At 40.9% G+C, this 144,179-nt stretch overlaps 4 protein-coding genes, 1 non-coding gene and 1 pseudogene across 7 annotated transcripts in view; 2 read left to right on the forward strand and 4 right to left on the reverse strand.

Annotated features, from left to right (window-relative positions):
* Positions 1-1,296: 1,296 nt before the first annotated feature.
* Positions 1,297-1,408, reverse strand: LOC132419287 (U6 spliceosomal RNA). The gene has a single exon (XR_009518168.1). It is a non-coding gene; the product is annotated as a U6 spliceosomal RNA (small nuclear RNA).
* Positions 1,409-24,333: 22,925 nt separating this feature from the next.
* Positions 24,334-59,574, forward strand: LOC132419280 (gamma-aminobutyric acid receptor subunit rho-1). Its single transcript, XM_060003264.1, has 9 exons — positions 24,334-24,806; positions 40,944-41,050; positions 42,518-42,585; positions 43,646-43,869; positions 47,833-47,915; positions 50,045-50,185; positions 52,143-52,295; positions 54,834-55,030; positions 56,193-59,574. Exons 1-9 carry the CDS (start codon positions 24,685-24,687, stop codon positions 56,484-56,486), a joined length of 1,389 nt encoding a protein of 462 aa, XP_059859247.1. The 5' UTR covers positions 24,334-24,684; the 3' UTR covers positions 56,487-59,574.
* A 1,800-nt stretch (positions 59,575-61,374) lies between these two features.
* PM20D2 (peptidase M20 domain containing 2) lies at positions 61,375-89,944 on the reverse strand. Its single transcript, XM_060003263.1, has 7 exons — positions 89,380-89,944; positions 87,164-87,312; positions 83,446-83,588; positions 82,003-82,157; positions 72,195-72,330; positions 71,044-71,151; positions 61,375-70,809 (listed from the first exon to the last, which is right to left on the reverse strand). Exons 1-7 carry the CDS (start codon positions 89,833-89,835, stop codon positions 70,655-70,657), a joined length of 1,302 nt encoding a protein of 433 aa, XP_059859246.1. The 5' UTR covers positions 89,836-89,944; the 3' UTR covers positions 61,375-70,654.
* An 18,760-nt stretch (positions 89,945-108,704) lies between these two features.
* On the reverse strand, positions 108,705-109,738 carry LOC132419286 (high mobility group protein B3 pseudogene; annotated as a pseudogene).
* Positions 109,739-112,312: 2,574 nt separating this feature from the next.
* SRSF12 (serine and arginine rich splicing factor 12) lies at positions 112,313-129,860 on the forward strand. 3 transcript variants are annotated; one of them, XM_060003265.1, is made up of 5 exons: positions 112,313-112,559; positions 120,847-120,951; positions 122,270-122,373; positions 122,549-122,690; positions 128,707-129,860. In XM_060003265.1, the coding sequence occupies exons 1-5, from the start codon at positions 112,495-112,497 to the stop codon at positions 129,074-129,076; spliced, it is 786 nt and encodes a 261-aa protein (XP_059859248.1). In that variant the 5' UTR covers positions 112,313-112,494; the 3' UTR covers positions 129,077-129,860. The 3 variants fall into 3 exon arrangements, with proteins under 3 accessions (XP_059859248.1, XP_059859249.1, XP_059859251.1); XM_060003266.1 differs by lacking the exon at positions 120,847-120,951 and adding an exon at positions 121,078-121,424 and having other exon boundaries at positions 122,250-122,373; XM_060003268.1 differs by lacking the exons at positions 112,313-112,559; positions 120,847-120,951 and adding an exon at positions 121,297-121,424 and having other exon boundaries at positions 122,262-122,373.
* A 12,543-nt stretch (positions 129,861-142,403) lies between these two features.
* The window catches only part of PNRC1 (proline rich nuclear receptor coactivator 1), a 4,113-nt gene continuing 2,337 nt past the window's right edge, over positions 142,404-144,179 (reverse strand). The window contains exon 2 of the mRNA XM_060003269.1: positions 142,404-143,713. Within this exon, the coding sequence (XP_059859252.1) occupies positions 143,270-143,713 (444 nt within the window). The 3' untranslated portion in view covers positions 142,404-143,269. The remainder of the gene's footprint in view (positions 143,714-144,179) is intronic.

Below are 144,179 nucleotides of genomic sequence, written 5' to 3' on the forward strand. Positions count from 1 at the left end.
ATTCTCCTTAATCCATGCTTCCCAGCCCTGGTTTAGTCACCTGGGGAGCTGTTGAAAAAAATCTCAGTGCCTGAGCCCATCCCCAGAGTTCCTGGTTTTCTTGTACTCACAACTCTTTTTTTGGTTTTTGTTGTTAATAACATTAACTCTTTTTTAAAGGCTGGTACTAAAGTCTGAAATAAATTTCTCTGGGAGAGTTTTGCATTGTTTGCAAACTGGGTTCCCTGGGATACAAGGGGCTCTCTGGGGGTGCTTCAGGGTCTGCTCTGGGGGAGGACCTTGGGAGATAGGAGAGCAGGAATGAGCAGAGTGTGTGGGGACTGGGCTGTGGACCCAGCCAGAAAGTGAGGGAGGGCACTGAGGAAAAGAAGCGCACCCTTCCTCTTCCCAGCGATCTGTTCATCCCAATCTTGGGCAAACAAACCAGCCCAACAGGGACACTTAACCTACTATGAGCAGGTGCTTCTACAGGAACCCAGTCCTTGAATCCTTCCAAGAATCCAGTGAAGTAGGGTTTAAAGGCGGTAAGAGGTAAAGATGGCAAGTTACAGGCCAGAAATGGAACTTCTGGCCCCAAAACCTTTTCACTTTTTACGTTTTCCTCCTATAAAGCTCTGGGGTCCAAGACACAAAGGGCCCAAGGGAAGTTTCCATCTTCTCCTGTCAACATTCCTCCCATCAGTCCAGAAGGTACCTGGCCCCCTGGCATGGGTGGAATGGAGGCCGGAGGTGGGAGGGACAGGCAGGCACCACCACCCGCAGAGCTTTGGTTTTCTGCTCTGACATCAGATTTGCCCAAACTGCTGGGAGGAAGATTCCAACCCCAGGTCCTGGTCCTCCGGTTGCCAGACTCTTCTAGCCTCCAGCCTTTATCCAGGTCCTCCTCCCGTCACCTTTCCTTTTCCCCCAGAGAGCACCTCTTCTCCCCCATGTCTGCGCTGCCGTGGTATCGGAAGGGCTGCAGAGTGGAGCATGGCCACGAGCCTCTCTCCTTCCTCCTGTGAGCAGAGAGAGTACACCTGGGTGAAAGCTGTAGCAGAGGATGTAATCACAGAGGTAACAAGCCCTAGAACGTCAGCTCCAGGGAGAAGAGTTTTTGTCTATTTTCTTAGCTGCTGTATCTCAGGGTACATAACAGTGTTTGGCACATATTAGATGCTCAGTAAGTACTAACAGAAGGAATTAATGAAAGCTACTGGTTTTTTTGTTGTCGTTTTTTTTTCTTTAATTGAAGTATAGTTGATTTACAATGTTGTGTTAGTTTCTGCTATATAGCAAAGTGATTTTGTTACACATAAAAAATATGAACGGTTCACAAATTTGCTTGTCATCCTTGAGCAGGGGCCATGCTAATCTTCTCTGTATTGTTCTGATTTTAGTATACAGTATGTGCTGCCGAAGCGACACGAAAGCTACCGTTTGTAAGTACCCACTATGCTCTAGATGCTGTGCTACACACAGATGATGGTCATTTTTCTCTCCAAAAACCTTAGGCTTTTGCATTTGTTTAATTTTAATTTCACTGTTTTCCTTGATTATTTTCTTTTTTTAATTGAGATGTTGGAGAAGCAGGAGACAGTCGTGCCTCACCTATTGCAAAAATGTAACAATAAACTTCCTCAAACTAAGATATTCTTCATAGTTACACTGTTTACACATAAGGACACAGGTATATTTTTTACAGAAAATTTTTTTTAACTCTCCTGTTTGTAGAGAAATTGTTTCAAAGATATTGCCTTATAGCTTTGCAATTAGAAAAAAAGATGATTTACTAACGTCATGTCATTTACTCTTACCTGTTGCAATATCTTATTCCTGTTCAATATGCAGGCAGGAAACTAGAGATTAAGTGAATGCATTTTGCCAGCTGTGTGCCCTTGAGTAATCTACTACTCTCTCTGAGTTTTAGTTTCTCTATCTGAAAAAAAAGAAGGTGATAATTTTGGCCTCTTAGGATGGATGTGAAGACTGAGTTAAAGTGTCTGAAGTACTCAGCCCAGTGCTGGGCCCAGAAAAATAAGAAGTAGACAAAAGAGAGGAGAAGGGAGAAGGAAGAGAAGGAAAGGAGAGGGAAGAAGGGGAGGAAGACCGTTGCCAACTTTTAACTTTGCTAGATGAAAACATTTAAAACCACCCCATAGGGCTTCCCTGGTGGTGCGGTGGTTGAGAGTCTGCCTGCCGATGCAGGGGACGCGGGTTCGTGCCCCGGTCCAGGAAGATCCCACGTGCCATGTAGCGGCTGGGCCCGTGAGCCATGGCCGCAGAGCCTGCACGTCCGGAGCCTGTGCTCCGCAACGGGAGAGGCCACACGGAGCTTTTGGGGACCACCTTTCTAGGGGGATGTCTCGCCCTTCGTTTTGCAGATAAAAAGACCCAGAGAGGTTGAGTAACAGGCATCATGTGAGACAGCTAGTTTTTAAAGGAAAAGTGCCTGCCCAGATATCCTCTTCTGCTGGTTATAGAATTCAAATTAGTTAATATGCATCGAATTACGTGAAGTTGGTGACAGCACGTGACCTGGGTTGAGACTTGTCACTTTGGCTACAGATTTCATCCTCTCAGCCCTCTGACCCAGTGGGACACCTGTGAACACCCAGACTGCACAGGTTCTCCCTGAAGTTGGAATATGATGGCCCACCTCTCAGGATTCTTCACTGAATCATGCTTTTCACTGAGCATCGTAGAGTATATTTCTGGCCTCAGGAGAAGTCCTTTGAAAAAATTTGCTTGATGTCACTGAATGCCATCCAGGTTGATGCATTTGCTTTCAGTGACTTGCTGAATGTCATCTGTCTCAGTTTCAATTAGACTCAGCTACGAGCGACAGAACATGGGCTTAAGAAGAAAGAAGTCTGGAAGTGGCAGTCCAGCGTGGTATAGCAACTCTGCTCTATGCAGTCCTCAGGGACTGAAAACTCAGGCTCCTCCCAGCTCACGGCATGTGGCCCTAGAGTGTGACCCTTGACCTCATGATCTAAGATGGTGGCAAGAGCTTTAGCCATCTTTTCTGCCACTGGAGAAGCAGGAAGCTTAAGGGGATAAAGGAGAAAAAGGGCATGCTGGCTAGCTTTCAAGGAAAGTTCCAGGAGGCTGCCACACACTTTCCATTGGCCAGAACTTGGTCCCTTGGTCACATCCACCTGCAGAGAATGCTGGGAAATATACTTATTCTGAATAGACATATACCTAGCCCCAAACAGGAAAGTCTGGAAGAAAGGGAAAGCATAGAGCGTAGGAAAGAGCAGTTCCTGCCATACTAGGCAAGAGCACACCCACTGGTTTCCAGTAAGCACCAGCTGAGAATTGTGAGGAAGCTCATATCTGAGAACAAAATATTTGGCCTTTGCCTTCTCCCTCCCTTTCTGTTCTACCTCAAGTGTGAGGCGGAGAGAAATGGGGCTTTCTAAAGCATTGTGGTGATACCAGGAGCTTCTGTTACAGCTGAGCTCAGAGAGACTTGGAATGTTTCTGTGCCTAGAAATAGGACCTGGGCAGTGAGTCCCCACCGCTGTTTATTTTGGGAGAGGGTAGGGTTTCTCCCTTTCCCTCCAGCTCTGCCGATTTGAGGGGCAAGCAATGGGGTCGGTAAATCTGAGCAATTCTCCTTGGGGTAGTCTGCGGAGTCCCAAAGCCCCCAATTCCACCGCTGCCCCCTGTCCTCCCCACACTCTAAGGGGAGATTGATCACCAGATTCAAGAGGGCAGCACACGGCCTCCAGGGTGATTCGCCGCCTTAGTTGTCTTCCCAGGAGTGGTGGAGGGTTTGCCCAGAGTTACCCCCATCCTCGTCGTCAACAATAGTACATTGTTTTGAGATGTCCTGCTGGCTGAAGGGATGTAAATGTGATCACAGAGGAGAGGAGAGGTTCTTCTGAGTTTGACTATTTTTAAGAAATCGAGTCAGTAAGTAAATATGATAGACATGTATTGAAAATAAGAAGAATACCGGAGTGAGATAAGTAGCTGGAGTTTATTGCTCTGCAAGTTCTTTCTTAATAAAAGAAAAAAGACTACATTTAAAAACAACATTGTGAATAACAATGCGTCACTAAAGGAGTTACTAGTCTGGACCATTTGATTCAAGTTACTGCTTACCTTCAGGTCGTAGTGTCCTAGAACAAAGGTATCTGTTGTCTTCTACCAAATTATCCTGCTCTTGTCTATTGAATGTTAGTCAATAGTCTGCATGAATATGGACATCTAAATAGTTGGCATGTCTAGTCGTATCTGTATTTCTGGAAGAGCTACCTTTTAATCAACAATTATTACATAACCTACAGCTGACAGTTTTTATTGGACATGATTTACATGCGCAGACCTTAAGTGTACCGTGCAATGAATTTTAATGTATATAACCTTTAACCCACCTTCCCGTCGAGAGATAGACCATTTCTGACACCTCATAAAGCCTCCTCGCATCCCATTTCCAGTCAGTCCTCATGTTCACCTCCCCATGACCCGACAGCCAATGTTCTGTATCACCGTTAGATTTGTTCTGTCATTTCTAAAACTGCATATAAATGGTAGTATAAGGTAGGCACCCTTTTATGTTTTTTCACTCTACGTAACATTTTTGAGATGAATTCATGTAGTTACATGTATCTGTAGTTCATTCCTGTTTGCTGCTGAGAAGTAGCCCATTGTTGGAATAAATTGTGATTTCTTTATCCATTCTCCTGTGATAGATATTTGGATTGTTTCCAGTTTGGAGAAGTAAAGCCTCTTATAATAATTAAAATAAATAAGTTAAATAAACAAATAATGACTTTATAACTCATAAACAAAGAAACTGGCAGGTGTGCAGGTGTGTGTGCCTGACTTAGCAGTACAAAAACATGCTCATCAAGAAGTCCCTGGACTACATCGACAGATGGATGGATAAAGAAGATGTGGCACATATATACAATGGAATATTACTCAGCCATAAAAAAGAACGAAACTGAGTTATTTGTATGGAGGTGGATGGACCTAGAGTCTGTCATACAGAGTGAAGTAAGTCAGAAAGAGAAAAACAAATACTGTATGCTAACACATATATATACAGAATCAAAAAAAAAATGGTTCTGAAGAAACTAGGCGCAGGAGAGGAATAAAGAATTTGTAGAAGTTGGTAGGATGAAGCAAAATTCATGCAGTTTAAAAAAGTTGTTATTTATCAGTTGCAATCAAATGAGGAAAATAGGCTTGGTTTGAAAAGGCATGTCTACAATTTAGAGATGAGGCAATCCTGACGGGCTCTTCATTGTTCCATTTTACAGTGGAGAACATCCCTGGGCTCTTAGTTTCCTTAGCTGTAAAGCGGAGGCACTAATTCCCACCTAGCCGACCTCCTAGGGTTGGTGTGAGAAGCAAATGAGAGAATGTTAGCTTAAAGCTCTAAGGGCAAGGTGGTGGTGGGCTCTATCACAGCTTCACAGTTTTCCCTTGAGAGACTACAGTGGAACATTTTACATGTCGCACACTCTTTGTTTATTAACTCATTTACCTCCCTAAGAAGTAAGTGCAGTTGATGTCTTTCCATTTTGCAGATGAAGAACTTGAAGCCTGGGCAGGTTTACACCCAGAAGCCACCCAGGTATACACGGCAGCACTGGGATTTGAACCCAGGTCAAACTAGCTCAAATCTGAGCTGTTACTATTGTGCCATCTGCCTTTCTAAGCACTTGTCATCATACCTCCTCCTAGCCGCCCACTGTACAGTAAATGTCTTCATCCACAGCCTTTCTTTCCTCGTGGGAGGGTTGCTATATTCAAATTCTTTGGCATGTTATCTACTAGATGTAACAGAAGGAAGCTGAAAGTTTGCCTAAAATCTTAATGATTTCCCTTTTTGGTCTTCCTGGAGGTTTGCAGTGAGACGGTTGAGTCAGCCGTATTCTTGGGGTAAACTTTGTATTTGCAAAACAATCAAAACCTCTAACCAGCTGAAACAAAATCCCCTGAGCTCCTACATGTGGCTGCCTTTCTCAGGACACACAGCGAGGTGTCCCACGGAGGTGGGAAATGCCCCATGGCATTGACTGCTAAGAAGAGAGCCTCTTCACACCCAAGGCCATTTGGTCATTTACTCAATGTCTCTGTCCTCAGTGCCTGGACGGTCTGGACTTGCTTCTTATAGAATCCTAAGGCACTTCAGGGCCCACCTCCTTCTGTCTGAGAGGTTGTGAATAACCGAGTTGGGGAAGCCGTTTGCAAGACTGAGTATGGACAGGTGGGGATGGGCAGTCCAGCTTTCCTTTTTCTTTTCCATTTAAAAATTACTAGGTGGCAGGGGGGGAGGGATAAATTAGGAATTTGGGATTAACAGATACACACTACTATATATAAAATAGGTAAGCAACAAGGACCTACGGTATAGCACAGGGAACTATATTCAATATCTTGTAATAACCTATAATGGAAAAGAATCTGAAAAAGTTATACATATATACACACACATATATATATGTATAACTGAATCACTTTGCTGTGCACCTGAAACATTGTAAATCAACTATACTTCAATTTAAAAAAAATTACTAGGGACAACCAATTAACGCCTGTAAATGGACCTGAAAGAAAAATGTGGTTTTTAAGCAAACGAACCATGTCTAAAAATTATATGTCCCTAACAATGAGGTTTCAGAGCGTGAACTGTGAAAATTCTAAAGTTAGATGAAACTTCATTCAGCAACTCCTGAAACGACTGACTATACGCTTCAAGAATCAGCTGAGAAAACCACAGGCATTGCTCTCTTTTGCATTTTCTACAGAACAGTTAGAATCAGGAGTCACGGCTCCAATCCCACAGTCACCAGGGATTGGCCGGCTCTATCTCCAGCACTGACTAAAACCAGGAAATACTAGTTGTAACTAAATGGAACCAATAAAACAAGAACCTCCTTTGACTTTATAGCCAGTTGGAAAAAGCAACTAAAACCAAATCACCCATCTGGACCCATTTTCTGGTGGTAAATGAGGTAGGTTAACCTGGGGGAGTCCCAACACCTATGCCAGCTGGAAGAGTCATGATTCTGTACACTTGGGCCACCAACAGTCAAGGGCTGCAATCCTCCACACACCTGCGATGTTCACCTCTGAGCTGTCCTGGGTGGTCTCCCGGTGGGGTGGCAGAGTGATTGCAGAAGCCCCCAGAGAAATCCTAACCCTAACCCTCAGAGGGCAGAAGGTGGACACAAATCTACAAAAATCCTTTGCGTCACTGACTCTTGAAGATCTCCAGTGGTTTCTCTCTCCTTAAAGCAAAGAACCAAATCATTTGGAAACATGGCAACAAATGAATACACTCTGAAGCTTGCTATTTAAAAAATTTTTTCAACGGATTCAAAGAGAAAATGGAATTTATGTTAAATTACTTTAAGAAATTATATGCAACCAAAGTTAATCTGTGAGCCAAGATAGTGACATGCTGGGACTTCCCTGGTGGTCCAGTGCTTAAGACTTCTTGCTTCCCCTGCAGGGGGCACAGGTTTGACCCCTGGTCAGGGAACTAAGATCCCACATGCTGCGTGACCGAAAAAAAAAAATGGAAAAAAAGAAGATAGTGACATGCTGAAAAAAGTTAAATAGTGAGGGAGAGCAGAATAGGTCACCTCCAAATAGGCCAATTTGACACGTGGATTATTTTGAGCTGAAGGTAATCAAGACCCAGCAGACTAAGGGAAAACTTTTACCTTTCCCTTAACTGCCTAAAAGAATTTAGATAACAGGCCTGGTCCTGAAAGAGAGATACTACCAGAGATAACGTTTTACTGAATGACCTATCTTCATGGCAGGGTGAACATCTAATCGTCAAACACCTGCTCTTCTTATCTTCTTGTGAATTACCCTCTTCCCCTTTGAAGACCCCGGGCCCCTATCCCAATCCTTGACTCAGGACGACATATAATAAGCCTCAGTTGCCCAACTTACCTTTAGGTCTCAAATTTTTGTGGGACTCTTGTCAAAATTAAATTTGTTTTTCTCTTGTTAATCTGTCTTATGTCAATTTACTTATTAGACCAGCCAAAGAACCTAGAATGGAAATTTTTGCCACCCCTAGAATAGTCATATATTAAATTGCCCAACTGTCCTTTTCTGTTGTACATTTACCCATGAGTTCAGTTTAAGTCTCTTGTTTATTTTGTCATACAATTAAATTACATTCTTTTCTTCAACAGTTGAATAGTTCCAAATGTGACTTTTCATTCAAAGAATTCATTCTTACCATCGCCAAAAACCCTCTATTTCATTCAAATGAATCAGCTCCTCTAATTAGCAGGAAATAATCTGGAACTAATTAACTAAAAGATCTGAGTTGTGGGAACCCTCTTGCACTGTTGGTGGGAAAGTAAATTGATACAGCCACTATGGAGAACAGTATGGAGGGTCCTTAAAAAACTAAAAATAGAACTGCCATATGACCCAGCAATCCCACTACTGGACATACACCCAGAGAAAGCTATAATTCAAAAAGACACAGGCAACCCAATGTTCATTGCAGCTCTATTTACAATAGCCAGGTCATGGAAGCAACCTAAATGCCCATCGACAGACGAACGGATAAAGAAGATGTGGTACATATATACAATGGAATATTGCTCAGCCATAAAAAGGAATGAAATGGGGTCATTTGTAGAGACGTGGATGGACCTAGAGACTGTCATACAGAGTGAAGTAAGTCAGAAAGAGGAAAACAAATATCGTATATTAACACATATATGTGGAATCTAGAAAAAGGTTACAGATGTTACAGATGAAACAGTTTGCAAGGCAGAAATAGAGACACAGATGTAGAGAACAAACGTATGGACACCAAAGGGGGAAAGCAGGGTGAGGGGTGTGGTGGTGATGGTGGTGGGATAAATTGGGACATTGGGACTGACATCTATACACTAATATGTATAAAATAGGTAACTAATAAGAACCTGCTGTATAAAAAAAAAAGTAAATAAATGAAATTTAAAAGATCTGAGTTGTCACCAAAATGCTTTGGGAAACATGTTAAGTAAGATAATAAAAGTAAGCATCACTTTACAGAACAGCCAGGAAGGGAGAAGAGGGTATAGAGTCAATGGAAAAGCACAGGCCCTGGGATTGAAAGCACAAATTTTCCTATTTATTAACCACGTGTCCTGGGGAAAATAACTTCATGTTTTGGGGCCTCAGGTTCCTCACTGATGAAGTGAAGGTAGTAACCTGTTATGATTGCTTCCAGAGCTCATTCTTGGGACCAAATGAAACATGTAAAAATGTTTCGTAAATGCCAAAGGACCATTCAATTGCAAACTACAATTATTCAGTAGTTGGGTTGCTTTGGAGACAGCAGAAAAAGTCCTTGTGTTTTACATTCAGCCCTCAGACCACGTAATACTGCTGAGGGAACCCCACATTTGCATGCCCTCTTCTAATGCAGCAGACCCCCTAAGGGGTTCCTCATGGTTTCTGTGGCTTTAGGCCTAGATTGATCTCATAGAATTTCCTCTTTTCTCCACAACAATTCCCCTGGAGCCATGACAAGCATATCACAGTCTATCAACAAGAAACTAGGCAACTTTTTGCGAAGTTAGACTTGAACGTAGAAGCCTATGCATTTCGGTTAAAAACAGACTTGGAAACAAATAAAAAGTTCAACAATTTTGCTATGAGTCCAGTAGAGGGCGACAGGGCCGCAGTGACTCTCCCACAGGAACTGCAATGTAATTCAAAGGTTAACAACACACAGAGCCTGCCTTCCTTCTTTCCTTTCTAATCAGATGATTATAGTCATAATTTTAATACCTCTTTGTAGAGAAAAGACATGGCTGAAGGCCATTATGCATTCAGCTGCACTTCCCAAACACTTCCAGAATGGGTCTGCATTTTTTAAATCACAGGAGCCACTAGGGCATTTGGAAACAGCAACAAAGGCACATAATGTGTTCAGTCTCCGGATGCTTCACACCTGTGGGCACCATTGGTGGCAGAGCCAGCATTCACCCTGTTTTCTTCCTTCCTGAATCAGAACCTGGGGGTTGTTCAAGCATCTGTCCCATTTCCAGTCCAGAAGAGGGTCCTGATTAGTCTAAGCCAATCAGAGCATGTTTTAACCTGGTAAATGTAACTGGTCCAGGGATGGACTTAGGGCTTTACTTGGCCCAGTCAGACTGAAGTGTAGGGCTTATCTTCTATGATCTGGGAAAAAGTTTTCCCTCTTTCTCTCCCACTGGATATGAATGAGGAAACTTGTTGCTATTGGCAGCCATATTGTAAGGGTGGGTAAGATGGCCAGAGGAAAAATAAGGAGGGAAGGAAATAACCCAGGTTTTTGGTGACGCCACTAACTCCAATAACCCTGTCACCTGGACTTCTTGTCTTGTGAGATAATACATTTCTGTTTAAACCTGCTTTGGTCACGCCTTTATTTTTTGCAGATACCATACGTATTTGGATTAATGAGCTCCCTTCACTTTTCCCAAGGCCACCCACTGGGTGAGTTGAAATAGTGGTTGAGAGCAACTACTTTGGACTATTTTTTATCTTAAACTATCTATTGGTTTTCCGTGGGTCACTTGCTGAGGATGTTGTTGCATATTATTTCTGTGATACTATCCTTTTCATTAGCCCAGTGCTTTAGAGACACTTGTTATTTATTCCTAGTCCTAGATGGATCTATAACTTAGAGGGGTTATCTCTAAGTGAGAGACTGCAGTACAGTAAGTCAAAACATGTACAAAGTCACCCAATATGTCCATGACTGTGCTGAAAATACTGTATACTTCATAAGTGCTCTTCTCATTTGTAGTGCTAGCCTGATGGAGGGAAAAATTCAGGTTATCTAACATAGCAAACTATGGTAGTTTTAAAAAACAGAAATCTTTAGTGCTGTCTTACTTTGTTCTCGTTTTCTTTTTTTAATAAATTTATTTTATTTATTTTTGGCTGTGTTGGGTCTTCATTGCTGTGCACGGGCTTTCTCTAGTTGCGGCGAGTGGGGGCTACTCTTCATTGTGGTGCGCTGGCTTCTCATTCTCATTGCAGAGCACGGGCTCTAGGCGCACGGGCTTCAGTAGCTGTGGCTCGCGGGCTCAGTAGTTGTGGAGCACGGGCTTAGTTGCTCTGCAGCATGTGGGATCCTCCCGGACCAGGGCTCAAACCCGTGTCTCCTGCATTGACAGGTGGATTCTTAACCACTGCACCACCAGGGAAGTCCCTGTTCTCTTTTTCAAGGTTGGGGGATTATACATGTGTTTTTTCTTACTGATTTTGCATTGCTAGTTTATATTCATAACTTCTAATGAATTTAAACCAAAAACCACATTTTAAAAGCCTCTTGTGGCTCCTGGTGGAAAGAGCTTGCCAAAGCAGGAAGTAGTGGTTGCCTCACAGGAAGGAGACCAGGCGGCCCAACATTCCAAGGATTTTGGCCAAGTGTTTGAGGGATTGTTCAGAGAATCACCAGATAAATGGTCTAAGCATGCATGAAACAGTTATTATTTGGTCATAGTTATGAGAAATAAAAAATCAAAAAGGAGGGGAGTTCCCTGGCGGTCCAGTGTTTAGGACTTGGTGCTTTCACTGCCATGGCCCGGGTTCAATCCCTGGTTGGGGTACTAAGCTCCCCCTGCAAGCTGTGCAGAACAGCCAAAAAAAAAAAGAAAAAGAATCAAAACGGAATGTAATTTTTCAGCCAACAATATACAAAGTCTTGTGCTGAGTAATGTTGTGATTAAAAGATGTCCTTAGAGAAAGAAGACTCATACAGTATATGGGAAATAAGTAGCCAAATATTTTAGGCAGCAGGAAATGAAATGCTCAAGTTAAGAGGTATAGAATAAGTGTTATCAGTACACAGCGAAAAGGGCTTAGAATGAGCTATTGTGATCAGGAGAGGTTTTTTATGGAGGAAAAGAGCTAAACAGGATGGTTTGGATGTGGATGAACTTTCAAGGTGAGAAAATTGGGGCAATTATGGTATGGTGTTTAAAAAATTAAATCAATACTAGTCATAAATAATTTTTGTTTCAAACATTGTTGTTAAAAATGCTCCCAAGATGTATTAATACATGAGGATCTGAAATTGTTTATAATATTTTAGAATATTTTGAAATTAAACTTAGACAAAAATGTAAACAAATTTATACATTATCTTCCTTAGGAAATAAAAGCATTGGGCATTTAATAGGTTCATTTATTCATTTACTAAATATTTATTGAGCACCTACTGTTTACCAGCTAATGTTCTAAGTGATGAGCAAAACAGATATGCCTCACTGATGATTAAAATCTTAGGGATATCAACAAGGTCTGTTCAGATCACAAGATTTACACAGTTAAATAAAGTCAACTCTAGGTAACTAGAAGCTTCTTGTTAATTTAGACTTCCCACCAATCATGCAGATTTCAGTATAGATGGTGGGTAGTCTCCAGATAGCCTATTGTCATTGCTATATTAAATAACTTGAATTAAATAATCTAAGTGCTTTTAGTGGGATTGGTGGTTCAACAGGGAAGGGGCCACAGGGAAATGACAAAGAGAGTGCACATTACAGATGGGCTTTAAAAGACCTAGGGATCAAGGACTCTGACCTGAATTAAAATAGCGATGCAGAAGGGGGTGGATGCTTGCCATAAATACCACAGCCTTCTCAACATGCCTCAGATTAATGGCCTGACTGACATTTTGTCCCCTCTCTCTTTAGTCTGGATGCTCTGACCGATCTGGAATGTTTAGCTCTACATATAAAGTGGACCAAGGAGGAAAGGGGCCCAGTAAACCCCAGCAAAAGGGGTTTATAGGAATCGAAGTTGCGATTCAAGTCACTGCTACCTGATTCCTAAGATGGAAAGCAAAACTGGGCAGTTTGGCAGACTGTTGAGTGTTCCCCCCAGTTTATTCTCCTTTTTTCCCATAGCGATGGAGTTTTAGCTAGACAGAAGGTGACTCAGCTAGAGGCTGCATTTCTCAGACTCCTCACAGCTAGGAGTGGCTACGTGGCCAAGTTCTTGCCAATGGAATATGAATAAAAGTGATGAGTACAGCTCTTGTGTCACTAGCGAAATTGCTTGCCTTTCGTTTCTTCTCTTTGCCTCTCCCGGTGGCCTGGGCCACAATCTTAGAGGCAACCCAATTTTAACCATGCATCTAAGGACCACACGCTAAGAAGAAGCAACAAGACAGAAAGGCCATCATATGGAGCAGATATCCCCATCAGCCTGGACTATTTGCCTCTGAACTTTTACTTTTCTACCTTATTTGTTGATCTTTAAATGTCTTGATGACAGCAGCAGCTGAATTTGTAGGCTAGGCAATACAGTGAGTAATACACTGTTGTATCAGGGATGCTTCTGGTCATTGTTTCAACAGATTCCTTTCCTTTGTTCTTTCACTTATGCCTAATTCCTTACCTGGCAAGGTCCAGTCCAATCCATGCTGGGAAACCACATTTAGGCACTGAACTCAGAGCCAGAGAATTATTGGTGGGCATGTAGCTAGAGAATGTTCTAGAGGGAGCAACTCGAAAACAGTTAATGTGGGCCTGGGGTCATCGTCCGGGAGCAGTTGGGAGCATGGTGTCTGAAGCTGACCCTCTCAGTCAGTGAGTGCCTATGGTGTGGAGTGTTGGCTGGTTCTGAGGGCGGCAGCCAAGGGGACACTTGCAGAGCTTAGAAGAGGCAATGAGAAAGCAAGCGAGCCCCAACTGCTGCCTGGTCCTTTCTCCACGGAAGGAGTTACTACCCTGGCTGCCTTACGTTGATGTAGGGAAGGGCATGATGATTGAGGAATAAAAAGGGAAGTGGGAAAAAGAGAAGACTGGTATACTGAGTAAAGGGAAAGGAGGGTTTGGTAAAACAAAACAAAACCAAAGAAAGAAAGAAAGAAACCAAAAAACACAGTGGTTTTTAAAATTGGTCTGGAAATCCAATACTTGGGTAAGTCAGTCTGGATCCCCAGTAAGGCTTGATTCTGCTTCCTAACTCCTCTGCCTTCCTGAATCTGGGGGTTGGCCCCAGCTGGTTCTCTCAGGCCCATGTGCTCTTGACAACTCCTCCCATGTCTGTGTCCTGCAGAGAGGGCACAGATACTCTGCAGCAGAGTCATGTGGTGTTAATGGGAAAACAATTTTTTTATTAAGAGCACTTACAAGCAGGGAAGTAGCAAAGTGCACATGGCTTTCTGATCCCCCTGAGTTGGGTTGGGCCAAGTGCACATGGCTTTCTGATCCCCCTGAGTTGGGTTGGGCATGGTTGGCCAGGGCCCTCCCAAGACAGGGCCCTTGCCCTCCGGTTCTGCCATGGGAACTTCCTGGTAGAGGAAGAAGTGGCCTTGTTGGGAAGGCTCAGCAGCTGGTATCAGTCTGTTCTCCCACAGAGCTAACCCAGACCTACTGAGCCAGCTCTCTGCTAAGCTACAGAGAAAAGGTTAAGAAATGCATGTGTGAGGCCATCCGGATTTGCTCTTTGGTTATGTCCAGGCTCCTGGCCCCTGGCGCTAGTCCAGGGTCCTCCAAATAAGAAAGAAAGACATTTTCTAATCTGAGCATCAAAAAGCCATTTAGGGACTTGCCTGGCGGTCCAGTGGTTAAGACTCTGAGCTTCCACTACAGGGGGCACGGGTTTGATTCCTGGTTGGGGAACTAAGATCCCGCAGGCCACACAGTGTGGCCAAAAAAAAAAAAAAAAAAAGCCACCTAAAGTCTCCCTCAGTGCCTTTGTGGCCTGAGGTTTTTAATGTACTCAACTCCAGAATGTTACCTATTTGCTACTTTGGCTCTTCAGATCAGCAAGTCACTATCAGTTAAGTATCTAATCGTGCTTAGCTTATAAGATGTGATGGAGACATCACATATTCTGTCTTTATTTCTGTATGTTGAACTGTTTCCAACATGTGTTTATTTAAAATGCTTTAGGCTGATTTATATAAGAGGATTGAATCATGACTCATATAACTATAAAATGAGCATGTGTCAAAGATTTTGTTTAACTCATTAATTAGTGAGGGGACCAGTAGGATGTTATAACTGGTTCAAATGAAGATTTGATTTACAGAGATTTATATTTCCTAGTGGACGAAAGGAATAATTTGCATAGCTATGGACAGGAAAGATATGCATTACTATCAGTTTTCTACATGTTAATATCTACCTTTCACAGAGTTGTAAAATAGCCTGGTCAAAGACAATCAACCCTCCTACACTGTTGGTGGGAATGTAAATTGGTATAGCCACTGTGGAGAACAGTATGGAGGTTCCTTAAAAAACTAAAAATAGGGCTACTATATGATCTAGTAATCCCACTCCTGGGGACATATCTGGAGAAAACCATACTTCTAAAATATACATGCACCCCAATGTTCATTGCAGCACTATTTACAATAGCCAAGACATGGAAGCAACCTAAATGCCCATTGACAGACGAATGGATAAAGAAGATGTGGTACCTATATACAATGGAATATCACTCAGCCATAAAAAAAAGAATGAAATAATGCTATTTGCAGCAACATGGATGGACCTAGAGAATTCTACGTGAAGCCAGACAGAGAAGGACAAATATCATATGATATCACTTATATGTGGAATCTAAAAAAATGGTAAATGAACTTATTTGCAAAACAGAAATTAGACTAACGGACGTAGAAAACAAACTTATGGTTACCAAAGTGGAAAGGCAAGGTGGGGAGGGATAATAGGAGTTTGGGATTAACATATACACACTACTACACATAAAATAGATAATCAACAAGGACCTACTGTATAGCACAGGGAACTCTTACTCAATACTCTGTAATAACTTATATGGGAAAAGAATATGAAAAAGAATAGATATATGTATATGTATAGCTAAGTCACTTTGCTGTACCCCTGAAACTAACACAACATTGTAAATCAAATATACTCCAATATAAAAAATAAAGAAAAAATGAAAAAATACAATAAAAGAACATATTTACCACTCTCCACATCAAAACAAAACAAAACAAAAACGAAGATAATCCAAACCACATCCCTAGAGGATCAGAAAATCCCTGGAGGGTTCACTGGACAAGACTTAGCCTTCTGTTGAAAGGACCCCCAGTAATCTCTTTTGCCCATTTCAAAGTTTGACAGCTTTTCCTGACAGTCTTCCTTCCCCTGTGATCATACATAATTTCAAAGAAAGATTATTCTTGATCAACAAGATTATTCTTTTTTTTTTTGTGGTACGCGGGCCTCTCACTGCTGTGGCCTCTCCCGTTGCGGAGCACAGGCTCCGGACGCTCAGGCTCAGCGGCCATGGCTCACGGGCCTAGCGGCAGCATGTGGGATCTTCCCGGACCGGGTCACGAACCCGTGCCCCCTGCATCTGCAGGCAGACGCTCAACCACTGTGCCACCAGGGAACCCCCATAGCAGAGTCTTTGATCAAGCATCAAAGGAAAAGAAAAACTATCTACAGTGTTAAAAAACAAAATTCAAACAAGTAAATTTTGAAGCTCTTATTGACTTTATTCAATTCATGAATCAGGCAGCGTTCAGTCTAGCAAGAAGCTAGAAAGGAGCTCCGAGGAGTGGTACAAAATAAAAGACTGTTACAGGCAGAAGGGAGTGGGAACACTAGGTAAAAAAGCAGGTTGGTTATTGCAAGATTACTTTCCTTTAGGGGACAGCAGGGGCCAACCAGGCAGATTAGCTAGCTAGCGCTTATCAAATGACACCTCATTGGCTGGTTTAAGGTTCCATTTCAACTTCCGGGAAGATGGCGGAAGCGTAGACGCGGAGATCACCTTCCTCCCCCCAGATACACCAGAAATACATCTATATGTGGAACAACTCCTACAGAACACCTACTGAACGCTGGCAGAAGACCTCAGACCTCCCAAAAGGCAAGAAACCCCCCACGTACCTGGGTAGGGAAAAAGAAAAAAGAATAAACAGAGACAAAAGGATAGGGACGGGACCTGCTCCAGTGGTAGGGAGCCGTGAAGGAGGAAAGGTTTTCACACACTAGGAAGCCCCTTCACGGGCGGAGACTGCGGGTGGCGCAGGGGAAAATCTTCGGAGCCGCGGAGGAGAGCGCAGCCAGAGGGGTGCGGAGGGCAAAGCGGCGAGATTCCCGCACAGAGGATCAGGGCCGACTGGCACTCACCAGCCCGAGAGGCTTGTCTGCTCCCCCGCCGGGGCGGGCGGGGCTGGGAGCTGAGGCTCGGGCTTCGGGCGGAGCGCAGGGAGAGGACTGGGGTTGGCGGCGTGAACACAGCCTGCAGGGGGTTAGTGCGCCACGGCTAGCCGGGAGGGAGTCCGGGGAAGAGTCTGGACCTGCCGAAGAGGCAAGAGACTTCTTCTTACCTCTTTGTTTCCTGGTGCGCGAGGAGAGGAGATTAAGGGCGCCGCTTAAAAGAGCTCCAGAGACGGGCGCGAGCCGCGGCTATCAGCGCGGACCCCAGAAACGGGCATGAGACGCTAAGGCTGCTGCCGCCACCAAGAAGCCTGTGTGCGAGCACAGGTCACTATCCACACCCCTCCCGGGAGCCTGTGCAGCCCACCACTGCCAGGGTCCCGTGATCCAGGGACAACTCCCCCGGGAGAACGCACGGCGGCCTCAGGCTGGTGCAACGTCACGCCGGCCTCTGCCGCAGCAGGCTCGACCCGCACTCCGTGCCCCTCCCTCCCCCCGGCCTGAGTGAGCCAGAGCCCCCAATCAGCGGCTCCTTTAACCCCATCTTGTCTGAGCGAAGAACAGACGCCCTCAGGCGACCTACACGTAGAGGCGGGGCCAAATCCAAAGCTGAGCCCCTGGGAGCTGTGAGAACAAAGAAGAGAAAGGGAAATCTCTCCCAACAGCCTCAGGAGCAACGGATTAAAGCTCCACGATCAACTTGATGTACCTGCATCTGTGGAATACCTGAATAGACAACGAATCATCCCAAATTAAGGAGGTGGAATTTGAGAGCAAGAGTTATGATTTTTTCCCCTTTTCCTCTTTTTGTGAGTGTGTATCTGTATGCTTCTGTGTGAGATTTTGTCTGTATAGCTTTGCTTCCACTATTTGTCCTAGGGTTCTATCCGTCCGTTTTTTTTCTCTTAATTATTTTTTTATTTTAATAACTTTATTATATTTTATCTTACTTTATTTTATTTTACTTTATCTTTTTTTTCCTTCCTTCCCTCCTTCCTTCATTCCTTCCTCCTTCCCTCCCTCCCTCCTTTCTTTCTTTCTACTTCTACTAATTCTTTCTACTTTTTCTCCCTTTTATTCTGAGCCATGTGGATGAAAGTCTCTTGGTGCTACAGCCAGGAGTCAGTGCTTTGCCTCTGAGGTGGGAGAGCCAACTTCAGGAGACTGGTCCACAAGAGACCTCCCAGCTCAACATAATATCAAATGGCGAAAATCTCCCAGAGATCTCCATCTTAACACCAGCACCCAGCTTCCCTCAACGACCAGCAAGCTACAGTACTGGACATCCTATGCCAAACAACTAGCAAGACAGGAACACAACCCCACCCATTAGCAGAGAGGCTGCCTAAAATCATAATAAGTCCACAGACACCCCAAAACACACCACCAGACGTGGACCTGCCCACCAGAAAGACAAGATCCAACCTCATCCACCAGAACACAGGCACTAGTCCCCTCCACCAGGAAGCCTACACAACCCACTGAACCAACCTCAGCCACTGGGGACAGACACCAAAAACAACGGGAACTACGAACCTGCAGCCTGCAAAAAGGAGACCCCAAACACAGTAAGATAAGCAAAATGAGAAGACAGAGAAACACACAGCAGATGAAGGAGCAAGATAAAAACCCACCAGACCTAACAAATGAAGAGGAAATAGGCAGTCTACCTGAAAAAGAATTCAGAATAATGATAGTAAAGATGATCCAAAATCTTGGAAATAGAATGGACAAAATGCAAGAAACATTTAACAAGGACCTAGAAGAACTAAAGATGAAACAAACAACGATGAACAACACAATCAATGAAATTAAAAATACTCTAGATGGGATCAATAGCAGAATAACTGAGGCAGAAGAACGGATAAGTGACCTGGAAGATAAAATAGTGGAAATAACTACTGCAGAGCAGAATAAAGAAAAAAGAATGAAAAGAACTGAGGACAGTCTCAGAGACCTCTGGGACAATATTAAACGCACCAACATTCGAATTATAGGGGTTCCAGAAGAAGAAGAGTAAAAGAAAGGGACTGAGAAAATATTTGAAGAGATTATAGTTGAAAACTTCCCCAATATGGGAAAGGAAATAGTTAATCAAGTCCAGGAAGCACAGAGAGTCCTATACAGGATAAATCCAAGGAGAAATATGCCAAGACACATATTAATCAAACTGTCAAAAATTAAATACAAAGAAAGCATATTAAAAGCAGCAAGGAAAAACAACAAATAACACACAAGGGAATCCCCATAAGGTTAACAGCTGATCTTTCAGCAGAAACTCTGCAAGCAGAAGGGACTGGCAGGACATATTTAAAGTGATGAAGGAGAAAAACCTGCAACCAAGATTACTCTACCCAGCAAGGATCTCATTCAGATTTAATGGAGAAATTAAAACCTTTACAGACAAGCAAAAGCTGAGAGAGTTCAGCACCACCAAATCAGCTCTACAACAACTACTAAAGGAATTTCTCTAGGCAAGAAACACAAGAGAAGGAAAAGACCTACAATAACGAACCCAAAACAATTAAGAAAATGGGAATAGGAACGTACATATCAATAATTACCTTAAATGTAAATGGACTAAATGCTCCCACCAAAAGACACAGATTGGCTGAATGGATAAAAAACAAGACCCATATATTTGCTGTCTACAAGAGACCCACTTCAGACCGAGAGACACATACAGACTGAAAGTAAGGGGATGGAAAAAGATATTTAATGCAAATGGAAAACAAAAGAAAGCTGGAGTAGCAATTCTCATATCAGACAAAATAGACTTTAAAATAAAGACTATTAGAAGAGACAAAGAAGGACACTACATAATGATCAAGGGATCGATCCAAGAAGAAGATATAACAATTGTAAATATTTATGCATCCAACATAGGAGCACCTCAATACATAAGGCAAATACTAACAGCCATAAAAGGGGAAATCGACAGTAACACATTCCTAGTAGGGGACTTTAACACCACACTTTCACCCATGGACAGATCATCCAAAATGAAAATAAATAAGGAAACACAAGCTTTAAATGATATATTAAACAAGATGGACTTAATTGATATTTATAGGACATTCCATCCAAAAACAACAGAATACACATTTTTCTCTAGTGCTCATGGAACATTTTCCAGGATAGATCATATCTTGGGTCACACAAATCAAGCCTTGGTAAATTTAAGAAAATTGAAATTGTATCAAGTATCTTTTCCGACCACAACACTATGAGACTAGATATCAATTACAGGAAAAGATCTTTAAAAAATACAAATGCATGGAGGCTAAACAATACACTACATAATAACGAAGTGATCACTGAAGAAATCAAAGAGGAAATTAAAAATACCTAGAAACAAATGACAATGGAGACACGACGACCCAAAATCTATAGGATGCAGCAAAAGCAGTTCTAAGAGGGAAGTTTATAGCAATACAATCCTACCTTATGAAACAAGAAACATCTCGAATAAATAACCTAACCTTGCACCTAAAGCAATTACAGAAAGAAGAACAAAAAAACCCCAAAGTTAGCAGAAGGAAAGAAATCATAAAAATCAGATCAGAAATAAATGAAAAAGAAATGAAGGAAATGATAGCAAAGATCAATAAAACTAAAAGCTGGTTCTTTGAGAAGATAAACAAAATTGATAAACCATTAGCCAGACTCATCAAGAAAAAAAAAGGAGAAGACTCAAATCAATAGAATTAGAAATGAAAAAGGAGAAGTAACAACTAACACTGCAGAAATAAAAAAGATCATGAGAGATTACTACAAGCAACTCTATGCCAATAAAATGGACAACCTGGAAGAAATGGACAAATTCTTAGAAATGCACAACCTGACAAGGCTGAATCAGGAAGAAATAGAAAATATGAACAGCCCGATCACAAGCACTGAAATTGAAACTGTGATTAAAAATCTTCCAACAAACAAAAGCCCAGGACCAGATGGCTTCACAGGCAAATTCTATCAAACATTTAGGGAAGAGTTAACACCTATCCTTCTCAAACTCTTCCAAAATATAGCAGAGGGAGGAACACTCCCCAACTCATTCTACGAGGCCACCATCACCCTGATACCAAAATCAGACAAGGATGTCACAAAGAAAGAAAACTACAGGCCAATATCACTGATGAACATAGATGCAAAAATGCTCAACAAAATAGTAGCAAACAGAATCCAACAGCACATTAAAAGGATCATACATCATGATCAAGTGGGGTTTATTCCAGGAATGCAAGGATTCTTCAATATATGCAAATCAATCAACATGATACACCATATTAACAAATTGAAGGAGAAAAACCATATGATCATGTCAATAGATGCAGAGAAAGCTTTCAACAAAATTCAACACCCGTTTATGATAAAAACCCTGCAGAAAGTAGGCATAGAGGGAACTTTCCTCAACATAATAAAGGCCATATATGACAAACCCACAGCCAACATCGTCCTCAATGGTGAAAAACTGAAAGCATTTCCACTAATATCAAGAAGAAGACAAGGTTGCCCACTCTCACCACTCTTATTCAACATAGTTTGGGAAGTTTTAGCCTCAGCAATCAGAGAAGAAAAGGAAATAAAAGGAATCCAAATCAGTAAAGAAGAAGTAAAGCTGTCACTGTTTGCAGATGACATGATACCATACATAGAGAATCCTAAAGATACTACCAGAAAACTACTAGAGCTAATCAATGAATTTGGTAAAGTAGCAGGATACAAAATTAATGCACAGAAATCTCTGGCATTCCTATACACTGATGATGAAAAATCTGAAAGTGAAATCAAGAAAATACTCCCATTGCAACAAAAAGAATAAAATATCTAGGAATAAACCTACCTAAGGAGACAAAAGACCTGTATGCAGAAAATTATAAGACACTGATGAAAGAAATTAAAAATGATACAGGTAGATGGAGAGATATACCATGTTTTTGGATTGGAAGAATCAACATTGTGAAAATGACTCTACTACCCAAAGCAATCTACAGATTCCATGCAATCCCTATCAAACTACCACTGGCATTTTTCACAGAACTAGAACAAAAAATTTCATAATTTGTATGGAAACACAAAAGACCCTGAATCGCCAAAGCAATCTTGAGAACAAAAAACGGAGCTGGAGGAATCAGGCTCCCTGACTTCATACTATACTACAAAGCTACAGTAATCAAGACAGTACAGTACTGGCACAAAAACAGAAATATAGATCAATGGAACAGGATAGAAAGCCCAGAGATAAACCCACGCACCTATGGTCATCTTATCTTTGATAAAGGAGGCAGAAATGTACAGTGGAGAATGGACAGCCTCTTCAATAAGTGGTGCTGGGAAAACTGGACAAGTACACGTAAAAGTATGAGATTAGATCACTCCCTAACACCATACACAAAAATAAGCTCAAAATGGATTAAAGACCTAAATGTAAGGCCAGAAACTATCAAACTCTTAGAGGTAAACGTAGGCAGGACACTCTGTGACATAAATCACAGCAAGATCCTTTTTGACCCACTTCCTAGAGAAATGGAAATAAAAACAAAAATAAACAAATGGGGCCTAATGAAACTTCAAAGCTTTTGCACAGCAAAGGAAACCATAAACAAGACCAAAAGACAACCCTCAGAATGGGAGAAAGTATTTTCACATGAAGCAACGGACAAAAGATTCATCTCCAAAATTTACAAGCAGCTTATGCAGCTCAATAACAAAAAAACAAACGACCCAATCCAAAAATGGGCAGAAGACCTAAATAGACATTTCTCCAAAGAAGATATACAGACTGCCAACAAACACATGAAAGAATGCTCAACATCATTAATCATTAGAGAAATGCAACTCAAAACTACAATGAGATATCATCTCACACCAGTCAGAATGGCCATCATCAAAAAATCTAGAAACAATAAATGCTGGAGAGGGTGTGGAGAAAAGGGAACACTCTTGCACTGCTGGTGGGAATGTGAATTGGTACAGCCACTATGGAGAACAGTATGGAGGTTCCTTAAAAAATTAAAAATAGAACTACCATATGAACCAGCAATCCCACTACTGGGCATATACCCTGAGAAAACCATAATTCAAAAAGAGTCATGTACCAAAATGTTCATCGCAGCTCTATTTACAATAGCCCGGAGATGGAAACAACCTAAGTGTCCATCATCGGATGAATGGATAAAGAAGATGTGGCACACATATACAATGGAATAGTACTCAGCCATAAAAAGAAACGAAATTGAGCTATTTGTAATGAGGTGGATAGACCTAGAGTGTGTCATACAGAGTGAAGTAAGTCAGAAAGAGAGAGACAAATACTGTATGCTAACACATATATATGGAATTAAAAAAAAAAAAGTCATGAAGAACCTAGGGGTAAAACAGGAATAAAGACACAGACCTACTAGAGAATGGACTTGAGGACACGGGGAGAGGAAGGGTAAGCTGTGACAAAGCGAGAGAGAGGCATGGACATACATACACTACCAAACATAAGGTAGGTAGCTAGTGGGAAGCAGCCGCATAGCACAGGGAGATCAGCTTGGTGCTTTGTGACCGCCTGGAGGGGAGGGATAGGGAGGGTGGGAGGGAGGGAGACGCAAGAGGGAAGAGATATGGGAACATATGTATATATATAACGGATTCCTTTTGTTGTAAAGCGGAAACTAACACACCATTGTAAAGCAATTATACTCCAATAAAGATGTTAAAAAAAAAAAGATTCCATTTCTGGGAGAGCTAAAACGAATGAAGTTGTCTCCTTTTGGTGATGTGGAGCTTAGCATAAGCAACTCCATTTTGGGCCTCTGTCTTGTTTTTAACAATAGATAACTCAGACTTAATTGCTATTGTTAATTTATTACTGATATTTTCCAAGTGTGAAAAGTCTGATGAGGTTCACAGTATGAATAGTACTACTGATAAGAGAATTTCACTCTTACTGTGCAAAAAACAAAGACCAAAAAAAAAAGCCTCCTTCCCCCTAGCCCTCCCAACCGCAGCCAGATAGATAACGGCACAGGTACAGAGCCCTGAGTTTCCACAGATTCAACCACAGGAAGGAGTGAGGGTGGGGAACCATCCAAATCCAGCCCTCAGCTAAAGCAAATAATAATGGCGAAAAACTTTAAATAGATCCAGGGAGGAGCTCATTTTTGGGGCATAAGAAGCAGTGCAGCACCTCAGGTATGCCTTGTTTCAGAAATTGCTTTGGTTTGTTTTTACTTCCTTCTATTCTGTTGGAACAGAAAATACAGACCTTTTACGAACGTATTCACCACGTCTGACGATGAACTCATTTAGACCAGCCAAAATAATTGTCCGACAGGGACACAGGACTTCAACCTCAGTTCAGAAAATCCCTGACATCTGACGTAGGAGGATTTATAGGTTTAGTGGAAATTGCTTTTTCTCCTGCCCTCCAGATTACAGACTGTGGGTTGATTTTTTTTTTTTTTTGCATGAGTAAACATCTTTCTAATAATGAACAGAACAATAATGTGTTAAGAGAGAAAAAGAACATCCTTTTCCTTTTTTGCTGTTTCTTGAGAGAACTGTTTGGATTTGGAAACGCATGCTGGCTGTCCAGAACATGAAAGTTGGCCTTTTCCTTTTGTGGTGGCCATGGGCTTTGGCTACTGAAAGCAGAGTGCACTGGCGAAAAAGAGACGTACAGGAGATGTCGAAGAAAGGCAGGTGAGTGGACTTCCCCTGATCGAGAATTTAGGGGAAGAGGGTATGTAAAGCAAGCTTCTGGTTTTGTTGTGGAATCGTTTACAATATATGGTGTTTCCCGTGGATGCCTTTTGCCTTTTTACTCCTTTTCCCTTTGTTTTCCTGCTTCCGCCTACTCCCCCATTTAGGAAGTTAGAATTATGTTTTCTTTTTAAATGATGCTAGATTTGATACAGTGCTATCATTGCATATTCTTCAATCTCTTAGGAATTGTCCTGGGTAAAAGTAGATACTGGATAAAAGAATATATGCACATTAAAAAAAAATAAGGGCAGTTATTTGATGTGTGCATCCTAGGTTGGAGCAAATCTGGGAATTCTCAAATAACCCATGGGACCTCTAATTAGTGAGAATGATTCTGTGAGTTCTAATTATTTCTGCTAGATGTGTAAGTCCCTTTTAACATCTTTTAAAAGAAAAGAAAGCAGCTGTCTTCAAGCTGTGTGGCTAGGAGGATCGTTAGGTTGTCCCCGCCAGTAGTAAATCGGGAGGAGGCAGGGATGGACCTGCCTGAGGACCAGCCGCTGCTGGTTACCAGCACGGTACACGTCACCCTGGCCATACCAGCCTGCGGAGGGAGCTTGGACAGAGCCAGACCGATCCTTCAGCATTGGTCTCACCTGGGCAGCTCTGTGACAGAGCTGGTAATGGAATACCTGCATACCTGCTTGTCCGATATGCATGAATAAAATAGTACATTTGGAGATCCCCCAATCCAACTCTCTCTCTTTCACTGAGGAAGAGATGGAGGCAGGAAGGGCACTGATTCTTGGTTCTTTATCAGCCTGAGTCCAAATTGAGCTTCAGCTTTCTTCATCTCTGAACGTAACATGAATAGAGGTCATAAAAAAGCAATTAGTATGGAAGGAAGTCCAGCTTTCTGGAGTTTGGGGCTAGTGGTTGGGCTGGGTGTCTTGTTCCTCAGTGCCCAGCTCTGTGTTTGAGAGAGCCCTCCACACATGGGATCCGGAACAGCCAGGTCTGGCTCACAGCGCTTGTTTCAAGCTGTTTTAGCAACATCACAAAGCTAGGAGCTGAAATATCCAGTGGTCATGGTGAGCCCGGGACACAGACAGAAACCGCTGTGCACAAGCCATATGTCCTGTTACAGTCAAGAGTCAGAAGCTGCTGGGCAAACGGTGGAATCAGTGGAGCGGTGCTGCCACAGAGATGCTCTGAACCAAATGTGCTCTCGAGGATTAAAAACAGCGACAGCAACAAATCCTATGGGTTGTCGCCAAAAACTTCTCAGCCTCTCTCCCAAGCCAGAGCTAGAGGGGGAGCTATTAGTAAATACCACTGAGGAAGAGAAGTCTAGAGAGTGAAATAGATTTTCTTTTAAAAATTACTTAAAAGAACTTTCACTTTTTTTAAATTATGAAAGCCATATATGACCATTACTTTAAAAACCATAGGAACAAAAATTTTTTCAACACACAGAAATCACCCATAATCCCCAAACCTAGAAGTAAGCTTGTTAACATTTTTGTGTATTTTCTTCCAGTCTTTTTTTTCTCTAAGCATATATTGAGTATTTACTAGCCTGGGATTATTCTATGCATATAATTTTGTAACCTCATTGTATTTAATACAATGATTTTGTTTACTTATTTGAAGTCTATAGAATTATCGTTTGAATGCCCACACTATAATGCATAATAGTGTATAATTACCACCATTTAAGCATCTTCCTCTATTTGTGGACATTTAATTGCTTCCCCTTTGTTATTATAAATATTCTGTATGGATATCTTTGTACATAGGGTAGTTGCTTACATACACGATTATTTAATTAGGATAGACTCCTGGAAGTGTACTGGGTCAAATGGCAGAAGAACATTTAAAGGTCCAATATAACTGGCAGAATTGCTTTCCAGAATGGTGAACCCAGCCAGGTTTTTGTTTTTATGTAGCCTCGACTTTTAAAGGCTCACTTTAAAGGCTCACTTAATTTCAGCCAGACTCTAAACTCATAAGCTGCTGGTAATTTGTATCCAGGCTTCGTTTCATGGGTCATAATAATAACATAGGAAGCAAGGTGAACTCATGCACACAATGGGGGTGAGGCAAGTAAGGCGGCTACGATGCAAACTTAAAGGAGGCCCTTGCACGACCTGAGAGGGAGTGCCTCCTTACGTTTTGTGCCTTACTTGACTCTCGGTAAAGATCAGAATGCCAGGGCAGTGTTTCTAGAATAAATCAATACTTATGGTCTCTCCCTCCTCCCTGGAAGAATGAAGATCTAGGGACTTCCCTGGCGGTCCAGTGGTTAAGACTCTGTGCTCCCAATGTAGGGGGGCATGGGTTTGATCCCTGGTTGGGGACCTAAGATCCTGCAGGCCACACTGTGTGGCCAGAAAAAGAAAAAGAATAAAGATCTAGCCTATCTATACCACAGGCCCCTGGACAAATGCTGGCTCAAGCTCTAGGAGGGTAAACTGATAACATCAGAAACAAAGTACCGTTATCATACTGCTTTGTCTTGCTAAAGAATTCAAATTTACTCTGAAGGTAGAGAGGATCTAATAGTTTCAGCTGATTTCCATTTTGGAGAGATGACACTGGTGGCAGGATGGCAGGAGGATGGGAAAAGTGCTACAGGGGGGACAGAGAAAGTCATCCAGTGTGTCTGCTTTAGACCAGATGAGAGATGGTGAGAGCCGGAACCAGGATATGAGTAGGATGAAATGAACAGGGATGGGGAAGATGGATGAGAGCTTTAAGGAGGTAGAATTGTCAGAATTAGACTGGGTGAAAGTCTAGCACGTATTTGGATGGTATAACTGGGTAGAGGGTGGTACCAGAGAAGGGAGAGCAGGAAGAGAAGCACGTTTGGGGGAAAAGATGATGATTTTAGTATGAGCATGTGGACCTGGATGTGCCTGCAAGATACCAGGAGATGGTTGTCCAGTTGACAGGAAGGCCTACAGGTCCGCAGCTCGGGAGGGAATTCGGGCCTGGAGACGTAGTTGTAAAGAGAGTCCTCCTAGGGCTTCCCTGGTGGCGCAGTGGTTGAGAGTCCGCCTGCTGATGCAGGGGACACGGGTTCGTGCCCCGGTCCGGGAGGATCCCACATGCCGCGGAGTGGCTGGGCCTGTGAGCCGTGGCTGCTGAGCCTGCGCATCCGGAGCCTGTGCTCCGCAACAGGAGAGGCCCCAACAGTGAGAGGCCTGCGTACCGCAAAAAAAAAAAAAAAGTCCTCCTAGGTGGTGGTGGATGAGGTGACCCAAAGACAGTGTGTAGCATAAAATAAGAGCAGGACAAAGGACAGAGCCTTGGGGACAGACAACATTTAAGGAGAGGTTGGAGGAAGAGGACTTGGTGAAGGAAGCTGAAAACGAGAGACCAGAGAAGTAGATGTAGCGCTGGAATCGAGAGGCATCAAGAGGCGAAGGGAGCACCTTTGGGACAGTTATCAGTTGCTTGTTACGGGGCAGGCACTGCCCTGGGCAACGGGTGCCTCGCCAATGACTGAATCAGATACAGTCTCTGCCTGCAAGAGGCTGACAGACCAGAGAAGTGTTCCAGTGCTGTGTCAAGGGTTTCCAGAAGGAGGGAGCGATCAACAGGGTCAGATCCCACCAGAGTAAAAATCAGTTAGGCAGAGGGCCAAGATGTGAGCGGGCCAAGAGATACGGTATGAAGAGCCATTAACAACCTCAGCAAGAAGAGACGGGTGGTGGTGTGTTAAGAAGAGAAAACGGAGTGAATGTGGTTCACTCTTAACAAGACACCTGGCTGTGAACTGGGAGACTGAGACTAGAGAAGGTGAGAGGGAGAGACAGGCAAGAGCTTCCAGGCAAGGGGAGACGAGCGGGTTCAGGTGATGAAGGGCAGAGGCCGGGAGGGAGGCAGTGATCACGCACGAGGCACTGCTGTCACATCCTGTCCTGCCAAAGCGCAAGCCTCTGGCTTATGGACAGCATCTCTCTGATTGCCCTAAACACCGTGGAATGTGATTTCCTCTTAAGTTACTAGTGTTCTCTCTGCATCTCATCCCTTCATTCTCCAGAGAGTTTGCTGGAACTTTGAGTCTCCACTTTGTGCTTCTCTCTCATCTGGTATGAGCTGCCCCTCATACTGATGGCTTCCTGAGCCTCTGCTGGGCTGCTCCCATGCTTATGACACCCGTCTCTTCCCACTTCCTCTGGCTCAAGTCTTTTCCTCCTCTAATATTTAGCACAGATGTCACCTTCTCTGAGGAGCCTTCCTTGGCCCTCCCCTACCCCTGCCTCTCAAGTCTCAGGTAACTTTCTTCGGAAATTCCACGGCCCCTGATCGGTCCTATCTCAGAGGAATAATCATTCAGCATTATCACTTTTCTTCATCTGTCTCAGCTTCTAGACTGTGAGCCCCTTGCGGGCTGTCTGCTCAGGCAGCCATAACCAAACACCACAGCCTGGGTGGCTTAAACAAGAGACATTTATTTTCTCATAGTCCTGGAGGCTAGAAGGCCATGACCAAGGTGCTGGCAAATTCGATTTCTGGTAGGGATTCTCTTCCTGCCTTGTAGATGCCACCTTCTCACATGGCCTTTCCTTTGTGCTCGTCAATGCGGAGTGGGGTAGTGGGGGAGGATCCAGGTGTCTTTTCCTCTCCTTATGAGGACACCAGTCCTACTGGGTCTGGGGCCCACCCTCATGATCTCATTTAACCTTAAGTACCTCCCTAAAGGCCCTGTCTCCAAATACAGTCACACAAAGAGTCAGGGGACTATATGAATTGGGGAGGGGCACAATTCAGTTCAGAACAAGGGCTCAACCAGCACATTTATTCTTGTCTCCCCAGGTTCAAGTACAATATCTGGTAGATAGTAGATGCTCAAGAAATGTTGGGCATGAATAAATGAGTGACTCCTAACCCTTGCTATTCCTGTACTTCACTCACTCATTCCTTCAGTCATTCATTCATTCAACAAATATGTGTTGACCACACTGCCCCAGGCACTGGAGGCAACGGAGAGGAACGTGGACCTCACTCCTTCCTGTGTCGTGCTGACAGTTTAGTGGGGGTGACAGACCTTAATCCAATAATTTTTACAGAATGTCAGAATATCAAAGACTTTAGAAAGCCCCTCCTTTTAAAGATGAGGAGAGAAAGGCCCAGAAAGGTATGGAACTCATGCCACCCCGCGTACCCTCAGAGTTCCGCGTCCCCTGTTTCTCTACTTCCTGTGCCCTACTATGACCACCATAAAATGAGAACAGGAAGTTCTATTCATGGATGTGAAAGTCAGGTTGAACCATATGAGAATGTTTTGATACTTCAAAAACAGTGGAATATCAGCCATTTCCCGTGGTTCTAGCTAACATTTTCTTGTTTAATTCTTACAGTGACCGCCTAAGGTTAGTATTATTCCCCCATTTTATGGGAAACTGGGAAACAAAGATCAAGGAACCCACCCAAGGTTAACAGCTAGTTGGTGGCCACCCTAGGATTCAAACTGAAGTCTGAATGGTGCCAAATCAGTGACCCTTCCAATACCACGAGCAGCCTCGTTAAAGAAATCTAACTTCCAACAAGTGATTGTAACTTGTGATTTCTGTGACATTGGGATCTGTGACCCCCTGTTCTAGGCCTGGTCTCCTCCCCATTTCTTGGGTGAGAGGGCGGGAGGTCACTAGGCTGAGAAGTCACCCAGCAACTTCTCATTCCCAAACGCATCACAGGCTCCTTGATGTACATACGCTTTGTTTTGTTTTGTTTAACAGCTGGTGTATTTAATTAGTGATGGGAATTCCACTCATAAGACATTTATTGCAAGTCTAAAATGTTCAAAGCCATATAGGTACATTGTGAATAGGATATGATCACTAAACAAAGGTTGCTCATAAAGCAGGTGGTGTTGGTATTAGGGACAGATATTGATCTACAAGTTAGAAAGTAGAATGTTCTATAACGTATGGGAAAAATACAACCTGAGAATTCTGATAAAGAGAATAGGTGGGGAAAATTCAGAGCTTTAAACTAAAAAAAAAAAAAAGTAATGCAGTGTCTTCGAATGGGAAGGCATAGAGAATTTATGTTCAGACATACGAACAAGGAAAAAGGGATGATCTAGGTCGAGATTTTACCTGAAAAGCAGGTGGACAAACATGCTCCTACTGTGCCCTCTTGTCCCCCTGGGAGGGCCACAGCAGGCCAGGTCTGCGAGTTGAGGACCCATCAGCTTGGTGGGAACCTGGGTCTGTCATGGTGGCGAGAAGAAGGCTTGATCAGAGGAACCCAAGATAACACAGAAGCCACATCCAAGCTGGGCTGGTCCCACCCACACCAGACACAGCCTTCTGGGTCCAGGTGACTCAGGTCTGCCACGGGTATGCAGACTTCAGGTGTCAAGGAGTATTCACACTCTGGATTAGTCAGGGTTCTCCAGAGAAGTAGAACCAATAGGATATATATAATACCTATTTCTCTCTCTCTCTATCTTACCCACACATATGTGTATTGTGTAACATATATATAGTGTAATATGTGTGTGTGTGTGTGTGTATGGAGAGATAGGGGGAGGAGGATTTATTTAAAGAATTGGTTCACATGATTGTGTGGGCCACCAAGTCTGAAATTTATGGGGCAGGCAGGCTGGAAATTCCAGAGGGAATTGATGTTACAGCTCTAATCTGAAGGTAGTCTGGGCTTCCCTGGTGGCGCAGTGGTTGAGAGTCCGCCTGCCACTGCAGGGGACATGGGTTCGTGCCCCGGTCCGGGAAAATCCCACATGCCGCGGAGCGGCTGGGCCTGTGAGCCATGGCCGCTGAGCCTGCGCGTCCGGAGCCTGTGCTCCGCAACGGGAGAGGCCACAGCAGTGAGAGGCCCGTGTACCGCAAAAAAAAAAAAAAAAAAAAAAAATTAAGGTAGTCTGCAGGGAGAATTCCCTCTTCCTCAGAGGACCTTAGGAGAAAAGACTGAGTTGATTAGGTGAGACCTACCCACATTACGAAGGGTAGTCTGCTTTATTTAAAGGCTACTGATTTAAATGTTAATTACATCTTAAGAATAGCTTCACAGCTACATCTTAAGAATAGCTTCACAGCAACATCTAGGCTGGCATTTAACTAAAAACTGGTACCATAGCCTAACCAAGTTGACACCGAAAATTACCTATCACACCTTCTTAGAGGCAGTGGTTTGAAAAAGAGATTGTTGGTTACCCCAAAATCCACTTAGTGAGGAATCAAAGGAAATAAACTATTTATACTTGAGGGAAAATACACAATACTGACTCATGATGTGGACGAATGCACAGCCTCTATAGCAATTCAAGAAGTGCAATGTAAGTAACATTATGATAACATAAATAAATACAATAAATACAAATTAAATGCACACACACACACCCCATGCTGGCAGGTCCAGGGGAACACAAAACCGTCTTTGTGGGGCCCTGACAGTGGACTGACCCTTTCCACATCACCATCTGCCAACAGGACTAGAGCTGTAAAGTACGTCTGAGGGATGATGCTTCTGGAACAGACTTGAAAGGTCTCAAAGCTGCCCTGTGGCCCAATCCCTTATTTCATGGCAGAGGAAACAGACTTGGAGAGAGGAGGAACGTGCCGTGTTCCCTCATCAGTCAGAAAAGCCGGGGCTCCCGGCAGTGTGCCAGCCCCCTAACTGCCCAGTGCCCTCCGTGCCACGACAGGTCACTGCCTCAAAGACCTGTGCAGAAGAGCAGGGTGTGCAAACGTCACAGCAGCGTCACTTGGGTGGAAAACCAAGACACTAGCCCATGTTCAACCCTAGCTCAGTGGCAGAGGGAGCGCAGCTGGTCTGGCATGGGTCTCCTCTCCCTTCTGCTGTCCAACCAGCTTGGCCACACCGAGCAAGTCCCATCTCATGGCCTTTGTCCCTGCTGTGCCTCTGCCTGGACCACTCTTTTCCAGAATCGGCAGGTCGTTCTCTCACCTCCCTCAGGCCTCTGCTAGGTTGTCACCCTCTCAGGGATGTGTTCCCTGGCCACCGATATAAAACAACCCCCCCAGCGGCCCACTCCCTAACCCCTAACCCTGCTTACCATCACAGCCCCGAATTTTGTTCCCATAAGGTAAGATGGAGCCCTGGATGTGTGTCCGTGAGGATTTCCTTCGAAGTCTTGGCTTGGGCACGAACAGTTACGGGCAACCCCAAGAATCCGTCACCAAAGCTCCCAAGCCAGAGGGACCAAGTCAGGCTCAAACTGAAAGAGTGCCTGGCTTTGGGACCTGCCACTGCCACGTTCTCACACCGTGACTTTGGACAAGTTGCTGGATATCTTCAAGTCTGCCCCTTCCACAGAGCGGAGTCAATTATGTCTGTCACCTCAGGGTTACTGTAAGGATCGTGTGGACCAATGCATGTCAAAGAACTTTGACTGTAAAGCTCGAAAACCCATAAAGATGCTGGGCCTCATTTATGCAGTCCTACGGCGGACACAGATCAGAAAGGCCAGTGTAGACCCTCATCCACCAGGAGCCCCGTAGAGGTGCCTTTGCTTTGAGGACAGTTATACTCCACACATCACCCAGTGATACTCCCTGATTTGCCAACATGGGGGTCCTGCCCAGGGGAAGGAGACCACTTCAGGGTGTCTTGCCCTGTCTGAACTCACACTGAACTCATATGCTATTGACATGATGGGACCCAATAACGTTCCTAAGTCGTCTGTGTAATCAAAGTTCTAGAACATGGCCAGGAATCAACCTGGAGCTTAACCTCAGCAGTTGCCACGATACTCTTTTTTTCTTCTTTGTGAATCTCAAGAAAGCGGCTTTCCGTCTCCAGTTTTCTGGCTTCTCACCTAGTTTCCAGGTTTTCTCTGCTGCAGGATCCTTAAGTTTCTTGAGCTGTAATTCATCTGGGTCTGTAGGCTTGAGTTCCGTTTAAAAAGCTAGAGCAGTTGTTCTCTATGTTGGCTGAGGAGGTCTGCAAGCTGTTGATCGCTGGGTCCCACCCTTGGTCTGCGGTGTGGCCTGGGAGTTTTTAAGTCTCTCAAGTGAACCCAATGTGTGATCAAGGCTGAGAAACACTAAGTGAGATTATCTCAGGTTATCATTTTCACCACGCTGGTCAGCCGCTAATTCTTTTCACTCTTCCCTTCCCAATTTGAACACCATTCTCTTTGATGGAGAGTAGCAAAGTAAAATTGGATTCTGTTAGCAGAATTACTGTCTTACTGTAATTGTTCACATTGCTCCATCTTTTCCAAGCAGTACTTCCTTCTACTGACTGTCCTGGTTCAGAATCCAACTTTAAAGAATTCTGCTTGTCTTTAGCACCTTTTTTGAGCCTTGCCTCGTTTACACCTTGGTCTTCTTGCCATATTGCTTATGGACCCATTCATCTCTTTGGAATGCACCTGTGGGTTTGTGTTTCTCCTTCCATATTTTGTATATATCTTAGTAAAGTCTGAGCTCTGCAAACCATTAGGAGCTGGGGCCACAGAGATGTATGAGATAGAGTCCCTCCGACATAGAGTGCACAGGGAAGTGGTGGGCTGATCAGAAAGCCCCCGCTGTGCAGGATGGAGCACATTCTGATGAAGGTATTGACTTCAGTGGGAAGGAGGGAAGCCCAGGAATTCTTCCCGGAGGAGGTGATATTGATCTGGGTGTGCAAGGCATCGTCTGGGTAAGAAAGTGTACGAAGACTAGTGGAAAGGACCTTCCAGATAGATGGGACAGCAGGAGCAAAGGCATGGGGCATGGGGGGTATAACTGGCAGCTGCAAGAAGAGGGGGGCAGAGAGGGAGCTGCGGCTGGGGAGGTGGGCAGGAGGCTTATTATAGGCCTTGTATGCCTAAGTTGTATTGATTTCACTTTGAGGGTGAAGGGTTTTAAGAGGGGAAGTGGCATGATTGTGATTCCCATACCATGCTGTTGGTGTGATGGTGGATTAGAGTAGGGTGAGACCAGAGGCGAGGAAGTCTTCTCCCTCCCATGGGAGAGATGATGGGCAGAGGGGGTGGGAAAGGAGAGGCCAGGATATGGAGAGAGGCCATGAGGGGGAAGCTCATCCAGGACTGGCTGAGCGCCTGGGGTGGGCGAGGCTGGCCGAGCCGGGAGGGCAGCCCTATGAACAGATACACCTCCAAGCAGTGCAACTAGGGCTGCACACGCCCCACTGCTCTCCATGGCCCTGGATGGGGGTGTGAAGGAGGATGACATCCAGGTGATTTGGACCCACATTCAGGGTTTCTCTCCTTGGCTATTCATATGCCAAGAAAGCAAGAACATTTCATGAGCAGGTTCTTTCTTTCTTCTTTTTTTTTTGTTTGGATTTTTAAAAAAATTGAAGTGTAGTTGAGGTACAATATTACATAAGTTACAAGTGTACAGTATAGTGGTTCACAATTTTTAAAGGTTATACCCAATTTATAGTTATTATAAAATATTGGCTATAGTCCCTGTGTTATACAATATATCCTTGTAGCTTATTTATTTTATACGTAGTAGTTTGTACATCTTAATCCCCTACCCCTATCTTTCCCCTCCTCCCTTCCCTCTCCCCTCTGGTAACCACTAGTTTGTTCTCTATATCGGTGAGTCTGTTTCTTTTTTGTTATATTTAGTAGTTTGTTTTATTTGTTAGATTCCACATATAAGTGATATACAGTATTTTTCTTTCTCTGTCTGACTTATTTTACTAAGTATAATGCCCTCCAAGTCCATCCATGTCACTGCAAATGGCCTTATTTCATTCTTTCTTTATGGCTGAGTAATATTCTGTTGTATATATAGACCACAGCTTCTTTATCCATTCATCTGTTGATGGACACTTAGGCTGCTTCCATATCTTGGCAACTGTAAATAATGCTGCTATGAACACTGGGGTGCGTGTATCTTTTTGAATTAATGTTTTTTGTTTTTTTGGATATATGCCCAGGGGTGGAATTGCTGGGTCATATGGTTCATTAGCTAGCTCTTGCTTTCTTGTCAAAATTAAGTTCTCTACCTTCAGAGGTGAAATAATCAGCAAAGTGAAGTATAACTTATCAAGTGCTCTGCTATTGGCTGAATGAGACTTCCGGCAGATCCCTTGTTTCTCACACTCCCCCATCCCTGTTTTATCTAACCTCTGGGAGATGTTCTGAGAAAACATCATCCACTTACAAACTGACGAGGACAGCACAGCAAGGAAACATCAAGAAGAAGAACCATAGGTCAGAACTTTTCCTTTTCTCCAAGAGGATAGAAAAAACATATCAATAGATGTTCAAAAAACGTACACCCGCTGTTCATTCTAAAAAGCTGTCTCAAATGTCATCCTGTATCATCATAACTTGGGACATGTCAATTCCTTCTTCATAACTTTCCAGGGACTCATTCAATAAATGCACTCGTTTCATCAGTGAGTGGCCACCAGTTTTCTGCAAGGTCCATGCTGGCTTCTCTGTGAGGGGAAAGGTAAGGTTGGATGTTCCGCATGTAACCCACATTCCAGGCAATGGGAGCCAGGTCTTCCATCGAGACACTGTGGCCAACCTAGCCTCTCACCCTTGGAACCAGAGCCTCTGGATTTGCCTCCTGGCTCCTTCACTTTTACAAGTTATTCAAACCCTCTGTGTCTTAGTTTCCTCGTGTATAAAATGGGGACAGTGGCAAAGCATACCTCACAGGGTTGTTCTGAACACTAACCCAAGTTAATACATGTAATATAGGTAGCGTGATAACTGGCAGAGCGCTCAGGCAGTGTTAGTTATTCCTATTATCTGATGTGTGTCACACTTCATTTCAAGGTTAATAATCATACCTCGGCTGGTAAAAAGATGCTGATGACAGGAAAAATATTTGAAGATGTATTGTAACTTGAGTTAAAAGCAATATTTGAAGATATATTATAACTTGTGTTAAAAGCAAGTTACAGTATTTCTCTCTCAGGAGTGTAAGGATATACTCAGGATGGCACAGGTTATTTCTTAGTGGTTTTCAGCCTCTCCTTTATGTTTAAATCTATTTTTCAAAAAGTTTTAACATGGGCATGTAAACAGAAAAAAAGTTATTTTAAAATATACAATAAAACAATAACAATATTATATACAACAACAATAAAAAAAAAGACTTTAAGGGAGTTCCCTGGAGGTCAAGTGGTTAGGACTTGGGACTTTCACGGCTGTGGCCCGGGGTTCAATCCCTGGTCCGGGAACTAAGATCCTGCAAGCCGTGTGGTGAGGCCAAAAAAAAAAGACTTTAAGTATCTTATTTATCAGTTTTTTCTAAGCTAGAATCTAAGCTTCATGACGGCAAAGGCAGTGACATCTCAGAATTTGACAAACCTCCCTTTAGTCAGTGCCCAGTTCTGTTTCAGCCGGGCCCAAAGCCACAGTAAGACCAGGGCCAAACCTGATTTTCATTCCTGCCCCCTCTTTTGGTCCCTGCTGGCTCTCTTTCCTGGTGCCTGTCCAAGGCGCTGATCCCTTCCTTCATTCACGAACATGTGCTGGGAGTCCACAGGGGCCCAGCACTGTGCAAAGTGCTGACGATGAAGAGGACTCTGCCCTTGGTGGCCTGTGATCTCATCCTGCCCCTCCTGACCACCTGCCCGTTGCCCAACAGGCCGCCCTCCCTGTAATCTTAGCCCTTCCCACCCCCTGGGACCTGCCCCCGCACACCTGTCCTTGCTCCGCTTTGCCGCGGATGACATAATCCCTATGCATCAGCCCTGACGTGTCCCTGGGCATCAGTCTGGTCCTGACCGAAAACAGCGCCGCACTCAAAAGGGCTTAGGCAATCATTGAACAAAGGGACTGCTCGCAGAGCTGTGCAGAGGGTTCAGGGAAGCACCCAGGCAGGTGGCTGCCCCCCAAGCACTAGGAACAGAAGGAAACCATGATGACCCACAGGCCTGAAGGGTAAATTGTGTTATTGGAGCTTATCGACGATACTGTGATTACCTGTAATCACAGAGCAACACAGACATTGCTAGTCCCTGGCATCAAAGCAGAGAGAGAAGGAGGAATAAACACTCTGTGTTTCATCTCCTGCCAGTGCCCATTTGGCCGAATCCCTAAGCCCGGGGGCAAGGACGCCCAAGTGATACAGTCCACCTGGCAATGTGTTCCTCTCCGTACTGACAGCTTCATGGTGGATCCAGGTTAAGAATGCCATCAATTTCAGTGGGGGAGATAGTTTAGGTTAGACCTTTTCAAATCAGGCCTACTGAGTAATTAATCCTCCAATTCCTCTTCCTGTGGGTCCTGTGAAAATGCTCATCAAAAAGCTAAATTAGGAAAAAAAAAAAAAAAAAAAAAAAAAGCTAAATTAGGGCTTCCCTGGTGGCACAGTGGTTGAGAGTCCGCCTGCCGATGCAGGGGACACGGGTTTGTGCCCCGATCCGGGAGGATCCCACATGCCGTGGAGCGGCTAGGCCCGTGAGCCATGGCCGCAGAGCCTGCGCGTCCGGAGCCTGTGCTCCGCAACGGGAGAGGCCACAACAGTGAGAGGCCTGCGTACCACCAAAAAAAAAAAAAAAAAAGCTAAATTAATGCATTGCAGCTTCATAGTTGTTTTTTTTTTTTCTTTCACATTTTATTCTGGTTAGATTTGAAGCAAATCTGGAGGGTGAGGGATGCTTTGTTGATTTGAGTACCTAGACTCTCTAGAACACTTTTATTTTTAATTTTCATGGTAAGCCTCAAAGACAGAGACCAGGAGCACACAAAGATGCCCTCACTGGCCAGAGGTACCCACACACCATCCTAAGGGGGTCTCTTCCCCACACCTCGGTTGCAGTGATTTCAGCAGCACCCCAACCCCTGGCCAAGGGGCAGGAAGCAGAGGGTGGGACAAGAGGAAGGGGGAGCTGGAAAGGAGGAGAAGGGAGATGGCTCCCGGCTCCAGTGGGAGAGAGAGAGGAGGTGGGCGGCCATGCGGACCCCAGCTTCCTCCATTCCATCCACCAGCAGTGTAGCTCTGCCTGATTCACTGGTCCCAGTTCTTCCCCTGGGCCGCTGCCTTTGCTGCCAGCACAATGATTTCCTTCCTTTAGGAGGAATCTTCCTTATTGGCTCAGAAACGACAATGGCTCCTCCCATTTGCGTTTCCACCTTAGAGTTTGAAAAGCACACGCACGATCTCATTGGCCCCTCACACCCCTGGTCAGGTCACAGAGCTTCACCTTTAATCAGGCGAGAAAACCGAGTCTCCGGGAAATAAGATGCCCAGAGGCACAGAGTAGGCAGGTCAGTGGAGGGCAGAGCTCTGTTTTTCTGTCTCCCAGACATATATCCCCCCCACCCCAAAGGATAAGGAATTTCTTCAGGAAAGCAGATAGCAAAGGACTTTAAAGGTGGACGGAGCCAGTTATAAGGAAGGAAACTGTGTGTTGAGGATGAAGGCATCAGGGCCGTGGCTCTCAAAGTACTGTCTGCTGACCACCGGTAGAAGCAGCAACTGGGAACTCATTAGAGATGCAGATTCTTAGACCTCAGCACAGACCTACTAAATCAGAAGCTATGGGGCAAAGAGAGGTTCAGGAACCTAGGTTTGAACCAGCCCTCTAGGAGATGCTGATGCAGGCCAAAGTGCGGGAAATGTGCATTGAAAGGAAGAAGTGTGTGTGTGTGTTACCCGGGAGAGCACACACACTGGTGTTGGAACAAGGAGGAACTAGGAGAGCAGTTCATTGTTTCTGTGGGTTTTAGAGATGGTGATGATGGGTAAATGAAGGCCGTGCACTGATTGAAACAGCAAAAGACTGGCAGCAACTCACATGTCCACCAATAGAGGACTGAGTGTGTGAGCGACGGTGCATCCGTGCAATGGAACACTGTGCAGTGCGAAACAGAATATGAGGCTTAGGACATTTTGCTATGGGAAAAAAATCCAAGTCATATATAAAGAAAGAAAGAAAAAGTATAAGAGTTTATATAATATGTAAACTTTGTGTATAAAAATAGGAGACCCTTTGTGACAACGTGGATGACAAATACTGTGTGATCTCACTTCTATGTGGGATCTGAAAAAACGAACTTGTAGACACAAGAGAACAGACAGGTGGTTGCCACAGGTGGGGATAGGGTGTGGGTGAAATGGGTGAAGGGGATCAAAAGGTACTTGCTTCCAGTTATAAGATAAATAAGTCCTGAGGAGGTAATGTACAGCATGGTGACATAGTCAGCAATACTGTATTGTATATTTGAAAGCTGCTAAGAGAGTAGCTCAAAGTTTCTCATCACAAGGAAAAAACAAATCTGTGACTATGTAAGGTGATGATGTTAACTAGATTTATTGCAGTGATAATTTTACCGCAAAGTATGCATGTATCAAATCATCATGTTGTACACCTAAAACTAAGACAATGTTATGTGTTAATTATATTTCAGTGAAACTGGAGAAAAGTAGGAGATCTAAGAATATATATTTGTATTTACTTGTACCTACAAGATACTCTGGACAGATAGACCAGAAACCAATAAGAGAGGTACCAGAGGATGGGGGAATGGGATGGGTGGAGGCACAGGTAAGAGGCCAACTTTTCACTGTATTTCTGTTTTAAAAAATTGTCAAACCCTGCAAATATAATGCCTATTTAGAAAAAGTGAAAATAAATTAAAATGGCCCTAGATGCTCTTCAGAAGCAGAAGCACAAGAAACTGCCTCCCAGGGAGCCAGGATGATTGGCCTTTGACCCAAGGGCAAGTCCATGCTCCCTCCACAGGATGGGCCAGCAGAGGCCAAGGGAGCTGGGCTCAGCCCACACCCGCCGCCTCTCTCCTCTAGCTCCAACCTGCCCAAAATGGCCGAGGAACTTTGGGTGAGTTAGACTTATTAGTAAGCCCAGGACCAGCAGTTCTCAGCCTTGGTTACACATTAAAATCATCTGGGAAGCTTTTAAAAACACCAATGTCCAGGCCCTATTCCCAGACCACACAAATCAGCACCTCTAAGATGGGGCCTGGATGTTGGTATTTTTAAAGTCCCTCATTCACACTCCTAAACCCCTGTCTTGGACCTTCTGGGTCAGTTCATTTATCCAGAAAGCTGGAGGAAGAGAGGATTTCCATCAGCTTTAAAGAAGAAATAACACATCCCATCAAACTTGTCAAGATCAAGTCTGAATGCAAATGGGTTTTATCTGGCTTAATTAGGTTATGTGATCAACCTGTTTTCTCCCCCTCTGCAGCCCAGTTCTTAAACGCAGCCCTGATATTACCAAATCGCCACTGACAAAGTCAGAACAGCTCCTGAGGATAGATGACCACGATTTCAGCATGAGGCCTGGCTTTGGAGGTATGAAACACGCACTGTGGGGGCTTGTCTTCTTTCTACAGGTCCTTCTCTCTGTCTGTGGGCAGAAGTCAAGCCAAGGGTCCGCTCAACGTCGCTCCCTGCATTCAAGTCTGCCTTGGTTGTGCTTGGTGAACAAGGCCCCTGAGCCCCCAGCATCATCTGAGCACCTCCCCTGGCCGGCCTGCCCTGGGCTCTGCTGAACGCATTCTTGGGAGGCGGCTGCTGGTTGGTGGCCAGGCCAGCCCAGCCGAGCTGTGCTCGGGCCACTGCTGACAGGGATGGCTCAGCATCGGGGAGCCCAGCAGCTGGCTGTGAGGACGGCAATGGGAAGACAGGGCAGCTGCATCCCAAAGCTGCCTCCCGAAAATGCTCGGAAAGCACGATCTTGGACTAAATTTGTTCTCGTCTGGGAGCTGGCAGACAGAACTCTGGGTCCACATCCAAGGGCAGAGTGTGGTCTGCTGGGTTTAATTAAATGAAAGTAGTTAGAGAAAATAATGATTTAGTGCTGAGGGATGCCAAAGCCCTCTGAAGCTTAGCCTGCAGCTGCCAGGTTTCAGCTTTCTTAGTGTCAAATAGGGTTTTCATCGTTATGGGTTTTTTCCCTGGAAAAAAAAAAATTTATTTCAGAAATCATTCTCATGCCTTTTATTTCTTCCAGTCACCTTTGCCTAAAGAATAAACAGGTTCTGGAAGGGAGTTTCTGTCCAGTCCATAATCAGCTGCTGTTGGATCCAAACCCACCTTTTTACTCTGTGATGATCTAAGTGTGTTCCATGCCTGCCCTACACGCCTGAAAGCAGGGAGGAAAAGAGGCAACAGTTTACTTCCCTTATAATACTTTCTTTCTCTTTATGAATATTGTGTTTATGGCCTATAAACACCCCCCCCCCAAATCTAATGTTTTCATATCCATCCCAGTGTATCACATCCCCCATGGAAGCTACTCCATCATGTAGCAAAGAAGCAGATCTGTGGGCTTGGCTAATGTTTTGAATATGACTTTGGGCACTGATTTACCAAGCAATGCCTTTCTTATGGCCAGAGACATTGGCTTCCAGGATGAAAGAGGGTACAAAACCAGGAGGTAAATATAAAAATATAAAATGTGTGACCTCATGCTGAGGAGTAACTCCTTAGATGGGACCTGACTTTGATCTAGGTCTTCATCCTCCCCTTAGATGAGCATGTGTAACCAAAGACAGATGCTTTATATTAATCTAATTGTTTCAGAATCACCTGGATGATTCAGACCAAAAACATTTCTTTTCACCTTAGTTGGAATATTCTAGGGAGCCAGCCCATGACTCCACCCTTTTATCTCTGGTTATCCTGGCATGTGGGACACCAAACCTTCAAATCTGACAAGACACGGAGGTTCCAGGGGAAATGCTCCTTACGCCTGTCTCATTCACAGTCAGAGTTCAAGTGAAAAGAATAAATGCTCTTGCTGTGCCCTGTCCCCAGGCCCAGCCATTCCTGTTGGCGTGGATGTGCAGGTGGAGAGCTTGGACAGCATCTCAGAGGTCGACATGGTAAGTGCTTCTCTAACCAGAGCTGCAGACAGGGAGATTCCCACAGGGCCTATGCCGGGCCAGGAGCTCCACACACCAGAATTCACCAGGCTCATAACTCCCCAGGTGGTGGGAATTCCCACACTCGTTTTACAGTTCAGGGAGGTTGAGACACTTGCTCAAAGCTACACAATTGGTATGAAACAGAGCCAGATGACAAACATGATCTTCCCTGCCCCAGTGTCCAGGGTCTTGCCACTGGGATTGTTCTCCGGGCAAAGGCTCTCCAACACAAACAGCAGGGTCCAAGGATCCAGATATATGCTACTGCTGTGGATTCTGTGTCTGGCTGTGAAAATGCAGACAAAGCAAAAGTTTGCTTTGTTTTTCCTTTTTAGTGGGCTTAGATAAAAGATAGAACCTTCCACAGCTCCTTGACTTACAGGACTTTGTAGGGCCTTATCTTAGTTTCGGTTCCCCAAGAAGCAGACCTGAGACAAGCATTCCAGCACGAGCAGTTTATTGCAGGCGATCCCGGGAAACACAAGAGGCTGGGGACAGGGGAAGGGAAGGAAGCAGAAAGGGCCATGCCATCCAACCAGATCTACGTGAGACTCGGTCCCTTGGGGGTACTCCGAGTCAGCAAAGAACTCACCTCAGCGTTGTCGCAGCTGAGGGGCCGGGAGCTGGGTTACTTATCCATCTCCCAACCCTTCCCCCAGCTCCACTCCCTGGCTGAGGGCTGCTTCCAGAGGCTTGAACTGTCTGGCATTTGGGGCTGGCCCTGTGCGTGGGCTGGGAGCCCTCAGGCTGTGGGTCTCATTGCCGGCGGTAGCAGCCTTTGCCCAGCGGAGGCGAGTGTCAGAGGATGGAGTGGGGCTCAGGTCCCCGCTCTGTAGAGCCTCTTGCTGAGTCCCCCTGCCCCAAGCAGGGTTCGAGAGCCTCCTGCGGCAGCAAACCCCAGGGACTAGAAGCAAGGCCTTCCCGGGCTCAGTTTCCTCCCCAGCCTGGGGTACAGAGGGTCCTGCCATCACCCAGCTGTTCAGTGGGTGGGGTCTCCCTCTCTGCCCTCGCCCCCCAGGACTTCACGATGACCCTCTACCTGCGGCACTACTGGAAGGACGAGAGGCTGTCCTTCCCGAGCACCAAAAACCTCAGCATGACGTTTGACGGTCGGCTGGTGAAGAAGATCTGGGTCCCCGACATGTTTTTCGTGCACTCCAAGCGCTCCTTCATCCACGACACCACCACGGACAACGTGATGCTGCGGGTCCAGCCCGACGGCAAAGTGCTCTACAGCCTCAGGTGAGCCCTTTCTGGCCTCCCTCTTTCCCTCGGAGTCCTCTTACTCCCGAAGCTGGGAGGAAGGGAAAACTTTTGTCAACCAAGAACATCACTGGTCCCACCACAGCAGTTTTGCTTTTACCTTTTTTTCTGGCCACGCCACGTGGCTTGTGGGATTTTAGTTCCCCAGCAGGGATGGAACTGGTGCCCCCTGCAGTCGAAGCGGAGTCCTAACCATGGACCGCCAGGGAATTCTGCTTTTTGGCTTTGAACAGCTTAGCTTCTAACTTTCCAGGAGCTGCCGACTTTTCAACATCAAGAAAACCTAACTCTACACACGAGTAAACATTTATTTATTTATTTATTTATCTACCTTTGGCTGCGTTGGGTCTTCGTTGCTGCACGTGGGCTCTCTAGCTGTGGCGAAGGGGGGCTACTCTTCATTGGGCTCAGTAGTTGTAGCACGCAGGCTCAGTAATCGTGGCGCATGGGCTTAGTTGCTCCGCAGCATGTGGGATCTTCCTGGACCAGGGCGCGAACCCGTGTCCCCTGCATTGGCAGGCGGATTCTTAACCACTGTGCCACCAGGGAAGCCCCAGAGTAAACATTTTAAAGAATTATTTCGTCTTGCAAATACACTTGGGGAAATTTCTCAGGCTGGTGCTTATGATTTATGCCCTATTCAAGTTCAATTTCAAACGTTTAATGAAAGTTTTATTTCTCTAGTAGGGGTCAGAGAAGTAGCTAACGTATTCTTCTCAAAGACCTGCCTCCTTCAACTCCTCCGATTCCCAATTTCCGATTTGAAATTTTGGTTTAGAAAAAAAATTGTTTACCTCGCCTGGCCAGCTCAGGCTTGTTTTTTGTCCCTTCTCCCTGGTGTTCTCCTTGAGAAACTATGGGGACCCTGGGCCGCTTGATGATTTTAAATGCTATTTTGAGCATCACTTTGAAAACATAAAGAATAAGATCTTCTCACAAGCTTAGATACCTTAGAAATGTTTCTTTCTTTCATTTATTTATTTATTTATTAAAGTATAGCTGATTTACAATATTACATTAGTTTCAGGTGTACAACATAGTGGTTCAATATTTTTATAGTCTATACTCCATTTACAGTTATTAGAAAATATGGGCTCTATTCCCTGTGCTGTGCAGTAGCCTTAGAAATGTTTAATTGCTCATCAAGCACTGACGTGGGGAAGCTTTCCTTAAGCACAGGCATGCAGTGGGGCTTTCCCTGTACGCCCAATTTAGAAACTTGTGGTGCTCGCCTCCCCCTGGGAGGGCGTGTGGAGATGAGCTCAGGCCTTCACAGAGAAGCGACTCAGCTGCTGCCTGAGATTGACTCCTTCTGTGCTGTGCTGATGGTACATTTCAGTTTTACAGACTTGGTTTCGGTAAAGCTGAATCCGCACACCAGTGCCTACGTAGGGGGCGTCTGCGTGGATGCAGTGTATCTTTAGAGTCAGAGATGGCAGTGTCGAAGCTGACTTTCCGCCCCCATCTCCCAAAGGAATATTTATAATAAGCCTTCATTCCTCATGCTGGCTTGGAATCTAAGCAGTTAGATACCAGACTCAGAACAGGGTCATGGGGTATTCCTCTGCAGGGCCTGAAATACCTCCTCTCACAGGAGTACCCAGGTGGCTCAAGGGTGTGCAACCCCTTCCCCAAGCCATGTTGGGTTGATTCTCCCAGGAGTCCTCACATCTGAGGCAGCTGCCAAGACATCTTCAGCTCAACAACCACCAACAAAATAACCCGATCGAATAACACCAGGGATTCAGAGGACTAGACCAAAACACTAGGTAGCTTGAAAAACCAATCCCATGGCTCTTGAATTCCCAGTCAGCTTCAAGATATGAGAGTCAGTGATTGTGGGAGGAAGAGATGTTTTGGGGGAGAGCTGGGGGCACTGCATGAGCGGGCCTGCAGTGGGACCACGGGGACCACTTGGAGAGCTTGGAGCATGTGTGCCTACAGTTGGGGGACACTGCAGTTAGTGGGCGAGAGAAGAGCTACCTAACCACCTAGGGGCAGAGCCAGGTGGGCTCGGTCTGCATTACCAGGGTTGTTGGGAGTAGTTCAGTGTGTGTGGGATGGACAGTGGGTGAGCCAAGAGCTGGCATGGGAGATGCGGCTGAAGGATGCTGGTGTCCAGCGGTGGGAATGAAGGACACAGGAAAGAAAGTCTCCGCTTCAACTGCATAGCAGGCCCAGAGAGCTTGAAGCCACCCTCACCAGAGAACTGTCCTGCCCCCCCCACCGCCCTCACTTCCGCCCACGTAGGTAGGAGGCGACCAGAGATGGGCAGACACTGACCACTCAAATGTCAGCTCTGCCTTAGCCGGGGACGGGGAGAAGAAGTCTCAATGTGAATGAAATTTGAAGTGTTGATTAATATCTCGGACCAAAATTCTTTTAATTTCGGAAGCGAAATGTGTTTTGTTACTTCTGAGGGTTTTGACTGCCTGTCACATGAGAGTAAGCAGGAAAATCCCAGGACCTGGCAAGTTTTCATCCAAGACAGGGGACGATCCTCCCACTGGAACAGTTTAAAGGGACTTGTGGGAAGCATAATAATAAACACGGGTGAGATCACACCACACACTGTGCTTGTTCAGTGTGTGGGCTACAAGTGGAAAAGCATCAAGTCAGGGTGCCAAGAACCAGTCTGATGATGTCTGTGGTTCTAAAAACATCTGTTCCTGTACCTACTGATACAGAGAGTAGAGCTATTGAATCCTTTTGTTCACAGCAAAAACTGCCTGCATTTGACATTTCATGTCCCCAAAGTGTGCCACAAGTGTCTCCAAGCTTAGTTCCTAGTTTCTTTCTTGCTGGTGATGCTATCAGGTGTGGTTATCTGGTGATGTGCCCGGAGAAATGGGAGGCTGGCTACCCACTAAGTGTCCAAGTCAGGGGCCAGCCTGACAACCCCCCAAAAACATCCTGTATATCAGTATTTCTAGGGGAGATGAGATGACCCAGCTGTTAACAATACAGAAACCCTCCCAGAACACGACCATTCCAACACTCAAATGGAACGAGGAAAATAAGGTGAATATATGGATAATTAATTTCTTCAAGAAAGCTCTTTTCCTTGAAATTTCCATTTACAAGTGAATTTTTTTCTTTTTGGCCGTGAATTATCCAGATAATTTTTACAACTTATACATAACCAATTTTCTGTGGTTGAAGGAAAAATAGTATGTTCACTAGCCAATGACTGTTAATCGTAACCCGCCATGGGATTCCACACTGGGCGGGAGGTCTTTCTTCCATGACTGACAATCTGTATTTGCTTCTTCTCTGATGCAGAATCTTACTTTCCTGTGTAAACTCTGAAGCAAAACCGTTAGATGCCAACAAGTGCTTGCATGTTGATACCGTAAGATCTTCCAGTGTTTTTCCATTACTGTGATCTCCATGGAATTACCCATTAAAAACACCTGCGTCCACTAGTAGACGTTATTATCAATATAGAAATATCAACATTGTAAAAAAAAAAAGTGCCGATTTGGCAACTGGCATAAGTACTTCATGAATATTATCTCTAAGACACTGGACACAAATATTGAATATCAATAAAATCAGTAAAAGAAGAATTTGAATGATCTGAAACAGGAGAGCCATAAATGCTCCTGTGGTTTAAGGAACCATATCAGATGAGTTGTGATTTCACATTGTTTTATCGAATGAGACCATTGCTTTACTACAATGCTTGCATGTGATAGGAGTTTAGTGCAATCATTGTTTTCCCCACACTGACCCTGGGGTTAAACATAAACACCCAAGAGTACTCCAATGTGGGTATCACACATAAGATGCTTGGTTCTCTAAATCCTGGCACACTGCTTATGAATTACAAGAAGGAGGCAGTTGTATTGGGAGGAAGCAGAGGGCTTTCTGCTTGTTTTATCATTTTGCACTTGTACTTTGCAGCCTCTGCACACTTGGATTTTGTCTTTTTGTTTCTAGGGTTACAGTGACCGCCATGTGCAACATGGACTTCAGCCGGTTTCCCCTGGACACACAAACGTGCTCGCTCGAAATTGAGAGCTGTGAGTAGACTTGTGCCAGGATATCCACACACACATCTGAAGTTACTCTAAACACCTCTGACCCTCAACAGGAGCAGGACGTGTTCCTAATCGTGCCTATGCTTTTAAAATGACTTTTTAGATAGAAGCGAAGTCTGGGGTAAGTTTGAAAATCGGAAACAAATTTGGGACTCAAACCTTCTATTCCCATAACTGACCCTTTTAATGCCCATGGCAATGGCTTTGAACTTTGGTGCGCGCGCACACACACACACACACACACACACACGCCCTGGAAAGTTAAACACCAGCCCCAGGAAGAGCAAGGCTGCGGCAGCATCCAGGACTAGCCGCTGGCATCTCTAGCTCTCTGCGAACCTGCCCCCATGCCCCAATCTCTGCCAAAACGTTTCCTCTTATGGGCACAGTCTGGACCCTCGCATGACTCCCATTCCTATACTTCTCCCGAACCAACACACACCCACTGCCACGTCTCAGCCTGTGTCAAAGTCCCGTAAGGAGTCATGTTGGCCCAGGGCACCTTGGTAAGCCTCCCCGGGCGGTGGTGGTGCAGCAGGGGTCCCCTGGCTCCAGTCAACCAGGGCCAAGGAGCGCAGGGACGTGGACCCCCATGTAGCAGGGGCCGCATGGACAGCTCTGCAGGACGCTTAGTGTGGGACCAGGGGGAATAAACCCCAGAACCAAGGGGGTGACTGCTTCCTGCACCACGGCTTTCCACCTGCTCTGTCCTTTAATCCTCCCAAGCTCCCTGTGATCTCCATTACACAGAGGAGGGGCGTAACACAGTGAAGGACTAATCGTTGGCTCCAGAACCTTGCTTTCCCCACAATACCCAGGCGGCAGCATCTGTCAGGGTTCCACCAGAGAAGCAGAACCATAGGAGATACACAGGGAGAGAGTTAGTACAGGGGACCGGAGCGTAGGGCTCGGCGATCACCTGCAAGGCGGGCCATGGGGAAGGGCAGGCTGGGGACTCTCGGGCAGGAGCCCACCCTGCTGCCCACAGGTGGAATGTCTTCTTCCTCTGGGAAACCTCAGGTCCGCTCTTAAGGCCTTTCAACTGATTGGATCAGGCCCACCCAGATTAATCTGGGTCATCGCCTTTACTTCACATGAACTGGTTGTGGATGTCACAACTACAAAGCATCTTCCCAGCAGCACCTGGATTAGTGTCGGATTGAATCACTGGGTTCTTACTATAGCCTGGCCAAGGGGACACGTGAAAGCAGCCGTCACACAGGTCAAGGGTTAGAGGCAGAATAAAAGAGGAATAAAATAGAGCCTCAGGGAGCCCCAGAAAGAACTGTTTACACACGAGCAGACTGGACCGGCAACCCCTGAGGGTGTTATCCCAGTTCTGCCCCCGCAGCAGGTAGGTCTGCTTGGCTGGGGTAGGTGGTGTGCTCAGCCAGGTGGGCAGGGTGGGGAAGCGTAGCGCCAGAGGGGAAGCAATCCTCAGGGGAATCGCTCTGATTCTACCCCGGGCCGGAGCAACCGGAAGCCTGCAGAGAAGGAATTTGTTCTGCTGCATCTCTTTATGGGTCCTTTCTTGCTGGAATGCAGCCCTTATTACCTGAGAGAGTGTTTAAAGGTATTTGCCGGGCTTCCCTGGTGGCGCAGTGGCTGAGAGTCCGCCTGCCGATGCAGGGGACGCGGGTTCGTGCCCCAGTCCGGGAAGATCCCACATGCCGCTAAAAACAAGAAAAGAACAACAAAGGAACAAAGGTATTTGCCATCAATAATGCATCTTCACCCTTTGAAAGAAGAAAGGTGTAAATCACCCATGGTTTAGAAAGCTGAACCATATGAAATGTTGCCGCTATTTAACCTGCAAACAAATTTTTTAAAGGAGCAAATTGTAGTTTCTGGTCTACAAGTATAGCAATTTCATCTGGTTTGAGGCTGAATTGAGGGGTGAGCGCTTTTGCAGCGATGATGATCATTTAGGCCTGAGGGCTTTGCCCTGATGACTTTTGGAAGGCCGAGGAGAATTAGATTTGTCATTTTGGATTTACTTTTGCTTCATTTAGACTGCGGTTTGTTTATTCAGACCATCTTATCCCAATCCCCACAGAGCCTCACAGGCTTGTCGTCTTTCCTGGCGTCTGACGCTGTCTCTGTCTTTCCAGATGCCTACACGGAAGACGACCTCATGCTATACTGGAAGAAAGGCAATGACTCTTTAAAGACAGATGAGCGGATCTCACTCTCCCAGTTCCTCATCCAGGAGTTCCACACCACCACCAAACTGGCCTTCTACAGCAGCACAGGTGGGGGCGGGGCTAAGAGAGGGGCGGGGCATCCTCCATCTCAGAAAGCCTGTGAATTTGTGGTCAAGTGAGCAGAGCCTGTGCCACTTGGATTTGAAACCAAGGATCTGGACTTCTAGATCAGGTCTAGAGGGTGGTGAGCATTGGGTGGGGGTGATTTTTTGATACTTCCAAAGCGTCAGAAGTGATAACCTAGAAAATGCTGGTAAGGGCTCCAACATAAACCCCATGGGGAGGTCTGTTTGAGACGACAGCATCGCCAGTTTAGCAGCAGGAATCTCACCCTGATATAACTCCCAGAGCGCCCTCTCCTATGGGCAAGAAATAGTCCAATTTCAGGTTTATTGTTTTCCGTTCACGTTCTCTTGGCTTCAGCCCCTTTGAGTGCTTCTCTCTTAACCAATCCCCTCCTACCATACGGCTTGCACGACCCTCTTGGTGAGCCACGGTGCAGGAACTACTCGTCATTGGTCATTCTCTGTGGGCAATGTTGTTGCTTTCTGAACCAAGGGCCTGGGCAAGCTTGCCAACCCTCCCCCCCACCCCACCCCCCACCGCCCGACGTTGCCTGAGGGCAGGCGCTGTGGTATTCCTCTTGGCCGCTGAGGTTACAGCTGAGCTTCACTCTCTCCAACCCTTGCCTCTTTCTTGACCAATTACCTTTCAGGCTGATTTTGCTCTAATCTTTATGCAGTTTCTGTTGCTAAAACATCGCATGGTTGACTACCCAGAGAAGTACCACCGTTTGAGTCTCTCTGATCTGTAACAGAGGGCACTGCTCCCTTCCAACACGTGGCGATCCCGCGTCTCTTAGCTTTTGCATACATCACCCACCAGTCTTGGTCCTTTGGGGGATCCCCCATTCCTTTGACTCTTAGCATTTTGACCTTCCTCCTTGCGTGAGTCCATTTCAGGCTGCTATAACAAAGTACCATAGACTGGGTAGCTTCCAAACAACAGAAATTTATTTCGCACAGTTCTGGAGGCTAGGAAGTCCAAAATCAAGGTCCTGGCAGATTCAGTGTCTATGAGAGCCCGCTCCCTAGTTCAGAGACTCACTGTGTCCTCACATGGGGGAAGAGGCGACGGAGCTCTCCGAGACACATGTTATAAGGGCAGCAATCCCGTTCATGATGTAATCACCTCCCAAAGGCCCCACCTCCAAATACCATCACATAGAGGATTAGGTTTCAACACACGAATTTGAGAAGGACACAGGCAGTCCGGAAGCACCTCCACAGTCACTTTTTGGAGCTGTTATAATTATAACCGTTGCACTAAAATTGTCCTGGATGCGAAGTTTTCTAGTTAATGTTGCCAAGTCCCCATTTTATTTTCAGCCCTCATCATGTCAAATTTATCCTGCCTTTTCCTCTCCTTCCACCATTCTCCTGTTCCTTTCGACTCCTCCCTGTACGTTTTCCTTGTAAAGAACAACAGGGTGGAGCTGAAGCATAGCCTAAATGCATTGTTGTAGTTAGCTTGGTATTTTAACTTCAAACATATTTTCCCCCGTAAGAAATCCAACGGGCGTTGTTAAATCCATACATCTCAAGCTTTAACGTGTACAGGAATCATGTGGAGAGGAGTGTTAAAAGGAGGTTCTGAGTCAGTAGGATCTGGGGCGGGGCCCGAGAGTCTGCAGTTCCAACAAGCAACCAAGTGATGGCGGTACTGCTGGGCCCTGTGCTGTAGTTTGAGTAACAAGAGTCTTCAATGGCCTGGTTCCCTTTACGTACAGAACGAGGGCCAAAATTCCTTGAGATGGACTCACCCATGCGGTATGAGTTATCGTATAATCACTCTGTTCCATGTTTTTTCTCACTTCCCCTTTATAAAGGTAGGGTAAGTTTCCAGGGAAGCATCTAAGGCATTTATGATTCTCTGAATAAAGTTTGTCCTATGAAGGAGCTGAGTGGCTCTGCTGTGTGTTCTCTTTTTTTCCTGTGTCCCCCAGGCTGGTACAACCGTCTCTACATTAACTTCACGTTGCGTCGCCACATCTTCTTCTTCTTGCTGCAAACCTACTTTCCCGCCACCCTGATGGTCATGCTGTCCTGGGTGTCCTTCTGGATCGACCGCAGAGCTGTGCCCGCCAGAGTCCCTTTAGGTAAGAAACCTCTCAAGTGCACATTCCAGATATCTGAAAATACAAGTAATTCCTTCCAGATAAAACCATTCTTTCCAAATTGGCCCTGAACCCCTGTTGGTATTATAACTTGGAAAAACTTTGTTATTCATTCACAGGTAAAATGCCACTATTAAGAATCTATGTAGCAGGAATTCCCTGGTGGTCCAATGGCTAGGACTCTGTGCTTTCATGGCTGAGGGCCCGGCTTCCATCCCTGGTCTGGGCACTAAGATCCCAAAAGCATAGAGGCCAAAAAAGAAAAAAAGAAAAAAAAATCTGTGCAGCAAAGCTGTTTCTAGGTCCCCATAGGTTCCCATGTAAACAACTCATCTTTAATCTTGTTAGAGCTGAGTTCTGGGGTGGGTGGTCCTGGTCTGTGGTGCTTTCTCTGCCCACCTGCCTAAGAAAGTCACATTCTGTAATGGGGTTTCTCCAAAGGTGGCCCAAGGGATCTTTGTGACAGTCTTTGGGGGAAATTGTTTAAAATGAAGAATCCGGGGTCCCATCTACATGTACAGGATCAGAAGCTCTGAGAGAGGACCAGGAATTTGCATTTGGAACAAGCTCCCCCAGTAATTTTTTTTTCTGTAAATGTTTTATATTTTGATTTGTATGGTAGTTATAGAAATATATAAATTCATTGAGCTCAATATTTAGGATTTATGCACTTTATTGTAAGCAAATTGTTCTTCAATTTATCTCTCCGTTTTTAAAAATTTATTTATTTTCTTTTGGCTGCATTGAGTCTTCACTGCTGCGCACGGCTTTCTCTAGTTGCGGCGAGTGGGGGCTACTCTTCGTTGTGGTGCGCGGGCTTCCCATCGCGGTGGCTTCTCTTGTTGCGGAGCTTGGGCTCTAGGCGCGTGGGCTCAGTAGTTGTGGCTCGCAGGCTCCAGAGCGCAGGCTCAGTAGTTGTGGCGCACGGGCCTAGTTGCTCCGCGACATGTAGGATCTTCCCGGACCAGGGCTCGAACCCATGTCCCCTGCATTGGCAGGCAGTTTCTTAACCACTGCGCCACCAGGGAAGTCCCACATTCTTCAAGTTAAAGTCAGAAAACTAACCAGATTTTAGGAAGTCTCGCTTTTTTAAATTGCTTGTCCAAATTTCTTTTTTTATTGTTATTTTTCCACTTTCTTGCACATCTATTACCTTTTCCTGTCTTGACTGGTTTCCTCTTCTTACTCATTGATCTGTTGATCAAGTCTTTGTGATCTTTTGCCTTAGTTCACAAAGATAAAAACACCTTATCATTGGTGTCTGTCACTGCTTTCAATCCATAAGGTAACATAGTAACAGCTAATACTAATTGTGAAGTATTGGGCTGTTTTACATACATTATCCCACTTAATTCGCATAAAAAAAGCTCACGAACTAGCTATTATTATCATTGTTTTACTGACCACCCCCCCTACCCCGCCCCCGTAATTCCTATACATACTCAAGTCTGAGAATCCCTATTCTACAAGCCTTCCATCAACAGCTATTTGCTATCAACTCTCTTCCCCGCTTTAAATATCGCACCCACTCCGCACACGGCACCATTGCTAATACGTCCAGGAGCTTCAAGGGAGAGATGACCCACCAGGGTTTAGTGGAATAGGATTGGCGCTGGCCCTTAAGATGACCCCAATCCGCTGTGATTTGGTGTTTGCCAAGCAAATGTTCTGAGCTTAATTTGAAATCTTGGGGAAATTTCCACTGACAGATGCCCTGGCCTTTAACGGTTGTTCTGTAGCTTGAACAGTTACTGTGCTCAATAAATAAACATTCTAGTTTCAAAAATCTGTTTCCCATAAATGAGGTTAACATCATTCTTGGTAAAATTGACTGAGTCCTCAAGTCAACATGGCAGAATGCGCAGCCAGGTGCAGCATAGTGGGATGGGGCTCTGCCAGAAGTGCCCTGACAGCTGGTAATATAGGCCCAGGACTGCTACACCAGCAACAAGGGCACAAAGATTAAAATAAAACTTGTGTACCTTTTTTCCCTTTTTTGGAGAAGGAGTTAAAAGAAATATACATACCTGCTCATATATGCAATCTTTGTTTTTTTATTCATTTATTTTTATTTTATTTATTTATTTTTTGGCCGTGCCCCGCGACTTGCGGGATCTCAGTTCCCCGACCAGGGATTGAATCCGGGTCAGGGCAGTGATAGCCCAGAATCCTTACCGTTAGGCCACCAGGGAAGTCCCCGGCAATCTTTGTTTTGAGCAATTGAATGGGAAGACCCTGCCAACCTGTCAGGGGCTCTCTGCCGAAGAACAGAGTGATGCAAAGGCTGTGATGAAGATGCAGGGACACAGCTGGGAGAGGGTGAGCACGGGGGCTGGAGAAACAGGAGAAGCTTCATAAAAGCTAAAACTGGAAAGGTGAGCAGGTGTTTGCTAGACAGAGGGGGCAGGGATGGAGACATTCTAGGCTAGAGGAGCAGCTGGGAGAAAGAACAGAGGCACGAAGCCATCCAGTGGGTTTGGTGAAAGACAAACCCATGCTTCTTTCTCACTGTGTCTGCAGGGATCACCACGGTGCTGACCATGTCCACCATCATCACGGGTGTGAACGCCTCCATGCCCCGCGTGTCCTACATCAAGGCCGTGGACATCTACCTCTGGGTCAGCTTCGTGTTCGTGTTCCTCTCGGTGCTGGAGTACGCGGCCGTCAATTACCTGACCACCGTGCAGGAGAGGAAAGAGCGGAAGCCGCAGGAGAAGGTGACTTTACCATGAGCTGGAGTGTCTGCCCTGGAATGGGCACCTGGACTAGCTCTGGACCCTGGCCAGGTCCAACCTCCTCTGTAAAATGGGACAATGACACCCCCTCCTCCACCTACTTCATGGGTTGGTGTGAAGAGCAAACAAAAACGGTGTGAAATTTACTCTGGGCTACTTCTTTCATTCATTCAAATATTTATTTGGCACCTACCATATACCAGGAGCTGGTAAGCCAAGTTAACTAAGACGTGGTCCCTTTAATCTTGGTGGTGTTGGTAGTTTAGTGATAGAAATAAATGGCAGTTCAACACAGTGGAAGAAATGATTTATGAACATAGAGGTATCATAAAAGAAGCTTCCAGGAATTTCTTTTTCCAAGACATTCTTTTTAATAGTGGTATAATAATAAGTGCCTTGGATGTAACATGATTTATTCCCCTATTAATGGGCAGTATATTGTTTCCATTTTTTGCCACTATAATAAATGCTTCAATAAACATTAATATATAAATATATATACATATATATTTATATATATACACATATAATATATATTATACATATTTACATATATATAAAAGCTTCCAGGGTAACATATCCTCCATTCTAGGAAATTTTCCTCCACATGTGACCTCATACGTCTCCCATCACTTCCCAGATCATCTTCCCTCCTACCTGGTTTCCCTTTCATCCTCCTGTCTGCAATTCAATGGTTATCTCCTCCAGAAAACTCTAGCTACATAGGAGGAACTATCCCCACAATGCCACACCTTTCAAATTCCCCCCCATCCCTCCCCCCCCAACCCCGCCGCGCTCTCTCTCTCTCTCTCTCTCACACACACACACACACACACACACACACACACACGCAATAATTGTAAACATTTTTATCAGGGCTCATATCAGTTTATGATCTCATGGAGAACATGCCGACTATCTGATCATGAACCTTCTTGTGCATCTCTGATATGACGTGATGTTTCCTAACAGTTGACGGGTTACCTGCTGTTTTAGAATGTTTACTGTGCCACCACCGTTATTCCCCCAACCCCATAATAAAAACTAGAAAAAGGCAATGCTCTCCACTAGGCAGCTTCTTTGGAAGGGCTTCTGAGAGAGGATGCTGAGCTCACATCCCAACGTGCGTTTGCTGTGTCCGCAGCTTCCCTGCACCTGCGGGTTGCCTCAGCCACACGCGGTCCTGCTGGACGGCAGCTACAGTGATGGGGAGGTGAATGACCTGGGCAACTACACGCCCGAGAACGGAGACAAGCCAGACAGGATGATGGTGCAGCTGACGCTGGCCTCGGACAGGAGCTCCCCACAGAGGAAAAGCCAGAGGAGCAGCTACGTGAGCATGAAGATTGACACTCATGCCATTGATAAATACTCCAGAATCATTTTTCCAGCTGCATACATCTTATTCAATTTAATATACTGGTCGATTTTCTCATAAATGCCTGTAATTCTATAAATTTCACATTCTTCTATCTGTACTACAGAAATACCTGAATGATGAAAAATAACTTAAGGTTATGATGAAAAGAAAGTTCACAGCACCCACCCTTCTCCATCTTTCCAAAACTACTGACAAGACACTTACTGGTTTAATTTGCACTTACTGACCACCTATTGTGTACACAGCATTATACTCAGTGCTGCAGGTATAAACACCCATAGCAACTGATGATAGTTGTTACCGAGATCCCCTAGAAAAGCACGCTGCCAGTGAGGTGGGCACACTGTGGTTCAACCTCTTTTAGACCCTAAATGCTTATTCATACGAACCATGTCCCTTAGGTGAGTGTCATTCTATTCTCTGGACCAGGTGGAACTGGGAAGCACCTAAAGTTCATTTACATAGAACATACATGCACCTAAACCCCACTTCGATCAAAATTCATACTTCAGTTTATAGCCTCTTACCTATTTTATATGCATCTCCTCATGTTGATTTCAATACAAGGCAATAATAATATTCCTCCTTTTATTTACCTCTTGTGGTTGCTGAGGTTTTACCTCTTCACCAGAAAAGCTCTTTTGACTGGGTGCAATGGCTTCTGATTTGGGTAGGAAATTTCCCTGGTAGGGAAACTTTGAAGAAGAGGGTATATGCATGCATTTTGTCCGTTTTGTCATAGAGGTAACTAGCCTAGAAAACGTGTGTGTAAGTGTTCCCTGTTTAATAGTTGCTGCTTCATGGATCTCCACCTTGGAGCATGTCCAAGTTCAAAGTGAAGTCAGTAATGTGATATCTTCACTGAGGAACTTGGGAATAGACTGATTTTTTTTCTGCATAAACTTTTCAAGGAAATGCATAATTTGGGACTACCTGTAACTCTTTAGGATGAGAAATACACGGTTTCTGAATTTTGAAAAAAGAAACGGGAGCACATCACTGGTCATCTCCATTTATACTCAGTGAATACCAGCATTTTCTGTGAACCAGAAAACAATGGCCACTGATGTAAGAGCATGGGATAAAGGAGAGTGTTCTATTATTTAAAAAACAAATAGCTATTCATACCATATATCTACAGGATCAACCCCTACCAAACTTATCCCAACAGCATTTGTTTGAAACTCAACTAAATTCTGTACACAGTAATGCCATTTTTATTCCAAAGTTAATTTGATCCCTATACTAAATAATATCATGTTATTTCTTAATGAGGGCTATACTTTAATCTTTAAAAAGACCCAAATTTGCAGAAAGCCTAATTACAAGGCAATCTCCCATTTCTTCCAATAAAAGCTCATCAAAAAAAAAAAAGATTTTTTAGCAAACTCTAGTAGAAAAACGTAAAGGAATATAGATGAAATAGTTGAACGTCAACTTTTAGTATTAAAAAATATTTTTAGAACATTACCTTTTTCATGCTTATTTTATGAAACAATTTCAATCAAACTTCACAAACATCTTTGCCACTTGCTTTGTCCTCATGAGCAAGGCCACTTTAAACCATCTGGCAGGTTTCTGGGGCACATAATCTGAACTTCCATCTACCCCATTTGGGAAACTCCACCATTTGAATCAACATATAGGATGCTGTATTAGTCTGCTCAGGCCGCCAGAGCAAAGTACCGTTGACTGGGCAGCTTAAACAACAGAAATTTATTTTCTTTCAGTTCTGGAGGCTGGAAGTCCGAGATCAAGGTGTCAGCAGGTTTGGTTTCTCCTGAGGCCTCTTACCTTGGCTGGCAGACGGCCGCCTTCTTGCTGTGTCTTCACATGGCTTTTTTCTCTGAATACATGCATCCCTGGTGTCGCTTCCTTTTCTTTTAGGGACAGTAGTCATGCTGGATTAGAGCCCAGCCCTTATGATCTCATTTAACCTAAATTACCTCTTTAAAGGCCCTATCTTTTAATAAGTTGCACTGTGGGGTGAGGGCTTCAACATACGAATTTGGGGAGGACACAATTCAGCCCATAACAGATGCCCATGGGAATTATTCAGCTGCATAATAGTGATATCCAGTGCATCTTATAGGTATTTACACTTGATCTTTGCAACATAATCATATACAGTATTGTTTTTTAAACTTATCTTTAAAAGGCTTGTTTACATTGATATCTATACTAGTGATTACGAAGAATAAGTTATTAAATTCATGTTGTTTCTTTGCTATCTTTTCTAGCAATTCTCTCAGGTGACCTCTACAAGCATTTAAAAGTAGCATCGACTGAGGTGATTTCCATGGTAATGTTTTCCCAAGACAGTACTTTGCTCTCAAAGCTATGTAACTGAGAGAGAACTCTGTAATTTGACTTTGTAAAGACCCAAATACAAAGCAACTCTCTTTTCTGATAATTTTGGAGAAAACCTCACCTTATATGTGGGCATCTATAGTACTTAATCAACTTTTGCTGGCATGACTGGAGAATAGGAAGAGTTGGTTAATAATATTGTCTGGTTAATATGCAGGTACCATATGGCCATATTGAATAATTTTTAAAGAGTTAAAATACTGTAAAGTACACTTGACTAAAACTATATCAAAAATAATTTATTCTCTGTTGGATAGTTCAAAAGGCACTCCAGGAGTCTGAGGGATTCTTATTATTGTTGTGATACGATGTGGACATCACAAAGATGTGCAGAGTGTTAGCCAAGAGAGCACTGGGGCTAGTCAGACCAGCTTTTATTTCATGGCAACATTCTCTTCCTGAGTTTTATGTTCCTAACCAATATTCTTTAGTTTTTTCATAATTCATATTTCATAGAGAAGTGTAGTGATGCTAGGTTTTAGAGAGAATAAAAAAATGGAAACAACCTAAGTGTCCATTGACAGATGAATGGATAAAGATGTGGTATATGTATTACACAATGGAATACTACTCAGCCATAAAAAATAACAAAGTCTTGCCATTTGCAACAACATGGGTGGGTAAGTCAGACAGGGAAAGACAAATACCATATGATCTCACATATATGTGGAATCTAAAAACAAGACAAGACAAAAACACACAAAAAAATGAACAAGCAAAATAAAAACAGAACCAAACTGATAGATACAGAGATCAGATTAGTGGTTACCAGAGGGGAAGGGGTTGGGAGGGTGGGAGAAATGGGTGAAGGGGCTCAACCATACGGTGATGGGTGGTAACTAGACTTGTGGCAGTGATCACTTTACAGTGTATACTGATGTTGAAGTATAATGCTGTACACCTGAAACTTACACTTAAAGAAAAAAAAAGGTTTGTTAATAACAATGAAACCTCACATTTGTAAAACCCGGTTTTATAAAAAAGGAAAAAGTACTTTCACATTCGCTGTTTCATTTGAAGCTGAATGAGGAAATTTTAAAGGCAGAGAAAGACTGACTGGCATGTATTGATAACATGGCTAACAGGTAGAAGACTCCTAACTCAGTTCTCATTCACCTTATTACAGATAATGGATGAATACTGAACAAGTAAACAAACTGTCACACACAATACAGGCTTCCCTGGTGGTGCAGTGGTTGAGAATCTGCCTGCTAATGCAGGGGACACGGGTTCGAGCCCTGGTCTGGGAGGATCCCACATGCCGCGGAGCAACTAGGCCCGTGAGCCACAACTACTGAGCCTGCGTGTCTGGAGCCTGTGCTCTGCAACAAGAGAGGCTGCGATAGTGAGAGGCCCTCACACCGCGATGAAGAGTGGCCCCCGCGCACCACAACTAGAGAAAGCCCTCACACAGAAATGAAGACCCAACACAGCCATAAATAAATAAATAAATAAATAAAAAGCCAAGCATTTGAAGCCCTTTTTAAAACAACAACAAAACATTAGTATGAGGAAATTTTTTTTACCAGTGGCACCTTTTTATCTATTCCTTCATTCAGCAAGTAATTCTGAGCACCTACTGTGTAGCACGCAATGTTCAAGACCAGTACTTCTCAAACCATCTGTGGTGAAGGACCAGTTTAATTATTTTATATTTCCAATCCAGTGGAGAATTCCTCACAATCCCAGGTCTGAGCCTGCATTCCACCCTTTAGGAACACGGACTTGTGGGTTTGACCATGGTGCTCAAAACCGTGTGTGGATGTGAGTCACAACGATCACAATAAAGTATGTGGAGAAAGAACAATTTCATTTTGATGTTATTAAGAACAACTGTTACAACTGAGTTTCTGTGTATGGGAAATTCCCATATCTGCAGTAATAAGGAAGCACATTATCCAGTGAGCACACCAGTAACGTTAGAATAACACCATTTAGTTAGGTTCAGTATTATCACAATTCTCAAAATAATGGGACGCTTTAACTTTTCAATTTCATATTCTGAATTTAATTTTAATCTATTTTCTTTCAATCATTTTTTAGTATTAGTTCCTTTGTGTGGAAGGAGACATCTTTGATTTTTCTTGACATCAGAGTATTTTATAAACTGTTTATTTCAAAAACAATTTACCTATTGGTGAGTTTAGTGGGTTTCAAGTAGCTCTTTTTTAAAAAAATAAATTTATTTACTTACTCATTTATTTTTGGTTGCACTGGGTCTTTGCTGCTGCACAAGGGCTTTCTCTAGTTGCGGTGAGCAGGGGCTAACTCTTCATTGCGGTGCGTGGGCTTCTCATTATGGTGGCTTCTCTTGTGGCAGAGCACGGGCTTCAGCAGCTGCAGCAAGTGGGCTCAGTAGTTGCAGCATGCAGGCCCCAGGGTGCGTGGGTTTCAGTAGTTGCGATGCATGGGCTCAGCAGTTGCAGCACACAGGCTCTAGAGTGCAGGCTCAGTAGTTGTGGTGCATGGGCTTAGTTGCTCCACGGCATGTGGGATCTTCCCGGACCAGGGCTTGAACCCGTGTCCCCTGCATTGGCAGGCGGATTCTTAACCACTGCGCCACCAGGGAAGTCTCCAAGTGAGGGTTAAACACAACCCTAGTGACTGTGAGATAAAATTCAATGCCTTTTGGGTCTATACAATGTCTGACAGTTTGACTAGTCTGATCAATTGAACAGTAGCTTTGGCATTTTGTAGACTGAACCCTCCTTACTTATCTGAATTTTGATTCTCCAATTTATAAACATTGTGATTCCCCGGTGGCTGGGGAAAAGCCATTGGAGCAAGAAAACTGGTGTTGGCAACAAATAAAATGTGAATTTTTTGTTGTTGTTGCAATGTAGAACCTAGATAAATGTAATTCCAGAACGTTGTCCCTAAAAATGATGGATTCCAAGGAAAAAGAAATTTTTGCAGAGGTCAACGTAATTGTTTGATAAGGATTAAATAAAGAGTCACGGAAGTTGCTTTAGGAAAATTTCCTGGCTACTACAGCAAGATTTCCTTTGAGCAAAGGCCAAGTTTTAAATCTCACTCAGGCATGTTTTAACAGGATTCCACTTGTAATTTTCCAGTAGGTTTCTTTCTCTTAGAGCTATTGGAAAGCAACCAACTTTAGTATTGCCCAACTTAATGATACACCCAGAAAAATAATTCAAGTATGAAAAAATGATAACTTAAAAAATTATCTGAAAATGATAATCTGAAAATTTCTCAGTCTTCACCCCAAATTGGCACCGTTTTCTCATGTTGTGCATCTGAATATAACTATCCTTATTTAAAAATCAATTTTAATGTTCTGGCTTTTCCCAAATATACCATGACTACAACTTAATATGAACTTAGTTAACATAGTTACTGGCTTTGCCGTTACAAATAGTTAACAATCTTTGCACAATGGTATTTAGTTATGAAATACGGCATGACTGTACTCCAATATATCTGGGAGCTAAAATCCAAGGATTTAAGCTACAGTATTACAACTATTTTCCCATTTTGTAATACTGTTCCATAACAAGATTTAATTACCATGGAATTCCTCAAGTTGGAGTTCCATTTTGGGGTAATCACTGCACCTCTTTTTAACTGGGACAAATGCAATTCCCAGAACAGTGCTGGCATTACCTAGGAACACGTTAGGAAAGCAGAATCTCAAGCTCCACCCCACACCCAGTTAGAACTTTTATTTTAACAAGTTCCCTAGGTGAGTCTTATGTGCATTCAAGTGAGCAAAGCACTGAACTAGCGTTCGCCTAACCATATGCCTTTGAGTATCATTCACAAAAAGTGATATGAGAGCTGCATTTATACATTAATCAACTCAATATTGCGGGCTTACTGTATGTGATAAGCACTGTGTTCCGAGCTGTAGCTGCTTTGTTGATCTCATTCAGGTTGGTAAAGAACCCTCCTAAAGTCTACAGCCCTCAAGCACCAAACCCACATTAAAGAAACACAAATGCCTCTACAAAATAGGAAGAAATGTTTTTCCAGGAATATTTTAAAAATATTCCTCTACCACAAAGCTCAATTGAGTTAAAAATTTTTTTTAATTCTAAGGGAGTATGAATCTGAGTTACCAGAAATTTAAGTACAGATTTGGGAGGTGTATTTCCTTTCTTTTCCACCTTTATTTTGGTGGAGCAGGGGTAATTTGTAAAGTTCAAGTTATAAAAAGCAGGAAAAAACCCATTCATAATCCTATCAGCCATGGGCAAGTATTACTTCTCATCTTTTTTTCTATATAGGTTTATATAGTTGCCATCATATTTTAGATACAAATTGATATAGGTTCTTTTCCATGACATAGTATGACCATTTTTCCTACTAAAAACTCCCTGTATTTTGCAGCCAATAAAATCACGCCATACTATGGATGTACAAGGCAATCTTTTCTTTAACACGGGATAAAAAATAATGTGATGAATATTCTTAAGCATATATTCTTGTCACACTCTAGACTACTTCCTCATATTAACAACGAATGTATAGAATGGATGCTGATTTGAGACCAATACTCTGTTACGCTGAACAAACTGTGTGTAGTATAGTTTCAGGTCCTTAGCTTTTTAAGACTTTAAAATTCGCAAAAGGTATTACACTATACCTTAGTGGTATCTGATTCTGTGGAATAGTAACCCACTCAAACTAGCTTAAGAAGAAGAACACAGGAATTGCACAGACATGAAGTAAATAGAGAGAGGCAGAGCTGTGCCTGATGAGAACTGCAAAGATTTCAGACAGCTTCTCTTTCTCGGCAGTTACCTTTACATTTTTCTGGTTGATTGCTTTATTTGCTATGAAGAATGTCCTCTGCCCACACATGACATTCAGGCTCCAGATTTGTTGACCTTAAAATTCCAGGGCTCATCATCATCTAAATGGCCGCACTTCAACTCTAAATTTCCAGGAGAGCTAATTCAAGAGTCTCTCCACCCTTATCAGAATTCCATTTCAGTTTGTACAGGCCTTCTAGAGAGCTGAAAGAGGGTGAGCTGGCCCTTCAGGAGATGTGAAAGGAATTAGTAACCAGAGCTGGAATTAGATTTTTTTCTACTCAAACTACCCTGAGCTCAATGATGGCTGTCTGCAAATGAGGCCAGAATAAGGATCCTTCACACTGTTAAAAACAAATAAACAAACCCTCCAAATAACCAAAACATCAACAACTGGTTCAACATGAAGAACATGCTTCTGAATATGCAGAAAATATATTTCTTTGGCAGTGGGAATGGATAGATCAGGCCATATATTAATAGGTAATAAATGTGGTTATGACATATTGGAGTGAGGACAGAAAACAAGTTTTATTAGTCAAATTATCTGTTATCATCTTAGAATAAGAAATTTGTGCTTTGTGCGTTAATTTCTAAGCCTTTGTAGCTTCTTCCCCTTGATTTTCTAAATTCACTTTTGTCCAACCTTGGATCAACGGAATAAATATTTAGGCCAGAACTTAAAAAGTGGCAGAGAGTGGGTGGGGTAATAGCAACATCAGAAGCTGGAGAACACGGGCTAAAATCTGATTGGAGACACCTACTTTATCTATTGGAGAGATAAAAATCCAAAATAACCATGGTTGCAATCTCTTTCTGGCTGGGATTTTCTATCACAAACTCTTCTTATATACATATTGTTTTACAAGGAAGCTTCTCTTAAGAAACACACAACCCACCTAAGTGGGTTTTGTGACTTGGGATAAATGGGCAGAAGCTAAAAGCTTTCTAAAGACAATGGGAGGACTTCCCTGGTGGCGCAGTGGTTAAGAATCCGCCTGCCAACACAGGGTACACAGGTTCAAGCCCCGGTCCGGGAGGATCCCACATGCCGTGGAGCAACTAAGCCCGTGTGCCACAACTACTGAGCCTGCACTCTAGAGCCCGTGAGCCCCAACTACTGAGCCCACATGCTGCAACTACTGAAGCCCGTGCGCCTAGAGCCCATGCTCCACAACAAGAGAAGCCACCGCAACGAGAAGCCGGTGCACCACAACGAAGAGTAGCCCCCACTCGCCACAACCAGAGAAAGCCTATGCGCAGCAACAAAGACCCAACGCAGCCAAAATAAATAAATAAATTTATAAAAAAATAAAAATAAAGACAATGGGAGGTATACCAAACAGTTGCTATGGGTAACCGCTCCATCTCTAAAGAAACATTAGGCTGAACGATAACTTAGTACCCATTACCACTTTCAGCGATTAATGGGGCTTGGACAATAGTTTAAAACTTTAGGCTTCAACTGCATCTAAGTCTACTTCTTCAAAGGTGGCATCCTACCCCTCTATCAAGCTATAAGCAAACTTGAACTCTTTACTCACAATCAAGGGGTACTTAGGTTCACATCAAACTCTTTAAGGTCCTCATACACAACACATGATCCTCCTACAGGGAATGACTCAGATCAGATGACAAGGCATGAAGTGGTTGTGAATCCTGAATCCGTATCATTTACAGGCAGCAACAATGCTTGGACCTAGAAGGTTTGGTATTCTTTGAATAAATTAAGCTCAAGTGGGAAAACATGAAGTTTTTGAACTGCTTTCCATTGTCTTGAGCCAAACAAAATATGGTCAGGCATTAGTGACACAACAAATAGATAAAAGTTCAAACTCTCTCAAATGCAATTTATTGTTTACCCAGTGGGGCAATGTCTACTTAGTCTTTGACCTAAATGAGATTCTTGTCTATTTAAGACCTTGACCTGATATTCTTTTGTATTTCTGAGGTTTATATTTTAAGGTGATTGGACGCTTTTATCCACTAAACCAACCAAAGCTAATCTTCCATTTTAATCACTGGAAAAAAAGAACAGACTTGAACTCTATTTTGAAAGCAAGTTTCAACCAAAAAACACAGACACCTGTAATTTTTCTTACGTGAGGCACTTATTCTTTAGCCATTGTTAAGAATCTAAAAACCTGCTCTACTGCATTTGAGTTATTACATGAAATTACTTTGTATTGAAGTTGAAAAATAATTTTTAAAGAAAATTCAATACTGTAATTATGTACCTACCTCTTACCATGTAAAACTTGCATTGGCATTTTTCAGCATCCGAGACTAGTAAAACATTTATTTTTACACAAAAGAACTTAATTGTTCTTTTAAAATTCTCATATAAATAATACGACATTTAAAGTTTAAAAGCAAATCAACATCTGTAATACTGATGCATAAGAGAATATAATATATCACATTGTATTTGGGTAACTGTGCTTTATCTTCATATATTTTTAAAACTCCTTAATTATGTTGGAAAAAACCCCAAGACCATTGCTATTTGATAAACATATTTATTAACATTTTAGATTTTTTCATACATACTTTAATATGTATGTATTAAAATATTTTAAAAATGACTATGATCTGATGGTAGTAGAGACTGATTGCTTACTTGAAAAAATTATTTTATACATGTCAAAATGCACTATCCTCAACTATTTAATTGGTTTGTAAAATGCTTGAAGTATGTAAAAAAAATAAAGATGTAATTTTTCATACCTTACAGACTTATAAAGAGTTGCTAGCTGGCACAAAGACAATTAATTTATTTTACAATGAAAATTTACTTTGATAGTTTGAAGGCTAGCACTATGTAGGACATTTTCCAGAAGACTAGAGATGCTTCAGATAAAAAGAAATGTATAAAACACAGCTATCGGAAATGTTTTTTGAAAAAGAATATACTATAAAATAAGACAATCATCTTTCAAGAAAAGACTTTTCATATCGATTTCTTTTATTCAAACAGACTGACATGACTCAGGTATTTTTAAGTGTTTCAGAAACACTTCCTCAAAAATTTCCAAGACAGCAGCCTTCAGATGTTCCCTCAATCCCAGTGTGCTCAGATGAAGCAAATCTTATGAGAACTTACCACCAACCACAAGTTTTTTTGGGGCATGGACCATATCTTACTCTTTGTCTTCCCCCCAGTGCTTAGAAGTAGGCTCTCCTCGACAAACGTTCACTGAACTCCATTGCTGAAATTGTAACAGCAAAAATATCAACACAACCCATCAACAAATAAACAGTCCTTCGGAGGATTGTGGGAAATCAAAACACTTTCAGTTTATACAAGTATTCATAAAACACATGAAAATGTTCTAGTTTATCCTAAATGCCCCAGCCCTTATGAGTACTACACGAAGAAGCAATTAAAAGGGAAAATCTTCCTGAGTAGTTCATAAACTACGGGTAGTTTTTAAAACTGAATAGCAGTCTGATAATTTTAAGAGGCAAGCTAAATATTAGCTATACTCAGTCTAATATAATTGTTCAGTATAATTGTTTTATACAGGTCCCATATTAAGTCAGGCCTGCTTTTAAAATTAAGTCACAAAAGAGAAAACATTTTCAATCTGTAATTAAATTTAAACCATTAATTTGAATTATACCTTTAAAGTCTATTAATTTAACAAAGATAGCCAAAAGTTGCTATTTGAGGAAAAGGCCTTTCGTTCGGCCTGTGAACAGTGAAAGTTAAAAAAAAAAAAAAAAAAAAAAAGGCATGTAATAAAAGCATTTTCCATAAAAACAAAGATACCTCAAGCAGGTCCACCTATATCTCTAGTTGAGGTCAGAAACTAATTCCATATTTAAAAAATTATATTATTTTAAACTTTACATGAACTCAGCTTGGCCTGTTTTTTTCCAGATGAGTCAGGTTTTAGTGTACTTGAAGGAAATTAAGCATATTGAGAAGACAATGGCTTCAAAGAACATACAATCTAGTGGAGGAATAACACACAATCACCGAATCCAAGTGACAGTAAAGTGTCATCCTTCAAATTAATTCTGGGAGAAAAACTTAGTTGCCCCCTTCCTCAAAATCAAGACACAAAATTTTGAAAAAGTCCTATTCATGTGTCAAAGAGCTATATATAACCCTTTTTATCTAGAAGTGACACTGTTCTCCTGTAATCGAGTGCTTCCCCATTTATCTTCCAAAATCTTTGGAGACTTAATCCAAAGTATGAGGACAAATCAATAATGATAATTTAAGCTAAGTATTAATGTTTATGAAAATTTAGCACATTCCAAACATGCCATTGAAGTATGAGGATAAAGAAAGAACTTAGTTCCAAAAGGAAAAACTACCATTACAAATGAAGTAGTCTCCCAAATTCAAATGGCAGAGTGAAGATTAGCTACAATTGTTCCTCTGGACGGATTTTTTGACTCAGCATTTATTTATGTTATTTATTTACACTTTTCAGTGTAATATGGCTCAGTTATTTCACTGATATATAAAAAGGGATTTAAAAAGTCTGAATTATATTAAATAACTTAAAGTAAAATAATGTAAAATGTCAAGGTGAGATCTGGGGAAAAAAATATATACTTCTAGATAGACTCTGGAGCATTTCAACCTCTTTTCTGACATGATAAATCCAGGACATATTTCAATGGGTAATCCCATATTTTGACCAAGTTTTTTAAATGTTGAAAGGAAAAAAAAAATCTTACAGAAACTCCGAAGGGACAGAAATCTTAGCAGTATTGTCAACATTACCTCCTCTGACTGGGCTGTGGCAGATAGCACTGGTACAGACTGTACCTCTCCCCTGCACATCAGCAGCAACTCGACACCTTGCTCTCTCATGCAGGATGCTTATCAGAACACAAGTGAATCGGCAACAACAAAATGCTAACCTGACATTTTCTCTAATTCGTTTTTAAAAAGTAAATTCATCACAAATACTTTGTATGAGTAACAATAAACTTGTGACAGTTCACAAGAGACAGGAGAATATCAGTGTGTCAGGACACCAGTTAACAATCACTGTTCTAGAATTTTAGGGAGGCTTTAGAAAATAAAACCACATTCCTTAGAGTGCAGGATTTATATAAGGAATTTGAAGCTTGTAGTTGAGAAATGTATTAAATTGATAATTAGGAAACTAATTCTGTTTTTATAAACCAGAGGTCTTGGACATATCCTATTCTCAGCGTGAAGCCTTTGTTGATCCCTCTTCTGTTTGTAAAATACATACCAACCATGCCTGTTTGAGGTTATAAATAATCAGAGTGTCATGGAGGATCATGTTCTAAAAGCTGATGTGAAGGGTTAGAAGAGCAGCTTGCATAGAGGACAGCCTTAAGGCAGCAGGGTAGCTGTATCCCAGAACAAAGTAAATGCTAAAAAAAAGCGAACTTTGAAAGAGCCAGAACCCTCAATGAGGAGAAACCACTGATGCATTATAATGGTCAACACAGAGCACTGCTGTCTAAATCCCTTTCTTAATGTTTTCAATTCAGAGGCTTCAAGTTTTCTTCTAGGAGATCTGATTATAAGATGTAGTCAAAGAGAAACAGTTTTTATTTTACTGTTACATAGGATGGGCTGGCAAACTTTATCTTACAAAGGGCCAGATTGTAAATATTTTAGGTTTCGCAGGTCACACGATCTGGTCTCTGACGCTTTATTTTGTTCTACAACCCTTTAAAAATGTACAGGCCATTTCCAGCATGCTAGCCATACAGAATCAGGCTGCTTGCCAAATCAGGCCGCAGTCTGCAGACCTCTGATACAGAAGAAAAGCAATTCTCAACTACTAACTCTCCACCCAAATTCCCTTCTCCTTGTTTCAACTTTAAATAATTTCAGGTAGAATAGGAATTAGAGGTTTAAAGGACTGTAAGGATGAGGGATCTAATCTAACTTTCCAAATGAGGAGCTGAAGGCACAGAGCACCCAAGTGACTTGCTTACAGCAGAGGCCAAATGCTCACTTTTCCCTCCTTCCCCTTCCATTTCTGGAATGCTTACACTCAAACTTGAGGACTCCCTTTAAAATAAAGTCTACTGGACCTTTACTATATTCACAGCGTAAAATATTCGTTTTACCGGATACTTGTTTCACATTCTCTTATCGTGTTCAAGAAAGTCACATCAGGAAAAACTTACAATACTTTTTAGTTTATATTGAACTAGCATGGGGCTTAAGGAGGCTTAGAATTCTGTCCCCTAAATTTAATAAACTGCTGAGTTTACTCAAGCTGGACAGGCTAGCTTCTGAGAAGAAACCTGAATAGGCCTGCTAGGTGGAGGGGATCAGTTATATGGCATTAACATTCAAGATAAGCAGACATCACTCCTCTAATTAAATTCCTCTGGAACACATGGGGCTACCAAGCAAACACCTTACAGGAAGAGTCTAATCCTATCCATTTACCATTTTTTCTATTACTGAAATATGGAATGAGGAATAGCACTTTAATGCCACCTCTCAGAGTAAAGTATATATAAAAAAGAACATTTTCATTTTCCTTCAACTGGTAAAACAAAAGCTTATTCTTTGTACCTGAGTTTCTAGTTGTTTCCCCACAGCATTTCTGATAAAAAGCATACTTTTATTGTCAATGAAGAAATTCTCTAAACCAAAACAGATATAGTCAGATATTCCAAATGAACCTTCCCTAAATTTAGAACTTGAATTTTAAAGCAACTTTATAGAACAATGTTACCACCCTATATCAAAAAAAATCTTTCATGTGGCAATTCTGGATATAAGGCTTGAAATCTCTTGGATCTTTCAAAATACACTCACACAACATATGGATTGATAAAATGTTATCACTGATAAACCATGTGTCATCCAGGTTCTTTATGAAATGCCATTACATACCAGCCCTGAAATGTCACAATTCCATCATATACAGATTTGTGAAATTTTCACTCTAGATATGAGGTAATGTGTTTTCTCCACATCGTGTCCTCACTTTTCAGGTAAGGGGAATATGACTCCCTTAAGACTGAAAAACAAGCCATGCCCTCCTCCCTCATTAAAAAAGATTAAAGAAGAAAATCATCACTTCTTCATGATCCGTGAGTGGCTCCTAAATCTTCCTTTTATTCTACTGTATTTAAAAACTCTTCTTCTTGAAGTTTCAATTTAAAATCCTCTCTGATTCTTTCTAGCAGCTCTGGTTTAAAAATAACATCCAATGCAGTCATTGCCAGAGCTTTGGCCGTTCTCAAAGTGTAGAACTGAGCTTCTTGTGATCCTAAAAGGTAGATAAAATGAATAAAGATAACCTCATACGTATTACAATTACTTTATTAGTTTTCTGGTTAGCTTTCAATATCTAAATTGCCTCTCCAACTGCCCACCACAATATAGTATTTCCTGAGGTGTTGTTAGGTAAAGAAGTAATAACAGGCTAACCTAAACAGTTAGAGAGGCAACTACTACTACGAAAAGAGTATATGCCAAAACATTCACTTGTAATAACACTTACCTGCAGCTTCAGTATATTGTTCTGTATGATTCAAGGCATTAGAGCCAATGTAAAAATATGGATGAATCCCAGGAACCACAAAAGTAACATTTCCAAAATCAGTAGATCCTTGGAAAGGTAAGACAAACCATGAATTTCTAATTGCTAGTCCAATGGACGCTAAAGCACACTTATCTTAATCTCTATAGCACCTGACGTGATTTACTGCTCCTTCCTTTCTAGAAACTCTCTACTCTTTTGGTTTCCATGACTCCACTCTCCTGACTGTCTGGCTTCCTCTGTCTCCCTCTCTAGTCACTTTCCTTCACCTGTCACCTGAGTACTGGTGATCCCTAGGGTTTCATCTCTGGGCTACTCCTCCTCCTGTGTACTTGGGCAACCTCATCCACATTGAAACCTATGTTTTCAATCACCTCTCGTGTATTGATAACCCCTCAAGTCTCCACCCAAACAACTTTTGGAACAGGCTACTGGACAGCTTTCCTTAGAAGTCCTGTGAACACCTCAAATTTAACAAACTAATAATTAATACCAACCCACCATACTCCAGCCTGCTCTTTCTCTTGAACTCTTTATCTCACTGAATGACATCAACACCCTGTTTTTATCTCCAAGCCCCTCTGAGTCTATTTCATCAACGTTTATTATTATATTTTAAGAGAGGCTTTTCTAACATGCAAATGTAATAATGCTCTTAAAAGGAAAAAAACCTAAAATAACCTGATATGCTTATGATTATTTAAATTCTAATAACTGTTTGTTACTCCTCAGAAACTGAAAATGCCCCCATATAACTAAGTCCTTAGTAACCTGTGTACTGATGACTGGAGATGAATTAAAATTCTATTTCCCCTTTAAGTAGCTTACTTAAAAATTAGAACTAAGCAAATTTAAACACTAGAAATATTTAGAATATAAAGCAAAGAGTATGTTGGCTATTTCTAAAAACAAATCTGTTCACCTGACGTTCTACATTCACTGAGGGGTGCATCAGTGTCTTTCCCCTACCCATTAAGTTTGTGAAAAAACTCATTAAAAATCAGGAGCAATACCTCCCCCAACCTCGAAAGCTGTTAAACAAAACCATTTAACCATGGGTGGTACTTCCCTTCCTCAAATAGCATATGATATGTTTGAAAGAACTTAATCACCTGAAGGGCCATTCAACATTGCATCTTCTGAAATGAAGTCTATTCCCAGCTTTTTTCCATTTTCAATATAAGCTTTCCACAGGCTCTTATTGGGAAGAACATTGTAATAATCATGTGCTCCACCTTCAATTTCTACCTAATAAAAAAATTATAAAACAAATTTTGAATTAAGAAACTCAAATTCACTATCTAATTTTCAAACCAGCAATAGTTCTCTAACAGAAAGAGGCTTAAGAGGAGGCACCTCCCTTCAGGATATAAACTCAAATCTTTTACCTTAAAAAAGTATGCTTTTCTATAATGGGAGTTCCTAGGACCCTCTCTCCTTTACATTATATATGCACCAAAGCACATGAGGTCACCTAGTCAGTGAGTATCAACTTCAGTCCCTAAACAGGGTGTGGGAGAGGCCAGGAGTCTCCATTTTAGCCAGCACCCCCAAGTAATTTTGATGCATGTGGTCCCAAAATCACATACTTAAGAAATACTGCCATAGGCTATAGCCTCTAAAAGAAAGAAATCAAGATTTACCAATTTTCAATATACAAACTGACACTGACACCACTGCCAGGTCTGAAAGGTATAACATATCCTGAGCAAGACAGAAGATTCACAATGCAGAAGGGTTGACTATGGTCCTCATTTATTAATTTCGGTGCATGAAAATACAGAAGCAGTTTATATGTGCCCAGTTAAGAGGATTTACAGATTTAGATTTGACTAAATCAAAAATGGGCAATACTCCCACAAACTAAAGATAATCCCAATAGCATTAGCAGAAACCAATTATAAAATGGCAGAGATAATATTCTACTTTTAGCAACATCTAAGTTAGAAACAATGACAACCTAAGTAGATACTACAAGTCAGCCAAAACATAAAAAATTATTAAAAGACTATTTAAAATACAGGAGAAGAGGAGATAAGCAATCGATCTGATAAGATGTTTAAGGTAACAGTCATAAAGATGCTCAAAAAACTCAGAAGAATGGATGAACAGAGTGAGGAGTCAGAAGTTTTTAACAAAGAGTTAGAAAACATAAAAAAGAATCAGAGCTAAAGAATACAATAACTGAAATATGAAATACACTAGAAGGAATCAATAGTAGATTAGACGATATAGACGAATGGACCAGCAAACTGGAAGACAGAGTAGTGAAAATCACTCAAGCTGAAGAGAAAAAAGAAAAATCAATTTTTAAAAATGAAGACAGTTTAAGAGTCCTCTGGGACAACATCAAGAGTACTAACATTCATATTATCAGGGTCCCAGAAGGAGAAGAGAGAGAAAAAGGAGCAGAGAACATATTTGAAGACATAATAACTGAAAACTTCCCTAACCTGGGAAAGGAAACAGACATCTAGTCCAGGAAACACAGAGAATCCCAAATAGGATCAACCCAAAGAGGATCATGCTGTCCTTAAACGGCAAAAATTAAAGATAAAGAGAGAGGGGCTTCCCTGGTGGCAGTGGTTAAGAATCCACCTGCCAAGGCAGAGGACATGGGTTCGAACCCTGGTCTGGGAAGATCCCACATGCCGCAGAGCAACTAAGCCCGTGCGCCACAACTACTGAGCCTGCGCTCTAGAGCCTGCAAGCCACAACTACTGAGCCTTTGCACCACAACTACTGAAGACCACATGCCTAGAGCCAGTGCTCCGCAACAAGAGAAGCCACCGCAATGAGAAGCCTGCACACTTCAATGAAGAGTAGCCCCCGCTCGCTACAACTAGAGAAAGCCCGTGCACAGCAACGAAGACCCAACACAGCCAAAAATAAATAAATAAAATAAATAAATTTTAAAAAAATTTAAAAGATGAAGAGAGAATATAAAAAGCAGAAAGAAGAAAGCAACAAGTTCCGTACAAAGGAGTTCCCATAAGGTTATCAGCTGACTTTTCAGCAGAAGCTCTGCAGGCCAGAAGGGAATAGCACAATATATCAATCCTTAAAGTGATGGAAGGGAAAAACCTACAACCAAGAATACTCTACCTGACAACACTTTCATTCATTTGAAGGAGAGATCAAAAGTTTTACAGACAAGCAAAAGTTAAGAGTTCAGCATCACAAAATCAGTTTTACGAGAAACGTTAAAAGGACTTCTCGCCACACAGCATCTATATCCGCCACACAGCATCTATATCAGCATCTATATCTGATAATACTATAATAAGGAGTTTAGGGATACACAGAAGAAAAGGGTGTGTAAAATATGATATCAAAAACAGTAAAGGTGAGGTGAAGGAATAAAAACACAGGGTTGTTAAAATGCATTCAAACTTAAGAGATCAGTAACTTAAAATAACCACAAATGTATATAGATTGCTATTTATAAACCTCATGGAAACCACAAACCAAAAGTCTATAATAGATACATATACAAAAAAAGAGAGAAGAATCCAAATATGGGGAATTCCCTGGTGGTCCAGTGGTTAGGACTCATTGCTTTCACTGCTGGGACCCAGGGTCAATCCCTGGTCAGGGACCTAAGATCCTGCAAGCCACATGGCGTGGCTGAAAAAAAAAAAAAAGGACACAGAGAGGTTGAATGGATACAAAAACAAGACCCATATATATGCTGCCTACAAGAGACTCATTTCAGATCTAAAGACACAGACAGACTGAAAGTGAAGGGATGGAAAAAGGCATTTCCATGCAAATGGAAATGAAAAGAAAGCCAGGATAGCAATACTGGCAATACAGGATAGCAATACTGAGCAATACTCAGACTAAACAGACTTTAAAACAAGACTGTAACAAGAGACAAAGAAGGACATTACACAATGATCAAGAGGTCAATCCAACAAGAAGATATAATATTTATAAATATACATGCACCCAACATGTGGAACACCAAAATACATAAAGCAAATATTAGCTAACATATAGGGAGAAACTGACTGTAACACACTAACACCCTACTTACATCAAGGAATAGATCATCCAAACAGAAAACCAATAAGGAAACAGTAGCCTTAGATGACACATTCAGGCCAGATGGACTTAACAGATATATATAGAACATTCCATCCAAAAGCAGCAGAATACACATTCTTTTCAAGGATACATACAACATTCTCCAGGACAGGTAACATGCTAGACCACATAACAAGTCTCAGTAAATTTAAGAAGACTGAAATCATATGAAGCATCTTTTCTGACCACACATATGAGACTAGAAATCAACTACAAGAAAAAAACTGCAAAAATCACAAATGTGTGGAAGCTAAACAATGCTCCTAAACAACCAATGGGTCATTAAATAAGTCAAAGAGGAAATAAAAATACCTGGAGACAAATGAAAATGGAAACACAACAATGCAAAATCCATGAGATGCAGCAAAATCTGTTCGGAGAGAGAAGCTTATAGCAATACAAGCTTAGCTCAGGAAACAAGAAAAATCTCAAATAAACAATCTAACCTTACACCTAAAGGAACTAGAAAAGAACAAACAAAACCTGAAGTTAGTAGAAGGAAAGAAATCATAAAGATCAGAGAAGAAATAGACGAAATAGAGCCTAAAAAACAACAGAAAATATAGAAACTAAGAGCTGGTTCTTTGAAAAGATAAAATTGACAAATCTTTAGCCAGACTCATCAAGGAAAAAAGAGAGGGCCCAAATCACTAAAATCAGAAATGAAAAAGGAAAAGTTACAAATGACACCACAGAAAAACAAAAGGATCCCAAGAGATTACTATGAACAATTATATGCCAGTAAAGTGGACAACCTAGAAGAAATAATCAGATTCCTAGAAATGTACCATCTCCCAAGACTGAAACAGGAAGAAACAGAAAATACGAACAGTCCAATTACCAGTAATGAAATTCATGAAATGAATCACTAATGAAAAGAACTTCTAATAAACAGAAGTCCAGGATCATGTGACTTCACAAGTGAATTCTACCAAACAATTTAGAAAAGAGTCAATACCTATCCTCAAACTATTCCAAAAAGTTGCAGGGAAGGAACACTTCCAAACTCATTCTATAAAGCCAGTATCGCTTTGACACCAAAACAAGACAAAGATGTCACAAAAAATGAAATTATGGGACAGTATCACTGATAACATAGATGCAAAAATCCTCAGCAAAATATCAGCAAACTGAATTCAACAGTACATTAAAAGGATTATATACTACAATCAAGTGCAATTTATCCCAGGGATGCAACAAGAATGGTTCAATATCCACAAATTAATCAATGTGATACACCACATTAATAAATTGAAGAATAAAAATCATATGATCATTTCAGTAGATGCAGAAAAAGCTTTTGACAAAATTCAACATCCCTTTATGATAAAAACTCTCAGGGACTTTCCTGGTGGCGCAGTGGTTAGGAATCCACCTGCCAATGCAGGGGACATGGGTTCAAGCCCTGGTCCGGGAAGATCCCACCTGCCACAGAGCAACTAAGCCCGTGCACCACAACTACTGAGTCTGTGCTCTAGAGCCTGCGAGCCACAACTACTGAGCCCATGTGCCACAAATACTGAGCCCGCGTGCCTAGAGCCCGTGCTCCACAATGACAGAAGCCACTGCAATGAGAAGCCCACACACCATGGCAAAGAGTGGCTCCCGCTCACCGCAACTGGAGAAAGCCTGCACGCAGTAATGAAGAATCAACACAGCCAAGAATAAAATAAATAAATAAATTAAAACAAACAAACAAAAACCTCTCCACAAAGGAGGTGTAGAGGGAACGTACCTCAATAACAAAAGTCAAACAGAAATATAGATCAATGAACAGGATAGAGAGCCCAGAGATAAACCCACACACCTAATTATGGTCACCTCATCTATGAGAGAGGAAGCAAAAATATACAATGGAGAAAAGACAGTCTTTCAATAAATGGTGCTGGGAAACTGAACAGCTACACATAAAAGAATAAACAAACTCAAAATGGATTAAAGACCTAAATGTAAGGCCAGACACTCTTAGAGGAAAACATAGGCAGAACACTCTTTGACATAAATTGCAGCAAAGTCTTTTTTGACCTAACTCCTACAGTAACGAAAATAAAACCAAAAATAAACAAATGGGACCTAATTAAACTTAAAAGCTTTTGCAAAGCAAAGGAAACCATAAACAAAACGAAAAGACAACACTCAGACTGGGAGAAAATATTTGCAAATGAAACAACCGACAAGAGATTAATCTCCAAAATATACAAACAGTTCATGCAGCTCAATATCAAAAAAAAAAATCAAAACATGGGTGGAAGACCTAAATAGACATTTCTCCAAAGAAGACATATAGATGGCCAACAAATATATGAAAACATGCTCAACATCACTAATTATTAGAGAAATGCGTATCAAAACTTACAATGAGGTATCACCTCACACCAGTCAGAATGGCCATCATCAAAATATCTACAAACAATAAATGCTGGAGAGAGTGTGGAGAGAAGGGAACCCTCTTACACTGTTGGTGGGAATGTAAACTGGTACAGCCACTGTGGAGAACAGTATGGAGGTCCCTCAAAATGCTAAAAACAGAACTACCATATGACCCAGTAACCCCACTCCTGGGCATATACCTAGAGAAAACTGTAACTCAAAAATACACCTGCACCCCAATGTTCACTGAAGCACAATTTACAGCAGCCAGGATGTGAAAGCCACCTAAATGTCCATCAACAGAGGAACGGATAAAGAAGATGTGGCACATATATAAAATGGAATATTACTCAGCCATAAAAAGAAATGAAACTGTGCCATTTGCAGAGACATAGATGGACCTAGAGACTGTCATACAGAGTGAAGTAAGTCAGAAAGAGAAAAACAAATATCGTGTAATATTGTTTATATGTGGAATCTAGAAAAATGATACAGATGAACTTATTTGCCAAGCAGAAATAGAGACACACAAGTAGAGAACAAACGTATGGATACCAAGAGGGGAAGGGGGGGTGGGATGAACTGGGAGATTGGGATTGACTTACATACACTACTATATATAAAATAGGTAACTAATGAGAACCTACTGTATAGCACAAGGAACTCTACTCAATGCTCTGTCGTGACCTAAATGGGAAGGAACTCTAAAAAAGAGGAGATATATGTATACGTATAACTGATTCACTTTGCTGTACAGCAGAAACTAACATAACATTGTAAAGCAACTATACTCCAATAAAAATTAATAATTAAAAAAAAGTCATATACGACAAGCCCACAGCCAACATCTTAATCAACAGTAAAAAGCTGAAAGCATTTCCTCTAAGATCAGGAACAAGACAGGGATGCCCACTCTGCCCACTTCTATTCAACTTAGTATTGGAAGTCCTAGCCACAGCAATCAGATAAAAAATAGAAATAAAAGGCATCCAAATTGGAAAGGAAGAAGTAAAACTGTCAACTGTTTGCAGATGACATGATGCTATACATAGAAAACCCTAAAGATACCACCAAAAAACTACTAGAACTCATCAGCGAATATCGTAAAGTTGCAGGATACAAAATTAATATAGAGAAATCTGTTGCATTTCTATACACTAGCAATAAACTATCAGAAAGAGAAATTAAGAAAACAATCCCATTCATGATCTCATCAAAAAGAATAAGATACCTAGGAATAAATCTAACTAATGAAGTAAAAGACCTGTACTTGGAAAACTATAAGACACTGATGAAACCAAATGAAGATGAGACAAACAGATGAAAAGATATACCATGTTCAAGGTTTGGAAGAATTAGTATTGTTAAAATGACCATACTACCCAAGGAAATCTACAGATTCACTGCAATCCCTATAAAAATACCAACGGCATTTTTCACAGAACTAGAACAAATAATTCTAAAACTTGTAAAGAAACACAAAAGACTCTGAATAGCCAAAACAATCTTAAGAAAGAAAAACAAAAGGAGGTATCATGCTCCCTGATTTCAAACTATACTACAAAGCTATGGTAATCAAAACAGTATGGTACTGGCACAAAAACAGATACATAGAGCAATGGAACAGAACAGACAGCCCAGAAATAAACCCATGCACCTCTGCTCAATTAATCTACAAAAAAGGAAGCAAGAATATACAATGAAGAAAAGACAGTCTTTCCATAAGTGGCGTTTGGAAAACTGAACAGCCACATGCAAAAGAGTTAAACTGGACTACTTTCTCACACCATATACAAAAATAAACTCAAAATGGATTAAAGATTTAAATGTAAGACCCAAAACCATAAAACTCCTAGAAGAAAACATAGGCAGTTCGCTCTTTGACATCAGACTTAGCAATTTTTTTTTTGAATATGTCTCTTCAGGCAAGGGAAAAAAAAGTAAAAATAAATGAATGGGACTACATCAAACTAAAAGGCTTTTGATCAGTGAAGGTTACCATCAATAAAATAAGAAGGCCACAACTGAACGGGAGAAGATGTTTGCAAACAATAGATCCAACAAGGGGTTAATATCCAATCTATACAAAGAACTCATACAACTCAATAGCAGAAAACCAAACAGCTTCATTTAAAAATGGGCAGAGAACCTGAATAGACATTTTTCTACAGAAGACATACAGACAGGAACAGGCACATGAAAAGATGCTCGACATCACTAATCATTAGGGAAATGCAAGTCAAAAACCACAATGAAATAGCACCTCACATCTGTCAGAATGGCTATTATCAAAAAAGACAACAAATATGTGTTGGTGAGGATGTGGAGAGAAGGGAACCCTTGTGCACTACTGGTGGGAATCTACATTGGTACAACCACTATGGAAAACACTATGAAGATTCCTCAAAAAATTAAAAATAGAACTACCATACTCTCTAGCTATTCCACTTCTGGGTGTGTGAAGAAAATAAAAACGCTAATTCGAAAAGATATATGCACCCCTATGTTCACTACAGCGTTATCTACAATAGCCAAAATATGGAAGCAGTCTACGTGTCCATCAACAGATGGAACGTAAAAACAATAGCTAAAGGTATACATACATACAATGGAATATTAATCAGCTGTATAAAAAGAATGAAACATTGCCATTTGCAACAACATGGATGGACCTACAGGGTATTATGTTAAGTGAAATAAGTCAGACAAAGAAAGACAAATACTGTATGATTTCACTTACATGTGGAATCTAAAAAACAAAACAAACGGACAACTATAACTAAACAGAAACAGGGTCATAAGGAGAACAAACAGGTTGTTGCCAGAGGGAAGGGGGTTTGGGAAAAAAGAGTAGTAGGTGAGGGAGATTACAAACATTCAGTACAAAATAAATGAGTCACAGGTATGAAATGTACAGTGTGGAGAATACAGTCAATAATTCTGTAATATCTTTGTATGGTGACAGATGACAACTAGACTTATCATGGTGGTCATTTTGAAATGAATAGAACTATGAAATCATTATGTTGTATACCAGGAGCTAACATAGTGTTGTAGGTCAATTATACTTCAAAAACAAGCAAACTCACAGAAAAATAGATCAGATTTACGGCTTCCAGAGTCAGGTGCTGGCGGGAGGGGGAATTAGGCAAAAGGTACAAGCTGCCAGTTATAAGGTAAGTAAGTACTAGGGATGTAAGTACAACATGATAAAGATAATTAACACTGCTGTACATTATCCATGAAAGTTAGGGTAAGTTCTAAGAGTTCTCATCATAAAGGAAAAAAATTTCTTTTCCATTTCTTTAATGTTGTACCTATGTGACATGATGGATGTTCATTAAACTTATTGTGATAATCTATTTCATGATGTATGTAAGTCAGAGCATTATGTTGTATACCTTAAACCTATACAGTGCTGTATGTCAATTTTATCTCAGTTCTATATAGACTCAAATCTAATAACAATGAACATTATTATAAGGCAATATTATACCTTGGGGTATTAGCTAGTGATAATAGTTCATGTTTTATGTTATAAATATTTTAAATATCTATAATTATAAATGAATAAGGGATGAATGCTTAAATTTTTACTCTTTGGACACTTAACATATACTGTCTTAGAATCACTCTTACTATCTGAATAAATCATGTATCTCCAGTCTACTGAGGGCAGAAAAAAATAAGGTATGAGGTGTTGGCCCTAACTCTTCACAAACATTATGCCATTTAATTCTCATAAGAACCCCAAGATAGATTATATCATTATCTCCATTTTTCAAGAAAAAATGGAGGCCCAGAGATATTAAATAACATTTCCAAAAGTTACAGAATCAGTGAGGCTGAGAGGCACAAATCCAGATCTTATCTCTCTCCAACCAGACTACAGGCTTGCCCCAGGGCAAGATTTATGCAGTGCTGGAGCTTCTCATCCCACTGTAGGCCCTATATGATTAGTACATAAACGTTGCCGACTTTATGAGTCAAATAAACAAAACCTCTTGACTACTGTGTCTATTTTAACTTTCATTCCAGCAAGCCATAAGTATTTATATCACTATTACACACACCTGTGACTTCACCAAAAATAGGTTTGGCTGATTTTGCCATAAAGTTCCCTTTACAGGAACTATATACAGCATTTCCAAAAGCATAACTGCCAGTAAGGAAAAATATAACTTGCAAAAAGGCAGGGAGTCTAGCTCAGCAATATCAGTTATTCTAAGTCCTGTGTAATAAGACGACTGCAGTCTTCCCTATGCAGACACTGAGTAAAATAAATAAGAATGAAAGATTTTCACATCAACTATTCAGTCAACTGGTTTTGCATATTCAAGGCACTGATTGCCAAATAAAAGGGAGACAAATTAGGTTCTAAATGTAACTTTATATATAAACAACCCCAGCCCACATATATACTTCTGATTATAACTTAGATTAACTCTTAAAAGTTCTTACTGTGCACCCAGTAGCCAAAGCTGCAGCTCTGAAGCAATCTTCTGCCTTTTTGGTCAAAACTGGAAGTTCTTTCATTGAGGGTGCACGGAAGTAATAGATTAGTTCAGAATAAGAGGGAATGATATTGGGTTTTACACCACCATTTTTTATTATACCTATAAAAAGAACCAAATTACTGGAATTGAGCTTGGAGCTTGGAGATCATTTCTTTAAGCTTAAATACACCCATAAAGTTTTTCAGCCAATATATACATAAAGAAAAATAATTTAAACTTATTAGCGTCACATATATGCCAACCAAAGATTTTGATGTTATACAACAAGTTTCTATGCACAGTGTGACACTTTCTTGCTAATAGGAAAAAAAATAACTGTCTATATATACTTTAGTCTGAGGAATTTATACGATGTTAAGAAATTATGATTCCTGACTATAAAGAAACTGCTACAAATTTTTACAACTATCTTAAGCCTTCTGGGAGAGACTTTTATTTCAGTGTGTTTTGTTACAGTTGTACATTTTGATAAACTTTTGACATAAGGAAAAAAACCAATGGTATGAGCCTCTGTAATTACCCTCATACCTCAGGAATCCCATTTTAAATAGCATTTGGCTCTGGGAGAATAATTTTCATGCCAACAAGAAACCAATGCAAGTCAAAGATGACAAAATATACTACCACTGTCAAAACAAGTGCATTTATTTGGAACTAGACTGAGAAGGAAGATGTATCCATTCAAAATAATAATGAAAATAAGTATGCAAAACCTATTTTATATGACCTGTTTTAAAAAATATATTTTTTACATATTCCTGTTTATTCTTTTTAAAGAAACTAACGTAGAAAATTGGTAAAAGTGCAGTTACAAACTAATTTCAGACTATAGCAAAATCAGGCAAAGAACAGACCTTAAAGTATAATAATTTCTTAAATCATAAGGAAATAAACTAAAAAATAAATCTGTACCTTCAAGACAATACTTTATTACTGTATATATATTAAGGTGATACACATAATTTAAAAAGATGTTACTTAGGATTAATAGCACTTGGGTACATAAAACCAGTAACCACCACTTTTTTTTAAATGAGAAAATGATGAAATTTTGTTATTAAGAGACAGTGAAGATAACTGAAAAAATCAAGTTCTAACTTTCAAATACCCACAGAAAGAACATAGATCCTTACATAAAAACATTATTTCTAATATTCAAAATGACCATTCTATTTATGTACAAATAATCTTAACTATCTTCTTACCCACACATAAATGAACATCTAGTATCCTGTCCCAGGAATTTCTGAAAATGTTAAAAATTTTTGGAATATTCATAAAGTACATAAAATGTTCCCAAATGTTTTTTTAATCAAATATTAAGGAATAATATTGCACTGAAATATATTAAGCGCCATCTATTACCCAAAGTATTTGACATTCGTACCATGAACTCTCCAGGTAGGTTTCATTTGTTGTCTTAACACAGACAGATTGCTGTAGGCAAGGACAGCAGCATCTAATGCATTTAGTCCTTCCCAGGGATAAGCAGCAGCATGAGATGCTTTTCCATAGTACTTCACAGTCACACTAGGAAATAAAACATCATTCGGAATTACTTTTTTCAATATCACCAAAGTAAGAAAATCCAAGTAATTAGAACTACCCAACTATTATTCAAAATTAATTCACACTGCTGAATTAATTTGTAGCAATAATACAGCAATTTACATACCTTAGTTTTAGTTTATTATTATGTAATACAGTGACTAACACAAAGAAGGCATTCCAAAAAAACAGAGAAAAAGAACTTTGCTCAATCGAGCTCCTGTACAAATTAAATCTGTACACAATTCAATTTAAACGAACAATGCAATACTGTATTAAGCGCTGGAATTACAAAAGAGATGGTTCCTGTCTCCTTCTACACTGTACTGTGATAGCTCTATATCAAAGGTCTACAAAAACTCAAATAATTCTTTCTGTCTTAAAGGTGGGGAAAGGTCAAGGAAAGACGGAAAGAAGGTGACATTTGAAATGGGTTAAGATAACCTCTAAAAATCAGATTATATTCACAGTATTACAAAATATTCTAGCGTTAAGTCAGTTGTTCCTGACCAATATTTTATTAATGTTCCAGAATACCTGTATCACTAATACCTTAAAAGTTTTTTAAAAATTAATTAATTAATTATATTTCTGTCTGGGTTGGGTCTTCGTTACTGCACGTGTGCTTCTCTAGTTGCGGTGAGTGGGCGCTACTCTTTGTTGCGGTGCGCGGGCTTCTCATTGTGGTGGTTTCTCTTATTGCGGAGCATGGGTTCTAGGCGTGCGGGCTTCAGTAGTTGTGGCACTCAGGTTCAGTAGTTGTGGCTCATGGGCTCTAGAGTGCAGGCTCAGTAGTTGTGGCACACGGGCTTAGTTGCTCCGTGGCATGTGGGATCTTCCCAGACCAGGGCTCGAACCCATGTCCCCTGCACTGGCAGGAGGATTCTTAACCACTGCGCCACCAGGGACATCCCCCTTAAAATTTTATAAATTGTTTTTCCACTTCCCAATAGTTCTCATACCAGTCCACTCAGATACAATAAAAAACAATAAGGTTTAGAGAAAGGATTGTATATTAAATAGTTATTTATAAAGATGACTTGCCTCCATTTGTTTTTTTAACTCTTTGAACACATGACTCATGGCCTTGTCTGATAACTCCAAAAGAAAAAAAATTAATAATGGTGACTTGTTTGGATAACACTTTTTAAGCCTGATTAATAGTACCCACATTTAAATTATTAAAAAGTCACTCTAGGGCTTCCCTGGTGGCGCAGTGGTTGAGAGTCCGCCTGCCGATGCAGGGGGACACAGGTTCGTGCCCCGGTCCGGGAAGATCCCACGTGCCGTGGAGCGGCTAGGCCCGTGAGCCATGGCCGCTGAGCCTGCGCGTCTGGAGCCTGTGCTCCGCAACGGGAGAGGCCACAACAGTGAGAGGCCCAAGTACCGCAAAAAAAAAAAAAAAAAAAAAAAAAAAAAAAGTCACTCGACTTTTTTTTTTTTTAATGAGCTAGATTCAGGAGGCTCATGGCATTTCTTTACTGATTCCAAACATTCTATTTAAAAAACAAAATCCAAATATGTATTTTAAATTTTAAGATACTTGTTATTTCCTCAATCTATATCTATCACCATCACTCAGAAACTGGAATTTTAACAAAACTGGTGATAAATATTATAAAATGGAAAAAGATGTCCTTTATGAAAATGGCTCTAGCACCATTTCTTCTAGGGTTCAAATCTATGTACAATTAAAGCACAATAAACTACAGGAAAAGAAATGTTAATGCCTGTTTTATATCAGCATTAGTATTTTAGGCTTAAAAAGCACATTTAAGGGCTTCCCTGGTGGTGCAGTGGTTGAGAATCAGGCTGCCAATGCAGGGGACACAGGTTCGAGCCCTGGTCTGGGAAGATCCCACATGCCGTGGAGCAACTGGGCCCGTGAGCCACAACTGCGGAGCCTGCGCATCTGGACCCTGTGCTCCACAACAAGAGAGGCCGCGATAGTGAGAGGCCTGCGATGAAGAGGGGCCCCCGCTCGCTGCAACTAGAGAAAGCCCTCGCACAGAAACGAAGACCCAACACAGCCAAAAATAAATAAATAAATAAATTTATTTTTTAAAAAAAGAACATTTAAAAAAAACTGATATGGAATGATATTCAAGACACATTGTTTAATTTTAAAAAGCAAGAGCCAGATCAACAATATATTTAGCAGACTATTTCAGAGGGGGGAAAATCCTCCTTTAAGATTTAATTTATACATGTACCTATTTTATGTCTATAAATATACCCCCAAAGTCCTGGGAGAATATATATCTCTAGAAAAGGGACTGGATGTGAAAAAAGGTGATTAATAGGGACATAGTGCTTTATCTTATTTATTGTTACAGATTTTTAGCATGAATAGATTAGTAATTTTTTAAATTAAATTTTTGTTCTTGCTCTCTTTTCCATCTTAAAAGTTGGCAAATGAAAAATCTAAGAAGCCAGATATTAAGAAAAGGCCTGAGGCCCAATGGACTGACTTCAGAATCAAGGCCAAGAAGCCTACCTAAACCTAAATCCTAGAAGGCTAATGGACTGGGAAGCCTGCCTGCAGCCACTGGTCCCTTCTAGCCAGAGGCATTGGCAGAGGTTTCTAACCTCTAAGGTTTTCCAGAGGTGTACTACTGTACAGCATCCCTGAAACGGAAGTTGAAAGATTCTTCCTACTGTCACAATACCAATTCCTGGTGATAAGACCAAAAATACCAGAACAGTTAAAATAGTCACCCTCTGAAAACAAGGCATGCAGAGAAATGCAGGATAACTGAACACACAATCTAGAAGCACTGCTGGGGTGGTTCTGCGATTACTCCCAGGCTACTGTAGAGGAGAACATGGGGTTTTCCTCAAGCAGCTGAGCCATGGCTCCTTGGGACCAGACCCCTAACTGGACCATTAAATATTATGGTTGAAATTTCTGATGTAAAAAATTTAAACCACTTAAATGATGCATGCTCCTAGGTACCAAAAAAAGTGAGCTTTTCAACATAGAGAAAGATAAAAAAGAAAAAAAAGTTTCAGCACCAGACGAATCAGAAAAGGATATATTGGCAAATTCCAATCAAATCCACAGCTAGTCAGTTTCTGTATTTTTTCGTCAGGAACATAATTTATCCTTTTTGCAAAGAGCTCAAAATAAGTAAACTAGAGAAGTGTGTTTTCTTCCCAAGACTAACAAAGTTGTCTCTTGCAGATCTATTCAGCTGCAAATGCAACTCCATATCAAAGGACAGACATTGTCCAGAAACCAGATTCCTCTCAATTCAAAATAGAACATACATGTCAACATATTGTTTGCTATTCTTACGCTTTTTAGGCAGTATTTTAACAGTTCAATTATGAACACCATATTAAATCTCAATTAGAAGGGGCCTACCAAATGTCGTTCAATGGAAATCAAATATCACATCATTATCTTTCAATTTACTGTTTTTTTTCAATTTACTGTTTTTTTTCAATTTACTTTTTAAATGCAGAAGTACGGAGTTTTAGCCTCCAGTTAAGTCACTAAAGTATTCTAATAGCCTGTTTTCCACTACGAAGTTTATTTCAACTTGATTACTCACTCATGTTCAGCCACATCAGGTAGATAAGCAGCATTCTCTTGAGATGGATGGGCCATAAAAACAACATCAAGATTTTTAAAAGCCCCTGCTTCGATTAAATCAATTTTGCCACCACCATCTTCTTCTGCAGGGGTTCCCAGAACAATTACCTAGAAAGAAATACCTGTGTCAGAGCAACAAAAAAATCCTAGCAGGCAATATCAGTCAGGTTCCCTTGCATATGTATTCACAATCTAAATCAAACTACGAAGAGAGGTTTTGTTCTCTGACTCAAATAAGGCAGTGGGCATAAGTCTACCATGCTAAATTCACCACAACTTGCAATTGACATTATTATACCAATTTGGCTCAAAGTATGTACTAAAGCCTCTATAGGAAAGTTTTCCCAATCTTATAACACAATTTTATAGAACTAATGTCAAAGATGAAAAGAGATAAGTACTATATACTAAGTTCCTCAAAATTATTTAGGACTTACTTCTTAAAGCTTATTTTTGACTGTCTTTTAGTATATGTGTATATAATTATTCATAAGCCTTTTACTGGTAAGGAACTTTCTAGTTACTTATTAGTTATCCTCACAACAACCCTGTGAGGTAGGTGAGCGATCTGTATCATCATTTTAGGAAGGGTGGTTTTGAGGCATGGAGTGAAATGTCTTGCCCCAGATCACAGAGCAAGGCTTAAAGCAGAGCTGGGATTAGATACCCTGACCTTCAGGCCCGAACTCTGTTTCCTTACCAAACTACCTCTTTAGAAGGTCTTAACGCATTCATCCTTTATGAAAAGCATTGAATAAATCTTAATACCACGGTTAGAAACGGCCAACTATTACACAAACTTACTAATTCGATTCCACCAGCTCAACCAGGCAGATTTATTGGTCACCAAACACCTAATTAAACAAAAGAGAACTTTACAGAATAAACATTTTACTTTGATATTTAAACTTAACTTCTTCAAACAATTTTTAAAAGCAAAGAAAAATTATAAACAACTAATATACTTTCAAGGTCACGTATAAGAACACAATGAAACAAGTTGGAAAAGTTCTTGGCTTGCAAAGAGAATCAACATAAATTCCATTTTCAGATAAGACAGATAACCTTACTAAAACTGAGTATTACCATTCAAAATCAGAAGTGTGTGTATTTCCCAAAGTCTTGCATTTGTCAGAAGTTATAAAGCACCCAAACTCTTAAACTGCTTTTTACTCTTAACCCTTGACTCATGAAATCTGATGACTTTTCAGGTTAAATCTTGTTGACTTCTCTGAACCTTTCATAAACCTGGTTAAAGCTAAATCTCTCCAGTGCTTCAGGCAATGGCAAAGGACACCTCCTCCCCCAAACAAAACAAAAACCTAGCCAGATGAAAAACAAGGCCCAGAGGCAGAAAAGAGAAGGCAGCTAAAGAGAAAAAGCCACAAAAGATGGAACTGTAAGGATAAAAGAGAAAGGTTACTGACACTGGAAAAAATGGGCTAAAGAATATTAAAATATAACATTAGTCTTCCCCTTAACCTGAGCAGTGGTGATTCAATCTTAGCCCACAGAAAGAATATACCACCTGGAAAAACAGAGTAACACAAGGTTAAACTTGCCCTGTGGCTAACATAAACACTTTATATCTTAAAATCGCGAAATAAACTTTAAGACTTAAGGATCATGTAGTTAATGTTCACTCTCTTCCCATTTTTTGTATACTTCTAGAGGTTTTGTAGTTCTAACGACTGAACATTTCCTATCCAAATTCCAATGATTCTAATCACAACAGCTCCTAGGACTGCCACAAACAAAAGATTTTTTGGAGGCTAACGAAGAGGGTCTACAGGTATCCCTATAACTACCTCCCAGAGATTGCACAACCTTGTCAGCAAATTGCGATTGCCCGTTACCAAAAACAAGCCATCACGAAAACCAGGCTTGGTTCTAAGTCCTTTCCTAAGGGAGAGAGTTCACTCAATTGTTTACAACTACGCAAGAGAGAAAAAGCAAAAATCTGCAAAATGTCGCTAGGTCGGCAACTCATGCACTACTGACTTTGATCCAGGGGTTCTGCCTACTAGAAAAAGCCAGGACGTCGAGTGCTGTCCCCTACACCTGCCCCGGGGTGGGAAGGGACGGAGGCGCACGGGAAGCGCCGGCTCCCGCCCTTCTCGGGTCGGTCCCGGCCTGGGCTGGCGATGGGAATCCCAAGCCTGCGCCCCACCTCACCTTCACTGGCAGAGGCGGCCCAGGGAGGCTCTCCAGGGCCCCCTTGACGCCCAGCGCGGCCGCCGCCCCGACCTCGGCGATCAGGTTGTGGCCGCAGGCGTGCCCGATGCCTGGCAGCGCGTCGTACTCGCAGAGGAAGCCCAGGTGCAGCGGGCTCGGCGCCGCCCAGCCCCGCGTCGGCCCCCACTCGGCACGGAAGGCCGTGACCAGCTGGTAGTGCGGCTGCACCACCCACGACGCGGCCGGGCGCTCGCTCTGGAAGAAGCGCGTGAGCACGTCGTGGGCATGGTGCTCCTCGTAGGCCAGCTCGGGCTCGCTCCAGATCGCGCGGCTCAGGGCCCCCAGGCGCTCGGCCGCCTCGTCGATGCACTCCGCCGCGCGCAGCTTCAGCAGCTCCACCTCGAAGACGGCGGCGCAGGCGCCCCCCTCCACCGGCCTCTCCTCTCCGGGTCTCATCGTGCTCACAGCCGGTGACCGGTCAGCGCTCTTCCCGACCGCCCGCTAGGTCGCTCCCTCCCGGCGGCCGACTGAGTCTGCGCACATGCCCGGCGTTCCCTGCGCAGGTTGTCTCCGCAGCTCCCGGGAGACCCACCCCCCGAGCCCCCGCGCCCCGCCTCCAGCGCCTCGCCGGAAACGTGCTCCGCCCCTTCTGCCGCCGGTCGCTGGGAGGAATCCGAGTCTTGTCGCTAATCGTCTCTCCTTCGTCCCCTTGGCTGTCCTGACAACTTATTTATGGTCTAAGGTCATTACTCCTTTTCGTTGTTGCTTATGTCCCAGAGCAGCAGAATAGAACGGTTTTATTGGTTAATAGGCCTCAGAGACAGACCAAGTGGAATACAGTCCCCTGAAAAACGGCACTCTCCTTTCTAGAATAGTAATACAATTTTTTTTTTTTTAGAATAGTAATACAAATTTATACAAGGGTTTTAGTTCCTAAAACTGGGTGTCGATATAAATGTTTTACAAAGAACACTGGTCTATAGACTACGTAGTTAAGTTTTCGGAACGCCCTCACTTTCTTCTCCCTGAGGTTACTGTGTTACATAAAAGCTGAAACTGCTGTATATGGCTTTCTTATTAGAATCAGAACTTACTAGTAACTCGAACAGCAGCTGGAATGTAAATAGTAAGCACTAGATATGTATTCGCTATTATAGTCTACTTGAGTAGAGTAGAATTAGAATTAAGTATTTAAAATGAGGTTTTTTAAAAAGCCCAAAACAGTTAATAAAAACATTTATGGTCATATATATTCATACTATTTTGTTGATTTGAATATGTTTTGTTAAATAGTAACAGCTTTGAGAGAGAGCATATTTACTATTTTCGTTTACAACTTTGATGCTGAACTCAAGTAACATGTGTGCAGTTGGTGTCCACATTATAACTCGGTTTTAAATTACCCAGTGAAGAAATTCAAGATGCCGTACTCTTTTCTCCAGAGTGAAGCACAAAGTCTGAAAAAATGTTGTTGATGATATAACTATTAATAGCACTGTAGAAATTTATATTCTAAGGTGTTCCACATAGTAAAAGCTTCCATCAACATTTCATACTCTATCACCTCTTTCCTTCATTTGTTACAATTTGGTTAAATGGAACACAATATATTCATATAATAAGACAAATGTATTTTTTCAAAATAAGTCTATAGGAAGCTAACATACATGAAGACTATCTACTACTATTTTTAACTACTACACATATTAACAATATCAGAGTAAATGTCACATTCTAAATCAGAAAATACTGTCATTCTCAGGCAACACCCTAACTGAAACGCAGCTCTAAAGACAACAAATGTGGTATTAAATTCCTGACCCCCTTGTCTATGCTTAATAAACCTTACTGAGATACACTTCCGCAAAAATCCCCTCTACGACTATGAGATTCAGTATTATTGTGTTCAGATAGTTGGCTAAAAAATGGCCTTGTTTGAGCAAATACAGTAGGTGGCATTTGTAGAGCACTTACTCTGTGGCAGGAGCTTAACATGTGCTAAGTGCTTTACGAGCATTAACTCATTTAATTCTCATAATAACCAATGAGGTTGTTAATGTGATTATTTATCTTCACTTTACAGATGCACTGTCTGAGATTACACAGCTATTAAGTAGTGGATCCAGTATGGAACAGAGGCCAGTCTGGCTCCAGTGGGCTACTTTCAGCCACCGTGCTCTATTGTTTATGTAAGTAGACATCCAAATTCTTAAATGCATCTACAGCTTGTCTATTTGCATGAGAACCCATAAATATCACTCAGTTTGAATAAATTTACTGCAGCAACCCTGCCTGTTGCCATCAGTAGTACCCGTGTTTGCTTGCTCTTATCAGGCAGCTATAAACAACAGAAAAGGGGTACATATAAATTCTATATAGAAGCTGCTGTTTATATTACGTGTTATGAATTAATAAAGCTGTCACTTGAGGTAGAGAAAAGATAGATTCATTTCAAGCTCTGTTCTGTGTGTATGCACATGCATGCATGTATGTGTTAGTTTTCCATTGTTGGCAGCCTGTATTTCTTACTTATTGTATCCTTAAATTAATTTATTTAATAAATTGTGATAATTTGTTCAATATGTATCTTCCCCTCCAGTCTTTAAACTCCGTTGCTTTCTCACTGTATTCCCCAACACCTAACATGGTGCGGTGGTGATACAGCCCTTCCTCGTCAATAAATGTTTGTTGATTGATTATTTTTGAATCTAATAAGCTAATTGAGTAATGGTAGCAGTTAACCACTCAACTATGCCAACTGCCTGCAGATACTGTGTGTATCAGTGTGATGCTTCTCCCCAGACTTCTCAGTCCTTTACCTCTGGGAGTTGAGAGGCAGGAAGAATGGCTTCTGGAAGTTGATAGAGTAGGACATATGGCTTTCTTGAATCTGATCAACTCAGTAATTCTTACTATCACTTTCATTTGTATCCATAATGTTCATACAACTGTCTACCTCTATGTGCTGCTACTAAGGAGCCTGTAATTCTTTTTACCAGAAACATTAAAAAAATGGAGAATACTTCTCTTCCTTTAGTAGATGCTATATCTGAAAAAAATAATACAATACCCAGAGTTCAGTATTAAGGTGTTAATTTTGACCTTTGCTTTGGAGGGAAGGTGGGTAGAAAGAATTCTCATCAAAGAACTGGTTTTTAAAGTAGAAAGATACCTCTTCTCTCACTGCTCAGAAAACCAGCCGCCATGACACCCAACTCCATAACTTTAAGGACAGCAAATTCATGACAAATGAGTGCTTTGGTGGGGATAGTAGATCAATTATTTCCTTTACCTTAGGAAAGCAACGTTGTCCATGGCTGAAATACTAGCCAAATTGTACAAGACTAGACTGGATATTATTCTGGACTTCAGATTCAGAACGCTTTTTGGCAAGACAACAGACTTGGATATGGTTGATATTATTTTAATTAGAATAAAATAAAATCCTCAACATAGTCTTGCAAAGCATGACCTAAATGAGAAGACAAAAATATGTTGAGAACCCAGAAAAAGAAATGGAATGAAAAACTAGATAGCACATTAAGAAACCACTTCTGGGACTTCCTTGGTGGCGCAGTGCTAAGAATCTGCCTGCCAGTGCAGGGGACACAGGTTCGGGCCCTGGTCCAGGAAGATCCCACATGCTGCGGAGCAGCGAAGCCCGTGCGCCACAACTACAGAGCCTATTCTGTAGAGTCCGCGAGCCACAACTACTGAAGCCCACATGCCTAGAGCCCGTGTTCTACAACAGGAGAAGCCACCGCAATGAGAAGCCCTCGCACCACAACGAAGAGTAGCCCCTGCTCACCGCAACTAGAGAAAGCCCACGCACAGCAATGAAGACCCAATGCAGCCATAAATAAATAAATAAATAAATAAAATTTATTTTAAAAAAGAGAAAAAAGAAACCACTTCTGGGGACTTCCCTGGTGGTCCAGTGGTTAAGACTCCACGTTCCCAATGCAGGGTACCCAGGTTCAATCCCTGGTCAGGGAACTAGATCCCGCATGCCGCAACTAAAGGATCCCACATGCTGCAAGGAAGATCCCACGTGTTGCAACTGAGATCCGATGCAGCCAAATAAATAAATATTTAAAAAAGAAAAAAAAAGAAACCACTTCTGGGCTAAGGTGTTGGGAAAGCTGGCTGTCATTTGGCAGAAAGCAGTGAACCAAGAGAACAGGTAGGGAGAAAGGTGAATTTTGATGGGGTGGGGAAGGGACATAGAGGAATTCTGTATACATTGTTAAAGAGATAAAACTCTATCCAGACAGTGGATAACTATCGAATGTTATTAAGCAGGAGAAAAGTAAAACCAGATTTTTGTTCCAGAAGAGTAATTGATGACAATGTGGAAGATAAATGGAAACAGAGAGACTTTGAGCTGAGACAAGCTAAAAGCTTCCTGCAAAGTCCCTGGAATCCAGAAACATTCCACAGACAGAAGTGGCCAAACCTGATGTCTGATGGAATGTGTTTGGAGGAAGGGGACATGATGGAGAAAAGGAGGCAGGATGACTGAGTTTTCTAGTGTGAACGGCTGGGTGGATGGTAAAATCATTCAACCACATAGGGGCAATGGGAGGTAAGGGGCCAGTGGATGGATGTGTGTTAGAGGAGGTGGATGCCACCATCCAAAAGACTAGCAGTGGCGCTAAGGAAAGTGGAGGAGCTAAGGAACAGTGCATGTCCATGTATCTACTATGCATAATGGTTATACCCAGAAGAGAATTAAACCATCCGGGGAGTGAGTGAGTAGGCAGGAAATAACTTAAGGTGAGGAAGAAACTCTGGAAAATAAAAGCAAAGGAAATGAACAAAAATGTCTGACGAGACCTTGCTTCTGTTGGGTAAGGTTCTATTACAGCTTGTTTTCAAATTCTGTATAGATTTCTTCAAATGGCCCATGAGGTAAAGGCAGCTATTTTAAAGCCTGGAATGTCCTGGTACTAAGTTACTTGAGGCTCTCTTTGACTTCCCTCCCTCTTGGCAATGAGATTAGCTGCTCTGCTGAACATAACCGTTACTGAAATGAGGACAGTGAGGTTCTCTCAGAGGAAAGGCTTCTCCTCTGCCTGATTCCCTGAGGCTGGTTGACTACAACACTGTGAAGACACAGCCCGGCTTGCTGGATGAGAACATTTCTCTCCTAAGTTTATGGTTTGGGAAAATGGAGAGAACTTTTTTGGCTCCCCTGCCCTTCTTGATACAACATTTAGAACTTGGACCCAATGCAGTGCTTGAAGGTCCTTCAAGAGAGTCCTCTCTTAAGCAATGTGTACACTTTCACCATGTGCGTATCTACTAAGGATTCATCTCTCAAACTTCTCAGTTATTTTGGTGTTACTTATTTTACATTGCTAGCAGGAATGGATTACGTGGATGGTCACAGGGTACTTTAAAATACTCAAGATGTTTTATAAAAGATGTGGTAATGAAGAGCCATAAGTAAAGTTTAAAATGTGTGGTCTAAAAATTAGGAAACATCTAACAATTAGAGGTATGATGGAACATGAAATAGGAAGCAAACTGGAAATATCCAATAAAACTGATTAGGAAAAATGCAATTACAGTGTTCCCAAAGGTCTTCTACATAAAGTGCTTCCTCTTCTGTTTTGCTACAAAGTGTGAGACCAAAATAAGGAAAGAGGAGACACTGGTGGAAACTTGTAGCAGACCAGAAAAGATACAAAAGCCAAGTTAAGTCTTTTTACTAGATAACATTTAAAATATTTACTGTTTGTTAATATGACACAAAATAAGCTTCTGGCACTTGGTTAAATTGAAACGGGAGCAAAGCTAGAGGGTTCAGTGGCTGGAGAGAAGTGGTCAAAGGGTACAAAGTTTCAGTTATGCAAGATGAAAAAGTCCTTTTCTATTGAACAGCATAGTGCCTGTGTTGACAATATTAAGAATTGGCTAAGAGAGTAGATCTTATGTTAAGTGTCATTATCACAAAAATTAATAATAATAAAGAAGGCAGGAGGAAACTTTTGAAGGTGACGGATATGTTTATGGCATAGATTGTGGTGATGGTTTCACTGGTATATACTTATATCCAAAATCATCAAGTCATATACATGAAATATGTATAGCTCTTTGTATGTCATTCATACCTCAGTAAAGTGGCTTATTGAAAAAGAAGTGCCTGCGAGAACCTCAAAGCCTTTCCAAGTGCTGTAGGTATTTCTCCCATAGCATGGTGATTTCCAAGTTAAAAGGTTTCAGGGGACTCTGCTCAACTCTAGGGATAGTTCCTAGCTTAGCTTAAGAAGTAGCTGAGAACATTTGAATATCAGTGGTTATGGTAACATTATAGTTGAGTTCGCATTTTTAAATTTATTTCTTTTTTGGCTGTGTTGGGTCTTCGTTTCTGTGCGAGGACTTTCTCCATTTGCGGCGAGCGGGGCCCAGTCTTCATCGCGGTGCTCAGGCCCTCACTGTCGCGGCCTCTCCTGTTGCGGAGCACGGGCTCCAGATGCGCAGGCTTAGTAGTTATGGCTCACGGCCTTAGTTGCTCCGCGGTATGTGGGATCTTCCCAGACCAGGGCTCGAACCCGTGTCCCCTGCATTGGCAGGCAGATTCTTTACCACTGCACCACTAGGGAAGTCCCTCTGATCTTTAAATGTAATACATCGTAAACATTTCCTCATCTGTAAAATGGAAGTAATGGTCCCTATATAGCAATCTCACAGGTAGGTTGTTATCTGAATTAAACAAAGTCAGTTTATGTAACAGGGCCTGCCATGTATAATCATGTAAGCACTCAAAAATGTTAATTATAAGAGTATCAAGCCCTTGCCTTGCATCTCTCCATTTGCAAAAGTCCAGGCATCCAAAGTGCTTTGAAAGAAAATAATAGAATTTCTACAGTAATCGAAATATCAACAACAATAGAAATTGCAAGTCCCCAGTCTCTTCTGCAGTTCTTGAAATACTGTTAGCATCTGTAATTTAGTGGCCAGCTGAATGAAGTCGATGCATCACCACCATCAAATTACTTATGTTGTAATGTTTTAACTGGAAATATCGCCTCTGTTCGAAAGTGGTATTTTGATGCTTTCCAGGGTGAATCTGGTGCTGCCATCTCCACACTGTGCATCACATCAGACCTTGCCAATCTGCAGATTCAGAATTTTATAAAATGTACAGCCCTTTTATGTCTGTACTGTGCCTTTATCTACTATATTAGTCTGCCCAGGCTGCCATAACAAAATACCAGAGCCTAGGTAGCTTGAACAACAGAAATTTATTTACTCACCGCTCTGGAGGCTAGAAGTCCAAGATCAAGTTGCTGTCAGGATTGGTATTTGGTGAGGCCTCTCTTCCTGGCTTGCAGACAGCCATTTTCTCACTTTGTCCTCAAATGACCTTCCATCTCTGCTGGGGAGGAAGAGAGGGAGTAGGGGGGAGAAAGAGAAAAAGAGATGTATCTGGTGTCTTTTCCTCTACTTATAAGGACACCAATCCTATTAGATAAGGAGTCCATCCTTATGACCTCATTTAACCTTTATTACTTCCCTAAAGGTCCTATCTCCAAAGACAATCACACTGGGGGTCAGGGCTTAAACCTATGAATTTGGGGGAACACAGTTCAGTCCATAACACATACCAAACACCAGCAGTCCAAGCTAACTACATATCAGTAAAGCAGATGATTTATTCTGATATTTCATTATAGGCTATAATAATAAGTATTTCTAAAAAGAGACACGTATGGTAAACACCTAACAGAATTAGATAAATTTTTCATAAGGGCTTCCCGAGTATTTTTCTTGAGAAATTAAAAATTCTTAATATACATTTATGATAACATTAGAATTGAAAATGTTCATTTCCTTTCAAGAGATCATTCCTTGAAATTTCATGTTTTTTCATAGTGATAAATATGAATCAGGTTAAAGTGTTCCTCAAAAGCTGCATTTCACAGTCCTATTTGCTCTAATACATTTTATGTCAACTAACAAAATTTAATTATTGTTATTATTATAAGCTACTCAGCTTCACTAAAACTAGCTTCATTTGTTATAAATTAATATGGCTTAGGAGAAAAATTTAGTCAAGCTGAATTATGAGAAAAGAGATATTTCATTCAATATTTTAATTTTTTCAGGCAAATATGATAGCTGGCCAATTTTTAAAAATCTAGACTGTCACTTCTATTATCATTTCACAAAAACAAATATTTTATCATTGTCTAATTCATACCAAATGGCAGCAATTGATGCTCTTGTTTTTTTTCTTGTCCAAAATTAGTTTATAATTTCACCCAAGAGTTGTTGTTGCCAAGAGGTCAGTTTCTTTCTCCAGGAACACTTGACCATGCCGAGATCTGCAATCATGAGGACATGTAATATGGATCTGTCATGTTGCTTTGAAAGCTTTGAAGCCCAGATTTGAACATAACATTTAGTACCAGAGTTTAGCACAGAACAAAGTTAATTGTGGAACAGTGTATACCACTGAATGGAAGTGAACCAAAATTATATTTGAAGTGGGAATAAAAGGCCTGAAGTCAAAGTTTCTACACTGAAATGTCCAAGGTTTATATTCATCATTAAAAGAGATAGACCTTATACCACATAATTTTAGAGTACTAAAGAAACTATTAAGAGAAACAATGCAATGTGTATGAAGGGGAGACAGAGAAAAAGAGGGGGAATAAGGAGACATTTTGCAGCTGTGAAATGTTACTACTGCTGTAGTCTTATTTAAATAGCTTTATTTTTTAAATTAAAATGTATTGCATTTAAAATTAAATGCAATAAATACAATTAAACACACAAACAAATATGCATTTTTTTAACCCAGGAATGCACAATGAAGGTGAAGTTGAAGAAAACAAACTAGGCTAAATTAAATAAGTAAAAAGGCCAAAATTGCCAATCCGTGACCAGCCTATCTGTCTATTTTCAATTAATGGCTAAATGAGTTTTACGTGAGATCATATTAAACCTGAGTGTCTACATTGCACAATAGGATGATGCATCGTAGCTGCTAAGCCAAGCACTGGGAAATAAACAAACTCCTCAAACCTTAGCCTAGAATCTAGTTTCAAATTCCTAAATTCTCTCTATAAAGTGCTTCTTATGTCCCTTTTGGACAGTACTAATATTTCCGTTAGCTTTATTGTATATTTTTAAATCAATATAGAATCTCAGCAAGTGTTTGTTAGTTAACTTTGGTTGACTTGTTTTCTGAAACAGCAATTATTAGCAGTTATTCTCTACAGAGAATCAGCTAAACCAACCCACGATCCTGATAGTACAGCAAGCCTGTGGAGGTTGAAAAACCTAAAAAGCTGGCAGAACAATCCAGAGGAAAAATCTTACGAAAAATATCGACCGCTCTGTCAGGTGAAAGTACTGTAGTAATGGTTCTACTTTTAGCCTCTGCTACTCATACCAGAGAAATTATCCACCGTCCCATTGCTACACTGCCATTTTCTTTAACTTATAATGAAGTGTAGAATTGATCAAAAGAAGAATATATTCTGAGGAAATTTATAAAATTAATAAGTATATAAAACATGGAACTTTTCTGAGTATAAAATTTTGCATGATATATCTGGATAGAAGTTATATAAAGGATTAAAGCATCATGTGGATATATGTGTTTGAAAACTACTTTGTGTATTAATAAGTTAGAAATAAATTGTACTGAATTAGCAGGTTTAGGTAAACATGACTCATTTGCTAAGAATGTGTCTTGGTCAGCAAGATACTTGGAAATAGGTCCAACAAAGAGGATGAGACCTCACAGTTTGAAGTTCCTGCAACCACAAAAAAAAAAGAAGGAGAAACAGAAGTGAAATATGGGAGGAATTTATGCAGAAGCCAGTGATTAAGACCACAGAGAAGTGTGGGGTTTGTGAATAAAAGAATGTCCCCAAGTCCCATTCAACACAAGAAATTTTGGGCATAGTGACTGTTGTTTCTCCTGGTACTGTGGTTGCCACAGCATAAATAAACTAAGTGTTCCTGTTTGTTAAATGTTATTCCACCTGTCCTACCCAAGGCAAATATACTGTGAAGCTAATGGAGCTTAAGCTTCAGGGTCCCTCACTTACACAGACTCCTTCCAAGCCCATTAAGGGCCTAGAAATGATCTCATGTGGTTATATGTTTGAGTAAAATTCGCCGAAGATATTTCCATCACGATCAGTTAAGACCTCTATTTCCTTCCATTCTGATGTTCCTTCTGATAGACTTCCCTTAGTCATGTCACATTGGAATGGCCACAGTGTGGCCAGTTAATGGGATCCAGTTAATGGGAAGTTGAACTGAGCATACATTGGTTTGGGTTTCGTGGAATGTGATTATGTGTGGTGCAGTATTTCTGTGTAGAGGTAAGTATTGCTAGCCATCCAGGAATAGAAATGGCTCCCAGGAATATTCCTACTGCCCTCTGTGCCAACTCACCTGGGATCCTGTCATGTAAAGGTGCAGGGCCAGAGGTTACACTGCAATGTGACTTCATCCTGCAGTGGATGGCACCATATATACAAAGACTAAAAGGAAAGGAGGTATGAGTCAGTCTATTGGAAATTCTTCCAATCACTAGATATGTAAAATTGTTAGGGAGAGAGAAGTCTATTTTTATCCTCCTGGTCAGAAAGGAAGTTCTGTCCTGTCGGCAACGTACTCAGTAATGCAATGTACACAATTATCAATGTATCATAGTCTTTCCCCCTCTTTTGAAGGAAATTGTACATGATAGAATTTATCAGAATTACTGTTAGTATAAAAGAAGTCCGCCGTTAGTCTGGGGTAACTCCACAGCCACCAGGGACCAAGGCTCCTATATTTCTGCTCTGTCATCCTCAGTATGTGGCTTCCTTCCTCAAGCTTCCCTCATGAGTTCAGGATAATTGCTGGCGTTCTAGCTATCATGTCCACATTCCAGGCAGTAGGAGGAAGGGAGAAGAGAAGGATAAAAGGATGTGCTCCACAGCCGAATCAAATCCCGTTAAGGGGCCATTCCTGATGTTTCTCATAGCATTTCCCCTTTGGCCAGAACTATATGCAAAGGAGGCTGAGATAGGTAGTCTTTTCAGATAGGTGATTTGCTGCTAGAATACAACTTGGAAAATGGCAAGCAGGTGGACAAGTGGAAACTTAAAAAAGCAGAGAAAGCTGAAATTTAAGCATCTGCACCCGGAAAAGCCATAAAGCAAGACAAGAACGGCTGCAGAATTGGAGGCACCTGTCACTTTGAATGGGGTGTGGATTAAAAACAAGATTAGTTGAAAGTCTAATAAAAAGCAGCTAGCTCTCTAGATGCCAGCCCTAACATTGCATAGCCAGGCACCTAAACCTTTCCCACCCCAACAGAGGAAGACATTCCAGGTATTCTCACTGGAAAAATCGAAACAGAGCTCTAGCCTCAGGAATATTTCAGGGAAGTAAGACAAAAGGTAAAATAGGGAGGTAGAGTTAAATTTTACATACTGAGTTGTGAGAACTTTAGTCCCCTGCCCTTACTCAACTCCTAGAATAATAGCAGCCAGGCTTACACTCTCTCCTGAAATACAGAACAATAACAACAGTACAAACAAACAGAAAACTAGCCCAAGAGAAAAAAACCCTACAGACGCTAACATTTGGGCATCTACGAAGTAAGGCCTGAGTACAGATCTACAGTAAACTGTACAGTGAAGCCACTAGTTAACATCCTGGCCAAGTTTCCAAGCCATTTTTGGTGTTTCTCTCTTAAATAAGAACAGAGAGCCAAAAATCACTAGACTTTTAAGAATGTCTCTACAAGATCGCCTTTATTGGCAATCTAAAGGCCTGTGAGCATAAGTCCCAGAGATGCTTGCAACTAACATTTATGCTACTTCCGAAGCTCTCAGTTCAGAGAAGCATATGTTGGCCTGAAAGGCTACAGGTGATTAAAAAGAAAAAAAAAAAGACAGTGTTCATGCTTGGTATTCTATGCTGTGCTCTGCTCGGTCTTGTTTATCGCACCACAAGATTGATGGGGTGCAATAAATGCTCTAATGAGATGGTCTCTGACGTATATCAGGATTGGCTTAAGGATTGAGGCTCTTGGCCCCTAAAATTACCCAACGTAGCTGCTTGCTACTTCTCTACTGAAAACGAATTACTAGCCTGGCAGACACTGGTTGAGACGGCACCACAGTTGAGGGACAGCTAAGACCAAAGGTTCCAGTAATTTCCTGGATGATGTCAGAGAAACAGTGGAATAAGGAAGGAGCAGCTCAGTTAGTCTCATTGATTTAATGTGACCGATACATTCAGGAATGTGTGAAAGGGGGCAAGATGGGAGGGGTCTAGAGAATTCATGGACCAGAGGCATCCACTGCCTGGAGATGACACTGTCCCCATTACATGCTGTCTTTCTAACAACGGGGACTACAGTTCAGAAAGATGTGACTAAGCTTCATTTATTGATGACAGTGTCCACACCCCTCGTAGTAGAAGGCAAGGGAAAGTCAGCCCGAAGGGCCTAGTTATATACTGTGTGGCTGGCTGTACATTCCAATGTCTGTCTTAGCTTAGTTTCCCCTGAAAGCAGAGCCGGAGACATACTCTCAGGTGCATGTAACTTATTTGGAAGGTAATCCCAGAAAATGGAGAGTGATACAGGCAAGGAGAGAAAGCCAATAAAATGTGTGTCATTGAATGGTTATCACCCTGTACAGCTCAGGCTCAATCCTGCTTGGGACCCTCTAAAGAACTATAGAATCTTCTTGGAATTGTATGCTATTGATAAACTGCACATATAATTAAATAAAACATCATATTTATATTATGTATAGAGAAAAATTAAGTAAAAATAATTTAATTATAACATTTATATAAAAATAATTTTACAAACCCTATTCTGAGAACTAAAGTTCTATTGATTGTTATTATGAGCACAAGTATGGCCCTTGTTTTTGTTTTTGTTTTTTATTTTTGCGGTACGGGAGCCTCTCACTGTTGTGGCCTCTCCCGTTGCGGAGCACAGGTTCCAGACGCGCAGGCTCAGCGGCCATGGCTCACAGGCCCAGCTGCTCCGCGGCATGTGGGATCTTCCCGGACCGGAGCACGAACCCGTGTCCCCTGCATCGGCAGGTGGACTCTCAACCACTGAGCCACCAGGGAAGCCTCCCCCTTTAAGTTTTTTAAATGCTAACAAATGAGATTAAAATTCATTTTGAAGAGACCTGATTTTAAGTCTCTAGTTTCTTGATGTTGGTTCCAATGGTTCATTTGAAGTTTGGACTAACTTCAGAGGGACTCACTTTTGTTTTTAGGATTTGAGGGTAGAGGAGAAACTCCAGCCCAAGAAGGGGGCTCTATAAGCTCTTCCCAGAGGAGGATGAGAAGGAAAAGGAGGTCTCTATAGTAACTGCTTGCATCTGGAGTGACGATAACATATTAGAGGGAGGTGGGTGAATGTGACCTGGCAGCACAGGAGGCCCCTGCTTTCAGACCAAGGCCACCATCTGGAGGGACAACAGGGAGTTATTGTTTGGAAAATTTACTGTGATGTGGTGACTCCTAGTTCAGTGACCAGATCATTCTTGCAACTTCAGCCATCAGCTCCTTTTTTCTTGAGTGTCTGGATCTTTCATCTACTTCTTTTATTAGGGAAGTATTATTTTATTATTTCCTCCTTCAGGATAGAGTTGGTACTCGTCAGCATTCCATAGGTGTCCGCCAGGCTCTGAATTTTTGTTGACTCTTTCTCTAGGCTAATATCCTCCAAAGATGACTCAGTTGCTACAGTCCCCCTTTGAACAGTGCCATCCTTGCCAAGGAGTTGACACTTCTCTTGAATTTGTTATGCCAATGTTTGTGAAATTTCAGCCAGCATTGTGAAAGCAGCATTTCCCATTTCACATGACGCCAGCTTCCAGACAACTAGACAAGTCTAAACAAATACGAGACCCACTAAAAAGCCGATGACAGGCGCACACACCATGGACTCTGGCTGGAGGCTGCAGAGGGCAGGGCCTGGATTCCCATCTTCCAGCCATGGCTCCACCACCACTGCTTGTGGCTTTCCAAGGATGCCTGAAGCCAAGCTCTGTGGTGGCTTGAAGCCCTTCCGTGGCACTGAAGCCCACCACAGAGCTCTATGGAGTAACCACACCTCTCCCAGCTCACGAAAACTTCTGAGATCCCTCTACTTAACCCCAGCAACATCCCACACTGGCAGCCTAAGCAGGCCACCAGTGGAGCTGGCCCAGAGAATGGAGAGATCAACTTTAAAAAGTTTCTCAAAATTACTGCCCACTACCCCTCTTCTCTTCTTAATTAAGAAAAAATTATGAAACTTTTTATTTCTCAGCTGCATTGCACAGCATGCGAGATCTTAATTCCCTGACCAGGGATGGAACCCATGCCCCCTGCAGTGGAAGCTCAGAGTCTTAACCACTGGACCACCAGGGAAGTCCTGAAACATTTTTACTAAGGTAAAATATAGGGGACTTCCCTGGTGGCACAGTGGTTGAGAATCTGCCTGCCAAGCCAGGGGACATGGGTTGGATCCCTGGTCCGGGAGGATTCCACATGCCGCAGAGTGGCTAAGTCCAAGCGCCACAACTACTGAGCCTGTGCTCTAGAGCCCGCGAGCCACAACTACTGAAGCCCACGTGCCTAGAGCCTGTGCTCCGCAACAAGAGAAGCCACCGCAATGAGAAGCCTGCGCACCGCAATGAAGAGTAGCCCCCGCTCGCCGCAACTAGAGAAAGCCTGCGCGCAGCAATGAAGACCCAATGCAGCCAAAAAATAAATTAAAATTAAAAAAAATATGTATGTATATATATATATATATACACACACACTCTGTGATGTATTCATATCGTAAATGTATATGCTTTGATGACTTTTGCCAACTATATACACCTGTATAACCAATATGCCAATGTAGATATAGAACACTTTCAGAAAGTTCCCTCATTCCCCCTTCCAGGAGTCCCTACTCCCTAAAGGCAATCATCTCTTTGATTTTTGTCGACATATATGAATTTGGACTCTTTCTGAACTTCATACAAATGGCATCATGCAGAATGTATTCTTTTGTATCTGGATTATTTTGCTCAACATCATGTGTTTGGGGTTCACCCATGGTGGCCACCCCTTCTTTCGTTCTGAGTCGAATGCCATTGTACAGGCACACATGTTTGGACATCAGCCCACCCCTCTTGCTCCCCATTCACTCCACCTCCTCCCAGCCCCCTCCTTTATTTTACTGACTGAAATACTTTGGGAAAGAAAAACTTCCCTCATCAACCATTGGGGTTTCCCTGAGGTATAAATTTGTACAGAAAAGTTAGGCTTAAAAGGTGATCAATTAGACTTGCTTTTTAGTGTACATATGACCTTGCACTCTTACAGATATTTGATATGTTTTAATTCGTTGCAGTTACTATTATTATCAATACTCAAATTATCCCTTCTTTAGCTAGTATTGTCTTTTGAATCCTTTTGACAGGACCCCAGAAGCCTTTGATGGCTTCTTTCCTTCTGATGTGACAAGTTATTCCGGATTTATCTTGTACATTTCCTGCCCCAGACCTGACATTAGCCACTCATTCAAAGTCATGGCTCCTTTGAGGAGAAAATGATATTTAGAGACCATAGTCTGTGCTCGGGGTGCTGAGTGCTACTGACTGGTCATTGTTTCTAAGCCTTTTCAGTGAACAAAGCTAAGAAATATTATTTAAGTTGAGATATATTTGACATATAACACTGTATTAGTTTTAGGCATATAACACAATGATTTGATATATGTATATGTTGTGAAATGATTATCACAAAAAGTATAGTTAACATGCATTACCACACATAGATACAAATTTTTGTTTTCTTATGATGAGAACTTTTAAGATCTACTCTTCTAGCAACTTTCAAATATATAATACAGTATTGTGAACTATAGTCACCATGCTGCACATTACATCCCCAGGATTTATTTTCTTATAACCGGAGATTTGTACCTTTTGATCACTTTCATTCATTTTGTTGAGTGAAAATGGTAACCACCAATCTGTTCTCCGAATCTGTGAGCTCCATTTTTTAAGAACCCATATGTAAGTGAGATCATATACTATTTGTCTTTCTCTATCTGACTTAAGAAATATATATTTTTTAAAAGAGAAAACATATCAGGGACTTCCCTGGTGGTGCAGTGGTTAAGAATCCGCCTGCCAATGCAGAGGACATGGGTTTGATCCCTGGTCCAGGAAGATCCCACATGCCACGGAGCAACTAAGCCCATGCGCCACAACTACTGAGCCTGCGCTCTAGAGCCCATGAGCCACAACTACTGAGCCCATGTGCCACAACCACTGAAGACTGCATGCCTAAAGCCCAAGCTCCTCAACAAGAGAAACCACTGCAATGAGAAGCCCACGCACCGCAACAAAGAGTAGCCCCCCTCGATGCAACTAGAGAAAGAATGTGTGCAGCAACAAAGACCCAACACAAATAAATAAATAAATAAATAAATAAATAAATAAATAAATAAAAGAATGTACTCCCAGACATATGAAAAAAAGAAAAGAGAGAGAGAAAACTTATCACATGCAAGAACCTTTTAACTGATCTGCTTATACCAGTTTCTACTTCACTACTCCTTCCAACTCATGCTCTGCATTTCTGTCAGAATCATCCTTATGAAACACAGATCTGATCTTCATAATCCCCTGCTTAAAAACTTGTGATGGAGTCCCATTGCCAAAAGGATTAAGCCAAAGCTCCTTGGCATGGTATACATACAGATCCTCTAAAAATTTGTCTCCTGGTTTCCATTCCAACCTCTTTAACATTCATTCTTCCCTCTCCCATAGTTCAGCACACCATACTGCTCCCGCCACACTGTGCCTTTTCTCATCTGGTTCACTTTCTCTGAAACGCCCTGATTTTTCTATTTCTTGGTAAATTTGTATTCATCCTTCAATAAATATCTCAAACATCAATTTTCTCTAAAATAAATTGCAGTCTCCTTTCCCTACAGAGGACTAATCTGTTTCCATCATATCCTACACAGTATTCCAAATGTCTTTACATAGCACTAATGAAACTATATAATAATGATTTGTTTACATGCATCTCTCTCTAGCTAGAGTGTCCCCCAAAATGTTGGACACTTACCATTAGTGGTACTGTAGATGGTTTTACGTGTTACACTGATATGACGTTAAATATTGAATTGCATAGTGTGAGAGTTATCCCCTTTTTAATACTTTAGGGAGAAAGTTTTAGTTTTGTGCTTATGGCTTTAACATCTCTCTATTATTGTGTGATTAATTTCCCTTTTTTAAGAGAGAGCAGGCCTCAGGCTTAAAACTTTGTAGATAACAATAATTGGCTAGAATTTATATATTTCTTCATGATATTTTCTGATGATTATTTTCTGTCTATGAAACTTTAAAAATGAATATTGATGAGTGACTTCCCTGGTGGTCCAGTGGGTAAGACTCTGTGCTCCCAATGCAGGGGGCCTGGGTTCATTCCCTGGTTGGGGAACTAGATCCCACATGCATGCTGCAACTAAGAAGTCCACATGCCACAACTAAGAAGCCTGCATGCCGCAACTAAAAGATCCCGCGTGCCACAACGAAGACCTGGCGCAGCCAAAATAAATAAATAAATTAAATATTTTTAAAAAGATAACATGGTCAACACATAAAATCAGTTGTATTTCTAGGAAAAATTAATATTGATGATAGATTTTTCTTTTAAAATAAAAGTGAGATAAAGAAAAATAGTAAGCATATAATGGTAACAAAGTGCATCATTATGGCAAAATTCTCGTAGGATATGTGAAAATGACTTAACTCTGGGAAACATTGGGCTAGGTCCTTCAGAAGCAGGAGGCATAACTTCTATTTTTATCCCCAGTTCCTAGTACTATGTTTAATATACAGTAGATCGTCACTAAATATTTGTCAAATTAAGTTAGGAAGAAACACTCACCTCCAACATTTTCAAGATTCAATGTCATTTTGGGGGATATATACCTAAAGTGAAAGGCCTTCTGTAACTGACTTTTCTGAAAAAGTTAAATAGTATCCATTGTTATCATATAAATGACCTTTAAAATGATTTCCTATAGCTACCATGGAAGAAATCAAATTCACAAGAGGATACGACCATAGATTCTCCAACTGGGTTGTGTGGAATGAGGTCTTAAAAGCCAAAGTTCAGGGGCAATAGAAGAAGGTTAACAATACATTCTATTACAATCATCACATCAGTTTTCACCATCAAGGTCACGGTACATTTTAAGGGAGGGTAGACCAGAAGAGCTCTCACTAGAGGTGAGCTAGCACCATCTGTTGGGGAGTGAGTTCACAGCATAAGATGATATCAGCTGACTTCGTTACTCCGGAATTTATTTCTCCAAAGTACTTTCTTTCCATCATACAAATTTCAAGACACTCATGCATACCCAAGTACAATTTAATTTTCAGTCAGGTCTACTATGATAGTCAAAAACAAAACTCTTTAATTAATCTGATTATAGTGTACTAGTTTTTCATGATTTGACTCTTTAATTACAGACCTGATAATTAGACTACTTTGACCCATTTAAGAAATGGAAAAAAGGTTAGTAACATTATACAGCCACGTGGATTATAGGTTTGCTGTAGAATAACAAATATGTGTTGCACAAAACAAAAACAAACTCATAGATACAGAGAACAAGTGGGTGGCTGCCATAGGGTGGTAGAGGGGTGGGCAAAATAGGTGAAGGAGGTTAAGAGGTACGGACCTCCAGTTATAAAATAAATAAACAATGGGGATGTAATATACAGCATAAGGATATGGTCAATAATACTGTAATAACTTTGTGTGGGGACAGATGATTATTAGACTTATTGTGGTGATCATTTCATAATGTATGTAAATGTGAAATCACTATGTAGTACACCTGAAACTAACATAATGTTGTACATCGACAAAACTTTAAATAAATATAAAGCAAAAAACAAAAGTACATTGTTTGTTCTTATAAACCAGCCTTGATTATCTGTGGTTATTAGAAATAGAGGTAGCCTTAAATTTTAAACTTTACAAATAAGCTAGAGACAGTCATTTTCTCCTTTCATACTCCTTCCCAAAAAATCTATAGGTGAAATTGAGAGGGTAGTGTTTCTCTTGTTTACCATTTGGAATAGATGCTCCAGAGTGACAAAAAGGGAAGAGATAGCCAGCTGAGTGTGTGAAGGTAGGTGGAAAATGAGGGGGAAATCATAAGCGCTTGGATTCTAAATGACAACAAGTGTGTTACCAGCAGTTTCCCCAGAGACAGGGCTTAGGAGTAAAGTTTCAAACATTAGAAATAAATTCGTATGTGCCTCTATTTTAATTTTTTTTTTTTTTTTTTTTTTTTTTTGCGGTACGCGGGCCTCTCACTGTTGTGGCCTCTCCCATTGCGGAGCACAGGCTCCGGACGCGCAGGCTCAGCGGCCACAGCTCACAGGCCCAGCCGCTCCGCGGCATGTGGGATCCTTCCCGGACCGGGGCACGAACCCGCGTCCCCTGCATCGGCAGGCGGACTCTCAACCACTGCGCCACCAGGGAAGCCCCTTTTTTTATTCATCCTCCTCCTCCTCCTCTTCGTCCTCGTCTTCTTCGTCTTCCTCTTACACCTTTTTCCGGGCAACTTTAGCAGGACCCTTGGCGCCATCAAACTTCCCTTTAGACTTATAGTCTGAGACATCCTTCTCGTATTTCTCCTTCAGCTTCGCTGCCTTTTTGATATATGGCTGCTTCTCGCTGTCACTTAAGTTATTCCATATCTCGCCCAGCTTCTTTGCCACATCTCCAATAGAGATGCCAAGGTTTGTAGATTTGACCTTGGGGCGGAATTCGGAACAGAACAGGAAAAATCCAGACGGTGGCCTCTTGGGGGCATTCGAGTCCTTCTTCTTCTTGCCTCCCTTAGCTAGTCCGTAATCCTTCATTTCCCGATCATAGAGCACTTTATCTGCCTTTGCCATTTCACTAAATTTAGACTTCTCTTTCCAGGACATTGTCTTCTACCACTCAGAGCACTTCTTGGAAAATTCTGCAAAATTGTCAGGGACCTCGGGGTTTTTCTTCTTATGTTCCTCTCTGCACATCTGCACAAAGAAGGCATAAGCAGACATCTTGCCCTTTGGTTTCTTGGGTCACCTTTAGCCATCTTGACTGTATTGTTCGCTAGTCTGGGCAGCGCAGGGCATGACGCGTGGCTCAGCGCTCCACAGCTGTGCGCTCCATAACTTATTTTAAATCAATTCCAGCTACCTTTAAAGTTCAAGTTTCTAATTTCCTCCTTCCACAGTTTGTTCCTTTCCTCAAATACTTCTATCAATAGGAACAGGAAAAAAACCTCCTACCTAGTCACTAAGTCTTTTCAGATATCCCAATAAAAGCTTTTTTCAAACTGTAAAGAGCTTTGTAGGGTTTTTCCAATTATAAAAAGTATTTAAAAATAATATGACAGGGGCTTCCCTGGTGGCACAGTGGTTAAGAATCTGCCTGCCAATGCAGGGGTTCGATCCCTGGTCAGGGAAGATCCCACATGCCATGGAGCAACTAAGCCCACACGCCACAACTACTGAACCTGCTCTCTAGAACCTGTGAGCCACGGCTACTGAGCCCTCGCGCCTAGAGCCCGTGCTCCACAACAAGAGAAACCACTGCAATGAGAAGCCCGCGCACCGCAACGAAGAGTAAACCCTGCTCACCGCAACTAGAGAAAGCCCGAATGCAGCAATGAAAACCCAATGCAGCCAAAAATAAATAATTAAAATAAATTAATCTGACAGTACCAAAGGTAAGAAGTGAAAATCAGAGTGTAATGCCTCCACCTAGAAACAATTCTATTTATAAATGAACATACCAATACACATATTTTTAACTAAATAGGTTCATGGTTTACACAGAGTCTACTGAATTTTTACTCCACTTAATATGTCAGGGGGGAGGTTTATTAATAACTCTCACCTCCTCCCAAGTCTCTTTTCTCTGCAAGGTCAGTGTAGTGGGTTGAATGGTGGCCCCAGAAAAGACATAACCAAGTCCTGATCTTATTTAGAAAAAGGGTCTTTTCAGATACAATTAAGGATCTTGAGATGAGATCATCTTGGATTACCTGGGTGGGCCCTAAATCCAATGATAAGTGTCCTGGGACTTCCCTGGCAGTCCAGTGGTTAAGACTCCACACTACCACTTCAGGGGGCTCAGGTTTGAGCCGTGGTGGGGGAACTAAGATCCCGCATGCCACGTGGCACAGCCAAAAAAAACCAAAAAAATTACAAGTGTCCTCGTAAGACAAAGAGGAGAAAGCCGCATGAAGACGGAAGCAGAGATCGGAGGCACCAGGGACCAGAAGAAGCAAGGAAGGATCCCTCCGAGTGCCTTTGGAGAGAGTGTGACCCTGCCAACACCTGGACTTCAGACTTCTGGCCCCCTGAACTGTGAGAGAATACGTTTCTATCAGCTTAAACTACTGAGTTTGTGCTAATTTGTTCCAAGAGCCCTAGCAAACCCATATGGTCAGCATTCCAAACTTCCCTATCATACACTCAGCCTGCTCCCCAGCCTCATTTTCCTGTTCTTCTCCAGCCTGACGCTCCTGTTTGCCTCCTTTCATTTCCTGTATTGCCTCAAAGCCTTTGCACATGCTGTTCCAGTGCATGGATTGCTCCTCTTCATTCTTCAAATATTTCTCCAACACTCCTCAGGGAAAAGTTCAGTGACCCTCTAGGCCTGCTCACCAAGCCCCGTAAGGTACCCTTCTAGCAGCATGTAGCTCTTTTCATAGCCCTTAGCCTAGTTTGTGTGTTTATTAGTGCCATAATTCGAGTCTGCCTCCTCTGCCAAACTGTAAGCTTCCTGAGAATGGGGGGCCCTCACCCACCCCTTATATTCCCAGGCCAGGCCTGAGCTTGCTTTGCCATAGCAATCACTTTTTGAATGAATGGCCACTATTCCAGAAGCATTTGCCGACTTTGGTAAACTCTCACAGCCTTTGAGACCGCTGTATGCTAGGTAGGGTGACCATATTATTTACCCTCCAAAAGCGACCACTTCTGAAAAGGGGTGCTACTAACAATTACAAGTCACCTGGCTACAGTCCTGGTAACAGGCTGTACTGACCACAGGAGCAAATGTGAAGGCAGGAGGATAACCAGAAGAGGATGGATATGTTTGGAGAGACGTGAAGAGGATAATTTAAATTTGCTTAATTGCCTCTGCATTTTCATTGATTCCCTCTACACCATGTATGCATTTGTTCATTCTTTTATTGTCTGGTCTTCACTCATCGATGTGATGTAAGCTCTCTGAGGACTGGGACTTGGCCTCTTTTGTTCGTTGCTCTAAAACGCACCTAAAATAGTTCCTGGTGCATAGCAGGTGCTCAATAAACACTTGAATGAACGTACTCAGAGCTGAACGGCGTACCCTCAATGAATAATGGATGAAGAATCAAAACACATAGAAAAAAATCCTCCCAGTTTGAAAGCCTAAAGAGTCTCAACACTAAAGGGGACAGGAGGCGGAACAATTGCCCCCGCCTTGGGCTGAGGATGCAAGAATGAAGGCCCCAGCATCCAAGCGGCCGTTGCGCGGTTGAACTCAGCCTTCACCCCGCCCACTCCCCCCTCGTGACACCCTCTCTCCGGAAGCTCTCTAGCCCCCGGCTCATCCGCTTCAGCCCCTACAACCGCTCTGGTTCCTGCCCTCCTGTTACACTCTGACCCCAGTCGTCTCCTCCCCGAATCCCATTTGACTCCGGGACCCCCGCGCGACCCCCTCTCCTGATCCCCTCAACCCCTGGTCTCCTGCACCGCCCCCTTTTCAGACGCCCTGGAATCCTGGCACGCCGCGTCGCCCCCTCCCCGCACCCCGCTGGGCGTCGGCGTCGGCACCGCCCCCGCCCCCGCCCCCGCCCCCGCCCCCGCGAGGTCCGCACAGACTGACTCGCGCCGCACAGCGCTTCCCCCGCGCCCGCCTCTGCGGCTGCGCGCTGGCGGGGCCGAGGCGGAGGGGAGGGGGTCGCGCCGGGGGCCGGCGGAGCTGCTTTGGCTGCGGCGGCAGCAGGAGACGGAGCGAGCCCGGCGGCCACGGGCAGACCCGGAGGGAACGAAGGAAGCGGTCATGTCTCGCTACACGAGGCCCCCCAACACCTCCCTGTTCGTCAGGAACGTCGCGGACGCCACCAGGTGAGCGGCGGTGCCGCCTCAGGTTGGGGCGCGGGGGAGGGGCGGGTAACGGCCGCGGGGCGGAGCCCGGCGGCGGCCCGCGGGTCTGCCTAGCACCTCCCCGCCGGCTGGGCCGGGGCGCTCCGCGGAGGAGCCCTTCCCGGGACCGGCGGGAGCCCTCGGGCTACTCGGGGCCTGGGCGGGACTCGCGCCTCCGCCCTCCCGGCCGGCGTTCCGCCCCGCTGCGGCCCCGCTTCCGGGCCCCGTAGCGCTTGACCGCTCCCGGCACCTGGGCGGCGGGCCGGTACCCATCCCCACCGCGAGAACCGGCGGAGCGCCGGCTGACTCTTGCCCGGGAGCCGGTCCCTCCCCGCCTCTGGCCCTCAGTGTTCCTCGGGTGGGTGCCTGGGTCTCGCCCCTTTGTCGCTGTACCGGGATAAAGCCGCGCATCTTGCCTCCTAAATGGGAAGGAATTGGGGATGGTGAGAACGCGTTACGGAATAATGCGTACCTTGGGCCTTACGATTCCCTTTGCCTGTAGTCGGTAGTCTGGTCTACTTACAGGTGGTGCTGGTTAAATTTTATTCGTTGCACAGTTTTATACTATATACAAAGGATAACTTCAGTGGATGAGATTTCTGTGTTTTTCTTTAAAGTTCTGAGTGCAATATAAACACCCATCATAACGGTTTGGATAGACTTCCCTGGTCGGTTCTGATGCACTCAAACCACCCGCCCCTCTTTGGAGAATTCTGTCTACATAGTACCTGAACATAGATGTTAAGGAATGAATTCTTTTAACAGTGTCCTTCTCTCTTAATAGGGGCCAGAAGGAATGCCGGGGCGGGTGGACATTTTGATAAATGTCTAAAATAACAGACATTTTCGTATCACTGGGCTTGCTTAATTTACTCTCCAGCACCATCCCAAACTTTATAGGTATGCAGGATTATCTTATTGTACATAAGGGAAAGCTGCAAGTCAGCGTGTTAATGACTTACCTGGGGCTTCACAGCTGGAAACATATTGGAGCGCTTGACTCCAGAGCCATCAGGAGTAATCATCATAATTTACCTTTGAGAAGTAAATGTTAGGTCTTTTTAAAAAATTTGATCCCTGCTATTATATATATATGTCACAACTGTAAACTGTGAGTTAATATACTTTAACATCCTAAAGATGCCTGTGTTTACATTTCTTCTCTCAACCTGTTTAATCAATATATTACATAGGAAACAAGCAAAATTTATAACTTGGGTAAGATTAAAACAATTCCCACAGTTAAACAGACCACTTGAATACTGAATAAGATCAAGCCTCTCCAGTGTGCCTACAGAAAAATGAAAGGTTTCCAATTCTAATGGCCACAGGGGCCAGCCAGGGTAATATGAATGAGTGAAGATGTCACGTTAAGGGACAGTAGGATGGTATGGACCCTGGCAAATGAAAAAGAACATGTGCCATCTCAGCGGGACAGTGACTGCTACCAAGCTTCAGCTGATAACTGCTGTATAGACATTTGGACTTGTTTTAAATGTTTAAACATTGTGTAGGCCAAACAAAACATATACACATGTGACACATGACCTCTGATCTAGATAATCAAGACTGATAATTGAGATTTATTGATTTCCTTTTCCATTTTTTTCACGACTTTCTATCACTGCCACTGGGGGACAGTCAAAATCTAGGAGGTTTGTATTAATGAAATTATAATAATCGCTAACATTTGTTGAGTACTCACTGTATACCAGGCACTGTACTAAAAACTGTACTATGTTATCTTATTAAATTTTCAGTAACCTTATATAACAGATAAGAATCTGAGATTTAGAGACATTAAGTATCTTTCCTAAAACTGCACAGCTGTTGAGTAATGTTATGAAAGTAGAATCGTCACATGTAACCTTAATTAATAGTTTTTTTTTGTACAAGGTGGCATATAGTCTAAGTTAACTAGCAATATGACACCTAGACACATTTTATTTATTTATAATTAATTAATTTTATTTTTGGCTGTGTTGGGTCTTTGTTGCTGCATGTGGGCTTTCTCTAGTTGAGGCGAACAGGAGCTACTCTTTGTTGCGGTGCGTGGGCCTCACTCATTGCAGTGGCTTCTCTTGTTGCAGAGCACAGGCTCTAGGCACATGGGCTTCAGTAGTTGTGGCACGTGCTCACAGGCTCTAGAGCACAGGATCAGTAGTTGTGGTGCACGGGCTTAGTTGCTCCGTGGCATGTGGGATCTTCCCAGACCAGGGTTTGAACCCGTGTCCCCTGTATTGGCAGGCGGATTCTTAACCACTGCGCCACCAGGGAAGGCCCCTAGACACGTTTTAAATTAGCTTTAACATTTGGTATGCTTATAAAGAAAATCATTGGGATATATGTTAAAACAAACAGGGTATAAAATTATAAATACAGTTTGAATTCAATTACATAAAAAAATGAAGGGAAAATCTATATATATATTATAGAAAATGATCCTGGAAAGAAATCCCTTTGAGTGGTTTTCTTTATCTTTTTTTTTTTGTTTTTTTTGCGGTACGCGGGCCTCTCACTGCTGTGGCCTCTCCCGTTGCGGAGCACAGGCTCCGGACGCGCAGGCTCAGTGGCCATGGCTCACGGGCCCAGCCGCTCTGCGGCATGTGGGATCTTCCTGGACCGGGGCACAAACCCGCGTCCCCTGCATCGGCAGGCGGACTCCCAACCACTGCGCCACCAGGGAAGCCTGAGTGGTTTTCTTTATCTTGTTTTCATATTTTATCTAATGTTAGTTTTATAACAAAGCCAAATTTTATTTTAAATGTTTCTTTGAAGTGGCCATTTTAATACATATGATAAAGCACAAGACATTAAAACACATTATAGGTTAGCATTAAATTTGTTAGGAATGAAATTGAGCACAAGAACTAAAGAAAGATTTTAAAATTTTATAATTTGTGTTATGTTTCTCTTCACTGGTGAAGTAAGATGTGGACCAGGAAGAATATTAATTTTAAATCTTGGCATTTTGTGTACAGTAATCTTTTTAATGTCAGATATAGTTTTCTGTTGGAACAAAGTAATGTCGAAATCTCAAAACATTCCCACTTTGATGCTTCCCATTATGTTAGGTTGGGGAGTACCCATTAAGTACTTCTCTTGGATATACTTAATAGCATTCTTTGGTTACAGTGTGTATGAGGCTACATTTATATTGATATCAGTGGTCATGTAGAAAAAGCATTAAACAAAATCCAGCGAGATTCATGATAAGAAGTCTCAGCAAACTAGGAAGAGAAGGGAACTTCCTCAGCTTAATAAAGGACATCTGTGAAAAACCTATAGCCAATAACATACTTAATGATGAAACTGAATGCTTTCCTCTCATAAGACAAGGATGTCCACTCTCACAACCTCTATTTAGCATTTTATTGCAAGTCCTAACCAATGCAACAAGGCAAGAAAAAAAAGACATAAAAATTATAAAGGTAAAAGTAAAACCTGTCCCTATTCTTAGGTGACATGTTTGTTTACATAAAGCTATAGTAATTAGTAATGAGTTTCAGTGAGTTATTAGGATATGAGGTAAACTTAGTGAAAATTCTATTTCTGTATACTAACAGCAAACAAATAATGAAAAAAATTTTAATTCCATTTATCTTAGTATTAAAAACATACTTAGGTGGGACTTCCCTGGTGGTGCAGTGGTTGGGAGTCTGCCTGCCAGTGCAGGGGACACGGGTTTGATCCCACGTCTGGGGGGATCCCACATGCCGCGGAGCAACTGGGCCCCTGCACCACAACTGCTGAGCCTGCGCTCTAGAGCCCACGAGCTATGGTTGCTGAGCCCACGTGCCACAACTACTGAAGCCCGTGCACCTAGAGCAATGACAAGCCACTGCGATGAGAGGCCCGCGCACCGCAGCGAGGAGTGGCCCCCACTTGCCACAACTAGAGGGCCTGCACGCAGCAACGAAGACCCAATGATGAAGACCCAACGCAGCTATAAATAAATAAATTTATTTAAAAAAACAAACATAAAAACATAGGAATAAGTTTCACAAAAAAACACGTAAAAACCTTTGCATTGAAGGAGACTATAACACGTTGCCAAGAGAGATCAAAGACCAACATAAATTGATAGATATACTTTGTTCTTAGATTGAAAGATGAAATTTTATTAAGTTATCAATTCAGTCCCAATTGATTATAGATTCAAGGCACTCCTGATCAAATGCTTTTTAAAAAATAGAGACTAACAAGTTAATTCTAAAATATATTAATATACAAAAGGATCTAGAATAGCCAAAATAATTTTGAAAAAGGTCATTGAAGCTGGAAGATTTATACTACCTGACTTAAAGATTTACTAAAAAGTTACAGTACTCAAAACAGTTTGATATTGGCCTAAGGATAGACAAATATATCAGTAGAACAGAATAGAGGGTCCATAAATAATCCATACATATAGAGTCATTTGATTTTTGACAAAGGCATTAAAGCCATTAGAGAAAGGAAAGTCTTTTCAACAAATGGTGTTGTAACAACTGGATGTATGTACTAATTTTATGAAAAAAATGTGCTGCAGCCTCTACTTCACGTAATTTGAACTGGATCATCAATTGAAATGTAAAAGATGAAACTGTAAAGCTTGTAGAAGAAAGCATGGGAGAATATCTTCATGACTTAGGGATAGGCAGAGATTTCTTATAGAACAAAGACAGTAATTACCATAAAAGAAAAAGGAATATTGATAGATTTCTCCAAAATGAAAATTTCCGTTCATTAAAAAATAGCATTAAGAAAGTAAATAGGCAAGCCAAAGACTGGGAGAAAATATTCACAAAACATGTATCTCACAAAGGACTTTTTCTCAGAATAATAATGCACTTTTACAACTCAATAATAAAAAGACAGATGTTATTATTAAAAATGGGCAAAAAACACTTTCAAGAGAAAAATATCCGAATGTCCATTTAGCACATGAAAAAGTGCTCAGCATCATTTGTTGTTGCAGAAATGCAAATTAAAACCACAGTGAGATTCCACTTAACACCCACTTGAATGGCTAAAATTAAAAAGACTGACAATACCAAGTGTTGACAAAGATTGGCACAACTGAAACTTACATGTTGGTGGTGGCAGTATAAAATGGTGCAACCACTTTGCAGAACTGTTTGGCTCTTTCATAGAAATTAAATATATACATCCTCTCTAAAAACCCAGAAATTCTGCCCCTGGAATAAATGACCCATAAGCATGTAAAGATGTTGCACCTCACTGGTGTTTAGGTAAATTAAAATTCAAATAATGAGATACACATTCACTTTATATCCTTCAGAATGGCAAGGAGTAAAAGATGTTAGTGAGGAGTTGGATCCTTAGAAATTCTGATGCATGTCTTGAGGAGTTTAATTGGATTTGGCTACTTTGGAGAGCATGTAATGAAGCTGAAGATATTTGTACTCTCCAACCCATCAGTTGCATAGCTAGTGGTACATCCCAGAGAACTCTGAAGAGCTCTAGGAAGCACACGCATCATAATGTGCGCTCTAGCACCGTTTGCAGTTTAAAAAAGAAGCATTTTAAAATGTTCATCCACAGAAAGATGTATGAATAAATTGTGGTTTATTCATAACCATACCAATACAGAGTTAAAATGAGTGAACTAGAGCTACATGGAGAAATCTCAAGGGAGGAGAAGGAAAGGTAGAGAATTTTACAGATAGTTTGATACCATTTATGTGCATTTGCAGTAGAAATACAAAGTTATGCAGAGGAATGAGGAACACCAACGGTTGTTTCTAAGGTAGGAGGATGTAATATTTCTTAATACTAAAAATTACAGCAAATAGGGCAAGTGTTGAGATATAATAAATCTTGTTGGTAGATACATGGGTGTTTATTATCTCTATACATTTCTGAATGTCAAAATAGATCACACCAAAAATGCAAAAATAAATGAAAACAAAACAACAGCTCACAGGTGAGGGAGTGGAGACAATGAAAGAGAACCAGCTCTTTTGAGATTTGTTCCTTCAGACTTCTGGGATTCTAAGCCTCTGTGACACACACACTGCTCCAGCCTCTTTTATATTATCTAGGATCCTCTTCTGTCAGCCACTCATATTTGGTTAATGGAATTGGTTGCCTCCTAAGACATTTATTTGAATACTAGCTTTGCTACTGGCTGTGTGTACCTCTGGGCAAGGTGACTGCTCTCACTCTGTCTCCTTGACTATTAAATGGTAACAATGTGTTCTTTGCTCATTAATACAGCAGATGCATACTGAGCGCCTACTGTGTGCCAAGCAACTATGCTAGGTACTGAGATACACTAGTGAAGACACCTGCTTTAGAAGCGATTCTCAATCCTGAGCCTCAGAATTGCCTATGAAACCTTTAAAAACTTTAAACATAACTGGGGCTCACCATGGGAAGCACGAATTAGGTCAAAGATTAATGCATCAGGCTGGAATGCCTGTTGCTATAATATCTCCTTCACAGATGATTGCAATATTCAGGAATGGTTGAGAATCTTTACCCTGTAGTGTATGTTTTATGGGAGCAGGAATTGTGTTTTTCTTGTTCTCTATCATATTCCTAGAGCCTGGCCCATAGTACATATTCAATAAGTATTTGTTGAATGAATAAACAGAAGAAAAAAGACATTATCACTGTCCTCTAAATCTAAAGTTAATAGTCTCTCAGAGAAGGCAGACAATTAAACATGTTATATTGAGTATTAAATGAAATAAATATAATAAATAGTAAAAATATAATAAAGTTTGTCATAATATTGCCGGCACTCCCTGGTATATAGTGGCTACTTAGTCAGTGTTAGTTGAATCTTTATGTAATAACTCCTAAATCCAATCTCTAGCATTAATCACTGACTTCTGGTCTTGAAAAGAAAATAACTAATATAACTAATATAATAACTAATATAATTCGTATAGTCACCGTTTTCAGTTGCTTACAGAATTCTTACAGATATTCCACCATCACCTCAGATTTGGCATTTCTAACCCTGAAAGTTTCTTCTTTTGCCTCTCCTCCCTCTTATATTGAACTGACTTTTCCAGCTATCTAATTTTTATCATGGACACCAATCTTTCTTCCATTTGCCCAAGGTAGAAGCTTTGCAGTCATCTTAGGGTCTTTTTTCTACACAATATGTTTTGAAATACTCTTATATCTTCTGAGCCGTGTTTTGTGCTCATAGCTTGATTTTGAATCTCTAAGATCTCCACGAGGCAGCAGGGTAGAGTGGTTACAAACCCAGATTAGTGTCAGACTGTGGGAGTTTGCTTCCAGCTCTGTTGCTTGCTGGCTTCGTGACCTTAGGTGAGGTCACTTGTCTGTGCCCTCATCTGTAAACATCTGTTGTTATGGGAATTTATAAATGCATTATAACTGTCAGCTATTAATGCTAAGTATTTTATCTCTTCAGTTAAATTGTAGCTCCATGAAGACAAATATTATGCCATGTATTTCTTTGGTGTCCCCTCTTTAGTACCTATCACAGTAGAAAGCATATAAGTGACTCAAAAATACTTGTCAAATTTGAGATTATGGTAGTTATTTTTGCTTTATGTTTACTAGTAAAGCAACCATTTTTCTTTAAAGCCTGAGAAATAATTTTAGGACTTCTTTAGAATCTAATTCTTGCTATCTGAAAACAGTGAACATAAAATGTGAAATTATAGTGAGATGAATGTGTTCTTAATGAGTTAATAGAACTCTCTGTATATTGACAATTGAAAAGTCTTGTAATAGGAGTAACTTTCAGAAGTGGATATGCTATATATAAAATAGGTAACCAACAAGGACCTATATTGTATAGTACAGGGAACTGTACTCAATATTTTGTAATAACCTATAAGGGAAAAGAATCTGAAAAGGAATGTGTATATATACACACACACACATACATATATACACACTCTGAATCACTGTGCTATACACCTGAAACTAACACAGTATTGTAAATCAACTATACTTCAATTAAAAAAAGCAAAAAAAAAGTGGATGTCCTCGGTTAGTGTTTCCTCAACCTGACTAAGCATAAAAGCCCACTGCTTGTAAAAGTACAGATTTCCAGATGTCATGAATCAGAATCTCCAAAAATGAGACCTGAGAATTTGTTGTTTTCTTTATTTTTTCCTTCTTTGCTAAATCCTGGGTGATTCCTGTGAGAGACAATTTTAGATAATGCTAGTCCAGATAATATACTTTCTTTTGAAGGTTTCAACTGGATTTCTGTAGGCAAAATATTTTAATCCAGCTATTCATATTTCTTTACCTTATTTCTAAAACACTTCAGGCCTGAGGACTTGCGCCGTGAGTTTGGTCGATATGGCCCTATAGTAGACGTTTACATTCCACTTGACTTCTACACTCGCCGCCCGAGAGGATTTGCTTATGTTCAATATCCTTTATTTTACTGTGTGCATGTGAATAGACTACATACATTTGCATATACATATATGTACTCAGGAGTATATTTTATGAGATTAATACTGCCTAATTAAATGTGTTTATTTCTTTATCTCAGAAAATCTAAAGCAGTCCACAGTAGCTGGCAAGCGCCCCTCAGTTTGAACCAACCTGTTAGCTAGAATCCAAGCATAAACCGAGCAGGCGAGACAAAAGGCACCTAAAGTTCAAGCATCAAGGAGTAAAGAGGGAGGGTGGACACAGATATAAAGACCTGGAAGAGGGGAAGTCTTTATCAAGCAAAAGACAAAGCCAACACCAGGTTGAGACTTCGGCTTTCCTACATTTACTCAGAGTTCCAGAATCAAAGCCAAGTCTGATGTTGTTGGTTCTGCGTCTCTTATAAAGTCCATCTTGCAAGCCCTAAAGAATAAAGGTCAAGGTTCAAGATCAAGTGACATTGAGGTAATTGCCAAAGTCTCATTTTGTATTGCATTACTTGAGCTTTTTCTGTTTTCTATTTTTAAAAAAGTTAATCCAGCAACAACCTCCTGAAATACAACTATTTAGTCGTTTTATATAATTTGTTTCCATTTATTTAGGTTTAATATATAATTTATATATATAAGGGAGTTTAGTGGGGTATTAGGAATCAATATATGTAATTCCAGATATTTGCAGATTGTTTATATCTTTTATAATCATATCCCAAATAATAAAAACATAAAGGTATTTTAAAGCAGTAGGTTCAAAGTTAAATATCATTTTTAAAGAACCAAATCAGTTTTGAATATATGTTTTAGCTCACTTATATGTGTGCACTTTTGTTTATAAGTAATTTCTCCTAAATTAATTTAAAAAGCCTTTTAATGAAAGAGTAATTTTAATTTCAGAATAAAGATTTCTGCATGCTGATTTTTTTTCAGTGAAAAACCTGATAAATCTTTTACCTAACAGAAGGGAGTGAGTCCTAAACAGTTTATTTGATAATACTAGCCAATGTTGGACTTATCTTTTTCTCATAACATGTTTCTAATTATACATGCATACTACAGCTACACTGATGTATACATTAAAAATATAGAGATTTGTTTCTGTTTTTATTTTTAGATTCACTCTTCTGAATCATAATGGGGCATTTGTTTTGATAATAAGTGACTTTTTTCTGATTATTCATATTATATTAGAGATGTGAGCTTAATAACTTGAGCTTGTTTTCCTAATAATTTCATGTCACATGTAAATAATTCTTTAAAAATAATATTTTTATTTGATATCTGATGTTCAAAGTGTCCTTAACAGCTAGTCATATTTGAAGATGTTCGTGATGCTGAAGATGCTCTTTATAACCTCAATAGAAAGTGGGTATGTGGCCGTCAGATTGAAATACAGTTTGCACAAGGTGATCGCAAAAGTAAGTGTGACTAAATAGTGGATCTTGTTTATTTAGCAGAATGAATTTCAGCAATGACTGATTTTTTTAATTTAAAATTCTTTCCGAAAATACTATTCGAGTAGTTTATTTATTGAGTGGTTATTTATTGAGGTTTTCAGGTAATGAATTATAAATCTTGAACTTCATATTCTAGCACCAGGCCAAATGAAATCAAAAGAACGTCACCCTTGTTCTCCAAGTGATCACAGGAGATCAAGAAGCCCCAGCCAAAGGAGAACTCGAAGTAGGAGTTCTTCATGGGGAAGAAATAGGCGGCGGTCTGATAGCCTTAAAGAGTGAGTACAAAATTAAAGAGTTTTCAAAAACAGGCCACCAGAATCATTTTATTTAATATACATAAAAGAAACAACTTTTGTAGAAGGATATGCTCTTCTCTGTTTGTCATGTATTGTTATTTTAACTTGGGTTTATTAGATACCTTCCAGTGTTTTCATTTCATGGCAGACTTAACTTTAACCTTCTTAGTAGAAAGATAATATATACTGAGGAAAAAACGAAAAATTAAAAAGTGTATACTTGGGCTTCCCTGGTGGCACAGTGGTTGGGAGTCCGCCTGCCGATGCAGCGGCCACGGGTTCGTGCCCTGGTCCGGGAAGATCCCACATGCCGCGGAGCGGCTGGGCCCGTGAGCCATGGCCGCTGGGCCTGCGCGTCCGGAGCCTGTGCTCCGCGGCGGGAGAGGCCACAACAGTGAAAGGCCCGCGTACCGCAAAAAAAAAAAAAAAAAAGTATACTTGACAAATAAAATGAGGATTTAAAAAAAATAAAATTTTCCTAAATGAACCCCCAGATTAAGAATCTTGAAGTGTTATGATTAAAAACTCATAAGAAATACAGTGTAATCACTGTGAAAGGAAGTTGACTAAAGTTAATGTAAATCAATATATTTATAAAAGGCAAATTATTTTCAAGAATATATTCCAAGTATGGTAGTATTGTAGGAAGAAGACATAAAAGTGGTAGATTTTTCAGAAAAAGATATTTGCAAGTTATCTATTTTGCCTGCTAGGAGTTTGTTTCTGTTAGAATAATAGTAAATCACAATGGAAATTAATTACTTGGTGAAGCTATTTAAGTAATAACTGAAATTGTACTAGCATGCCTAAATTCCTAAACACTTAGGCACTATTTATCTTGAGTTTTAATGCTGTGATTTTTTTCATAGGCATGTAGAATTTTAAGGTGAATTCTGTCCTTGAAGAATGATCAGCGTTTACACTAGTATCCTCTTTCTATGAGTAATAAGAGTTGGCTCTCCTGGGGACTTCCCTGGTGGTCCAGTGGTTAAGACTCTGTGCTTCCACTGCAGGGGGCGAGGATTTGATCCCTGGTTGGGGAACTAAGATCCCACATGCTGAGCTGTGCAGCCAAAAAAAAAAAAGAAAGAAAGAAAAAGAGTTGGCTTTCCTGGGCCATATATTGTACCCCTACGCTGTCCCCTGACGACATAGCCTCAAATCAAAAATGATCTGCAGAACTGCTCACTTTTACTCCAGTCCTTCCATTCCTCAACTCCAAGAGCCTAGACAAGGAAAAGCCCAACATAGGAATATATGTACCAGAGCTAGACAGAGAGTCCTTGCCCCAAGTCCCTAGTTCTAAAAACAAGACTGTGAAGTGGCCTGGCTCCAGTCCCTCCAGCCAAGTGGAAAGAAAAGATAGGAACAGAGAAATATCCAAGAATCTTGATTACTAGAAGATGTGGCCTCTTCAGAGCCCTAGAATCTTACATGTCGGCTCGGTCCCTCTCCTTGGATATGAATCAAATGCTTTGATTTTGGCTCATTCTGAGGGAGGCATGCAAGTAGAAGGAAGCCTTAAGCTCCTTTTTTTTTTTTTTTGTGGTACGTGGGCCTCTCACCGCTGCGGCCTCTCCCGCCGCGGAGCAATAGGCTCCGGATGCGCAGGCCCAGCGGCCACGGCCCACGGGCACAGCCACTCCGCGGCATGTGGGATCCCCCCGGACCGGGGCATGAACCCGCGTCCCCTGCATCGGCAGGCGGACTCCCAACCACTGCACCACCAGGGAAGCCCAAGCTCCTTTTATAAGCCAGAAGAACCCAGGTCAGGATTGAGCCATCACCAAGATTGGTAAAGAAATATTTAGGAACAGTCATACTGTGTTCTGGAATTTGATTCTTTTTATCATACTTTGATAGTATAAGAATATAAATCTCCCTTGTGTCTGTGGAGAATAATCCATTTTGTTCCATGGCTAAGGGATAGCCATTTTCCTACTGATGATTTGAGATTTTGACACTGATACACTCAAATACAAGTTACATTTATAGAACGTAAAATGTGGGAACAAATTAAGAAATTTTACATGCCATGTGTATAGGAAAGTCACACCAGTACCAATGGTACTGCTTCTGGCTTCATGAAGGACATGAATAGTAAGAAAGTGATGTTCAACAGTTCACATTACTATAAATTAATGAATGGTTAATAAACCAAAAATCAAAATAGATGTAATATTGTATCTAAAGCAGCACTGCCCTAATTTATTGAATAATATCTACTGGCCTTGGTGAAAAAGACTTAGTTTTAAAAGAAAAGGAAAAAATTGCCCATCTGATTCATTAAGAATATAAGCAGTTTCCAAATGTGTTAGAGCCTTGATTAACTAGAACATTCACAGCATTTTCTGCCTTCTAGTGGCAGTATACTACTTGGCTGGAGAAAAAACAAAAAAGAAGTCTGTCAGTTATCCCAGTCATCATGGTGTATCAGGAATAGAAAGAACGGGGACTCCCTGGTGGTACAGTGGTTAAGACTCCGCACTTCCCCTGCAGGGGGCCTTGGGTTTGATCCTTGGTCGGGGAACTAAGATCCTGCATGCAGAGCGTCCAAAAAAAAAAAAAAAAAAAGAAAAAACCACATTTTCTTGTAAGACAATGCTGTTCTGCTCTGTTCTAGTTATAAGACCGTTGCTTAACCTCTCTGACCTCAGTGTTTTTTATTTGTAAAGTTGTATTATAGAGAATGCAAATCTTACCCAGCTTTTAAGTTTCATAAGGATCAGATTGTATGTGTGTGTATGTGTATGGGTCAGCATATAGATAAGTCTAACATGTACTATAAATATATTCAATGTATGTGTTGTATTACCTTAGATAAAAAGAGGTCACTGCTTTTGCCTTTAGTGGATGTGGGAAAAAACTAGTTTGCTGCTATCATTAGACTGAACTCTTTGTGGAGCAAGGACTTTTGTCTTAATGCTTAATATCCCTAGCATTTATCAGTAGTCCCTTACTCAGATATTCCATAAATCTTTGTTAAATTTGTGTCAGTGAATGTGTATATACTCCTAAATATTCCTGAAGAATGTTAAAATGGCCCCTAGTCCAAATATAGCATCCTTTTTTTTTTAAGTTTTATTGAAGTGTAGTTGATTTACAGTGTTCTGTTAGTTTCAGATGTACAGCACAGTGATTCATTTATATATATATATTCTTTTTCAGATTCTTTTCCCTTATAGGTTATTACAAAATATTGAGTGTAGTTCCCTGTGCTACACAGTAGGTCCTTGTTGGTTATCTATTTTATATGTAGTAGTGTTTATATGCATCCTTTTTCTTTCTTACGTTAGAATTTTTTTTCCCCAAGGACAATTTTCCCATTTTGTTTTCTACAACTATCTACAATAGGAATGAAACAATTTCTAAAAAACTGTGCTTTTAAAAAAATTAAAATAAAATAAAAGACTGTGCTTTTATTCTAAAATATATTCTACATCAATATGTTTATACTTTCCAGTGTTCTTTGTTCCTTCGTGTAGTTCCATGCTTCTACCTGGGATTATTTTCCTTCATCTTGAAGCATTTTTACCGTTTCTTAGAGTACAAGTCTAATGGCAGTGAATTCACTCAGTTTGTCTGAAAACATCTTTATATTCATTTTTGAAAGATATTTTTGCTGAAGATAGTGTTATAAGTTGGCAGGAAGTTTTTTTCTTTCTTTAATAATGTCATTCCATTGTTCTGATATCCACAGTCAGTCTTAATGTTGCTCCTTTGAAGGTAATGTGTCTACTGTTCTCTAGCAGATTTTCAGATTTTTCTCTGACTTTGGTTTTCAGCAATTTCACTGTGACATGCCCAGCATAGGTTTCTTTGTGTTTATTCTACCTGAGGTTTACTGAGTTCCTTGAAATTGTGAGTTATTATGCCTTTCATTAGTTTTGGAAAATTCTAGGCCATCATCTCTTCAAACATTGCTTGTACCTTATTCAATTTTTCCCTTAGGCCACGTGAGTATGTACCAAATAACTCTTATGCTCTGTTCTGGATTTCTTAAAACTTCTTTTCTCATTGTGTTTCATTATAATATTTTTCTAATAACCAGTTTGCTATTTCTTACTTCTGCTGTATCTAGACTGCTATTAAATCCATCTAATGACTTTTTTAAGTTCGACTATCATGTTGTTGGTTCTAAAATGTCCATTTGATTCTTTTTATAGATTCCAGTATTGTTTAAATTCCCCATCTTTTTTATTTCTTTGTCTTTTCCTCTTCTTTTCTTTTTTTTTTTTTTTGTATTTTTTGGGCTGTGCCGCGTGGCTTGTGGGATCTTAGTTCCTTGACCAGGGATCAAACCTGGGCCCCCTGAAGTGGAAGCTCAGGGTACTAACCACTGGAATGCCAGGGAATTCCCTTATTTTCTTGAACATATTAATCATAGTAATTTAAAAAATTATTTTCTGAATAATGCCAATATCCAAATTATTTTGGGTCTCTTCCGTTTTATTTTCCTTAGCTTTTAGTCATTTTTTTCTGTTTTTCACATACCTCATAATTTATTTATTTATTTTTTTTGTGGTACACGGGCACCTTTCACTGTTGTGGCCTCTCCCGTTGTACACGCTCCGTTCGTGCAGGCTCAGCGGCCATGGCTCACGGGCCCAGCCGCTCCGCGGCATGTGGGATCCTCCCGGACCGGGGCACAAACCAGTGTCCCCTGCATCGGCAGGCAGACTCTCAACCACTGCGCCACCAGGGAAGCCCTACCTCATAATTTTTTATTGGATGTTGGACATTACTGTTGAAAGATTATAGAGGTTTTGGATGATATGATTCTCCAAAGAAAGCTGTTTTCTTCTAGCAGGCAGAGCATTGGCAGATCACCTTGATCCTGTCAGGGCTTGGTTTGAGGCACTGTTAAGGCTGATCCATTTCAGCTTTACACTTACTCCTAGGGCATGACCCTTAACCTGGAGGATGAGGCCCTTCTGACTTCTTAATTGAAAGCCTGCGTTGTCACTCAAGCCTCCTTGACCTTTTGGGGGGCTTGAATTCCAGCCCTCTCACCAGCAACTCTGTATCTGAGAAAATTTCAGCTAAGTTCTTTTTTTTTTTTTTAACATCTTTATTGGAGTATAATTGCTTTACAATGGTGTGTTTCTGCTTTATAACGAAGTGAATCAGCTATACATATATCCCCATATCCCCTCCCTCTTGCTCAGCTAAGTTCTTAAATCTTCCAGCTGCTGTTTTCTGCTGACCTCTTAGAGTCTCATCCTGTGCATGTGCAACTTGGAAGATGGCCAGCGACCTGAGGAGAACTTGTAGGCAGATCTTAGGGGATGGGGGTTGCCTGCGGTGTCCTCACCTCTGGGATTTTCGTCTCTCCAGTCCTAGCCATTTTCGTGGCCCTGAATTCTAACTTCTGTCTCTGCAGCTTAGTCCAATAGCTGTTTTCTAGTTGGGCTCAAGTCTGCCATGCTGGCATTTGGAAAATGGTCTTAGGAAAAGAGCCATGGCTTATAACCCCTCGAGTTCTGCTTGTGTTGGTAATTCTCCAGTGCCTTTTAACAGTTGTTTTATAAATGTTGTCTACCTTTTTTACATAGCTCTTTTCTATGGGAAGATTAGTCTAGAACAAGCTGCTCTGTCATGGCAAGATTCAGAAGTCCTCCATCTAGGTTTATGTCTTTATAAACATTTGATAAGCTTTAAATATTTTCTTTCTTTCTTTTTTTTCCCTTCAGATTTTCTAACCTCTTAGGATTATGTAACCCAGACTAAATATGCAAAATAAATATATTTTTCAGAACTGGCTCATAAGATACATTGATATCTAGCAAAGTCAAAATCTTTTGGTCAGATATTACAAACTTGTACTTATGTTTGAACCAGAAGCATGCATGATAAAATTAGAGTTTCTTTTAGCTTATCCAATAAAAACATAACTAATGTTATGTAAAGTATATAAGTTCCTGAAAGTGTTGTTTCCTAACCTATTATGTATTTTTGTGTGAAATACATACTCTGATATTATGGATGTTTGCAGGTCCCGACACAGGCGATTTTCTTACAGCCAGTCTAAATCTCGCTCCAAATCACTACCAAGGCGATCTACCTCAGCAAGGCAGTCAAGAACCCCAAGAAGGAATTCTGGTTCTAGAGGACGGTCACGGTCCAAGTCCTTGCAAAAAAGGTCCAAGTCGATAGGAAAATCACAATCAAGCTCACCTCAAAAGCAGACTAGCTCAGGAACAAAATCAAGATCACATGGAAGACATTCTGACTCCATAGCAAGATCCCCATGTAAATCTCCCAAAGGGTACACCAATTCTGAAACTAAAGCACAAACAGCAAAACACTCTCATTTTCGATCGCATTCCAGATCTCGGAGTTACCGTCATAAAAACAGTTGGTGAACAGCGACAGAAGAGTGCTACGTAGTATTTAATATGTTATTAAACCTCTCGTTATGTTAAATAAAAATTCTTCAAGGCTTACAGAAAAAGTGAGTTGATATTAGTTATTTTGGGCATGTGCAAGAGATAAAATCTCTCTATCTTGGGTTAAGATTTGGTCTCGATTTAAGGGCCCATACCACAAATTATGATGTGAGTAATGTCCCATTTTATGGACCATTTTTTGTTTACATTGTGGCAGAAGGGTACTTTTCAAAGGAAATGGAACTAATTTGGAAAATTAGACTTGGATGTTAAGAATAATACTAATAACTTTTACGAAAGTATTTTTTACTTTAAAGCACTTTTCTTTCATGTAAAAAGTAATTATGACTGTATAATCGCATAGGGCAAACTTAAGACTATTTGACATCTTACGTCTCCTTTTTGTTTTCTCTTTAAACTTGGGCCAATTCCTGATGGATATTAGTTCATATTACAAAATTCTGACATTTCTAAAAGTAGAGTTTATAGAGAGATCAAGTGTTCAAAAGATACATTCTTTCCTGAGCTCAAAAAAGGTTTTATTTTTACTGGGTGGAACAGTATAGATAAGTTGACATTAAATTGCATTCTATACCATATTTATTCGCTTCAGAAATATTAAAACGTTATAAAAATTCTGAATTTTGAATGGTTTGAGACTAAAAATGATGTGCAACACTCATAGTCCAAAAATTCATATCAAGCCTTACACATTTGAAGAGTGGTACATTTTGTATAAAAATCATACTTTATACTGTTAATTCTGTTTCATCTACTGCTTAATTTTTAGAGCTCTAGCTGATGACTTTAAACTGTATAGAATAACTCTTATTTATTTTTGGAAATGTTTAGTACCTTGTATTAAGAAACTCAAGACTGCCTCCTCAAAAAACAACTTTGCAGTATTGGGATTTACATTACACTGCCCTTCATTTTTTTAAGCCAAATAGCTTTATTGATATTCATTGCTTTTGTAGTTGTTAAAACTAAGAATTTCTTTAAAAATGTGTTTGTAGATTATGTTTTTCAGAGGGTTTTGGTAGTATTTGTGATAAAATGGTTTTGCATATGGTTATTACAGGGGATATATTTATAGAGCTCTACTTGTGTACCTTGTTGAATTACATTGAAATTAAAAGTTCTCAGCCCATACAGTTAATATTTGTATCTAGAGTGCTTTAGAAAAAAAATATGTCTTATATTTTTAGCATATAGGAGCCAATATTGCTTCTATTTGTTCTGAATACAAATTCCATCTTTTTTTTGCATTTTACATCCTGTGTGTAAGAAATAACTTTACAAAATAATTTATATGCTGGTAATATTTGGACAGGTACCGTAAATTCATGTATATTGTACTTTCTGAGTAGATTTTCTCTAATCATAGCAAAATTTATTTCAAAATTATAGCTCTTTGAAGTGTTCAAATGTAATAAAAATTTAGTTATAAAATTATGTGGCAGTATTGAAAATTGAGAGAACAGTCTGAAGAAAGAGCAAGACAAATACTGATTATTTTGTATCTTCTAAGTAAATGTTTGGGTTTACATACACATATATGTAGTTATTCCAAATACTAATTAGGAGTTGATTATAGTATCTTTACATTTAATCATTATATCTTAGTAAAAAGTTAATAAGGCAGTGTTTCTGAACATGCTTAATCTTTCGATTTATCTCTGATTTGGTTTTCCACTGTAATCCCTGGGCTGCTTAGGGGGAGGGTACTGTTTGGTTTGATGGAAAAACTGGAATGATAATAGTTTAAACTTTCTGATCATTTACTATGTGCTTGGCACTGCTCTGTAAGTTTTACATTACTCGCTCATCACAACAGCTTTATGAGGTCAGTACCACTGCAGATAAGGTAAGTGAGACGCAGAGAGGTTAAATGACATGCACAAGGTCACACAACCATTACACTTTGGAGCTGGGTGGTGGCTGGGCTCCATACGGCCCTCCCTGATCACCATGCTTGTCTTTTTGGAAGAAAAAAGTCTTTCGCAGATATATGCTAAACTAAGATAATATTGAGAGGAAAAGGAGAGAATAGAATTTGGAAAGGAAATGATTATAGGGTTCAGTGAAAATGGGTTCTGTGACTGAGTGGAAATTGATTGGCAGTTGTGCTGATACCCTGGAAAATTGTCCTCTGGGTACATCTATTCTAGGGTTCACTTCTGCTGTAGAATTGTTTCTTGGACCTTTTAAGAGAGGATACTTCGAGTAAGATTGTTAAATAAAGCAAATGTATCACACATCTGTGATCATTTCCTGTAAAGATAATATATTTACTCAGGTACTTCCTATGTTTGGTGTAGGGGCACTACCTACCTCCATTTGTTCAAGATTCATAGAGGATAAGTTAATGTCAAAGAAGATAAAGGTGGCCACCATGACTGCTTGGTTTCTTTCTCCCCATGAATAATTCACATTTCTGTGTAGCAGCTGGTATTTTGTAGCTGCAAACGTAATGGGGGAATATGCCAAATTTTTTATCTGTAGTCTGCGGTTTAATCTTGTGCTTCTGGGCTGTTTATTTTTAAATGTAAAATATTAACTAATTTCAGGACTTTATATGTTATCTGAGATAACGACTATTCTAAGATATGCTGTTGTATTACAAATAAGAATTTCTGCCTTTATTCCAATTCCATTGCATGAAGCAAAATTAGTCGAAGTTTAAAGGAAGAAGCGTTTAGAAATACTTTTATAATTCTTCTATACTACATTAAAATTGTAATTTCTTATTTAGAGTTAAAAATTAAATTTGTTTTCCAGACAGGGTGGTAGAATATTTGGGGTATCTGTATAAATAAATACATGCTACTTACGCAGGAGATCTTAATCTGGTATCATGAAACCGAAGCTTCAGATCTAGGTCCTCTAGATATTCAAACAAGTCCGTGACTCTTGGTATTTTAAGGACCAGTGGTTCAGTGAGACATACGGATATTACTCTCAAAACTCATATATTTGATTAGAAAAATTTAAGTATTAAATGAAGATTATGAACTTAGCATCTAAATTACTCCCTTGATGAAACTAGGGTATTTAGGATCATAACATTAGCTCTGGCATTGATCGAACCATGTCAATTTAGGCCCTCTGGAAATTTTATATCATGTACCTTTAAAAAGATGCTCTTAAAATTAAGCAAATTAACCACAGCTTTGTGCATCCCAGACAAGGCCCCATTGCCTCACACAGACAGCCTTGGGGGAGTAAGCACTTCATTCCTGACTGGGCTAGGGCCTGGCCCCCACTGCTCAGAGAATGCCCCTAATGCGCTGATCCCATCCCAGGAACACAATAGAGCTGGGCCAGCCCACAGAGAAGGTGAATGGACTGTAATTGATGGATTGACTGTGATTATAGAATTAAATTGGGTACATCTTTTGAAAAGAAGCAAATTAAGTGTAGAGATACTATAGTCAAAAACCTATTTAGAAATATAATATTCCCTTATAGAAGTGTTAGATATTCCAGGTTGATTGAACTTCATTCAAGTTAAAACAGTACTTCACAATAATGACAAATACCATTTTTTATTTAAAGGAATCATGTGAGGAAAGACTGAATTTAAAAATATACATAGGATACTATACCACATCAGTAGTATTTTCCAAAAAAAAAGGTATAATGTTTTTATTTTATTTTGGGGAAAGGGTTATATGATTAGTCTTTCTTGAATCTTATGTTCTAGGAATGTACCACAATTTTGAATTTATGAAAAGAAATAGTATCAACTTGTGGAGATAGATGGATGCTCAGTGGGTTAATGGTTACTGTTTTTTAAATGTATTATGTGATTTAAAGCATATGTTTGGTTCACATGTTTCAAAACACCATATTCAACCTACCTGTAAGTTTATGAACTAGTAACGTTACAAATTAAAATCAGGAATATCTTAGGGTATGTCAGGTTTCAGGTTCTTTCAGAATGCAGATAGAAAATTTAAAGGGTCAGTCTCTCCAGATGAGACTATCTAGCCAGTAATCAGTGCTTTGTGCTAGAAATGGATTGATTGCATGTTTATTACTGTTTGATCTTATGTATTGCAGCTTGTGTAGGATGAGCAGTTTCTCAGAAAAAGTGTAATTGAAACAAGAAGCAAAATTACCACTTTTCTAATTTAGGAGTATAATTCTGTGAACTAAATGCCTAAGAACTATATGCTTTTTAGAAATGGGTCCATAGAAATTGAGGAAAACCACATTCTAGTTTTCTTGGCTTACTCCTTATAGTATAGACTTAAAATGCTGTTAAATTGACTAATTTCAACAAAAATCTCAATATAAAATAGTCTTCCAGGCTCAAGTGATAGCCTTTTTTTTTTTTTTTTTCAATACTAAGAAAAATTCAGTGGATTTCTTTGTGGGGGAAGTTAAGAGCCATTCCTGTGACATTTGTGAGGTGGTGTCTGCTTCGTGGGAATACTACTTTACACCTTGAGAAAAAGTACTCTGTTGAAGACCTTTTTTCAAAATCGACATAAGCTGTATAACTGGTCTGACTCTTCAGGGCATTCTTATATTTTAAAAATGAGATGGAATGTTGCTTAAATTTATTTTAACACGTAAAATATTTATATAATTTCATAAGAACCTTAAGGAAAAGCACTAACATTCACATTGTCGGTAAACCTTAAGATTTGGGCCTTAAAATGTTAAATGTAACTGAATTAGCAAAACTAATGCTCTAGTTTTGTTAGAATATTCATTATAATTTTTAATGTGTATACAAAGTCTAACCATTTTTGGTGTTATTTTATACTTTATAATTCCCTACTCTTGCCATATAATCTATGTGGGATTTTTTAAAAAATACCACTTAAAAACATGGATAAAAAATTTTCTAAAATTTATTTGTAGTGAGGTGTCAGAGTCTGTCATACAGAGTGAAGTATATCAGAAAGAAAAACAAATACTGTATTCTAACGCATATATATGGAATCAAAAAAAATGGTACTGATGAACCTAGTTGCAGGGCAGGAATAAAGATGTAGACATGGAGAATGGACTTGAGGACACGGGGTGGGAGTGGGAAGCTGGGGCGAAGTGAGAGTAGCATTGACATGTATACACTACCAAGTGTAAAATAGATAGCTAGTGGGAAGCAGCCGCACAGCACAGGGAGATCATCTCGGTGCTTTGCGATGCCCTAGAGGAGTGGGATAGGGAGGGTGGGAGGGAGACGCAAGAGGGAGGGGATATGGGGACATATGTATGCATATGGCTGATTCACTTCGGTGTACAACAGAAACTAACAGTACTGTGAAGCAATTATAGTCAAAGATCTATTAAAAAATAAAAATAAAATATACATGAAAAGCACTTGTATGAGGTGCTCTTAGCTGCCTGTCCGTAGTCAAATATAACTGATACTGTAAGAGGTTTTGGTGACTGCACTTTTGTCCACCTTTTATCTACCTTGACTAGAAGGTGGTGTTTTTACATGAATATCTATCATGGAAAGTGGAACTACACTTAAGGAATAATTTTAAATGCTTTTAACTTTCCATTAACTCCACTGATATTAATTCAACATTAAAGGCTTTAAAGAGTAGGCGCCAACCAAGTGTTAAGAGTTGCACCCTGCTTTGCCCTTCTACCTCCTGGTCACTCAGTGCTCACCAGCCCTTCGGCCATCCCCTTTCTTCTTTGGGAATCTCAGACAGACACACTTCCTTACGCTACTTGAAGTTCAAGTTATTCCATGTTAGATAATTCTTTAACTTTCCCCTCAAACCATGGGCAGTTATTATAAATGCCCTTCAGAATCTTTATAGTCTCCACCTACCTCTTTATCCTCTCCTAATTAAAGTTTCTTCAAGCTTTAACATTTATTTCAACATTAACATTAAATGTCAACTGTCACATTTCCCAAATAAGACAATGCTTAAATACAGTATCCTTTCTCTAATCTTTCAGTTCTTATTTACAATGGCTTTGGTATTTCAGTCATTGACTAGAATTGTTCCATTATTTTAGAAGTGTTATAACCAACTAACCAGCCTAGTTGAAAGAGCAAAGAAAAAACATTTAGGATATTCAAAGTTTACATCAAAAGATTGACTTATTTGTGCTTAATGTTACATGTAAGTGAGCTTTTGGAATTATTGGCAAATACTCAACTTCTGTGTAATGTTGGAGTGAACTAGTAAAAGCAGCGTTAACTTTCCCGAATTCTGTTAACATTTTGTTGTAAAATTCTTTAATAAGAAAATAATCTTACAATGAACACCCATATACCCACTACGTAGATTCTACAGTTAAAAGTTATGCTTGTTTTATCACATATATTTCCATCAATCTTTTCCTCAATTATTTTGAATTTAACATATAGTAAATTTTTGAAAATTGGAATATTCATAAGTGGGCTATTCCAATTAAAGAGTGATCAAAAATCTTGGTTGAATATCTTTTGTAAACATAATTCTATTTTCTTAGTTTTGAAATTCAGGGTCTGGCTTCAAACATCAGATGATTTACAGTAACCTAAGAAACACAAATGGTTAAGGAGACTGGACTGAATGCACAGTGACTAGGACCCTTGGAAGGCTGATGGAAAAGGGTAATCCAATCTTTGATGTTAATCCTTTTGTTTTAAAATTTGAGAGCCCTTAGTGTCTGATCAGTTGAAAAGAGTAAGGGCAATTTCAACGTTGGAAGGGATGGTTGAGAGCCCTTATTATAGCAAGAAGATCCCCCAAATTGTAGATCTCTCTAAGGGTTTGGTAGGAAGAACCAAAGCCCTCTGATTCCATGTTTCCAAATAGAGTGAAATAATAAAGATCTTCCTTTTTAAAGATCTTAACTGTTAGAAAGCAGTTTTGAGTTCAGTTAAATCAAACATTTCCATGTTGGAAATAAAAGTCATCAAAATGTCTTCTACTTGCCATCCCCTCCTCAAGATTCTAGACTCTTAAGAACACATTTGTAATTCTGTTTTGACAACTAATCAGGTTAATCTCTAATCTTAGAACAATGGAACTATCTGTAATAATTTAGGAGTAGCTATATATATATGACCAGTTTTGGAGGAGTCTGATTAGTATCTATTATCTTTACAATCATATATAAAATACCACATTTTCCTGCCACTTTATGTAGTAGACTGGGAAAAATTACTTAACTTTCCTGGATCCTTTCTTACACATGCATAAAAGTTATCCTATGAATGACTAGAGAAGTGAAGTTTTCAACGTTATTGCTTAAAAATGTCATTTTGTCTTTTAAGCTATTATACATTCAAGATATATGATCTCTTCTAATTAAATAGAGCTTGAATAGAACCTGTAGCCTCCTTTGACAAATGTGCATCTGATTTTCCATGATTATTCATGTAGGCTGCTTTCTGCCAATTCTCCCATTTTTCCCCTTCCTACCATTACTTAATTCAGAGACCGTAATTAATGCCACATCATCTATGATAAACTATTCCTCTAACAGAGGGAACTTTAAATTTGTGTCACCAGTTCTACACTAAGGAAACATTACTCTAAACTCTGCTTTAGAAAATGAATTCTGAGATCTTGACAGTGAACCCACAGTAAATGTAACACCTTCTATAAGTCTCAAATTGTAATTCACAAGTTTAAGTTTGGCAAATACAATTCCTGGGTGTTAGGAATATTACTCATACATTTTAGCATATTTAACTTAGAACTCCAAGAGAATTGCAAAGGATATGAAAAGTAACTTAATCCGAAAACTGTCAGATTAATTCAAGACAATCTAATCCAAGAGATATAAAGAAAAAGGGTTAAGTTCAACCATAAAATAGATCATCCCTATTCTTAGAACTTTATCCACCCCACAGCTTCAGAAAATCCTATCTAAAATTTTCAAGAAAGTTTCTTTCAAAGGTTAATTTTTATGAGTTTTTATAAATAGCACTGTATAAAATGTACTCTCAAATTTCCTTTCCGATACAAAAACAAGTAGCTCCTGAACTACACGATTTGTGCCTACAACAATCCTGCTTCCTACACCATCTCATCTCAGCACAGACACACTCTTTCCCATTTGGAGACTTGTATTTGGGAGTCTTTGAAAGATTTATGGATAGCTCAGGGCTGAAAGAGCAGGCTTGTGATTTTTAAGTATTTTCATTCTGCAATGTCCTTCAAAGTTTTAAGTATATAGAGGAAGATAATGAGACTCTCAGCCTTTCATACCCAAGTATAAGTACATATGTTTGATTCCCTCAACGTGAAGCAGGTATCAACTGCATAGAGTGCATGGGATTTGGGGGCCTTCCATTCTCTAAATAAAGGATAATTATTCAGCAGTATGATGGGATGGTCATTAGAAGGGGGGAGATTTACAAAAAGATATAGAATGTTAAAAGATCAGTTTCACCCAGCATCAAAACTTGGACTAAGGGAAGGAAACTTTGTTCCTCTTCAGCAGCTGGGCCCCTGCTGTCTGAATCCAGAACTTAACATTAGAACCGTCCACTAACATAGACTTTTACAGGTCAGTAATAACTAACCACCATTTAACACTTTCAGAGGAAATACTTTCAGTTCAGCAACTAATTTACTACCATAGATGAAGTTGAGAGTCCATAGGAGGCAGAAAAGATGAGGTCAAGAGTACTGGTAAAGGTGTTAAACCCAGTGAGGGAAAAAAGAATATAGGAAGACAAAATATTTCAGTTCCATATTCATGTTGTAATTAGTGCTTCTCTGCACTATTACCAAAGCTGTACCTCTCAGCCTGACCTATCTTCTACTTGCTGTGTGTTTCCACGTGGATATCCTACATGCATCTCGAAGTTCAACATGCAAATCAAAATTACCTTCCTCTATAATTTCAACCCCCTCCAGAGTTCCCTAATTGCTGGTTTTATCTTCCTGATTGCTCAATTTAAAAATTCTTTTCTTACCCTTCATTCAGTTGCTGAATTCTGAATTCTACCTCCAAAGTATCTCCCAAGTAAGGCCATGCCCCTGTATACCCTCTGATAATATCCTTTAAGGCTCTTTTTTAAACCACTGAAATACCAAGTGGCTTTCATGTCTCAAGCTTTCCCTTTCCAAACTGTTCTCTGTATTTTCACCAGTTTTCTTTTTGAAGCAGAAATCTCATTACCTTGCTCATAAGCCTTTGGTGACTCTGCCATGCTTATAGAATAAAGTTGAAACTCTTCAGCATGACATTCAAAGCCCTTCATGTTACTACCCCAATACACCATTCAAGACAGTGAATCTTCCTTCCCTGCACTTCTCTTAAGCTACTGGGTATTCCACATCTTTTCATAACACTGCTAAAACTTTTATCTCTGACAATATATTCAACTCTTCTTTGCATGGCAGATACAACTGAATATTTTAAGGCCCCACTCAATGCTACTTCTAATAGATGTCCCGATTCCCAACTAGACAATCCCTACTCACCAGCATTAGTCACCACCTGCTGGAAGAGACGATGACTTGACTTTTGTTTTTACCTCCTCTAAAAACGTTTCTTGTAGGGTAAGCTTGTATTTCAGTTATGGCCATCATTTCTTCCTCACCCACCTACGCTGTTAACTTTTAGCTCTGCCAATTATCCTTGTACAGCTGACCCCTGAACAACTCAGGGGTTGGGTGCACCAACCCCTTGCGGTTGAAAATATGCATATAAATTATAGTCTGACCTCTATGTCCCTGATTCCTCCATATCCAAGGTTCCACATCCTCGGATTCAACCAACTGTGGATCGTGTAGTAGTGTAGTATTTACTATTTTTAAAAAATCTGTGTGTAAGCGGACCTGCTCAGTTTGAACCTGTGTTGTTCAAGGGTCAACCATCTCCTGAACATACTTCACACTTAATCCCCCGCCACACTAAATTGTAGACATGCTACTCAAAAATGACACGAAAGAACATATTTCAAAAAAGGAGGGGAGGGGTGGTTGAGGCAGTTTTATCCAAGACAGGGACTCTGTATTAGTTTCATTGTTAGGATTTTTATAATATGCAGAAATGTGTTATCAAACATGTGCATAAATGAGCCGTTTGCTGGAGTCATAAGACTGATTTGGGAGATGTCAGAAGTCACCTAGGCCCACCCATTAGTAATGTTTACAACACGTTATTTAAAAAAGCTAAAATTGGGCTTCCCTGGTGGCGCAGTGGTTAAGAATCCACCTGCCAATGCAGGGGACACGGGTTTGAGCCCTGGTCCGGGAAGATCCCACATGCCACGGAGCAACTAAGCCCGTGCCCCACAACTATGCAGCCTGCGCTCTAGAGCCTGTGAGTCACAACTACTGAGCCTGCATGCCACAACTACTGAAGCCCACGTGCCTAGAGCTCGTGCTCCGCAACAAGAAAAGCCACTGCAGTGAGAAGCCCGTGCACCGCAACGAAGAGTAGCCTCCACTCACCACAACTAGAGAAAGCCTGCGTGCAGCAACGAAAACCCAACACAACAAAAAAATAAAAATAAATTTATTTTTTAAAAAAAAGGTAAAATTGGTGACTACCAACTGGGGAATTTTGAACTATGGCCTTAACTCCTAAAATGAGATTTCCCATCTATTTGTAAGGAAGATACTTGCATTTACGTGAGCCGGAATGAAGACTCATACAAAATGCCATTATCAAATAAAAGTTCCTTTGCATCCTCAAACCCTTTCCCTTCTTTTCTATAACTGATTGCTTAATATCCCCACTCAAAATTTAGCTGCCTTTCTTTATACTACCTCTTGAAGTCCTTAATCACAAAACCAGTCTCCCACACACAAACACATGCCCTGCGTTTTTTGGTAATCTCAAACCATTTAATAATTATGGTTCTCTCCCCAAGCACCGTTTCTGGAAGAAACCAGGAATAGGGCAGAGGTCGGTGGCTTTGAGCTAAGACAGCCCTAACCTTCCCCAGACATCGAAATGCTTTTACTTGAGGACATGCTGGGAGGTGAGGGACAAGGCCTTGGAGGAGTCTAGCTTATCCACCACCCCCACAGCTCCTCATAATCCTAACTTCTTTGGCTTGGGCGGGTGCCCACCATGCCCTCCTTCCCAGATCCATCCTGGGCCCTAGTGCTGAGTGGCAGAAGCACGCGCCTGGGGCCTGGGGCCTGGGGCCTGGGTTTTGTTCCTTCTCAACACCGAAAGTTGAGTCAGGGCTTTTAAAGAAGACAAAGACAAAAGCAAATACTGTGGGAGTTTTGAGCTAGTTTAAAATCATGTACTACGCAAAAGAAATGCAAATGGTTTTCCCCAAGTGTAGCATGACTGGATCCCATTCAAGTCCCACATTCATACTAGCTTTGTATTAAAATCTGTGAAGGAAAGGGGTAATTACATAGTACTGCCTAAAAACCTGAATGCTTGTCCTGATAAAATGTAGATTACTTGCCTAACACATTCTAGTCTTTAAATTTATAAACCACCCTAAAATTTGTATTTTAACTAACAAACCACCTTTAAGTTTGAAAAGAATGGCTCCTGTCAATCTGTTAATATTGTAATTTGGTCTTTTATTACCTTCTTTTCCCTTTATCTTCCTAACAAGGACACTAATTACTTAGCACCAAGATTAATGCAAATAGAAGTAGCTTTCTATAGTCTCACTACGTCAGTGGTATGAGCTGAATAAACTCAGTATCAAATTGTACAAATTCACCTAAAAGCAACTTCAGTACAAAATACTAAACCACATACTGGTATCTGTTTTATAGGGAAGTGCCACTGCATGGAACAATTTTTTCCGCTCACATACTACAGTTACAAACCTTTTACCCCTTTGCAATGATAATTTTTTAATCAGACCATTAGTTAAAGTTTAGGCCTGGAGCTGGTAACTGCAAACACAAAGTGTGCTCTATACACCCACAAAACACAAATTACAGGAACGTTGGAGGAGATGTTTCAAGACACTCCAATAGGAGAAAAATAATGGCTGAATAATTGGGCTGCACTATGATCTGAATTCCTATGTTGAAACCCAACGCCCGAGGTAACATACAGGAGGTAGAGACTTGGGGAAGTGATTAGGACATGAGAGCAGGAACCCTCATGAATGGGATTTGTGCCCTTATAAAAGGAGCCCCAGAAAGCTCCCTCACCCCTTCTGCCAAGTACATACACAGCAAAAGGACACCATCTATGAACGTTTAAAACTGGGATCTCACTAGACACCAAATCCACTGATGCCTTGATCTTGGACTTCCCAGCCTACAGAACTGAGAAATAAATTTGTTTATAAGCTACTTAGTGTCTAGTATTTTGTTATAGCAGCCCAGAGGGACTAAGACATGCTGCTAAATGTTTTACTTTAACACCAAAACTATTCAACTTTTAAATTTAACACCTTCTCACTAAATATATCTGTAGTCTATTTCACCCACTCTTCAAACTATAAAATCTGTTACTTTATAATACAACCTATTTCCTTACATCATCCTTTAAAAAATTTAACCATCCTCTTTACCAGTGTGTTAACACTTCTCTTAGCTAAAAAAAAGTCTTATCTTCTATAAGGTCGAGAGTGCACTTGTATCTTAAGTTTCTCTAAGTGCTTTTTTAAAATCCATCTACATATACTTATATGTAAATGAAGTTAACTTTCTCTAAATTCATTTAAGAACAGAGCATGTTACAGTCAATGCCAAGAAAAATGGTTGGTTGGGGTGTTGACAAGCTGTATAGTGACCACATCTATTAGAAATTCTCAGATTTTGAGGTGGCTATATCAAGTCATCATGCCATCCTGGCATTGCTTATTAAGTCAATAGTGATTCTAAGTTAAGGTTAGGTAAGTGTCCTCCCTTCTTGTGTGAACCAAAATGATACAAGAAGTTGAGACTTATGGCTCATTTATTTCTTCCTCAGGATGGTAGCACCTTTCTCACCTATACTACCTTATAGGATCACATATAGCCTCTGAACACCTTTACTTTTTCACATGTCTAAATACTGACCAATTACTCATTACCAATTACTCTTTCCTTTGTATTATTTGGCATAAACTTTGGCCTTGTATAACATAATGAAAAACTATATGCGGAAAATTGTGTTCTAGAATTTCTTACTGGAATAGACTTTATAGATATACTGAGTAGAAGTTTGAATTTTAAAGTAAAAATACATATGCTGCCATAACTTAAAGCAAGCTTGAGATTCCAAAGTCTCCATCTAATATTTTAACATCAATTATATTTGCTTTGATTCAAGTATCCCATTCAGTATCAGTATAAATTTTGCAAATCAAACAAGTGCCGTTTTCTTTCATTGTAAATATGTGGTAAGTCAACTGGTGTTTTATGAAACAGCTCAAAAAATAAACGCATATTCTAAGCTATAAGCTAATCAGCTTTACTTTTGCCCACAACCATTTCCATTCATGAGATGGGGAATTCCTCCCCTTAGAGGTAGTAGTGTTAAATTATTGGACTCTCCAGCTTTCAGAGGGAGGATGTACAATTAGTATAGACATTTAGCCAGTAAAATGGAAAGTTAAAATCCATCTCCTAGTTACACATTCAAACATGAAAAAACAATCACACACAAAGAGTCAAGACTAGTTGAAAAGGGGGGGGCCAAATTATTATTATTTTAAAATTTGATTACAACCGATTTTGTTGGCATTAAAATTTTAAATTTGAATGGATATAAACCAAAACCCAGAAATTAAGTTTGGTAAAAATGGGAATAGGAGTTTTCCGGTAATTACAGATTAGAAGGCAGAAATCAATTTAGAGAAACATAGACAAACCCCATGTTTACAATGATTGTGCCACAGATTTAAACTTCAGTAGTGCATTAGTAAACTGTTCACATTGAGATCTTCACCTTGAGATTCGACAGCTGTTTCTTGAAAAAAATCTCAGTACCTTGTGCAAATAAATCGGTCTTTCAGGTGCCTTAGCACACTTAAAATTTCTCCATTGTATATATACAAAACACCTACCATTTGGGCAGGGCAAAATACATACTTTCATAACAAAACTATAATGTACCTCTCAAGTATGAACAATATACACATAATACATGGTATACAGTATTTACAAAATATAAAATATAATACAAGCTGTTTGTAATTTTTTAAACTCATCTTTTGCCCTTGTATATTGCAACAAGGTAATTTTCCATTTCTGTACCACTGCTTTTCAAGAGTCCAGGGATTTTGGAAAAGCTATGTTTTACATACATACTGAAATCTGAGATCTAAGTTTGAACTTTTAGGAGAGTTTTTAAGTGTACTGCCATCAACTCCCTATTTTGGTTGGAATTTTCAATGGTGCTTCCCATCCAGTGACTAGGAGGCTTTGGAAGAACACTAGGAGAAGGTGGGTCACTAAACTTTGCCCCAGCATAATTCTCCTTTTGGCTCACTTCAGTTAGAAATGATGATTTCTTCAAATGCTTATTTTTAATATTCTCAGTATTTTTAAAAGGCTTTTTTTCCTGCTTCTGAATTATATCAGATGAAACAGAATTCTGCCAAAAGTTATTTTCATTTCTTTTTGCAGAGGTGATCTTGGTTAGTGGTAAGTTATATTTGCTTTTCTGTCTGTTTATCTTTGGTTGTTCACACAAGTGTATACCATGAACAAGCTGGCCGTGGGGAATGGCAATTTTCTCCGATTTTCCCATCTTTGATTTTAAAACCTACAAAGACAAGGAACATAAAAGTGAATACAGTCTCATGATAAAAATCAGTCATGAACCTCACCATATATCTAACATATTTTCTTTTAAAAAGTTCCCGTGGACTTTAGTTCACTGTCTTGATTAAATGCTTGCTGCACTTATCCCTGGAAGTCCAAATACGCACACATCTAATTTTACCACTAAAAATAGTTAGTAATCACTGTTACCAGTGCTGATTCTAAAATGTCAAAGAACCCAAGGTAACCAAGTCCACCTTTCTATAGAGAGTAATGAGCTATATTCCAAACATGTATGACAACCTCTTCCTAACTAACAAAGGTCAGCGTTTTTACAGCAGGATATTTCCAAGAGAAATTTTCAAATGCTTTGGTTGATTAGAAAGAAAAACTATGTTAATAGATACACTATTTACCTTTTAAGACAGGTTCTTTAAAAATTATGTCAGAATAGAAATTTGCTTAGC

The sequence above is a fragment of the Delphinus delphis genome, unplaced genomic scaffold (assembly GCF_949987515.2).
Source record: "Delphinus delphis unplaced genomic scaffold, mDelDel1.2 scaffold_326, whole genome shotgun sequence".
Taxonomy (NCBI): domain Eukaryota; kingdom Metazoa; phylum Chordata; class Mammalia; order Artiodactyla; family Delphinidae; genus Delphinus; species Delphinus delphis.

Coding starts and splice junctions, on each gene's coding strand:
- LOC132419280 (XM_060003264.1), top strand. CDS start 24,685: ATGCTGGCTGTCCAGAACATGAAAGTTGGCCTTTTCCTTTTGTGGTGG. Junction 24,807..40,943: donor GAGATGTCGAAGAAAGGCAG/GTGAGTGGACTT, acceptor CCCCCTCTGCAG/CCCAGTTCTTAAACGCAGCC. Junction 47,916..50,044: donor CTCGCTCGAAATTGAGAGCT/GTGAGTAGACTT, acceptor CTGTCTTTCCAG/ATGCCTACACGGAAGACGAC.
- PM20D2 (XM_060003263.1), bottom strand. CDS start 89,835: ATGAGACCCGGAGAGGAGAGGCCGGTGGAGGGGGGCGCCTGCGCCGCC. Junction 71,152..72,194: donor AATGTTGAATGGCCCTTCAG/GTGATTAAGTTC, acceptor TACCTTTCCAAG/GATCTACTGATTTTGGAAAT. Junction 70,810..71,043: donor ACAATATACTGAAGCTGCAG/GTAAGTGTTATT, acceptor TCTACCTTTTAG/GATCACAAGAAGCTCAGTTC.
- SRSF12 (XM_060003265.1), top strand. CDS start 112,495: ATGTCTCGCTACACGAGGCCCCCCAACACCTCCCTGTTCGTCAGGAAC. Junction 112,560..120,846: donor AACGTCGCGGACGCCACCAG/GTGAGCGGCGGT, acceptor AAAACACTTCAG/GCCTGAGGACTTGCGCCGTG. Junction 122,374..122,548: donor TGCACAAGGTGATCGCAAAA/GTAAGTGTGACT, acceptor TTCATATTCTAG/CACCAGGCCAAATGAAATCA.